The following is a 144,179-nucleotide window of genomic DNA, read 5'->3' as shown; positions in this document are numbered from 1 at the left end:
TCATTTGTAATGCACACCAGAGAGCAGTTCGGGCCTTTCTGGTGCTGCCGCACATGTCCTTCACTGCAGAAGCCAGCAGAAGTATCTCTGTGAGATTTGAAATACAAAATAAATAGCGTGATTAAGGGGAGTTAGGGAAGAGTGTGTGTTGAATCTACTCTGGGTCAAAAACATCATCAGCAAATACTGCAAATTAACTGAACATAATACTTTATAATATAATTGTGCGTTCACACCGCCACCGGTGATAGCGTCAAAATTCGCTCTGGCTGCCCTGCCAACAATGCCATAGAAAGATTTGTGGATGCTCTGACGTAGGTAAAATGCTTGGTCTTTTTTTAAACTTTATGTAAAGGGGCCGCAAAGCAAACAAGCATGTTGATCGTAATTTGTGCAGACTGACCAAGTAGGGTATAAGTTAACCTCATTGGAATCCTTTAAATCTGAAAGTAAGAAATTGATCGATGGAAAGAACTTAACAATTATAGTGACATTATAGTGAATTATAGTTTGCTAACGAAATAAACCAATTAAAAGCCATTTGTGTGGTGTGGCTTTTGTGTTCAGGGTTAAGTGCTAGTCTAATTTGCATTCCCGCTGAAAAACAAGCGTTCTAGTGCAAAAATGTTGCCTATAAATGGTGTTGCGCGTCTTCTTATCAAATTCACATGATCAACCTCTCCTCTATTTTGCTTGGGACCTAATGTGGTCGGAACCAAAGTTTACAGGACTGCGTTCTCTGGAATCCTCTCAAGCGGAGGACTTCTACATTCCGATTGGTTGCCTCCGAACCGCGATATAGCTCATTACCATAAAGCTGACCTGACTCTCCTCGACGCCCACACCGTCCAAGATGCACTGCGCTGCTTCTCACCGGAGCTCGCCGCCGGCTCACATTGAAAATTATTGACTTCCGGCCACTTTGCCGCTCTCGCCGGCAGCGGCGTGAATGCACAGTAATAGGTTGGGATTATTTTATTTCCATTACTTTTATCATTTTATGTCTTTCACCTTGTAATACACATTATATAGGCACAAGATAAACCTACGCTAACTAAGCAATAGGTTGAGTAGGAAATACCATTTGCAGCCCCTGTCATCTTCCACTTTCTTAGGACTGTGGCTTCACACTAGTTTACACAAGATGTGTACTTCCTGCTTTTTGTTATAGTGCAATATTACTAACCCCTGTCCTCTCTAAAGAAGGCCGCCGGCTGCCTCTGTCTGCTGTTAGCATTGATGAATTCGTCCTTGCGGCGTGCCTGAGTGATGTAGATGATCTCGAGATGCCTGTCCAATGTTGAGCTGATATTAGCATGAAATGGAAAACTCCGCAACTGTTCCATCTTGCCTAGCAAACCTGCCACCTACAAACACAAGGCAATTTTGCATTATAATATGGAAGAGACATCTCATCTGTAACTATAGTCTAAGCCAATGTCCATTTAACTCTAGAATATAAGATCACAAAATAAAAAAAATGGGCAAAAGCAGGGTTAAAAAAGAAAACATTTTCATCCCATGTACCCCCAAATATGATGATCCCCTTGTAAAGAACATTTTTATTGTCTTCAAATATATATATATATGCTGCACAATATTGGAAAAAACTGACTTTGCGATATTTTGTTTTTCTGTGATATATATCACGATATGAAAACAATTTCAACTGATGATTTGAATGGCTCTTTTTGTAAAGAATTAATCATTCTAGGATGATTGGGGTAATTTTGTAGTGTAGTGCATCTGCATATACAATTATAAACGAATTTCAAGCATAGATTAATACAACAGAACAAAGACACAGATGAAATAAGCAGTGCTTTGTGTTTTTCAGGTAAATTACTGTATTCAGGTACAGACACTGAATAATCAAATGTAAAATAAAACTGCATAGTCTTCATAGTCATAGTCTGTATAAATTAAATATGATTCACATAATTAATTCAGTTTATCTTTGTTTAAGCCACAACAGTGCGTTTCTCTTTTGTTGTTTGATTAACTGTGGTGACACAAACAGCTGCGGGTTTATGGGCTGCTGTCACTCTAAGATGAATGTACATAATATCCAATACCGGTAATGACAAGAATCTGTTTTCTTTCTGTTTACAACTCATAACCGTCTGCGTTTACGAGGAAACTCGTCGAGACGGGCATTTCAACTTAATTTTCCGTGCACATGTCCGTTCAAGCACAAACAGATAAGAAAGGGAAGGGAATTCGGTGTTCACGAACTTCATGTAACACATAAAAATGATAAACTCACTCTATGATGGTTAAACTTTGCAATTAATCTGTGAATCACATGCGTTCCGAACCGGGGGACAGCTAGCTTGTACGGATCACGGATCAACTACGAACCCGATGGGCACATCATGATATCGATGCTAAAATGATACATCGTGCAGCCCTAATATATATATATATGTGTGTGTGTGTGTGTGTGTGCAGTATATATATATATATATACACACACATAATCAGTATAAAATAAAAAATATACATATGTGTAAAATATTTACATTCTATTAAGTTGACAAAGTTTATTTTTTCCTACCCACCATGTTAGAAATACTGTTGCAAAACCTGAAGACAACATAAAACTATGGATGCCAACAGAATAAAATCATTGTGATTATTCTTTCATGATTTCAAAGATTTCATGATTTTTGAAGGTACAATATAACAGTAATAATATTTTACATTAAATATTTGTATCTATGTATTATTATTTTATGTACATTTTTACACTTTTTCGGCAGACATGCTTAGCACCCTCTTGTGGGCCACTGTTTGAAAACCCTCAGTTAAAGTTTTATGAAAAATATTGGACAGAAAGCTGACCCTGGCCTGTTCACGCAGCTGGTCTACAATGAGCCTGTCCACTCTGGATGGGTTCGGAGGCATTTTGGGTAAAACGCTATTGGTCATCATGGACACACATTTTCCTGGGTAAGTCTTTGTAAGAACAGCTTCTGCCTGTCAGAAAGAATACCATATGACATTAGTTTCTTACCTCATAATGCTTGAGAAATAAATATAGTTCAGTATGCAAACTACATGGTAATTTAAAAGCATGATTCACCAAGACAGAAGCAGTGATAAAGTAATCCATAAATTATTTGTCTTTAAAAAATGCTCTTGTTTGGCTACAATACTTGAAAATTCATGAATGAAATACATGACTACCCTCATGTCTGAAGAACATCACACTTACATTCTTTCTCTCTCTTTCCAGCATCCTCCACTGCTCGTAACATTCCTCCAGGTAAAAGTGTAGTTGACTGTTGGGGCTTCCGAGTGCCTTGCCAAACTTAGGCAAAGTCATGGCAGACAGAAACCCAGAGAACGACCCATATCCTGATGCTTGGCTCAGCCCAATATACTCTTGTAGATAGGGGCTGAAGGGTGAAATATCTTCAGCAGGCTGACACTCATTCCTGTCGATGAGGGACGCAGAGCAGTAGGGCAGTGGGAGTTGTGAATGAATTGGTTGGCATGCACTTTTTCTGGGATCACCCATCTGATATAGGAAAGGGAAATGCTGTGATGGTGTTGCTTTGGCTGAGTTTGAACTAGCTCCATTGTATCTCATTTGTCCTCCGTACATACTGCCCAGCCCCTGGTATGGACTCTGCAGGAGTCCTGGTTTTTTGTCTGCTTCTTTCGGGAAACCAGGAACTGTGGGTTTCATGCTTAATCGCTGACTAAAATGCCCATCGATCGACGACCTGTTTTTCTCTAGCTGGAGGTCAAAATCTGTAATGTCCACATTTCCTGCTTTCTTCCTTAAACTTTCAAAACTGACCTGGCCTATTGCACCATGTCGATTTACTGCATTCCCTTGACTCAAATCAGCCGGGACTCTCGCTGCAGCCCGGAACAACTGTTGAGAAGGATGTAATGGAAACGTTCCAGACGTGGACGTGAGCTTTGCAAACCCCTGTGATCCATTGTTGCTGTTGGTCTTTGCTGAAATGTTAGCTTGGATTTGATAATGGTTTGACTGGACAGGCTGGAACTGCTTCACACCAGTTTGAGCTGTGCTGCTTCCTGTCAGAATGGCTTCTTTGTTTGGGTGCAAGGTTGGAGGTACGACGGTAGGTGAAAAAGGTTTAGGTTTAGGTTGCACAAACCCTGAAAATTCATTTGTAGTATAATGATTTTGTAAAAGAGTCTTTAGATCCTCCGCTTTAGATACTTTTTGCTCCAAATGGTTGCGGGTCACCTCTCTCTTAAAATTTGGCGTTTGAGTAATAAGCTCTGACATCCTTTGATAAGGATGACTCTTCTGGTCTGCCATGATTTCCTCTGGATTCCTCTGTGCTAAAAGCCCGTTTGATTCTCTGCAGTAGTTCATATCCTGCTCTGCCAAGAGAAAGGCCAGTTTACTGACATCCTGCAAAGAGAAAGGTTGGGAGTTTCTGATTTTATCTTTGCTCACAGATGAAAATTCATGAGATGAACTGAAATAGGAGTCATCCATTTTTTGTGGAGGGCAGCAGTAGTTGTTGACAGTGCTTCTATAATCAGACAGGCAGTTAGTGGTGCTGCGGTATCCTTCATCCTTCTCTGGTGTAATATGCTCAGGTTTACTTGCCCTGGTCTGGTAAAGGTTAGAGCTTAACGATGGGGGTGTGTTCAGGCCTGGGGGGCGAGGGAGATCTTGTGGAGAATATGCATCAGCCTCTCCATTACAGGAGCTGAAATTACAGGGAGGTGAACAAGCATCAAATCCATTGTAATTCTGGAGTTCAGCCCACTGATGAGATTCTCTGCCTGCTGTCTGAGGACAGACATTGCTCATGGGTTTAGGACAAGTCTGGTTTGATGGGAATCCAGAAATGGGTGGCATCTGCACATCATTATTGAAGTACTGCATGCTATCCTCTCTTGTTAACTTTGGAGACCAGACCCCTTTCAGACTAGATGGTAGCCTGCTAAAAACAGTTAAACAACAAAAATATATATAAAGATTTTGTTATGCATCAAGTTCATGCAACAAGCTTAAAGAAAGCTGGTGGATGTTTGGATTAAATTATAAAATTACTAAAACTGACATAACACATTAACACAAAACAATAAATTGTTTAACATACACACATTTTTTAAGCTATACGGTCATTTATATGATTTGACACAACCAAAAGTCATCAGGGTTTTTCCTGCATAGAGAATTACAAGGCGGCCGCCTCTGTCAAATTTCGTGCCGCCTCCAGCTCTCGACAAAACTCGGACAGGCAGTCACATGCATTGCTCGGATACACTTTTTCCACCGTGACGGTTGTGTTGCGGGTTCCCGGCCGTATAGTTTGCCGATAGTGCTGCGCGGATCATAATCCGCGGGTCGGGCGGGCCAAGTAATAAAAACATAACATTCCAATTAATCAAGGGTGGATGACAGATAAGTCATTATAATGTGTTGAGTTTAATAAAGACACGGAACTCTCATCACGGTAAAACGCAATGAACGTGCGTTACTCTTTTACTTTCGATTTTAACAACGTAATTCTCTTCAGGGAAAACCAATCAAGGAAAACATATGCCAGGGCTCGACATTAACGTTTGTCCGGGGGCGACGTGTGTTTTTTTGAAGGGACAAGTGAAAGATAATTCTACTTGCCCAACCGGACAAATGCCCTGATTAAAAAAAAAATTTATTAAAAAAAAATTATAATAATTACTAGGGAATCACCGAAAACATTATTTAATTAAATGTAAGTGGCGATTGATAGCCTATAAGTAGTGCTGTCAAAGTACCGGTACTTCGGTACCAAGTCGGTACTGAAAATGTGACGACACCAGCATTCTGTAGTACCGGGTATATTCGGTACCCACTAATAGGCAGCTGCTTTAAGTCGCTTCCGTGTTTTTATCTAAGCGTGGGGCTCCAGACTAACTTTTTTACTTGGAGCACTGTCTGTAGCCGATATATACCGCGATATATATAGTGTCTGTGTATATTAAACTGCAAAAGACTATTTAAATACTAACCCTGCATGTTCTGCTTGTCTCTGTGTGAATGAATGGCGCAGAATTTTTTTTCAAAAAGTTAAATAAAATAGAAAAATAGTTCCAACAGATTTTGCTGTGGCACCGAAATTGGTACCGAGAACCGTAAAATTTTAATGGTATCGGTACCGACTACTGGAATTTTGGTATCGTGACATCCCTAGCCTATAGTTGATATACTAATGTATATACCTACTAATGTAGGCCTACTGACGGTAACAAAGTTGCGCTGTTGAGGCTTGCGCAGTTATTTATAACATATTATACAGTTAAGAAACATCACACGACCAGAGTGCTGTTTTCCTTAATACCATCACGATTGAAACCGAGACGCTGATTTCATAACAGTTCAATAAACAAATAGTTAAAATGAAGTCACTTACATTTTAGACACAATGACTGGCAATAAAGCCTCTGTTTAGGCTATTAAAGGTGCTCTAAGCGATGTCACGCGTTTTTTAGGCCAAAACATTTTTTATCACATACAGCAAACATCTCCTCACCATCCGCTAGCTGCCTGTCCCCTGAACACACTGTAAAAAAACGCGGTCTCTGTAGACAGCCCAGGCTCCACAAACGGTAACAAAAACAAACTGGGCTCACCTGCACCACGAAACATAACAAACTGCTCCAGCCAATAACCGACAAGAAGGATTTGGGGGTGGGGTTTGGGGGGTTAGTGCGCGGATGAGGAGGAGGGAGGGTCTAGCTAGACTCCGTTTTGTTTGACAATACTTTAAACGTCAAAAAGGAATGACGTCACCCAACATCACTTAGAGCACCTTTAAGGAAATGTAATTTTGCCAAAAGAAGAACTTTTAATTTAAATAAATGTTATTTTTAAATCAGCCTACTACAATGTGATATGTTACCATATTATCATGCTTAACACTGAGAATTTGAATAATTGTAATGTGATGATCAGATGCAGATATCTAAATCAAAGAATATCATAGGTTTGGGCAGTTGGCGGATGGATGATTTATTTTTAACAGTGGATTCAGGTGACTCAAAGTGCACCAGATTAATGAATTTATCTTTAAGGCGAGACACTACAGGTGAATAGGGTAAAAAATTTAACTAGCAGATATCACCATGAAACTTTCCCAGTTGATTACCTACATTAAGATGAGAAAAAATTTATTACAAGTTTTCTGTAATTTAATGTTTAAATATGCAAATTAGTAGGGGTGTAACGATTCGTTTTAACAACGATTCGATTCGTATCGCGATTCGTGGTTGTCGATACGATTCAAGGACGATATTGGTTCATTTAGAACGATACGATCCGAATCGATTCAGTGACTTTTTAGCCAAAAATTCTTGTAAGGGAATCAGGTATCAATTAATGATGGATATAAACAAACAAGTAAACAACAATTAATGTCAAATGCATTCACATTTTATTTGAATAAAGTAGGACTGAACGATTATGACAAAAATTATAATTGTCGATTATTCCCTTGAAATTGTAATTGCGATTATTAATTACGATTATCACAACATTGAATGATGTTTTGAATAGTTTGGCCATGGGACCCACATTTGGTCATGGTCCATGCATGCTAACGCGTGCATGCTAGAAATAGAACCGACGCCTATTTTTCACGCGAGCAAAATAGAATAGGAAAAGATGTTTATATGTCATTTTGACACGAATACATATTAATAAATGACATTTTGATGTTTGAAAGTCTCTAGGTTTTGACATAAATGCAGATATAAATGTAAGTAAAAAAAATATTATCGATTTTCAAATATTGCACCTGTCAATATAGAACGAAATATTCTGTAGCCTATTTTGCCGTCAACACTGCCAACGTTGTCTTTGCTGCTATATATTTATGTTTAACATGAAGTATAGGCCTTCCACAATCTCTCCCCATATGTCGAATATATCACCAATGAGGCTTATCATATGTCACCTAGCAGCAGCAGCGTCGTGTCAGACATGTTTCTGGTGTGCAAAGACATAGAAACCGCCACGCAGCCGCCACGCAGCTGACACGCAACAGAAACGCCACGCTCACGCCACGCATCCAGTGTGTCTCCGGCCTTAGTATTAGTATTATGTAGTGTAATGTACAATGAGAAACTATATCACAATTTAAAGTCCCCTTTAAAGTTCAGGTACAAGTCAGTGCACAGACCTTTTCTTTGTTCAATTTGCACACTGAATATGGGTTGGAGCTCTTAATTTTGAACTCTCAAAGTGCTCCAGATTGACGAATTTTCTTACGGTGGGGCATGCCCCGGGACCCCCCTAGAGGGACCGAGGTCCACCCACCACAATCTCACAAAATCCTATGGGAAACGCTGTATTTTAACAGTGTTGTTCTATAAACAATATGATTACTTGCTTTTGATACTTTTTTTGAACCAAATATTATTTCCTCATTGTTATTATAAATGTATTTTAAGTCATTTTAAAGGCTCAGGTCTTTGCTTAGGTCTATTTTTATTACCACAAAAAAATATCCGATTACTCGATTACCAAAATAATCATTAGTGACAACCCTAGTCAGTTTATATTGTTATATAAGTTTACCTCAATATGTTAATTGCATTGGCAGCCTTAGAAATTATATTAAACATCGTTTACTAAAGTCATTTGAATAAGAAATTAGCAATTGTCCACTTATTATTAATAATTAGCATTACAGGTTAATTTCTGATACACAAATTAAGAGGGACTTACTTCTCTGAGACGTATGAGGAGTATGGGTCCAGTGAATCTGGTTCTTCCAAGATGTCTGACACTAATCCATAAAGATCAGCCTCACTCCCACAATTACTGGCATCTACCAGATTTCTATGCAAGACAAACATTAGTATTAGATACACAGTTATATGTAGCCGGATCTCCTGATGACACTGAGTGGACATAAATGACTGGATATCAAACAAAATCTTACAATTCAACCAAGATAAAATAGAAGTTTTGATTATTGGATCAAAAGATCAGAAAGAGAAATTGATCCTTAAACTAAATATACTGGGATTAAACCCAAGTCAAGTTCAGAAAAATGTAGTTGTCTTTGACTCTGATTTTAATTTTAAAGCTCATGTACCATATTACCAAATATATATTGTATTAAATATACCAAATACTATAATACTCATGTATTACAGTACCAGTCAAAAGTTTGGAAACGTTACTATTTTTAATGTTTTTGAAAGAAGTCTCTTATGCTCATCAAGCCTGCAGTTAAAAAAAAAAAAAACAGTAATATTATGAAATATTATTACAATTTAAAATAATGGTTCTCTTTTTTAATATATTTTAAAATGTAATTTATTTTTGTGATGCAAAGCTGAATTTTCATCAGCAAGTACTCCAGTCTTTGGTGTCTTATGATCCTTCAGAAATCATTCTAATATGCTGATTTATGATCAATGTTGGAAACAGTTGTGCTGCTTAATATTTTTTTTATAACCTGAGATACTTTTTTCAGGATTATTTGATGAATAAAAAGTTAAAAAGAACTGTATTTATTTAGAATAGAAATCTTTTGTAACAATATACACTACCGTTCAAAAGTTTGGGAACAATAACTATTTTTTTTTAAGAAATTAGTACTTTAATTCAACAAGGATGCGTTAAATTGATAAAAGGTGATGGTAACGATTTATATTGTTAGAAATGTTTTTATTTTGAATAAATGCTGTTTTTATGAATAAATGCTGTTAACGTTTTACTCATCAATGAATCCTGAAAAAAGTATTCCAAAAAAATATATTAAACAGCACAACTGTTTCCATCATTGATAATAACTGAGTATCAAATCATCATATTAGAATGATTTCTGAAGGATCATAAGACACCAAAGACTGGAGTACTTGCTGATGAAAATTCAGCTTTGCATCACAAAAATAAATTACATTTTAAAATATATTAAAAAAGAGAACCATTATTTTAAATTGTAATAATATTTCATAATATTACTGGGGTTTTTTTGTTTGTTTTTTTTTAACTGCAGGCTTGATGAGCATAAGAGACTTCTTTCAAAAACATTAAAAATAGTAATGTTTCCAAACTTTTGACTGGTACTGTATATTACCAAAACAGCATTTTATCACCTACAGAACATTGCTAAAATAAGACCATTTCTCTCTGAGCAACACAGACAAATGAATGCATGCATCTATAAATAGCTGGCTTGACTACTGTAATGCCCTCTTTTCTGGTCAACCAAAGACTACAATTAATCAACTATAAATAATCCAAAATACTTTTGCTCGAGTATTGGCAAAGACTAAGTAGAGAGAGCACATTACACCGATATTAAAGTCATTACACTGGTTACCTGTTAGTGTTCGTATTGATTTTAAAAACCTTTTATTAGCTCATAAGGCCTTGCATGAATTTGCTCCAGATTATCTCTCAAAAATGCTTACAAGTATATGAACCTAGCAGGACTCTCAGATCCTCGGATTATTTTCTTTAACTATACCACAAAGTAGAACTAAAAGATTTGGTGATGCTGCTTTTAGCCGTTATGCTCCTCGCCTCTGGAATAACCTTCAGGAGGAAGTGAGATGTGCTGAAAATATTAATAGTTTTAAATCTAAATTAAAAACATATTTTTTTAGGCTGGCCTTCCTGTAATGTCTTATAATGCTTTATATATTTTTCTTCATTTTTAGTTACTTGTTCTATATTTTAATCCTCATAAACTTCATTCTTATTCTTGTATTTTAATGGGTCTATTTTTTTTTTTTTTTTTAAATATATATACTAACTATTGTCTCTATTGTTTCTTTCTTGCATGTAAAGCACTTTGAACTGCATTGATTTGTTTGGAAAAGTGGTAAATTAAATAGGCTTGCTTGCTTGCTATTTAACAACAAACCCCTTTTGGATTACAGTTTTAACTGTTAAAATAGTTAATAACTTACAGTTGCTTCCAGTATTATTAATATGTGTCAAAATAAAAAATAACCTGTTATTAGGCATGGCTTGAGGCCAATCCACTGATTTACAGTCTTCCTGAGTTGGCCAAACTGTATAAGGTAGTGGCGCGCAGTCTTGCAATGTGCAGTCCGAGAACGAGTTGAAGAATCTGCTGTCACTGAAATTATGCTGTAAAAAATTGAAGAACACAGCATTTGTTGATAAAAGGCATATAAAAAAGGATATAAAAAAATATATACATTTAAAGTATTTTCAAAAACAAAAAATATCCATCAATATTTGGAAAGACATTCAAAATCATATGGTCTTTTAAGGCGGAGACTGATATCTGACATCTTTATCTAAATAACTGCTAAAAGTAGTTCCAATTACTATACATTGAGACATACACGCAAATTGCATACCCTCCCTTGATAGGGTGAAAATAGGTGAAAGGTAAAATGGCAAATGAATATTCTAAAATCATAATTGTATTAATACTTTTAAAAATATCTTTATGATGTATTGACAATTTGACCGACAGTATGAAGGTCTTCTCACCTGAGGCTTGTGGGTGGAAAAGTAGGAGTCTGGAACTGAACTATGAAATCGATCAAAGACCGTTCTTGCTCCATTTGTATCCACATTGATTTTGTTTTTCACTGCATTATTAACCTTAAACACAGGAGAAAAGTATATGAATATGTCTGAATGATGTGCTAATGTAAAGGGAATAAAGTTATAATTTTATTAAGCATACGGGTAAAAATGAACTATATGAAAATGGACCATAATGACATGACAAATAACACACACACCCCAACATATATTTTCATGTTATATATAATTATCAATACGCGCCAAGTGACTTTTTGTACTTTAAATCTGCTAGTCAAATGAGGCCTTGTGCGGATTTTCTTTCGCCTGGTGATACGACATATCTGTTCTCCTTACAGTTAACGTTAAACATGAGTCGATATCATTGCCTATTACTTTTCTTACTATGCTAATGAATGTTTTAATTGGGTAGTCTATGTGTACATTTCGTAATATCTGTATTCGGTCGGTTACCAAGTTAACTTAACGTTAACAAGCAGACAGAAAAAGTGAACTAGCCAAAAGTTTTTCCTCAGAACAACAAGCTCTTAACTTACCTCCATTGACAATGAACTCTGCTGGCAGGGGGCCTCTCTATAAATTACTAATGATATAAATTATAAATATAATATTGTTCACGATTGTTCTAATTAATCAGATGATTTAATGTGAGAATAAATTAAAGACGTCAACCTCACGACGGGACAAATTCTTTCACGTAAATTTCTCGGAGAAGATCACGCAACCTCGCCCGTGTCTCTTCACCGATGTACCCGCGAAGCCTTTGCGGTCTCGAGCCGACAGTTCTATTGGCTAAACCGGCTTCAATTAGCCAATCAGAATCAATGTAATGGTCGCGTGCAGAGTTGCAGTTACGCTTAGCAACGCACTTGAACACAGAAGAAATTCGTTTTTTATATATATATATATATATATATATATATATAGTTTTTTTTAATCAAATGAATGAATGTCCCAATAATTGATCTTTTTTTCTTAATTAGAATTTTCTTAAAATTAACATGAATTATATATTATAATTAATGCTACATCCCTTTGTTTGTATAATCCTATCCTCAATATGTCACTAATGAAAGCTATATATAATATATAAGATATATATATATATATATATCGCTATTATCAATATTACTAACCTTTTGATTTTAAACTTATTTTAAAAATGTGAAATATAAGAAATACGTTTAATTAAAAAGAATAAACGCAAAAAAGAATAAAGCGATAACACAGGATGAATGTCACTAACAACACAAAACCACAAGATGTCGCCACTACCCATCAGTAACATAGATAGATAGATAGATAGATAGATAGATAGATAGATAGATAGATAGATAGATAGATAGATAGATAGATAGATAGATAGATAGATAGATAGATAGATAGATAGATAGATAGATAGATAGATAGATACTTATTATTTATTTATTTATTTATTTATTTATTTTGCAGAAAAGATGATTTCCAAGTTCACGTTCTCTCATTTCTCTATACCAACTTAGTTTAGTACCAACTTAGTACCAAACTAGTTTTAATTATAAAAATACTCTTCATTTTCAGATGACTGATGGCATATGGTGTTGATATGGGTCTTCAGCGATTCAATTGGTCTGAAGACCTTGTGTGATGGGGGTTTAGAGTAAAAACCTGTTTCAAGACCCCCGAAATCCCTCCTCCTTCTCATACTCCCTTCAAAGTCAGCAACAGGCAGCCCAGGGGGAGCTTGAAACAGTCTGACGGACAAAGGGGGAAAAGTCATGCAGAGTCGCTCCTGCGCGCAACAGATATTCCTGGCAGAGTATGCGATTTACACTAGTTCGTGAGTTTATCGAGACTTTTTGTTTTCGATTATCAAATAATATGTCGCCAAAAGCATAGTTTGTGGACTCACATTGTATTCAGTGAAAGTTAGGCGGAACTTTCCGGGAGAATGCAGGCGAGTGGAAGTTTGTGTCTGTTTTTGGCACTGATGTTGCCTTGCTGTTTCGTGGCGTCTGGACAGTATCAGGGAGATAATGGGATAGCCGTCCCCGACCACGGCTTCTGTCAGCCCATAACCATCCCCCTGTGCACGGACATCGCTTATAACCAAACCATAATGCCAAACCTGGTCGGACACTACAACCAAGAGGATGCCGGGCTGGAGGTCCACCAGTTTTACCCGCTGGTCAAGGTACAGTGCTCGCCTGAACTTAAATTCTTCCTGTGCTCCATGTACGCTCCGGTGTGCACAGTTTTGGAGAAAGCCATCCCGCCATGTCGCTCCATCTGCGAGAGGGCAAAGCACGGCTGCGAGGCCCTCATGAACAAGTTTGGCTTTCAGTGGCCAGAGCGGCTGAGGTGCGAGCATTTCCCAGTGCTGGGAGACGGACACATCTGCGTGGGCCAGAACGACTCCACGGCCACGGTGGCGCCCGTCCACATGCCCGTTCCAGGAACGCCGGGCGTTCAGCTGTTTTCTTCGCCGGACAAACCGTTCCGCTGCCCGTCAGTGCTCAAAGTGCCGTCCTACCTCAGCTATAAGTTCCTGGGCGAGCTGGATTGTGGTGCTCCGTGCGAGTCCTCCAGAACACATGGGACCTATATGTTCTTCACGGACCAGGAGATTGAATTTGCCCGGATTTGGATCCTTATCTGGTCCTCTCTTTGCTGTGCGTCCACTTTTTTCACCGTAACCACTTATTTAGTGGACATGCAACGTTTTAAGTACCCCGAGCGTCCTATTATCTTTCTGTCTGGCTGCTATACCATGGTGTCCATTGCGTATATCGCTGGCTACTTTCTTGGGGATAAAGTTATGTGCAATGAGAACTTTTTTCCCGACAGCTATAAAACCATAGTTCAAGGTACGAAGAAGGAAGGCTGTACGATTCTGTTCATGATGCTGTATTTCTTCAGCATGGCTTCTTCGATCTGGTGGGTCATCCTGTCTCTCACCTGGTTCCTGGCGGCAGGTATGAAATGGGGCCATGAGGCTATTGAAGCCAATTCACAGTACTTTCACCTGGCGGCCTGGGCCGTTCCGGCCGTAAAAACTATTAGCATCCTGGCCATGGGGCAGATTGATGGAGATTTGTTAAGTGGCGTCTGCTTTGTGGGCCTGAATAATCTGGATCCCTTGAGGGGCTTTGTGTTGGCCCCCCTCTTCATCTACCTCTTCATTGGCACCTCGTTCCTGCTCGCCGGTTTCGTGTCGTTGTTCCGCATCCGCACTATCATGAAGCACGACGGCACCAAGACTGAGAAACTGGAGCGCTTGATGGTCCGCATAGGCGTCTTCTCGGTTCTCTACACCGTCCCGGCCACCATCGTCATTGCCTGCTTTTTTTATGAGCAGGCCTTCAGGCAGCACTGGGAGAAGAGCTGGATCAGTACGAACTGTAAGAGCCTTGCCATCCCCTGTCCCATGCACCCCGCTCCTCACATGACCCCCGACTTCACCGTCTTCATGATCAAGTATCTAATGACTCTCATTGTAGGGATCACTTCGGGGTTCTGGATCTGGTCGGGAAAGACGCTGCACTCTTGGAGGAAGTTCTACACCCGTTTGACCAGTGGCGGGCAAGGGGAAACCACCGTATGAAACGGGAGATTGTGGTCCATGTTTTCTTGCAATAACTCATTTGAGTTATCGAATAAAGTGCCTTAGATTGTCAGTATTTTGAAAGCAATAATACTTGTCTATTTTCAGACTGTCAGAGACTTTCGAGTGGAAAGAGAAATGGGACATGAACCACTTTGCTTTCCCCAAACAAACACAGACAATTTGATACCAAGTGCAGAAATGTTTTCCTCCCCCATTCTGTTGTACCTCTGTTTTTTCTCATAAGCTGCTGGCCATAAAAACTCAACTTGGAAAGTGAGATACCAGCTGGGAATTCAACAAACGACAGAGCAAAGAGAGCCGAGGGGGGAGGAGAGCTCGAAAACTTGTCATCTAATACGGCAGGCAGTTGTGTCAAAATGTAATTAAAACAATGTACATATTTGTAAAAATCTGTATTTGAACATTATATATTTGTATTTATGCAAATCAATCTTTTTGTGTTTTTCTGTATTTAGAATTTGTAGCCACTAGTCTCTCTCTCATATCTTCTATACTCATGTGTGTCTCTCTGTTTCTAATTAAAGTCGCTGTACATAATACTTCTCCTTTTCCCTCCGAAAACTTTATTTAGTCCTAAAGTGAAAGAAAACCCCTTCTCATTATGTGTGTTGAAGATTTAAAGGAAGTCCTTTAAATAGCCCTCATATACTCACCATCATGTTGTTCCAAACCTGTATGTCTTTTTTCTTCTATTGAACACAGAACAATATATGGTTTGAAAATGTGTGCGCGTTATTTTTTATTTTATTTTACTTTTACCAAAGGAAGTCGGTGGGGTCTAATGTTTTGCATTTACTTACATTGTATGAAGAAAGAAAGACATACAGGTTTTGAATGAACTGAGGGTGACAAAATGTTCATTTTTGCATAAACTATCCCTTTAAGCATATAGTTGTGTCATAGAAGTTATTGCTTTAATTAACTGATAGTGTATATGTCTTGATATTCATATTCTTCTTCCTATATCTACCAGATCTTTATACTCCGTGACCCACAAACACTATCCTAAAACCAGAGTTTGGAATGATTGTGTGAATCAGAGAGAGAGAGAGTGCTGTATTTTTTTGATTGTGGTGTGAAGTAGGCAGCCGTTGAGGAGCAAATGGTTCTCGCATGGTCCTGAGAGCTGAGGCATGTGGGGAAAAAGGGAAAGCACATGATGAAATGATTGTGTGTGTTTGTGTGTGTGTACATCACAAACCAGCTCGCTTTACCAAAATGGTGGAGTGTAGTGGTCTGTGATCAATACAAAGCTTTTCTACGGTGCAGGTTTTTATTCCACTAACTTTCTGTCTCCATTTAAGGTTGATTGATTTTCATGTCTACTTTGCTTTAGCCTGTGAGTGTATGTTTGTGAGCTCAGGTTTCTAATGCCCCTGGGCAGCCAATTTCATGCTCAGCGAGTCAGCCCTTCATACAATGTTGCCTTCCCCCTTTATGCCAAATCTTACTCATTTAACACGCACCACTTTCTATGTGTGTACTTCATACCCCGTTCTTATTTTCACCAGTTTGTATCCCTAGGATTTATACATCAAATAAATGCCTGTGAGAATTAACATTTATGTGAGTGTATATAAGGGAAAGTTCATTTAAATATACACTATGCCAAACTTTTTTTTTTTTTTTAAGATGTCTCTTATGCTCACCAAAGCTGCATTTATATGATCAAAAATACAGTAATTTTGTGAAATATTATTACAATTTAAAATAACTGTTTTCTATTGTAATATATTTTAAAATGTAATTTATTCCTGTGATGAAAAAGCTGAAATTTCAGCATCATTACTCCCGTCTTCAGTGTCACATGATCCTCCATCCACATGAGCCATTCTAATATGATGATTTGCTGATCAACAAATATTTTATGTTAATATCACATTTGAAAGCAGTTGTGCTGCAAATGCCTAACTAACACTTTTTCAGGATTCTTTGATGAACAGAAAGTTCAATAGAACAGCATTTATTATGTAAAATGATAAATGTCTTTGCTGACACTTTTGAACAATGATACATCCGAGCAAAATAAAAGTATTAATTTATTCTAATATATATCTATAATATATACATATAAAATGCTGTTAAAAAATGTAAAAGTTCTAATAGTCTTTCATGTCAACTATGTATTCATGTTCTCAGCAGATGCTTGCTTATAAAAGCAACTAAAGAATAACATGTAAATTAATTACATCAGCTGAGAAGGCACAAGTAATGCTACAAGCTTAAGCATCAAAATATCCCAAAAGTATCCAAAATAACTGCAAATACTTCTTGAAAGCATGATATCATTATGATACTGTACTGTACAGCCCACGCTCAGGGCCTTTATAGTGCCGGTGTAGCTGATTTTTCTTTTTCTTTATTATTTAACATTCATCTGTTCACAAGATATTGTTGTCTGCTACAAAATGTGATACTAAACTTGCTTCAGGACTTTACAATTGACATCAAATGAAGACCAAACCAAAATTGTTTAATGTACAAAAGTAACAAAAGTTTTCTAAAAATCAAACAATGACATGTATTTATATAACCCCCTGAAATGCAGCTAACAATTCACCATAAGACACAGTGTAGTCAGCATAAACCATGTTTTGGCCACAGCCCACCAGCTGAGAACCGCTGCTTTACACACACACACTCCAGTCTCCATTACATTTATTTAAACGCACACACACACAATCCAACAGAGATGATGGAGGGTGCAGATATACCTCAAATAGTATAATATCGAACTAGAAAGCCTATAGCGGCTGCTGTGTTAATATAGAATGTTGTGTGTAGGTATGTGTGTTTATGAGTCTTAACAGTAAAATGATATGTTCTGTAACTCAATGTAATCTCTCCAAACATTTAGTCAAGCACGAATGCTCATACGGGCGCAACACTGGAATCCCCCTGAAAGATATAGTAATTCAACTCCCCCCTGGAGATGATGTCATTACACGCATGAAGGGCAAAAAAGAAAACTGATCCACCCTTAAATCTCAACAAGTACAGAAATTGTCCCATCGTTCTTAAATCCATATTGTTTTCTTGTTTTCCAGTAAAAATTTACTTATAAAGGAAAGTTGACTTTTCATATTGAGAGAATATATCTTACATTAAGTTTTTCTTAGCCCGTTACACTGTAAATGGGACCTGCAATTGTTACCTTACAGAGCCATTTTACCTTCAACCCATAACAAATTTAGTTGGAATTAATTAATGGTAGCTACTTGGTTAATGTTAGTTAGTTACATTGTTTATTAATCTTTGTTAAAGTTATTTAGTAAAAATGCAACTGTTCCTTAGTTCATGTTGGCAGGTCCATTACATAATATTATAGGTACAACTTTTGATTTTAAAACATTTTGAAATTAACATTAACTAAGATTAATAAATGCTTTAGAAGTATTTTTCTTTGTTAGTTAATGTTCAAGTCAGTGTAGTTAACAAATGTTAATAAATAAAACGTAATTTCTATTCAGTGATGCAAATACTAATAAAACCAGTTTATGTAGATATTACCATTTTTAGGTTTCTTTTTTTTTAGCACGGAATATTGTTTTGTACTCCTCACGTTTCGGTCAGAAATTGGATTTTATGGTATTATTACATACACCTTTTTCCATTTTAATCCATTTATTCACTTTTTGAGCATGGGCCGGAAAATGAAATTTCCAACATAAATCTTGAATGCTGTGGAGCACAGACTTAAGTTTGGTTTGGTCTCTTTTTAAAGAAGACACTTGGCTTTTAAGTGAAAAAGTATATAAAAAAAAGTGAACTTAATTTTTTTTAATAGAAGTTATTGTTATGAAAAATGCTATTTTCAATTTTTATAAATATATATTTTCCAAAACATGTTTACACAAAAAAAATGGTGAGAAAATCAAAGCCATAAATCCAAAATTGTGTTCCAAAGATATCTATATAAAAAAAGTGCTTCCTGTAAGATTTTGTTTGGGTGCAGTACCAAATGTTTCCACTAGATGAAATTTGTTTCCCATTCATTTCCATTGCGATCGTTTTAGACCTAGAGGAGTATTTTTCAGGACTATTTTTGTGTTCCCATAGAAAGTGCCAAACCCTTGATGAAAGTTTCGTATCATTCAAATGAAGTAAAAATATTTTTATTTATTTTTTAATACGTAAAAATTTTGAGTCAAAAATGGGCTAAAATTTTTTGCTTAACAATGAATAATTATATATTTTCTGAAACCAATGTTAATATGTTTTGCTCCTAAATAAAAATGAGTAGCCTACTTTATTTATTTAAAGATCTATGTCTCTGTTGTAAAACTCTCTATGTGTAAGAACATTCAAAAATGCTGAAAACACACCTCAATAACACTTTCAGCAAACCAAATTTTATTGCTGACTTATCAGAAAATCTCAGAGATAGTCGTTATAGCTACTGTTGACAGCTCAACAGTGCTTTCAGATCTGTGCAGAAGGTATTCATGTCTCTCTAAAGATACTCATGCAGAGTCAGTCATCACTTTCATTCTTCTTGTGGCAGATACCTCAATCCCTCAGGGGAGACCAGAAAGATGTAGGCTAGATAAAGCAGATGTATTAGATTTGTTACAGGTGATATAAGGGTGTCTTATGACATGTAACACAGGTCTAAATGGTAATATGTTGGCCTTGATATAGAAAATAATGAATCTACATGTGTTTATTATTATATGGCTTTCAATGCTCCCTTCAAATTGCAATACACTCCCAATTCCCTCTCTCTTGCTCAGATGAAAGTAGGGAATGCAGTGAGCCAGTGGCCAAGTATAGAGCATTGACTGCACTCTATAAATTTGGCTGGCTCAGTGACAGCTTATATCCTTGTGTGTGTGTGTGTATGTGTGTGTGTGTGTGTGTGAGATGGTTGACTTGCCATGGGCTTGATTTGCATGGTTCAAGTTTACAGTGAGGAAAATAAGTATTTGAACACCCTGCTATTTTGCAAGTTCTCCCACTTAGAAATCATGGAGGGGTCTGAAATTGTCATCGTAGGTGCATGTCCACTGTGAGAGACATAATCTAAAAAAAAAAAATCCAGAAATCACAATGTATGATTTTTTAACTATTTATTTGTATGATACAGCTGCAAATAAGTATTTGAACACCTGAGAAAATCAATGTTAATATTTGGTACAGTAGCCTTTGTTTGCAATTACAGAGGTCAAACGTTTCCTGTAGTTTTTCACCAGGTTTGCACACACTGCAGGAGGGATTTTGGCCCACTCCTCCACACAGATCTTCTCTAGATCAGTCAGGTTTCTGGGATGTCGCTGAGAAACACGGAGTTTGAGCTCCCTCCAAAGATTCTCTATTGGGTTTAGGTCTGGAGACTGGCTAGGCCACGCCAGAACCTTGATATGCTTCTTACAGAGCCACTCCTTGGTTATCCTGGCTGTGTGCTTCGGGTCTTTGTCATGTTGGAAGACCCAGCCTCGACCCATCTTCAATGCTCTAACTGAGGGAAGGAGGTTGTTCCCCAAAATCTCGCAATACATGGCCCCGGTCATCCTCTCCTTAATACAGTGCAGTCGCCCTGTCCCATGTGCAGAAAAACACCCCCAAAGCATGATGCTACCACCCCCATGCTTCACAGTAGGGATGGTGTTCTTGGGATGGTACTCATCATTCTTCTTCCTCCAAACACGTTTAGTGGAATTATGACCAAAAAGTTCTATTTTGGTCTCATCTGACCACATGACTTTCTCCCATGACTCCTCTGGATCATCCAAATGGTCATTGGCAAACTTAAGATGGGCCTTGACATGTGCTGGTTTAAGCAGGGGAACCTTCCGTGCCATGCATGATTTCAAACCATGACGTCTTAGTGTATTACCAACAGTAACCTTGGAAACGGTGGTCCCAGCTCTTTTCAGGTCATTGACCAGCTCCTCCCGTGTAGTTCTGGGCTGATTTCTCACCTTTCTTAGGATCATTGAGACCCCACGAGGTGAGATCTTGCATGGAGCCCCAGTCCGAGGGAGATTGACAGTCATGTTTAGCTTCTTCCATTTTCTAATGATTGCTCCAACAGTGGACCTTTTTTCACCAAGCTGCTTGGCAATTTCCCCATAGCCCTTTCCAGCCTTGTGGAGGTGTACAATTTTGTCTCTAGTGTCTTTGGACAGCTCTTTGGTCTTGGCCATGTTAGTAGTTGGATTCTTACTGATTGTATGGGGTGGACAGGTGTCTTTATGCAGCTAACGACCTCAAACAGGTGCATCTAATTTAGGATAATAAATGGAGTGGAGGTGGACATTTTAAAGGCAGACTAACAGGTCTTTGAGGGTCAGAATTCTAGCTGATAGACAGGTGTTCAAATACTTATTTGCAGCTGTATCATACAAATAAATAGTTAAAAAATCATATATTGTGATTTCTGGATTTTTTTTTTTTAGATTATGTCTCTCACAGTGGACATGCACCTACGATGACAATTTCAGACCCCTCCATGATTTCCAAGTGGGAGAACTTTCAAAATAGCAGGGTGTTCAAATACTTATTTTCCTCACTGTATGACAATCTCTGTTTGCATTTCCAACCAAAGAAGGAGGTGGAGGAAAGCATAAATGTAACAATGAAACAATGGAGTAATAAAAAGTTGGATATCTGGAGCAGAGGGTAAAGTGCGCTTTTCCATGATGATTTTTGTGCGAATGGTTGAGGTGATAATGTGGAAAATTCAGCAATACTGTAATGGGCTCTATTTCCCGCCTTATATATTTTGTCCAGGATAAACAAGAAGCAAAATCATTGGGAGAACAGACGACTGTTGAAAAGAACATTTTCAGGCCAACTTTACCAAATACTTACTTGTATGCAAAATTGGCACACTAAATGCTAAAAACTAACTGCACTAATCAGTTTAAACATCACATACGAGTTTAACCCTTTACACACTGAAAACATGTTTAATGATGTCATGTATAAGTGACACTTAAAAGTAAGGGCTTACAACTCTACAAAAACAAGGTAGTCATCTTCATGGTCTCATTTGGTAGAAAATTTTTTTGGCAGATTTTCTTTAAATTTTTTTATCTTGATCATGCTTGGAGGCTGTTATATTACAAAACGTCTCTGGTAACTCTCATAACCTCGGTTCTCTGAGAGGAGGGAACGAGACATTGCGTAGCTACGCTATGGGGTTCCTTCCACAAATACTGAAGCCTGATTACATTGCGCCAGTAAAATTAACTGGCCAATGACTCACGAGCGCACAAGCTAGGGGCGGAGTCCCCCCACTATATAGCTTGGCGGTCACCATCATTGAATCAGAATCTTTTGACTGTTTGAACAGCCATTCGAGACTCTGGGAATTACAACACAGCAGCATGCGCAATGTCTCGTTCCCTTCTCTCAGGGAACCAAGATTACGAGAGTAACCAGACACATTCCCTTTCGAGTCTCTTGACATTGCGTAGCTACAATATGGGGATAGCGTATAATCCCGTTGTGTTGTAACCCAAAATAGTGAGAAGAGTGCATGAGCCAGACTTGATAGAGCAGAGCCCGTTGACCATTTCACATCCACTAGAGCACCTAGGGGAAAAGATAGTAAAGACAAATAAATGCACTTCAGCTCATAGCAGAATGGGAATAAGCAACAATATAGATGAACAGATAACAACTTCAAATGAACTGGCAGCAGCATCGCTGCCAAATGAACTGGCAGCAGCATGTTTGCAGCAGCAAACAAACGAGTCATACTGATGAGAATAAATGAAGGGACTCCACCGCTATAACATAAGATATTCAACAACCAACTTCCCACGATCGAGAATAACCTAAGCGCATGCATTGGAACTAATGAATATAATGATCTAACTCTGGCTGAATCAGCATATTCAGGATATGAAAGCACACCGGAGCTGGTTGAAAGCCGCCAGGCAAATATTCTAAATCGACATTCCTCTATCCCAAGCCCATGAAGAAGCCACACTCCTCGAGCGTGAACTCCAAAAGGACAGGTCTCATTCTTAGAAGCATATGCCAGCGCAATCGCTTCCACAATCCAACGGGACAGCCACTGTTTCGAAACTGGCAGCCCCTTTGTGCGGCCTCCGAAACAGACAAACAGCTGCTCAGACCCTCTGAAGTGACTGTACCTGTCCAGATGAGCATGCAAAACGCGGACTGGGCATAAGGGATGCGGTGTTGACGGAGAATCCTGAGGAGCAAGCGCTTGCATTACCTGTGCTCTCAAGGAAGTTGAAACCATTTTAGGCACATTCCCCCATCTGGGCTGTAGTCTGACCATACAGTCATCCTTACCAAACTCCATACAAGCAGAGTCCGAAGACAGTACGTGCAAATCACCCACCCTCTTAGCGAGCAAAAGCACCAGCTTGAATGAGAGCCCTTTCAGCTGGTTCAAAGGGTGGCTCAGAAAGTGTACTAAGTAACATTTGAAGGCGGGGCTCCCTCTTCTTGGGATAACGAAACTGCTTCATCTTAGGTCTCACAGCCAGCTCCAGAATGGCCTGTCATGCCTCTTCGCACTGAGCAGATGAGGATCTAGAGCACGACGAAGCTCAGCTTTTGACTGTTTCTGATACAGAAGCCGATCCCTTGGGAGGTCTTTTTTGTAGCACTGAGCGCTAAGTCCGTCGCTGAGCGCAGTTTCTTGAAGGCAGCAAAATCCGGGCCCTGTTCATCCAGCGTTTGCAGCATTTTGGCCTGAAAGATCTGGTGAGCTGTCATAGTGTGGATTGCCGAGGCTGCCAGCCCAGCAGCCATGTAGGTTTTTTCAGCAATGTAGGCAGTGGTGCGACACGGAAGCGATGGCGATCACGCTATGAAAATGGAGCACCTCCAGTAATGGAACACCTCCAAAGAAAATTTAAAAGCACCTTTTAAGAGTTAGTCATATTCCTTATATTCACTGTAAAGCCAAGCTTATAATCTTTAAAATGACAGCTATTTTGTGTTGGGCAAGCAAGTGTATATGAAGTGATGCTAGTAACATGTGAAGTAAAGTAACAAAGTAAAGAAGTAAAGTGAAGTAAAGTAACATGATGATAAGTTTACAGCGCCCCCCGTCTGGTTTTGGGCCGCTACGGGTTTAAGGTGATAATCTATTCTTACATTGCATTAGGTAAATTATATATCATATAATCTATTATACATTTAAATTATAAAAATATTCTAAATCATTTTGCATAAAAGCATCTGCTAAATGAATTAATGTACATGTTTTATAGGTCATTTTTTATAGTTCATAATTGATTCATAATTTGATTTGTATTCATTTGAAATCGTGTTGGATGGTTGATTCCTTTGTCTTTGTGGTAGTTAAGCTTACAGTTAGCTCATGCATGAACTAACAGTGAGAAGAATATTTGTTACAGTATTTATTAATCTTTGTTAATGCTAGTTAATAGAAATACAACTGTTAAGAAAATTGTTCATGTCAGCTCAGGTCCATTAAATTACAATAACAGATACAACTTTTGTGTATTTTAATAATGTATTAATAAATGTTGAAATTAATATTAATGAATGCTTTAGACATATTTTTCATTGTCAGTTTATATTAACTAATGTATTTAACTAATGTTAACAAATAAAACCTTATTATAATGTGCTACCAAAGTTTCTTTAAAACTTCAAAATGATACTTCAACTATATGCATGTCTCAAAGTTAAGGTGCATTCTAGTAAATAAATTAAATCAAAGCTAAAAAGACACGGATCAAAAGGCCCAAAACTGTCTTTCATTCTGAAATATCATCACTGCAGTGACACATATTTTACTTGTGATCTTCTTTTAGTTGTTCTTGCTATAACAGAGGTGGAGAAATAGTGAGCATATTGGCTCCACGCTTAACGCTAGCATGCGTTATAAATGTAAATGGTTTGCCAAAGTAAAGTAAAGCTTTAGCTTAGCGTTAATACTGATCTTCACTCTTCCCAGACTTCCACTGTCTTCACTCACAGCATCTGTTAGAGAAACATGCAGATCAAAGCATTTTCTCAGAATTTCTTGTTTATTTCACTCTAACAGGTTTGAGAAAGCAGATGTTTTTAAACAGGTTATGCTATGAACAATAAAGCTGTGTTATAGAGAAAGCAGACATAGCAAAGGAGAAACTAGACAAAACTAACATTTATCAGCTTAATGGAAACAAAAATATGTTGGGTTTAGATCTTCTGATATGTGTATGTGTGTGTGTGTGTGTGTGTGTGTGTGTGTGTGTATGTGTGTGTGTGTGTGTGTGTGTTTGTGCGTGTTTGTGCGTGTGTGTGTGTTTTCACTCATTTTTATGCTTGATGAATTAAATGGCCTTTATCTCTTCCTAGGACATGAAAGGACAAGCTAAATAGTGGGCAGAGGAATGTTAACCATCAGATCACATACTGATTAGCACGCACACACACACACACACACACACACACACACACACACACACACACACACACACACACACACACACACACACACACACACACATACACACACATTCCATGTTTTATGGGGACTTTGCATAGATGTAATGGTTTTCATACTGTACAAACTGTATACTGTATATTTAGTATGATTTATAGGCTGTTTTCTTCATGGGGACAAAAAAATTCCCACAAGAAAAAAAATAATAAATGGTATTACTATCTTTGTGGGGACATTTGGTCCCCCATAATGTAAGGTTTACAGGACCATACATGCTTGTGCACAATGTGGACATATGGGAGCTTAGATTTGACAAGATATTGTGGTAAAACCATGTCTGTTCAAGAGTCTTTTTCTTTAAAAATAATAGTTGTTTCATACATTCCCTGACATGTGTCTGAAGGTATACACTGTAAAAAGGATTTTGCAGTTTAGTTTCAATGTAATTTTTTAAGTTGACAACTTGCAGTTCCTGAATTTATTCATTCAACTTAACATGTTAAGTTTTCACTGTCTTAACTAATTTGTAAGTTGACTTAAGAGTATTTGCTGCCTCAACTCAAACACATACGTTGAATCAATTTAATTACAATACCACGTTCTCAAAATTTAGTGCGAGATCTCGTGAAGCACAAGATTTAAACATTCCGCCATCGTGTATAGTGTCCCTGCTCTTGACCATCTGACCCAGCTACTATCAGTATCCCTCCATCTTTCCATTTCCCTCTTTATATACAAACAGGAAGACATTTGTGTTCCTGCTTCCACCTTCTTTTGCGAGAATTACTTCCTGTGTAGCATTGTTGAGGTGTCTGCATGTGACACAGAGAGACTGACATCACTGATCAATATTTAAGTGTGACCAGATGACCTCTTTTTGGGGGGACACCTAGGGGGAAAAAAGAATAAGAAAGTACAGAAGACAATTATAAATAGAGCATTATAAATATTTATTTAAAAGTTATTTTTAACTTTTACTCATCAAGAACACATTAAATTGATCAAAAGTGAGTCAAGACATATAATGTTTAAAAAAATTCCATTTCAAATAAATGCTGTTTTTTTTACTTTCTATTCAACAAAGAATCATTAAAAAAAAAGTAGCCTATTACAGTTTCCACAAAAGATATTTTCAACATTGATAATAATAAGAAATGTTTCTTGAGCAGCAAATCATCATATCAGAATGATTTCTGAAGGACCATGTGACTGGAGTAATGATGCTGAAAATTCAGCTTTGTCAATCACAGCAATAACTTACATTTTAAAATAGATTAAAAAAAATGCAGCCTTAATTTATTTCTTAATTTCTTTTATAAATATTCAAAATTCAAATATACTTTTTCATTGAAGAATTACAATGACACATTACATGCAGTAGAAAGTAGAAAGTTTTCATGAAGTTCTCATTTCACAAATTATAGAAATTATAGCTGTGTGTCTAGTGCATGTGTGCTAGCTTGCATGGATGCATGCATATTTATCTTTGTCTTAAAGTAAATCTGAGTCTGTGGGTGGATTTGCCAAAGGGAAGTCTTGAAGAGTGTGTGTGTGTGTGTGTGTGTGTGTGTGTGTGTGTGTGTGTGTGTGTGTGTGTGTGTGTGTGTGTGTGTGTGTGTGTGTGTGTGTGTGTATGTGTGTGTGTGTGTGTGTGTGGCAACAACAACTTCTGCTACCAGCTGTTGTTCAGAAAAGTGACGACAGCTGTGTTATGACTGTGTGCCTGTGTGTGATGGCTATTTACAGAGCAGGACACCCAGAGAGGATAATGATGGCTTTCTGTGTGAGCTTGCATGTCCTTACACTGAAGATCAGCACTGGCAAAAGATTGAGATGGACCGAAACAGAGATTGGGAGATTACAGTCGATTACGGCCAACTATGCAGAAACAACAATCAGTTACAAAAACTACATTATTATATTTATTATTACATCCAATGTCAACTTCAGAATCCAAGTAAATCATTGAACATATATGTAATTTAGATAATTATCTTCTTTGTCAAAATACTTTCAGAACTTACATTTTATAGCAGGTAAATTTTAAGTGAGTTTTGCAAAATGCATCAATATAAAATCAGATGAAAGACAAAAATGTGTACATTTAGGCGACTTTGTTCAAGGTATAGGCTAGTTTAGCCAATAATGAAAATTATTTCATCATTTACTCACCCTTGTGTCATTCAAAATCTGTATGATCTTCTGCACGATCAAAATCTGTAGCCTTCTTCTGCAAAACACAAAAGAAGATATTTTGGTCACACTTTATATAAGGTGTCCTTAACTACTATGTATTAACATTAAATACCTACAATGGATTTACTTTCTAAATACATTTTGTTCTGGAAAATTTCCACATATACTGTTAGTATGAGTTTGAGGTATGGTTAGGATTAGGTTTATGGATAAGAGTTTTGGGGTAAGGCTTTGGGTTACGGTTAGGGGTGAAGACAAAGTTAACAGTGTAAATATGTTAATTAAATGCAAGTACTTTAAACATAATTATAATGCACCAACATGTATGTACGTATAATAAGTAAATTGCATAAAGTAACAAGTATAATGCAAACAATATAGCATAGTTAAGACCGCCTAATATAAAGTGTGAAGAAGATTTTTCATAAAATCTCATTGTTGGTTTTTTTTGTTCATATAATGAAAGTGTGGTTTTGTCCCCACTGATATTTATTGCATGGGGGGGGGTCTTATTTTGTGTTCAGCAGAAGAATGTCATACAGGTTTGGAAAGACAATGAGGATGAGTAAATGATGCCAGAATTTTCATTTGAGTGAACTAATCATTTAAAGATGATTTAAAGTAGCTTTAAAGTTAGCATACTAAGCTTGCACACACAAATGCAGTCCTCCTTGTTTAAGTTGTGGTATACTATCTTGCACAAACAGTGATAGTTAGCTGTGAAAGCTGGATGGTTTGTCGTAATGTAGCTGTATCTTTTGGAAAAGTTTCTGCTTGATGTGACTGCAGAACATTGTGGATGTGTGCCCTATAGACCTGCGTGAGATGGCCTGGAGGCGGAGATTTGGGCTCAGGGTGAAGCTTGTAATGCGAATCCTCTCTCTCTTTACAGGTAATAAGTTACGGCTCTGGCTCCTGACAGGCGAGTCGCTTTGCGTCAGGACTTTAATAGAGGCCTTTAACATGGCTCATCCTTAGGAATTTACAATCCCACTCCCACCCACACATGCTCGCTGAGAGCAGAGTGGGAGAGACAAGGTGGCTAGCGTGCAGTCAAGTCGTCCCGACAGAGAGCCGAGCGGAAACGTACCGCTGGAGGCAAAATGATGGCAGCAAGAGAGACGTGTGTGTGTTCGACTCCGAGAAAGAGAGAGTGAGGGGGAGTTTTGCAGTTTTTGCCTTTGTCGTCTGCCTGTCTGCGTGTGTGTGTGTAAAGTTGATAGGCTGTACATTTGCTCTGTAATTTCTCCCTCCCAGAGTAATCACTTCCATCTGGGACCTGCCCAGAGAGAGGCCCCAGATTGGAGGTGAGGGTTAGTCTCACACACACAGCATTACAGTATGAGTCTCTACTCTCAGCTCTCTGAAATGTAAAACTAGTTTAGTCGGACTGAGCTCATACTTTAGATGTACAGGAAAAGCATGAACTAAAAGACAAGGCGACAAGTTACAAATATAAGGAGAAAGATAAAGAATAAAGGAACAGGAAGTGAGCACAGGAAAAATATCTATGCACCCACCTCAAGACATTCATACAAAAAAAATGTTAGCAAACATGTAAAATGATATGCAGTCCTACTGTACTTACAGTAGAGATAACAACCATGTACTGCCATCTGCTGGTTATTGTCATTATCTGTATCTCCCTGAAGTCTAATTTAATCAATAGAGGTGCCAAACTTAAAGGGTTATCCTTAACTAAACTACAGCTAAAACGATTAAAATAATTTAGTTTTTTTTTTTAAAATAAAACTGAAATTAAAGAAATGCTAAATATTATTATTATTTATTTATTTTAATTTTCTTTTCTTTTTTTTGCCCTGGCAAATAAGTGAAATAAGTTTAAGCACTAAAATGAATAACTGGGTATAAATGAAAAATAAAATAAAATAAATCAAACCTAGACAGTAATATATATATATATATATATAAACTTATAAAAATCACAAAAGCACAGAATTACAAAAAAAGTAATTACAATTTACATTAAAACATTTAATTTTAATAAAAGTATTGTAATAATACTTAAAATAACACTACAAACCTATCATTATGTCCCAAGAAGTTCACATTTTATTCTTCTTATTATTTATTTACTTTTTTTTTTAAATGTTGATTTTAAATTGTGCTGCAGTGTGGAAAAACTAATGATTAAAAGTACAAATATTCTCTATTTTCTCTCAAAAAAATAATTATCCCCTAATGTCTACAAAAAAAGAAAAAAAAGAAATTATATATAAATATTATGACAGTAGTAAGTCTCGGTACCAAATACTATAATTCCATATCCATTACCATGCCAATCTCTCCAAGAGTTGTCATGACAGAAATATATTCAGTTTTAAATGTTGTTTTAAATGGAGTTCACACTGCAGGTCTATCAACTTCCCAGAAGTATTTCTTAACCACCCATTCACAGAAAATCAAAGCAACATCAAATGATCAAACAGGAAATCTTTGTGTACTGAATCCCATATACCACAGGAAGCTGCACAAATATACAACATTGCTTGTTTGCGGGGAATATGTCACTGAAGTGTTTGAGAGAATAAGAGTAACTTCAATCAGAGCATTTTTTAGCACATGGCGAGAGAATTACAGTGCTCAGTATGTTATCCAGATTCTGAGGACAAGTGTGAATAAACAGTTACTACACAGATGTGCTTCAATAAAAGGACTGCACGCACGTTACCGTTTAAAATGGCCTTCAAAATCATTAATCATCAGAAGTGTTTTAGGTTTTTTAGGTCATGAACAGATTCTGACAAATTAGTTTCAATCATCTTTATTTATTTACATCAGCTATACCCACCTCTCCAAGCATAAGTGGTTTTCAGCCCCTTTCCTACATCTGAAAAGTCAACAAAAGCTACGATGCCTATATAAAAATATGGGTGAAGATAGCAGGTGTGTGTCAGAGGGTTCTACTTGTACATGAAGAACCACATCAGTAATTCCTGCAAATATTTAGACTGAAAAGGTTACAGGTCTTTGAAGTATTAGCTTACATGTTTTCATGTGTTATTCCTCATTCTTTCCACTAGAGTGCACAAGATTCTCACCCTCTTTCAAATTCAGGAATAGATAAGTGACATTAACAGGATTTTACACTTTAACAGGATTTTCCAATGGATCAGTTGATTACTGCAACAACTGAAGCCCACTACTTTTATACATAATGCATATTTGATGTTCATTTCACAAAGCACTCTTTCATTAGTTCATACATTTTTTGTATTAATAATAATAATAATTATTATAATTATATAAATATAGTATAATATAATAATTATTAATTGCATAATATATTATTTTTAAATGTACAGGAAATCCTTGTGCGATTTATGAGTCAAATATTTATTTGTCAGCTGCTTTGTTTTTTGTTTCCAGTTATTCATGGATTATTGTCCAGGATCTTCCTGTCTGCATTCCAACCATAACAACATTAACAGACCTTTGATGGGCTGATTGTACACTACCCCCTTAAAGTTAACGGATTAACTCTCTACCACAAAACAAAGCTGTGTGACAAGCACATATTTCAGTCATGTTACAGTAATTTAAAGTTCATTCTTTTTTAGTTTCAAATACACATACAGCAACATTGTTTTTCTGCATTATTGATTCCAAATGAGTGTGTTCACATGTTCAAGGTCTTTAGTGGATGTTTGGGTTTCTCTGTGGACTGGCACATCCAAAGCAAACAGCTCCTCATCACACACCACTGCACACACAAAGATGAGAGCGGGAGTTTTGCTCACTTCTGGTTTTCACGTGGATTTTTGTTCATTACACTCCTTAAAATAAGCTTGGTTTACATACAGTACAAATGCTGTTTACATAAAAGCGGACACGTTACTCAGTAAATTTTAGAGGTGGACAAAGTACACAACTTCCTTACTTGAGTGAAAGTACAGATACTACTGGTCAAATATTACTCCGTTACAAGTAAAAGTTGTAAAGACCGATTTTTACTTAAGTAAAAGTACAGAAGAACTCGTTTTTAAAAGTACTTAAGTATCAAAAGTAAAAAGTAAATGTCAATGCATTGTTTTATTATTGTTGCATTGTTGTATGTAATACTTATTATGCCTCTGAATCTATGCCTGCGTACCTACCCTCATATCAATATCAGATTTATTTCTAGAACACAGTTCCAGTAGTGGGATTGAATGTGAGATTGAATAAATGCACTCAATAACGTCCACAATGGTTTCGGACACCCAAATGGCTGTTCCCTCAGAGTGCCCTATTTAACGTTTTTTGGCTTTTAGAATGAATATGTTAGCCTTAGGGGAAAGTGGGGTGAGTTGTGCCAGTTTTTACTCAAAGTGACTTTAAAGTGAGGCCATGGCAGTAATGCCTTCAACTTAAGGATGTACATATATTTCAGGATGTGGTGCATCCCTGAGAACAATAACTTTGGATCTGAAATAAATTGTTTCAGAAATATAGCTTTTGGGAAAAAAGTGCCTGGTGCGGGGGAAGTTGTGCCTTTGGGGGAATACATTGGGGTAAATTGTGCCAGTGATTTCTGAAGTAAAACAGAACATTTTAATGTTATGAACCGTAATGCTATATGAAAGCAAGATAAATTCAATACAAAATTACTCATTTAAGGTTTATTTAGATATTGTCACCCTGGAATACCATAGCATGCGTTTTTCCTACTATGGTCAATTGCATAGGGATTTTGTATTGAACATAACTCTGGATCACAGTGTCATAGAGACAAGGGGGCGGGCTCATTTTACTCAGACGACCAATCAGTCTCTCAGGATCATTGTGAAGCTATCAAGCTATGCCCTAGCAACCATTTAGAGCACCATAGCAACACAATATATGATATTTGTGACTCATTTCAGGCAAAAAGGCTTTGGCAATAGATGCCTGTTGACATAGCGCTGTCTGTCAATTATGTAACATATAAGAATAAAGTGACTAGGCTAATTTCTAAACATACTATTGTGACATAGGCCACTTAAAAACGGAATAAAACTTCTCTTTAATAACATAGTGCAAACTCAAAACTGAAATCAGTGTTAGCTAAATTAAACAAATAGCAGACAGGCCTAAGTCAAACAATGATGAGGCATGCCCATCTCCTCACTTCTCAAGATTATCCCCTGTGAGTATGTAGGTCTAGGTGGTCTGGATCTGGCACAACTTAACCCAGGCCCTTTGGGACAAATCACCCCAGACCCACAAGTTTGAAAAACTAGCATGATCCAGCAGTTAAGAGCCAACATCATGCTAACTGTATAGACTCATTGTGTAGACTACTAAAGCACTAAAACATGTGTGAAATGTTTTCAAACTTGTCTATAATTGTTCAGACACTACAATCAAAAAACCTTAATCATAGAAATTTTACTTTGAAAGGGAAAAAACTGTTTTTTGCACTAAAATGTGCTTAACTCTCATGCCATGTGTCTCTCTTCTTTGGAGGATGAGTAAAAGTGATTGCTTTTCAAAATTATGTGGTCACATGACCAATTTCTTCTATGGTTTTCCAGAAACAAGGGGTGGAACTACTTCCCCCCTGGCACAAATCACCCCACTCTCCCCTACTGTTATCTATACGCTAGTGTGCTCCAAAGCAATGACAAAATTTGCATTTAGGAGACCAAACCCAACGTTGAAAATGAAAATCAGGTTGATGTCAGAATCCAACATCAGATTGACGCTAATCTCCAGCGTCGGTGTAACGGTCATCAGCTGGAGTGCCCTTGAGAGCCACCTGAGGGCACTCCACATCAGACTATCATTATTCACTCACTACTACAATTCCCATAATTCACTGCCCGGACTCATCATTCCTGATTATCACATTCACCTGTGTCTCATTATATTGTTTAGTTCACCCCATATAAGCCTGGTTCACCTCATCATTCCCTGCGAAGTCTTGTACGTTATTCCACTGCATTTCTGAGCATTTCCTTTGTTGTTGTTGTTATTCCTGGTTCTTGATCTCTGCCCGTGTCCTGGTTTTCCTGTTTCTGCCTCACCCTCTGGATTTGTCTGTTTGTCGGATTGCCTGCCTGTGTATGACCTTTGCCTGGATTTTGATTACGATTCTGTTTAACCCTTTAAATAAAACTGCATTTGGATCTTCTACCCTCGTGTCTCGGAGCAGTACGTAACAGTCGGACAGACGTTGTACTGTGGTTGAAAATGAAAATCGGGTTGACATCAGAAACCAACATCAGTCGGGTTCTGACATCAACCCGACTTTCGTTTGCAACCAAAATCCAACGTTGGATGCTGACGTCAAACCGACGTCGGTTTCTGACGTCAACCCGACTTTCGTTTCCAACCAAAATGCAACCCCTGCAACCAAAATCATCTCCTGACTGACGTTACAACTTTCTACTCAAGGACCTTGACAGAAATGTATAGTGGAGTAAAAAGTACAATATTTGTCTTTCAAATGTAGTGAAGTTAAAGTAAAAAGTTTCCAGGAAAAATAATACTCAAGTAAAGTACAGATACTCAAAAAGTGTACTTAAGTACAGTATTCAAGTAGATGTACTTTGTTACTGTCCACCTAAATTGATATTCTTCATTCAGTGATTCAATGATGCATTAAATTAATCAAAAGTGACATTTATGCTGTTCCAAAACTTTCTATTCATCCAAAAAAAAATCTGAATGATTTCAGAAGGATCATGTGACTGAAGTAATGATGCTGAAAATGCAGCTTTGCAAACACAGGAATAAATTACATTTTAAAATATATTCAAATAGAAAACAGTTATTTTAAATTGTAATAATATTTCACAATATTACTATTAATATTAGATTTTTTTTTTTTGATTTTTTACTGTTTTTGATCAAATAAAAGCCGTCTCGGTGAGCATAAGAGACTTCTTGAAATGTTCTTGAATTTGCAGACTAAATGGCACAGATTCGAAACAATCAAGCACAGTTTTCCTTTCAATGAAAACGAACACACAACCAAAGTTCAACTGATAACAAGGCAGTAATTACAGAAGGAAAAGGAATGGGGAATGCCTGACCTTTGATTCAGTTTTTAATCTGTTATTTGTCTATCTTTGTCTCCCTTTTCACACAGACAGATTTAAATAAACATCACTGACATGACACAATATAGTCTACTGTTCCAAAGTATTAATGAACATTACATGCACATAACATGTTCTCTCTTATCACCCACTCTATGTTTCTCTCTCTCTTTCTCTTACCATAGCCACAGTGTGTGAAAAGAAACTGTGTTAAAAATATATGGTGAAATGGTGTGATAGTTGCGGGTGAGGTCTGAGAGGAGGTGCTGAGTCTAACCCAGCAAGAGGACAATCTCCTGCAGAACGAATGAATGAGGCTTCAGTGGTGGGGAGGAGTCAGAGACTAAAGAAAGAACGCAGAGAACAACACAGGTCAGAGGACATGTGTGTGTGTGTAGCAGACACAGGAAAATACGAGGCGTTTGATAAGAAAGCTGGGAAATGACTTGGATTTTATGAAACGGGTTTATACTGAGAGGAGAAATGAGTATCACTGATGGGAAGACACGTTATGTGTCCACTTTCAGGATACAGCTGTCAGGCTCCCAGTCAAAGGCGGCCAGTGAACAAGGGTCCCAACCCAAACACATAACTACAATCAACACAGCCGTGAAGAAGCCTGAGGAGACACTCAGCACAGGCAAGTCCGCAAACTTCTTGAATCTTGCATTTGCACACAAGTGTTTGTGAGTGTGTCTGCCAGTATTTGCATACTCCAGAGAGCTTATTTGTGTTTCTGTATATGGGTTTGGGCAAGTTGGTTAGATGTTTGCATTTTAAAACATGTTGAGGTTAACATGACCTTTATTTGTGGTTAGATGCGTGATCTTTGCAGGAAGTATTGTTCTTAAGACAATCCCTCTATAGAGTCGTCATGGTTAATAATTTTAACAGTCATCTGAGAATGATAGGCACTTTGTTTTCACTTTCACTCCATTTGGATTGTAATCTCAGGTGATTGGGAGTTCACTGCACAACTGCATTCAGCCAGATTTAGACGGGGAAATCTTGTACATTTTTATGTGACAAATAGGACATCATAATACCTGCCTGAAAGGATTGTTGTTTTTTTCACTACCAGGCTGACTTCTGATAAAGATATTTACTTATTAGAGTACTCTACTCCACCAGTTACTATACAATCTAGTGTTTGTGATATTCTGATATATATAGTGGGGTCCAAAACTTTGAGACCACTAGTGGAAATGCTTTGCACAATTTTGCCTTTTTTTTCTAAATTAATAAAATGTTTAATTAAAAAACTACCAGCAAAACATTTTAAGTGTAACGTTTAAATTATTCCAATGTGCATTTCAAATTATCACTTTCTGGAGAGAAAAAAACCCCTAATGGATCTATTTCTACTTGGTCTAAACCTGTGGTTCTCAATCTTTTCGATTTGTGCTAAATAATATTTGAAGACCATATAATCATATAATGATCATATAATAATCATATAATAATCATATGATCATATAAGCCATGATATTTTCTGCTGTAATTATTTTTATTAACAGAAACTGGGAATTAAAGGTATAGTGGAGGATTTTCCCGAATTTTAGAAAAGAACCGCCCTCTCCACTTTTTGAAAAAATGCACATGCGCAACACTCTACCTGCTCCCGAGAGGGAACGCCTATTAAACGTGTGCACGAGAGAGCATGCACGAGCCTAGTTCTCCTCGTGCACGCTCTATTTACAAGTTGCTGTCGGTGTGTGACTTGTGCCAGGGCTAGCATCGCTAATCATAGCTTACATTAACTTTTACTAGCAGTGATTTTAAATGGATTTCTCCAAATAGCATGCCAAACTTTACCTGTCAAGTAGAAACTTCGCGACTGAGGCATCAGTGGGAAGCCCAACCTGTGTTTTGAGCGCACGCCATCGTGTGAATCGTGTGCACGAGCACGTACGACGGCCTTACGTAAACATATCACCAGAATGATTGACACTTAGGAGGACCAATAGTCTTGATGACCCACCCGGAAAAAGAAAATCCTCCGCTATACCTTTAATTAACCACAATTATTCTTGTTATTCCAGAAGTTTCGAGAACTGTACATTCTTTAACAAAACAACAGTTGAAGGAAATAGAGGTTTGTTGAAGGTTTGTCGATCTACTCACGGCCCCGATATATGCAAAGTTCTTTTTCGTTCTTCGCTTAGGGGTAAAACGAAATTCGAAATACATGAGCAGCGATATACTATTAGCGATCATCTGACGCTTAGATGAAAATGTAAATATGTGCAGCGCGCTTTCCTCTCAATAACAAAATAAACGCACAACAAAATTGATAAAACAGCAAGCATTTTATAAATAAAGCATCTGATCATAGCAACGTGGATATGTTTGCACGAGCTCTGCAATTCGGCACTCTAGTAATGTTACGTCACGTTTATTTATATAGCACTTTATACAAAAGATTGCTTAAAATCAAGCATTAAGCCGTATTAAACATGAAAAACAGTGTCAGAGTCTCGTTTCATCAGAAGTACAACTTCATTTTGTTCATGTTTTCACTCGTGGACGTCTGATGAACCGGAAAATTAACCAGAAAAGATTTCCGCGTGAAAGAAGGCGGAGCCTCCGCGCACACCTACTTATAATGTAATCGTCACAGACCAATGGTAGTACACAAAGATGTTTACCAGCCGTAGCAAACTTTTCCCCGGCCCCCTGGTTGAGAACCATGGATCTAATCCATATAAACTACTTTTGGTCTCTTATTAGGTATCCATACCTAATTTGTCGGGTTGATTTAATCAGATTAAATAAAAAAATTAAGAAACATAAAACCAGTTCATTTAGATGTAACAACATGAATTACATTTTAATCTCTTTTTTATTTCTTCTTAATTTTACACCCTAACTTTACTTCTGTTTCAAAATAAACGTTCCTAAACCGTTCTGTGTATTTCCAGGTTTAAAATGGTCTCAGACTTTTGAACCCCACCAAATCTTATCTTCCTCAGGATGCAAATTACTGACCAGGCAAGAGGTCACTATTAGCAGGAAATTCCTTCCATGCTAATTTGAACACCAGGCTTTTATTTTGTGTTTCATGCACTGGCTTGTGTGGGACATGTACTGTATGTTTGATGGTACTGCTACTCTCTTCTGAACTGCATTTTAACATTAGTTGAACACTAGTTTACGATTGCACGATTACAACACTAGTTCCTTCCTTTCATTTCTTAGATCTTATCACCTGATACATGACAGTCACAGTACAAAGAATGAAACTAAAAACATTTCAGTTTGTTCTTCTCAGAATTGGAGTCACCATTTTATTTTTTCGACAGTCCCGTAACAACCAGTAAAAAAATGCTTGTTTGCATGAACAAACAAGGATTACTTTAGGCCAGATCAAATGACCATGTGATCTACCAGGTCAGTGAGAACAAAAGTGTTTGGTCCATTGTTAAGACAGGAGGACTAGAATAACTAGTTCTTTTAATCGAAATTACATGCTATGTGTCCCTTGACTAAATGACATTAAAAAGACAAAAATACAAAAGAGGCCATTCACATTGTAAAGTTACTATGTTCAAACACATTCTTTTGATAGGTTAATTGTATTATACAAGGCTCCACCCAATGCCTTGTACAAAAGTTAAGTGATGGTATTTTAAACAGAAACAAGTTTGTTGGAGGAGTGTCAGATGAGATCACACTTTGGTCTGATTTCAGTCCGCTTTTATGAGTTACAACAAATTTTGTTAGTTATATTTGTCTTTTGTTGATCATTTTTTATCAAAAGTTTCTGTTGCTTTTTGCCATTCTTATGTGGCATGTAAAATAAGCACTGTTTCTAGACAGAAGGTGTGATGGCGAGGATGTTAAGAGATACAGCAGCTGTTTACTGAAACACATCTCTTCATTTATACAAGCCTGGTTTCTTCCTGTGTGAACTTATTGTTAAACACAGTATACATGATTCAGGTTTAATATTAAGCTCTTGTTTATTACAGCAAAAAACAATGTTCTTAATCAGTATTTTGATCTTGTTTTGCAGTAAAAATGTGACCCTGGATCACAAAACCAGTCGCACGGGTATATCTGTGGCAATAGCCAACAATACATTCAAAATTATAAAAATATTTTTCTTTTATGCCAAAAATCATTAGGTTATTAAGTAAAGATCATGTTCCATGAAGATATTTTGTACATTTCCTACTGTAAATATATAAAATATTTATTTTTGTGAGTGAATGGACCATAATTGCGAACATAAACGGACAAATTTTAAGGCAATTTTCTCAATGTTTAGATTTTTTTGCACCCTCAGAGTCCAGATTTTCACATTGTTGTATCTCTGGCAAATATTGTTCTATCATATCAAACCATACATCAATTGAAAGCTTATTTATTCAGCTTTCATATGATGTATAAATCTCAATTTCAGAAAATTTACCCATGTGACTGGTTTTGCGGTCCAGGGTCACAAATATCTAAACTTCATTAAAACAAGATAAACAAATTCACTCGTATAAGATAACAAGCTTAAGGCATTAAAATCATGAAATAACATGTGCATATAACTGCTTCAAATTAAATGAATTATTACTAAATAAATACCTATTTTTTCCTATTTAGTAATGCATAAAACATGCTGACAACAATGTGCAGCCGGAACGGAAAAGAGCAGAGAAGTGCAAGCATATTACTTTTAAGCAATATCACACTCAAGAGTCCTGATATATTCAGACAAACAGCACGATTGTGAGTGTGATATTGCATTTATGCAATACCTCAAACAAGTTATATTGAGAAACTTACATTTTTAACATGATATTGGCTACTTTGTCTATTTTTGCTCCACCAACCAAATTTTTTCCAAATGAAGCCAGAGTCTCTAAACAACAAAGAGCAGTGGCGTTCCTCAATGAATTAGTGCTTTTGAATGAATCGGTTGAGGGAATGATTTAATGATTTTACTCATAAAATGAGGTTTGTTCAACTTCAAGCAGAGCTACGCAGACCGATCGGTGTATGACATCAAAGTACCCCGACGAGAGCAGTTTGAAAGCATATGGAGCCGTCTGCTTTCTAATTGCTCTCGCTGTAGGCTACTTCGAAGTCATACACCGATCGGTCTGTGCAGAGCCGCTTCACACCTATTGTTAAAGGTGAACTAAGTAACTTTTTTACCTTAACTGAACAGCTTCGGAGTCATTGGAATGGTTATATTACTTTTTTCGGGTTGAATGGTGGTCGTTTCGCACCCCCCTGGTGCCCGTGAGCGGAAAATTCGCACTTGCAACTTTGAGACGGCGGGCCGCCGGCAGCCGCGGCAGGAAGTATCGCGTGATATCAGGTCTCGCGATGTAAACAATTGCTTTACGGCCAAAAGAAATCTGCTCAAATACTGTCATTATTGCGCTCCCTCACGCTGTCCGAACCCGAAGGAAGAAGACGTTTTAAAGAATGTCCCATCTGCTTTGATGTCGTTGATCTACTAGCCTCTGCTGTCTGAGAATCACCAAAGAGTTTTTACAACAGTGTTGTCAAATATCTATTCCGAAGCTGTGGGGGGAGCTCTAGAGAGAAACCTGCGAGCAAAAAGCGAGAATACAGCGAAGAAATCCCGAAGCTACTGAGTGCTGCTTTAAAGGGATAGTTCACTCAAAAATGAAAATTCTGTCATCATTTACTCATCCTCAGGTTGTTCCAAACCTGTAAACATTTCTTTGTTCTGCTGAACAAAAAGGAAGATATTTTAAAGAAAGTTTGTAACCAGGCCGTTTTTTAGGGCACCACTGACTTCTATAGTAGGAAATGAAATACTATGGAAGTCAATGGTGCCCCAGAACTCATCAGTTTCCCACATTCTTCAAAATATTTTCATTTGTGTTCAACAGAACAAAAAAATGTATAGAGGTTTGGAACAACCTGAGGGGGAGTAAACAATGACAGAATTTTCAGTTTTGGGTGAACTATCCCTTTAAGTACCTGAATGAATCGGTGTGTTTGAATGAATCAGTTAAAGGCACATGCAAGATTTGTACCTTAATATAACAGCTTCGAAATCATTTCGATGGTAAACGAACTCGTAGTAGGGCGAATCATCCCGATAGCAAAGCGGGGGGGACACCGCTGGCAAAACCAGCAATGCAGGTTTGAGAGGTGGAGCCCCGACAAATATCGCGAGAATCACGACTTGCTTTACGGCACGACATATGAAGCAGCCTCTATGGAAGACACTAGCACGCATTTCAGACGTGAATCATGGCAGAGTCGACGAAGAAAATGAAGAAAGAAAGCACGGTTGGAAGAGTGCAGAGACGGCTCTGCGTGAGTGGTATTTACGACAGTAACGTTAAATACAAGTACTCCACACCGACTCTAGGGGTCGCTGTTTGAGAAAAACGGACACTGCATAGTGTGCCTTTAAATTAATGATATAATGACTCACTCAAGAAGACTTGCACCCGACTGGTAAGGATGTAATCAACAAAAGACTGACTTGAACACGCAAATTCAGACAGTGTGATACAAACAGTGAAAAGTCCCAGTGCTGTTGGAGCAAATTTGAGAACTGTACTATATTGTTGTATAATAAATATCTGCAACTAATCTCATTCTTCTTTGCTCTGTCAAGCTAGAGAGTGGTAAACACAGCCATACAAGGGACCAGGATCCACCTCTTTTCACTGAACCCCTCGAGGACTGTATCGTGGATGAAGGAAATGACATCAAACTGAAAGGGACTATCACAGGGAGCCAGCCAATCAACGTTTCCTGGCTTCATAATGGTGAGTCCAGGATTTTTTATTTTTTTATTCTTAAAGGAGCCGTATGTAAGATTGTGGCCAAAACTGGTACTGCAATCACTTTTAAATTACTGTAGAGCGGTGTATCCCCTCCCCCTCCCCCCTGACTCGAGGTTGCCAGATAGGCTGCAGGATCAGCGTGAACGTTTGTAGCTGCAGCTGTGGTAACTAGAGCTGAGCTGGCAACCCGGATGCTGAAACACTACTGACTTTGTGATTGGTAGATAGGTGGAGGGCGGCGCTTCAGGCCAAAACACAACATGACAACATCAACATCAGTTGAGGGCTGCAACTTCACTTTTTAAATGACAATATCCTGGCCGTACTACTGTTGTCAGTGATATAAGTATTTGAAATGAACATGATTTCTTAATGTCTAGTGACATATCAGGCCCATTTTATGATTAATTGAAATACATTTCTTACATACAGCTCTTTTAAAGGGATAGTTCACCCAAAAATGAAAATTCTGTCATCATTTACTCACCCTCAAGTTGTTCCAAACCTGTATGAGTTTCTTTGTTCTGCTGAACACAAAGGAAGATATTTGGAAGAATGTCTGTAACCAAACAGATCTCGGTCCCCATTGACTACCATAGTATATTTTTTTTCCTACTATGGTAGTCAATGGGGACCGAGATCTGTTGATTACAAACATTCTTCCAAATATCTTCCTTTGTGTTCAGCAGAACAAATAAACTCATACAGGTTTGGAACAACTTGAGGGTGAGTAAATGATGACAGAATTTTCATTTTTGGGTGAACTATCCCTTTAATACTGATTTTGCTACTGTAGTCTGGGTAAGAATCTGTACACTCTAAACTGAAGATAATTATGTTTTCATATGCAAGTTCCTCTTCCTTACTTGACATTGTACATGTCAAAAGCGTCAGTATATGATGCCCTAGGATGAGAATGCGTTGTTTAAATTGTTCAGTAAATTAAACAATGAAATATCAAGAAAGTCATATCAATTACATGCATACAGAAATTGTTTTATTTAATTTAAATTTAAACTTTGATGACTCAATTCTTAATGCCACAAAGTCACCCCTTCTCTTTTTTTCTGTCCATTTGTACCATAAACGTTTTAGGTGAGTTTGTGCTGTTTGGTAAATCCTCATTTGTGGGAAGAGAGGTGAGTTTGGTAGTTAAGGAATGTCTCCCGGAGGATGCTGGGGCTTACACTTGTGTGGCCGAAAACACAGCAGGAAAAACATCCAGCAGTGCAGCAGTGTGTGTGAGAGGCAAGTATGTATAGTATATTCAACTTTAGTCTAAAGTGTATACTGTGTAGTATATATTTCTACAAGAGCATTGAATGTCTATTTAAAAGTATGGGTTTGCTGGGCTGGATTGGGGGCAGTTAACATTACTACAGCAGCACTGTAAGAGGTAGAAGTGTGCAGGTGTTTCTGTTTACATCATATACAGAAGATTGATTATCAATGTTATAACTCTTTTTTTCTCTCACTCATTCTAACAAATCAACTGTAGACTATGAAACAATTGCTGGGATGCATAACGAGATGACCCAAACATCTCACTCACATCCTAATTCTTCTCACCCTCACACTCCTGATATTGTAAACGGGGTCTTAACCTCTAGCCAAAATGTCCCAGATGACATCAGTGTTTTTAAAGGCCCACAGTCGCCCCAGACAGGAAGTCCTATAACAAGCCCTCCAGCACTCAAAAGAGGTATGTCACAAACAATGGCCCTACCCATGAATTAATCTCAAAGATTAAAGTGTATAGGACATGTCATTTAATACATGGAACATTTTTGGTTCCTTCGAAGCTTCCATGTCATTGTCATTAGGGTGGTGTCACTTCCTAAACTACATCTAAAGCGATTTTAAAAAGCACTTTAATTTATCACATTAGAAATCCAATTATTCCATTAATTATTATACATAGCTCATATATTATATTATATGCTCAGTATATTTAATTTTTACTCATAATGTATATAGACGATATAATATTTCTTTAAAAATATAAATATATAATAATAAAGGTAACACTTCACAATTAGGTCTCATTTGTTAACATTAGTTAATGCATTAGCTAACATGAACCAACAATTAACAACACTAATACAGCATTTATTAATCTCTGTTAAAAAAAAATGGCATTGCTCATGTTAGTTCACAGTGCATAACCTAATGTTAACAAATACTTTTGACTTTAAAGTATAAATAAATGTTGAAATTAGCTTTAACTATGATTAGTAAATGCTGTAGAAGTATTGTTCATTGTTAGTTGATGTTAACTAATGTAATTAATGTAACATGAAACCTGTCCATATAGTGTTAGGATAATATATTATATAAAAGGACTATTTTCTAACATACTTATGGTGTTGTCATCTAAAGCATTTCCTCTTTAATCAACTGAATGTTTTTCATAGACACACATACTTGGATCACTTGACTCCTCCCTTATATGATAGGCAAAGCTAATGCTATCAATGCTCTTTAACACAAATGTACCTGCACACACACCTGATTCTTTACATATTTGTGTGTTATCTCTGTGTCATGTTACAGAGGTGCTTGTCAAAAGGAGAAGCAGCTCAGGTACAGGTAAGACCATCAGCATGTCTGTCTTCCATTTTCAGTTATACTTTTGCATCTTTTTTGCTTCTTGGTGAAATATTTACTTGTTCTTTTCTGAATTTCAGTGAAGATCTTTTCTTTCCTTCCTCATTTCTTAAAGGCATTCTGATTTATAGCCTCCCACACCCACACCTGCTTTGCTTTTCTTAATATTCTAATAACACTATGTCTTTTAAAGCTTTTTTTTTGTCTGGAATTGCGAGTTAAAGTGTAACCACCGTGACCTGCTTCAAAAAAGGAGTCGTTTGCTTTGAGTGGCTGTGTTTCACTCTGCTGATCTTAACTTCTAGATCGACTGGCTCTTCCAGGGGCTGTTAGTGTTGTATACAAAATAACATGAAGCTGAATACAGTCTTTTGTGTCCTGGCTACTAATGTTCATCTTAAGAATGACTTTATTCTTTTTAAATACAGTAATCCTTGTTGTCCATAGCAATTTTCTTTGATAAAACCTACCATTAAACATCAACTTTTGTCTTAGATTGTGTATTTATACCTTACAGACAGATAATCAGTTTGAGGATCCCAAACTTAGACTGAGGTATAAAAATAGGAATTTGACAGTTTATAAGCATCACTTCAACATGTTATCAGCATTTTCTTTGGTACTTCTGTTTGTAACTGGGCTATGCACAGAAGCACTGAATAATGAATGTTTTCTTTAGGTCTTTTGGTCTTTCATGTAAAACACTCTGCTAATCATGCGGTTAGATCAGGCTTTTATCAAGCCAGTCAAGTTCATTTGAGTGTTGATTTGAATAATTGCAGTAATGGTGGCAGAGCTAAACGCCTGTAAAAACGATTATAATATAAAATCTTAATATCTGAATTGTGTGAAAAAAAGTGTCATCTGGTTTTCTGTTAGAATAGTGTTTGGAGTGAAAGCCACTTCTGCCAGAATGGTGTGAATGTACATTACAATTATTTGTAAATTAATACATTATATGTATAATTATATTACAAATAATTGCAGTAGTATATAGATATTTTTCAAATGAAGCTGTGTTTACAATTGTCTTATTTGACTATTTTTATTCATTATTAAGAATATTATAATATACACAACTGAGACAATTATAAGCATATTACAATGGATTTTAACTTTATATAAAAATCTGAGAAGTAAAAGACTTAAGCAAAAGTCACCCTTTGCTCTCCATTTAATCTCATTGCTGTCTAGGAAAAACAATTGAGATATTTTTGATTTTCTTTCTCATGGGCTGGTGTTTACAGCACCTGTGCAGTTTGTAGATTCATTAGATCGGCTGGAGGTGCATGTTGGAGAGACGGCCCGTTTGACGTCTTTCTTCAAAGGCAGCTGTCCTGTTGCATCTTGCTGGGTCTGTAACAAAAAAGAGGTAAATAAGCAAGCACTCACACTAACACAACACAATCCAGACACGTTTCATACTGCATGTTTGGGTGTTTAATTATCTGTCTTTCTGAAGGTGGTGGAAAGCTCCAGGTTTCATATAGAGTCCTGTGATGAAAGCAGTTCTCTGGTGATCTCTGAAGCTCTTCCTGAGGACTCTGGACGTTACACGATATTTGTGCGAGATCGCAAAAGTTCAGCCCAACACACAGTGACCCTGAATGTCATTGGTAAGGTCAGACAGCCAACCCCCACATTGAGTAGTTATTTGGGTTGTGATGCTCAGTTTTTAGTCTATTACTGTAATGTGTATGCTCTGTTTTGGTTCTGTTTTCCCTGTTCCCCTTTGCCTGTGTGCCCTGTCATTGTAAGATGATATATGCTGTGTTCGAAATCGCCCCCTGTACCACATTCACTATTCCCTACATTACTTCACTAATATAGTTCACTTGAAGGAGTGAATGAAAAGGAGTGAGAGAATTTGGATAGTTTTGCATAGTTTGTGCTTGCAGTTTAATAATCATTTGAAACTTAGCAAACTGGAAGCTCCAGTTATAATGAGAAGATTTATCTTGAACTCTGCCATGGAAACTAGCATGTATAAACCTTAATTAAACAATTTAATAATCAATTAAAAATGAATTTATACGATAATACGCTGTAGCCACAGCGGACCAGCGGTTTGAATAATGAATGGATGGATGATTCAGCTGCGGGCGCCATCTTCTGGTCAGATGTGGGAATTTATTCGACATGCGACTCTCACAGTGCACTATGGGTATTCTCTAGCCGCTGAGCTTACATCGGTTGTACACTCGTTATTGCGGTGCATTGTGGGATTGAATGAGTGCACTCGATAATGTCCACTATTGTTTCGGACACCACTACAAATGTCCCCTCAAATAGTGTTTTATTTAAGGGTAGGCTATAGGGTGAAATTTCGGACACAGCCCTAGTTTCCTAGTGTGTGCCAGTTTGTTCCCTTAGTTACTGATTAAGTTCACCTGTTGTTTATTTAGTTACCTCATTTCTCCCTGTGTATTTAAGCCTGTAAGTCTCCATGGTAGTGTTGTCAAAATTACCGACTTGGGTGACAAGGGTACTGAAATTTAAAAAAAGTGACGCTTTGAGCGTTGTTGAGCGGAATCGTAAACACCGGTCCGCTGATAGACGCCTGCTTTCAAATGCTCCCTTTTGTATCTGTGTAAGCGCTCAGTGAAGAGCATCTTTGATGTATATTTACAACATGTTTTTGAAGCGCTGGTCATTGTAACCAATCACAGACATACTTGATGAGTGCGTGAGCACAATGGGCAATCAGAGGTGTTTACGATTCCGCACAACAGCGCTCAAAGCGTCACATCTTTAAAATGTTACCGAAGTCGTTACTTTTGACAACACTAGTGTTGTCTTGCGTTAACTCCAGTGTTTTGTCTTGCGTTAACCTTGCATGTTCGTTTAGTGTTTATTATTCCTGTATTCTCCTGAGTGTCAGTTAATTAAAGAATATAAATACTGAATTCTCCGTCGTAGTGGTTACTGACCAGAAAATCGTAACAATTACGTTATAATAAAAATTTCTTTTTTTTGCTTGAAGACAATAATTCCTGGGTGGTGTAACTGTACAGAGACTGTATGAAACAATACGATAATAAAATAAAATAATATCATTAAAAAGTAAAAAGTTATGTAATGGATTAAACTTTTATTAACAAAGCAAATTTAAAATATTATTTATTTCTAAACTTTGCTTTTTAGCTTTAGATCTTTTTTTTACTTTCTGACTTTTTTAATTAAAATACATCTTGTTCATGTCAAATTGAGTAACCGTACTATAATATGCCAGATATATTCAAGCCTAAAAAGTACATTTACCTTATCAAAATCTCACTTCACATGTAGAATAATTAAATTCAATTTTCATAGAAAATGGTACAAACATTTGATGATGTGATTTGTATTTATGTGTGTTTTATCCAGACCTGCCAGAGCCTCCTGCCTCCTGTCCCTTGGCGTGCGTTCTCTCCCCTCACTCTCTGGTTTTGTCCTGGTCTGGGCCGTCTTACGATGGTGGCAGCGCTGTGACGGGATACGTGGTGGAGGTTCGTGAAAGCCCTGGTGAGACTGACCAGTGGAAAGAGCTCACAGGCCAGTGCAAGAGTACCTCACTCAGGGTGACCTCAGGACTCCAGCCTCAGGGAGAATACTGCTTTCGGGTCAGGGCCTATAACGCTGTGGGCATCAGCGAACCGAGCCAAGAGTCCCAGCCAATCAGGATGGACAACCCAGGTGAGGTTTTTCTGAAATATTATAAAAGTTGATGACTTTTAGTGGTCTTAATGTATCTTTTATGCCGAATCAACCCTTACTGGCTTGTAAATTTAAGCTAATATTTTCTCACAATTTATGGGAACAAGGTCCAGTAACCAGATTGTAAACAGGAAGAATGCATTTAAAGTCATTACCGAAGGGTTGAGGCTTTGAGTTGAGGTCCCATGGTGAATGAAAATATGTTGTCTTTCAAAGCAGAGCCCTGTGACGAGAAACCAGTGGAGTATGTGAATGTCACCATCAACACTGAGAATAAACTTTCTGACCACTATAATGTCCTGGAAAAACTAGGAGTGTAAGTATCCTTAAAAAACGCACACATTCAGCGGGCCTCATAGCTCTCATTCACAGGACAAAACTTCTGAGTGCATACATGTTCCTACAGGCTTACTTGCATCAAAAAGAGAAAACAACCCACACACTTGACCCTGATTCCCAGAAATATGCCTAGATAAATTATCATGTTTACACAAAGACGCTGACTCGAAAAGAAAAATAAGCAGGGTTAAGTTAGAGTCAAGGTTGGTACATTTTGAGTGCAAATTGCATCATCCCTCATAACATGTAATTCATAGATTTAAGAAACATGTTTTCCTGCAAAATATCAAATTCTCTTATCTAATTCTCAAGAACTGGATAAATGGGAAGTTAGGATATAGAGAAACAATGATTTCATACTCCAATTCTGAATCTTCCCCAGAGGGAAGTTTGGCCAGGTGTTTCGGATGACCCATAAGGAGACAGGACGTGTATGCGCTGGAAAGTTCTACAAAGGTCGTCGGACAAAGGAGAGAGAAGCCGCGAGGAAAGAAATAGAGTTAATGAACTTCTTACACCATCCAAAACTGGTGCAGTGTCTCGCCGCATATGATAACAAGGCAGAGATGGTCATGGTGATGGAATAGTGAGTATCTTGCATGCTGGTGTTTTGAAGAGTGCAATGTTTTTAGAACAATATACAGAAATGAGAAATGCCAACAGGGTCAATGCATTAACTTCAATAGCGACAATAGTTTGATCATCACTATTTTGGCACCTAACAGCTGAATCTGTGTCTGTATGTGCAGTGTTGCTTGTGGGGAGCTGTTTGAGCGTATTGTGGATGATAGTTTTGAGCACACAGAAGTGTCTAGTGTGGGCTACATGCGTCAGATTCTGGAGGGGATTCAGTATATGCACCAGCAAAACATCATCCACCTGGACCTCAAACCTGAGAACATCGTCTGTGTGGACAGAACCGGGTTTCAGATCAAAATCATTGACTTTGGACTCGCTAGCAAACTGGGTAGGAATGCACTGATGATACTGTCAACACGACAACACATGTTGTAATAAAATATATAAATTCAAAATGTCCCACTTAAATAATATCCCACTTAAATATTGTTAATATAAGTAAAAATATAAAATAATCCATAATAAATAATAATATTAGCTATAGTGTCATTTAGTTTTAATTTAACTAAATGTCACTATAGCTAATATTATTATTTATTATGGATTATTTTATATTTTTACTTATATTAATATTTTACATTTCGAACATATCTAGACTAGACTTATCATTTAATACCATGTTTTATTTGGAAACGAATGATGGCAATACCAGAACTACTTCGTAGTACCATCTAAATATAACACAAGCAAATATTTCTATGGTAATCTTTCAGTACTATGGTATATAGCGAAGTACAATGTTGTTGACTTTTTACAAGGGATCTCTGAGTAAAATGTTTGCAGGGTTATTATCGTTACCTAAAACTACAACTAAAATATTGAAAACATTTTTGTTAATTAAAAATAAAGCTGAAATAAAATAAAATATCAGAAGGAAAATAACTTAATAATTTACCTTGACAACTAACTGAAATAAGTTTAAGTTGAAATAAAATAATAATTATAAAATAATAATAACTGGAAATAAATAAAAACTAAAAATGGAATAAATATTTTTTATTTTTCATATTTAAAAAACTAATAAAAAGGGGAAAAATCACATAAAATTACTAAAAACTGAAAATAAAAAAAAGCAAATTCAATGTAAAAAAAAAACTATATATATGTATATAACACTGTATGTTTGTTATGTACATTAGATCCCAACACACCCCTGAAGGTGATGCATGGCACTCCAGAATTTGTTGCTCCAGAAGTCATCAATTTTGAGGCTGTCGGTCCGGCCACTGACATGTGGAGCATTGGTGTCATCTGCTACATCCTGTGAGCTCAAACACTGCCAGTCACTTAAGCGCTTGTTGCCCCCTTCTGGTGAATCATGCCATTACATTTAATCTGATTCTGATTTGGTCCTCTTGTAGGTTGAGCGGTGAATCTCCATTCCAGGGTGAAAGTGACACAGAGACTCTGGCTCTCGTGACAGCAGCGAAGTGGGAGTTTGACGAGGAGAGCTTTGAAGATATCACAGACCTGGCAAAGGATTTCATTAGCTCTCTGCTCAGCAAAGATGTCAGGTGCTTTATCCTTCACTTCCCTTACACACATCATACAGATGCGTCCACACAGATTCATAACTGTGCGTTGAACCCTCTTGACAGGCGTAGGATGTCATGTGAAGATGCCATAGCTCATGCCTGGTTGGCATATACGTGTGTAGACAACACCAGCAGCGCCACCAAAAACCTTTCCAAAAACAAGATGAAGAAATTCTTGACCAGGCAGAAGTGGAAGGTAATCTTATCACGAAGTTAACTTCTTTTAAATTTGGTTTGCTAACGTTAACTGCATGATGTTATATGAACAACACCCAGTCAAGTAAGTGAGTTATAAGCACTTTAAAAGTTTGATTGATTTCAGGTGGAATAAAGCAATAGCTGGTCCTTTTCTCCAAGCCGGAGAAAATGATCTCGGTCCACTCCACACCAGAGGGTCCGCGTTGCTCAACCGTTGGATAAAACGTAACTTACGCCTAAATTGGATCATGTGTGCTTTGATAACCAATCACATTACAGCCTTCACGTCATTGAATTCGTTCAGAGTTGTGCAACAGTCAATCATATAGGCTATGTCCGAAATCGCCCCTTATACCCTTAAAAAGGGCACAATTTGAGGGGACAGCGATTTGACATCAGACATCGGTCTAAAAAGAGCAAACATGTTGAAAATTAGCAGATGTTCTGTCGATTCATTCAATTATTAGCTGTTTCCCACAAATGCAGTTAGTAAAGCCTATACTCCATTGACATCCATTTTTTTTTAACGGCTATGGAAAAATACTATGGAATCAACTGTTTGGTTACCCATATTCTTCAAAATATCTTCTTTTATGTTCAGCAGAAGATGATGACAGAATTTTCATTTTTGGGTGAACTATCCTATGATGAGGGAAAATGGGACGGGCGGAAAAATGATATTTCAATGCGTATGTGTACAGTCGCAAACATTTTCTAGAATGTCTCAAACAGATCAGGGTGCTCATCAGTCTTTTTGACCAATTCATTTATTTTAAACAACTAAGAGTCATACGTTAGCGAATTGGACTTCTGTTCTTTCGTTATCATTTTGTTTCTCTGTTTTTAGAAAACAGGCAAAGCTTTGCTGGCTCTGAAGAGGATGGCTATCTTGTCTAAACCAGAGGCTTCTGCAAGCTTGAGCCCTGTAGATGGTGAGAAAGAAATTAAACATGACCAAAAAATCAGTGTGCTTCAGAAACAAGTGTAAAATAAAATACCATAACGCACAATGTCAGCATTTGTGACATCTCTGCCAACTGTGTCTCACTGAAGATGTTAATTGCTCTTTTTATTGCAGTGATAAATTATTATCTTGTTATTATATGTGTTATAGAGACAGATAAAGCAATGCAATCTCTGGAGCTGAAGCTTCAGTGTAAACCTGAGTTCAGCAATACTCCGTCTGACCTGACCGTCCCGCAGGGCTCCAGCGCCCAACTCTCCTGTCTCATCACAGGTTAGGACACACCGATGGATGTCAGCGACCTTCTCCACAGACTTCAGAGCCAGTCTCTCATGAAGTCACGGCTTCTTCTCTTTGTGTTTCAGGTTACCCTGACCCTGAGGTGGTGTGGATGAGGGATGGTGAGCTGCTGGAGTTGCAGGACGGGTGTGTGACGGTGGACTATGAGGAGAATGGCAGCTGCACACTCACCCTAGAGAACATCTCTCTCCACCACAGCGGCCTGTATTCCTGCAAAGCCACTAATGTACTCGGGGAGGCGCTGTGCTCTGCTACACTTACTGTAGAATAAACAGACAGACACATGGATTCATAATGGCACACACAAAACAATCATAAATACAACATACACACACCAGAGAGATTCAAATATACTGATGCAATCAGTGGGGATATAATTGTGAATTCAGTGTTAAAACTGTAAAAAACAAAAAATACATTTATGTTATTGTCATTTATTATGTTTATGAGAATATTATTGGGCGGTTTAATATCATTGGCGATTAATATAAATATCATAACATCACTGACCAATTCATATCAGTGAGCGATGTTTAGCATTGTATGTGACCTCTCAAAATAGATAAAGCTTACACAAAATATTACACCGCTTAATTCCTATCAGAGTCTGTTTGAGTTTAAATAGATTCTGAGAACTCACCCCATCTAAATTCACCCTATTTGTGTTATAAATATATGTTATAGATCTTCTTGTGAATGACTCATCCCTGCATGCCGATAAAAAATGCAGTTTAAAATATCACTGGCGTTCTAAAAGCCTCATACACACTAATCTGAGCCTGTGTTTGTTTCAACTTTAGCAGTCTGGATAGTCTTTCTATTCTTTTGAATCTCTGCTAATGTTATAAACTTTGTTGGAATCCTTAAAACTGCTCTCTGCTCTGATCACAAATTTGGTAGCCAAATGTATGTGTTACTGATCTCAGTGTAAAGGAAACCTTTACACTGCAGGTTTAATGATACATGTTACTGATGCTGTATGTGCAATTTTGACAAAGTAAGGCCATTTTGTGGTCTTATGTATAAGAAATGGGTTTTCAACAGGCTGCATGTCATATGTCATCATTTGTTCCTGTTTAGTCACATTTCCATACGATCTAAACATAATCCAGCAATAAACTGAATTTTCCCTCTTATGTGCCATGGTCATTTTCCTACAATTTGCATCTGCAGTGTACAGGAAAGAAATAAACTACATAGTCTGTCTAAGTAGAGACAGAAGAAAGTCAGTCAAAATGCTGTATTTTGTTCTTCTACATCCCCATGTGAATTGACCTGACCTCCTTTCTTGACCTGGCTTGATGTCAAAGGCCAACAGCACAAGAAGAAGAAGGTCAATATAACCAAAAGATGTGCTTTCCGGCTCATTCTGAACATCTTTCAAACAAAGGTGACTTGTAGCTATGTTATCTTACAGTACCTTCCAGTAACTATCCCTTTGATTCTTCATTAATATGAGAGCAAGTTGGGTGTATGCAGGTGTATTTTTCTTCTGGTCTGGAAATTGTAGTAAAACCACACTAACACCAGATTTAAATAGTGTTTTTACTATAACCATGATATTTGTAGTAAAACCATGGTAGTAAAATGATTCATGATCAATCTGCCCCCAAAATTTGCTGGTCAGCAGAATGAGATTCTGATGGCCCAATCAGGCTTTTTGACTAGTTTAACAAGCAAGGCTTACACGGTCAACCAGCTTCACCAAAAATCATGCTAATACACCAAAACCAGCACTAACCAGCATAAACATGGTTCATACTGGTCTTTTCAGCAGGTTTGTACAGAGTACATGACATGGGGGTGGGAGAACATGATATTGTGGCCACGAATAAAGACTTTGTTCCTACAGCTTATACTAATTTGTTCCCTTGTTTTAATTAAAGGGATACTCATCCTCATGTCATTCCAACTTTAATCTTCGAAAAACAAATTAAGATACTTTTTAATGAAATCTGTGAGGTTTCTGACCCTCAATGGAAAGTCCAAGAACCTAGAACTTTCAAGATCCAAAAAGGTCCTAAAGCCATCATAAATTGAATCTATACACTCTCAGAAACCTAAAGAGTGTACATTAATACCTTAAATATTGGTACCAAAAGTCTACATAGTACCTAAATGTTACATATTAGAACCTTTTTAAAGGGTACTGTCCCAGTGATAGCTTTTGTACCATTTTTATCTGAGAGTGTATGAATCCTAAATGAAATCTAACACAATCGCGCCTCTTGACTTGAATTAAACCACTCAGTTTATACAGATTCGTTTTAATGGAGGGACAGAAACCTCTCAGGTTTCATTCAAAATACCTTAGTTTGTGTTTCGAAGATTAACCAAAATCATACATGTTTGGAACGACATGAGGGTAAGTAAATGATGACAGAATTGTCATTTTTGGGTGAACTATACTTTAAATCACGGTCAGATTGAATAAAATAAAAAACAAAGTGAACAAATTAGCACAACATGGCCACGACTGAACTACAAAAAGCATGTCATGTGCAGGGCTCCGTTGGTTTGTCACATATAATCAAATGATCTTGCTTGAAACAGGTGTATATTTCAAGGCAAAAAAAGTGGGAAATAAGCTGGTTTTGCAAATGGTCATTTGACCCTCTTAATGCAAATTTATCACAGATAATGGATGACAGAAACATCAATCACAAGCTGATGATGGACTATAAAAACCTGCTCCCCCCATCACCAGAGCACCAGCCCTTCCTTCTCCCACGCTGACAAAGAATGGAGATGTGGAAAACTAACACTTCATCTTCCCAGAGCGTAGACGGGAATTTCTCCAACATTTCATCCCACGACCAACTCTGCATAGGATCGTACAACACGATCCTTGATGTCCTAATGCTTGTTGTCAATCTTCCATTAACCCTCTATGTGGTTGCAGAACTATTTCTGAAACAATGTGCAACGTTTTCAAGTCCAGGAAACTCGTCTACCTCTTCCCAGAACGAACTCCTCTTTCTTCATCTGACCTGCAGTCATGTCTTCTATTACGTCAGAGTTGTGCTGAACGTCGTCCAGAACCTAGGTGGAGTGACTGGAATCGGACAGGAATACATTACAGCCTTCCACAGCTGCAGTTTGATTGGAGGATCCTTGTTCTTTGCTGGCATGTCCATAGACTTGTATGTAGCTGTGGCTCATCCTGTAGCCTATGTGAACCAAAAAGCTTCCACAAAGCAAATACAGGCACATATATTCTGTACATTTGTTTGGATGTACATTGTCACCACAGGAATAGTCACAGTCGTTTTTAATATCACAATGTACCATCCGTTGACTATGGCTTCTTTTTGTGCAGCAGTCCCTGTGAGTTTCATCTTTTGTCTGGTTATACTGATCACCTTACATCACTCTGGATCAGGAAAGGGCAGTCAGACGTCAAGACCTGACAAAATCAAACAGACTGCTATTCGGTTCATCTTGACCAGCTTGATTATATTATCAGTTTACTTTCTGCCTCACATCTTTGTACTGATCTACGTATCAGTAAAGAAGGCTGACTGGTTACATCTGCCATGTCAAGCTCTACATCTGATACTGACGGTCCAGATTTCTGAGTTTGTGACACCTCTCATCTTCTTCCTTAACACAGGAAAACTGAATGTGATAGCTAAATATTGTTCAACATTATGTCGCAATATTGGCAACTGAAGGAGAACTGTAAAAATTGGATCCACTTTGTGTGAGTCGTAACTTTTGCATCCACAGTAATATTTTATCCACAGTAATAGACAAAGAAGAAAATGTGTAGATTTACATTAAATGTAACTTTAAAATGAATCCAGTGAGCGAAAACTGTCTGTGTTTGAATAGAAGAGCGTTTTAAGGTTTTAAACACTGTGCGCTTACACTTCTCATCAAAGGTTTGTTAATTATCAGAGAAGCCACATTTTTGCTTGTCTCTACATGTGAAAAATAATAAATAAACCTGATTTTGAAAATTGTCTTGTAAACACATAGAACTTGATATCTGAATTACACTTTTATTCAAAGGTTTGGGGTAATTGTGTGAAATATTATTACAACTTAAAATAACGGTTTTCTACTTGAGTATGTTTTAAGATGTCATTTTTTCCCTGTGATGGTAAAGCTGAATTTTCATCATTACTTCAGTCATCAGTGTCACATGATCCTTCAGAAATCATTCTAATATGATGATTTGCTGCTTAAGAAACATTTCTTATTATTATCAATGTTTGAAAACAGTTGTTCTGCTTAGTAGTGTTGTAGGAATGGTGATCATTTTTATCAGGATTCTTTGATGAATAGAAAGTTAAAAAGAACAGCATTTATTTAACATAGAAATCTTTTGTAACATTATAAACATCTTTACTGCCACTTTTGACCAAATAAGTGCATCCTCGCTGAATAAAAGTATTAATTTCTATCAAAAAGTATTACTGATCCCAAACTATTAAGGGGTATAGTGTAAGTATCCGGAAAACTGAAGCACACATCCACAGACTTTACTAATCAACATCTAGAAATTAGGTAAAATGATATAGGCCCGGTTTCACAGACAGGGCTTAGACTAAGCCAGGATTAGACCATAGATCAATTAGGACATTTAAGTAATTTTTATAAACATGCTTAGAAAAAAACATTACCGATGTGCATCTTAAAACTAAAAAGGCACTGATATATTTTTAAGATAAGTCAGTGCAAGTTTATTTCAGTGGAAACAGCTCAGACTTACATTTAAGTCTAGGACTAGTCTTAAACCCTGTCTGTGAAACCAGGGGATAATGTGACAATCTGTAATTTTCAGATGCTGTAGTCACCCTTTTTTCAGCATTTTTAAACAACTGTGCCATTTCTAGTTCACATTTTAATTGGTCCATCAGTGCAAAAAACTCAATAAACGGGGGGAAAAAAGTAACAAATTGCTAAATTTTAATTTATAAATATTATATGGTCTTCTAATAAATATGGTCAAAAATTTATTAAACTGATAAAAAAATTAGCAACATGATGTTTAATATAGCTTTATATGAAACTTAGTTTATTACACTGCAGGGTCAACTACCCACTGACACTTTATTAAATACATTTTAGATCTGAATCATATGAGATTTAAAAGTTTTAAAAAAGGACCAAGACAATGAGAAGAAAAATGTTTTCAGAGAATGTTTTATTTAGTTTAGCGTCTCATTAACAAATGTTACAGAAAAAAGGGTTACAGTCAATGTTCACTCATAAACATAAGCTCATTGATGCACTGATTGACTATTAATTTAAACATAAATTAAAATTTTCATCTCTGTTAAATACATATAAAGAAGTTTGTGCTGCCTACACTGACAATTCACAGTAGGCCTTCGCTCATAAAAAAAAAAGAAAGATTGAAAGACAATGATAATGTGCCTATTACTCATCTATAAAATGCTTGCAATCATTAGAAATAGGGGTGAGGAAGCACTGTAGTACAAAAAATAGCTTTCTTACTCTCCCAGTTCCTTTTAAAAAAACACTCCCTGGTTTTACTATAAAAAGAAGCATAGCTGAAACTTTCACAAGATGAAGTTAGATCTCTGGGAGTAGAAATGAATGCACAGGTCCTCTCGAGTCTCAACAAAGCTTTGGAGGGTTCATACTGAACTCCAGGAGACAACTGAATTGGAAAAGGTTGGCTAAAGTGGCATGTTGGTTTAATGAGGCCCAAAAGATGATCACAGTATATCACAACAACAAAAAGCAACACTCTTGATCATACTGCCATGCAATTACGCAGAAAACAAATGCTTTCAATGACTGCTACACTAAAACATGTTCAAACAGACCATCTCCAATCCAGTTGTCTTTTAAAGATCAGACATAGTCCTTAACAACCAGCTGCTTTCTCCTGATTGGACAGAGTGTTTCTATGGGTGCAATAGCAGCCAATCAAATGGCATGCACATTCATGTAGAAGAGTGTATAGTAGCAGGTGTGGAAGTAGTAGATTCTTTCTCTAATGACTATGAACGGATGTGTGTGTGTGTGTGTGTGTGTGTGTGTGTGTGTCTCACATGGCTTTCACTTTGATTTGCTTCATTTTCATCTGCTTTTTCTCCAGCTTCTTCTGATCACGACGTTGGGCGGCTTCCTGAATTACAGAGGGAAGAGAAAAGTTTGTGTTGATGTAGATAACGGTACAATAAGAGAAAAGATCCGCTTTTTAATCACACACACTCACCTCCAGGCGGCGCTGTCTCTCAGGATCCTCCTCATTCATGATCCTCTCCTTCTCCGCTCTCTTCTTCTCTTCGCGGCGCGTCTGAGCGGCCTCCTGTCGTTGATTGTGAGTTTGCTTCAGGAAGTTCTCCTCCACGCGAGCACGGTTCCGGTCTGCTTTCTGCTTCCCCTAAACACCCAGATAAAGCTTCACATTAACCCCTGACTAATTCAACATGTTGTTATGCACATTGTGCGTGTGCACTCACCTCTCTGTTGAGGCGGAGCTTCTTGACCTTGTCGATGCTGTAGATCACCAGGTTCATCAGAGGCAGCAGACTGTCCATATCTTTGGGAGATGTGTTACCCATCCCAGGCACTGTAAAGCACAGCACAGCACAGCACATTAATTGACTGACAAACGTCATGCAAGTACAGAAAATTGCCATTTGTGGATTATGAATTTCACTCACCGTTAAATGTAAACAGCAGTGTTTTCTTGGTCTCGGGCAGCTTTAAGGGCTGACCTTCCCTAAAAATAATTTAGAAACCATTAGCATTAACATTTATTAACCAGTAAGAGCTCCTCCAACATAGTGGAATAATGTAATAAAATCTACTAGAAGAATAAGAAAAACCCTTAGCCTTACTCTTGCATAACTTTTGGACCAGAGAATTGGTCCGAAAAATGGATGGACTCGATCTTGTCAGCATGACCGGTGAGGTAATGTACCATCTGAAAACAGAACAAGAAAAATACAGTTAAAGTACTGACTCATGAAATTGAGAAGTGAAGAAGGATAAATATACATCTCACAGTGTTTTTTAATAATGTTTAAATACTATTATAGTTTTAATTATGTTAAATTAGCTCAGTTTTCATTATAATTTTAGTGTCAGTAATTTGTAGTGTTTTTGATTTGAGTTTTTTTTATACATTTCTATTTAGCTTTAACATATTTTAAGTTTTAGTAATTTTAGTACAACACCTTTTTTTCAGTTAGAGGCCAAATTAACATTTCTAGGTTTCATTTAAGTGTTTCCATCTCATTTTTAATTTTTTTTTAGCTTTTTTTATTTATTTTTTATAGATTTAGTTAACAATTACAACAGTGTTTTTATTTTAGAATCCAGTTTGTCTCATGACTGGGAACCTCTGATGTTCAGCTCACCTTGTTGTCCATCACTCCATCCGTAACCTCTCCCATCTCTGATAAAATGGACAGAGATTCAGGAAGGCCATATTTTGCCCCTGATTTGGGCTTATCACCACAGAACTCACTCTGTAAAGAAACCAAGAAAGAATAAAGTTAGCACAGACCAGTTCCTGGCAACATTAAAACTACAAAATAAACTTGTAATAACACATCTTTCTATTGCTTCTCTGGCTGCACTACTGTAGTTCGATTTGCAAACAAACAAATTGTATATGTAATGAATCTCACACACACACACACACACACGCACAAACAGATACGCAGACACAATTTATTTCAAGATTCTTTGATGAATGGAACGTTCAAAAGAACAGCATTTATTTGGAACATTGTAAAAGTTTTTACTGTCACTTCTGATCCATTTAATGCATCCTTACAGAGTAAACATTTGCCCAAACATTTGAACAGTGGTGTACATAATATTCTATTCTGTATAAAATATGTAAATCCTTTATGACTAACCAGGTCCTGCATCTCTTTCTGCATCCGCGCCATGGCCTTCCGACTCCCCACGGCAAACACAAAAGTGTCCATGTCATCATCATTCAGAGTCACTTTAACTTGCTGTGTAAAATGAAGAGTGAGAATAAGAGGAACAGCATTTTGAACATCCATTTGAGATGCTACTTGTAATCAGTCGATGATTATACATCAGAGTTTGTGTGTGCCTACCACTTGATCACAGACTGGTCTCATCATCCTGGCCAGCACATTCAGCAGGTCTTGTCTTTTCAGAAACTGCAGAACAACAATGACAACGACACTATAGTAAATACACATATCAAACAGTGTGTTTTTCTCTCTCATATTCAAACACACATGCTACCTTCAGCTGAATCAGCATCCCCTCACAGCAAACACGTCCTGAGCACCACAGGTTATAGATGTGCTCATTCTCCTGGTTCAGCTTCCCCGTACTGGTGGCCTCCTTACTGGTACCATCATCCCCTAAAAATAAAGTCACATTTGAGAGTCAGAGAAAAACAGGGTCAGAGAAAACACCATAAGAAGGAGAAACAAAGTGGAGCGAGAGTTACACTTACCCACGAGGGCAAAGTTGCTCTCGAGAAGTTCTCTGTGGGAATTGAACCAGGCTTGAGCGAGCCTGCTGTTCTTGTTCTTGCCAATTATGTAGTTCATAATATAGGCAAGAAGACCGGTGACCATCAATATCTCCATGTAGTAACTCTCCCAGCTGTTCTGCAGGTGTGCTGGGACCTGTAACATACAAACACACAGTCAGCTAAGGATACCAGAAGTGCCTGTGAAGGTCAAATGCATTTTTTTCTTTTTTCTTTTGTACCTCTCTGTATATAAGAGTGTCTTTGAATGAAGGGTTGCTCTTCTCGTAGCCTTCAAATTCCTCGTTGTCATATTTGCTGTACATGTCTTGTTCCTGTAACAATGATCAGATTAGATTAAATCATTCATTCACTTGGACTTGTAGAAGAAAGGAGATAAGAATGGCTTTTCACATCTTTACCTGTGCATCGCCATCTTCAAACTCATCCTGGCCGTCTTCGTTCTCCACCGTGGCCTCGTCTTCGTCGTCCTCTATGGGTGTGGATGAGGGGGCTGCCCGTGGGGGTGGCTCTTTCTCCACATCGACTGCTGGGTCTTCACCGACATCCTCAAACTCAGCAAAATCATTGTCATCAAACTCAGCGATGTCCTCACCGTCATCGAAGTCATCGTTGTAGCGCCCCCTAGTGTCCGGCAGGGCCAACAGGAGCAGCAGGGCTGGGAGGAGGAAGACCAGGTGCCTCATGGCTCAACCTGCACAGTAAATGACAATTGAACTGAACTCATGTTTTTTTTTTTTTTCAACACTTTGGTGTCACATGATTCTTCAAAATCATCTAAATATGTTGTTGTGCTCAAGAAACATTTCTTTATATTTAACATAAGAACATTTGTAATGTCTTTACTGTCACTTGATTAATTAAAGATATACTTGCAGGATAGAAGTTTTTTTTTTTTACAAGTCCAAACTTTTACACGGTAGTGTAAGTGTATATCCAATCTTATTTGTTGGTACAGACTAACATGAATGTTAATGGTGTAAATGAACAACACAGAGTAAATGTATGAAAATAGCATGCATTTACTATTACTGATTTAATGAGTGATAAGATGGCCCTGGAGTGTATATCCAAAAACATTTCCCATTCAGTGATGCCTATGGTATGAATTCTGTATGCTAATGTGGAAATCCAGATTTATTAAAATGTTTAATTTAGGTTTACATTGAATTTAGCATGTTAAGGTTAGGTATAAATTATGATTATCAGAGTTTTCTAGCAAACGACTCTGGTCAGTCCTGTTTTACTGAAACTCTTGGAGTTTGTGTTTTAGCAAGAAAGTCCAGCCAGTCCTGTACTCGGGTCTCAGTGTTTGAATAGATATGCTGAGTGGATTAGGGTGGGCAATGCTCTCAGTCTAAAACCAGTTCCTAAACCTGTCTTTTTCGGTTCCTGCCCCTAAATGTATATAAACTGTAAGAGAACCTTCACGTCAGACTTGGTGACTGCAGCTACCGACAGCTCGTGTTCTCAATAAAGAATCCTGCTGAAGAAACAACCAAGTCTCCTGGTCTTTCGATTCTAAGTTCACAACACTAAAGTCAAACAGGACTGGATTGTTTGGTTTCTAATACCAAGAAAACTAATGTTTACACTGCAAAGAGTCAAGGCTAAAAACAAGTTTACTTGACATATTTCTTTGTTAAAAAATTAAAGCAATTCCTCCTCACACACATAAAAGTACGATTATTTTTACCTAATGTCTAACAGTACTGCGTGTATGGCATGATTATATCAGTGTGTATTAATGAATGATAAACGGTGCAGTAAACACACATAATGGAAGGAATAATAATTTCAAATGGGCCCCAGGATGATTAACATACCAACTGGTTCAATGGTTTTAATACTGAAACAGTAACGGGAGAAACAAAGAACCAGCAGGAAGGGGGAGGTCGGTCAGTCTTTTGAGAGTCTTATCGTCGAAGCCTAAGCCTCAGATGTTCAATGAAACAAGCATCTTCTAATTGGCTGAAAGTCTTTATTAATCACATGGCAAAGACTGGTTGGCCATACACTAAGCTGATTCACTCTTTTCCTATGGACTTTATGGACAGTGGACACTAACCATCTTACAAGATTATGCAAACTTAAGTTACCTAAAAAAAAGAAAAATATTTCTGAGGGCTATATTCGTAAATTAAGCATAAAATACAAAATACCAATAAAAAAACAAAATGTATGTTACATATAAAAATTTAAATATGTTATAAAAACATATATATATAAACAGATATAAACATAAAACACAGAGGAATTTATTACAAAGGCTTTTTAAGCCCCATAGCTTAAATTCCATTTAATTTCTTCACTGGTTTGAGTCCATATTCAGAATAATTGACAGTACTACAGGCATCCAATCCACCGTGTGTAAATACCGTCAGGACAGTAGCTAATAGCTTCTGCCAAGACGACGAGATACATGCAGCTTGTAATGTGAGTTAACAGCTATAACCGGGTGTCAAGTCATCCTCCACCTGTTACAAGGCTAGTATTGGAATAAGTACTCGAAATATTAAACCCTAGATTCCGAGCTGACGGAATTGTTATTAAATTTTAACCATGTGTGTAACCTCTAATTCGGAAAAGCTTGTCGCACCAGAGCCAATTCCTCGCTAAACTACTAGAAAAAAACCCTGACATTTTCCGTGCGTGTCGGGCGTGTCGTGTCAGGCAAATCTAACAACTCTTCAAATCGAATGAGAAAAGGCTATTGGGACCGGTCTCTACCCCAACCCCCATGAGTCTTGCTCCATGATAGCTCGTTAGCTCGCTAGCTGTGGCTGCTACTCGATCAACCTCAGAAAGCCCACGACACACTTCTGCGCCACTATGGCTGCGTCGATCAGTTCACCTCACAGGTTTAATACGAAAAGTCACCGATAACAGCAAAAATCACGCAGACGTACCTGTAAATATCGGTGTTTCCTTCAGTGGCTAACAGTGTGTGACAGCAGCTGTTTCTCTCACAGGAGAGGCGAGGGTCATCTGACAGACTCTACCCACAATGCTTTGCGAAAAGATCTGGGCGTTTGTTTATGGTGGTCTGCGCCAGAAAGAGTTACAATGTTTGATAATGAAACATTTAGAATCAGATACTTCTATAATTATCTTAAATCGCCAGTTGTACCTAATGAACGACATTCAGTTTAGAATCAGTAATAATGTTTATCCTGCTGCTGAAATTTTACGGAAAAGATTTCCGTTTTGAAGTAGATTTTTGTGGATTCTGCTTAGAAGAGCCTATAACCATTAAACATTATTTTTTTTAACTGTTTTGAAACACATTGCAGTTCTGACATGATATTTATAGCTGGCTATACAGATCCTGTAAATACATTGTATTTACAAATGTATTTATTATTAAATTTAGCTATTCATTTATTTCATGTTTTGGTTTATGTAGAAGATGGTCTCTCAAAAAAGATGTCATTTATGTTAAACATTACAACCGGAATAACCGTAAACCCTCTTTATCTGGTTTTAAATATGAATGTAAATGTTTAGCATCCATAAAATACTTTGTACATGCTTCAGTTTTTTCTCCTTGTTTATTGTATTGAATATGCTATTGTTTCTTTTATACACATTAAACTGTTTAAGCATCAAAATTATAGATATGAATGGAGATTAATTACGTTATTTGTGTATATTTTCATATGCATATTATTGTTCCATAATTCAGTTTGTAAATTGATATTGTTTAATGCAAAAATACTCTGTTTAATGCTCTGATAAATTATTAACCCTAAATATGCATTATCAGATAATCCCAAGAAATAATAATTAATTATTAATGAAAATGGTATAAAAAATTTAATAAAAATCTATATTTGCGTTTTGAACTAGATAGGTTTAACTAGATTTATTTTGTATTTTACGTTTAATATTGGGCATCCATAATTGTTAATGACCATTGTTTTACTGTTTCTTGGAATGGAATCCGTTATTTCTTTTTTATATTTAGGATTTTAAATATTGTTCTTTTTGGGGGGGTTTTAACTATTTTTAATGTATCTCTAGAGCCACAGCCAGATATCTATTGCACACTTTGTTGCTTTTCAAGGCTAAAGGGGACAGCTGAAAATTCAGAAAAACCTGCCCTATATGATGTGAAAGTACAATTGTCAACTAGCAACATAGTCTATAAATAACCCCAACGCTCAGCCCCCATTTTCTATAAGGGACTTTTATTTTGAAATACGCACATCCTCAGACCGAATGCGCCGTTGAGAGGTCGGGCCTATTTAGGGCTTTCTAAAGTTAGAATTAAAACCGTTGGGACACAGCAACAACATGGGTCTTTAGCTACACACAATCTTGAATATTGGATGGTAATCTGTGTGTTTGGTTAAGGTTGATTAGGTTTTGTGTCGTCGCAGTGAGAGCGCGGCTCTTCGTTTTCGCGGCCGTTGCGGAGGGAGATTGTTATGACATTCTCTTTGTCTCTCGCTGCAGAAACCCGAGACTATATTTTTCAAATTTAGTCTCAATTTTTTGCACATCTAGCTCTTCGTAAAGACCTAATTCTAAATACTGCTGTTCGCCGACCTGATCAAGGGGCTGGAACATGTCGTTACACGGTAAACGAAAAGAGATCTACAAATACGAGGCGCCATGGACCGTCTATGCCATGAACTGGAGCGTCAGACCCGACAAGCGCTTTAGGCTGGCGCTCGGCAGCTTCGTTGAGGAATACAACAACAAGGTGAACCAAGAGATCCCAGATCGCTCTGCGTTATATCTCTACTTTGTTCTGTGTTCTTATGGCTGCTGACATCCTATCATAGAGAAGTGTACTTGAACATGATGTATGGGTGCAGTTGAACGGGATTTAGTAATCCCAGTAACAGAATGTTTGACATGGATGACTTCCATAGAGCACAAACGTATTCCTTGAACATAAGTCATAAGTGTTTTGCCTGATTGCTTTAAAATAACTAACGTTAACCAAACTGTTATTTGTATCTGGTTTGTGAGTCCTGGTTTGACAGCTGTCAGAAACTCGTGCATCATGAATCCAGTAGATTCAATGTGATGTGGACATCAGCTGTTTGTTTTGTGATGTTCAGGTCCAGCTGGTGGGTCTTGAGGAGGAGAGCTCAGAGTTTGTATGCAGGAACACTTTCGATCATCCGTACCCCACCACCAAGATCATGTGGATCCCCGACACCAAGGGCGTCTATCCAGACCTGCTGGCCACCAGCGGAGACTATCTGCGCATATGGAGGGTACGCTATGGGAAACATGCTGTCACTCTTCTGTTACACATAATCAGACTTTAGTAATGATTGACTGCACTTCAAGACAACATCTGATGAAAATGCATATTAATGCATGTCCCTGGTCTTACTGTGACCATTCATCAATGCACAACACATTGGAGTCCCACTTTATATTAAGTGGCTTTATCTACTATGTACTATCATGTAAATTAATCTTTTGATACAACACACTTATTGTGTACATGCATTTTACATTGTACTTTTATTTTAAAAATACCTCAGTTTTAATTACAGCTGTAATTAATTTTGTAATTTGTTGACCATTGCCTTACAACTTAACTGACCCTTAAATCCACCCATACCACCAAACCTGTCTCTAACCGTACCCGTATCCCACCTTATTAGCAGCAAAAGTGTTTTGCAATACAATATGAACATTGTATCGAACAATTATTTTTTTTATAATGCAAAGACGCCTAATATAAAGTGTGAACAAAAAAGTTTTTTAAAAACGTATTTAATTATATGCGGTTCCTCTGATACAACTTTCCTTTTCCACTTACGTCACTTGTTCAATAGGCAAATAGCTGTTTTTTGCTGAATATTGTTTCACTCTGAAATAATTAAAATGACAGAATTTGCAAATTGCAGTGCTCACACATTGACTTATATGACACTGAAATGTCTTATGATTTAAAGATTGATTATTGTATTTAAAGTGAACATGAAATGATGTTCACAACCCATTTTACTTCGATGTTGTGGGGCTTGATTGGTCAGGACTGTAATTGATTTCTTGGTGAAATGGCTCATATTTCAAATACATATGTACTGATGAATTGTTCACAATAAGACCAGGAATGTGTATTAAGAAAGTCAATTTTCAATGATTAAAGACTCTCTAGCTTTAATACTGTGAAGCAGAGCTGTAGAAACACAAACGCTTAAGTGAAGTGAACTGTCTGTATCTTGTCAGGTGAACGACACGGAGACTCGTCTGGAGTGTCTCCTGAATAATAACAAGAACTCTGATTTCTGCGCACCTCTGACCTCTTTTGACTGGAACGAAGTGGACCCCAATCTTCTGGGTAAGAGAACATGTAATCAGCCTGTGTGATTGGCTGTGCTGTGATTAAATTGATAAAAAATAATTTCCATTTATAAATGTTCTCTTGGTAACTGACTGAAATAAGTTAAGTTGAAGTGCTAAAATAATTAAAACTGTAAGCTAAATGGAAGTAATAATAAAAGTTAATAGAAAGCTAATAAAAATGACAAAAGCACATAAAATGACTATTAATAGGTACCGTGATAGTATATGTTAGGTTGCCAGGTTTTTCCCCAACCCTCCGCATTACATAGCTTGGGACTCGCACACACACATTCACAACTACAGCCAATTTGGCATGTCCAGTCCACATAACCACGGGGGGAACATGCAAACTCTACACTAGGGCTGCGCAATATATAAAAATATCGCAAACGTCCATATTGTGATCCGCATATCGCATCGGCTTGCAATAATTGGGGTCATGAACAAAAGACAAAGACACTCACTTCTCTTGACTGAATAACGTTTGTTTGTAGCTTTAATAAGAATCAGTGTCTGTTAATTCATACAGTGAAGATTTTTACATTTGGTTATTCAGTTTGTGTTGTTAAATAACCCTAATGTAGGCCTACCTGAAACCCTAAACCCCTTGGTTACACTGATTTTAAAATGACACTTATTATGCTAGAGTAAAACACTGCTGTTCATTTTCAGAAGTATTTTTACATTTATTCATTTAGCAGACGTTTTTATCCAAAGCGACTTACAAATGAGAACAATAGAAGCAGTGAAACTAACAATAGGACAACAATATGCAAGTGCTATGACCCTTCCCAGTTTACTCTAACGCAGTACGTGTATTTTTTTTATTTATTTTTTTCTTAAAGATAATAGATATAGTAGGGATGTCCCGATACCACTTTTTCACTTCCGATACCGATACCGATACCGAAGCTTTGGCTATTTGCCGATACCGATATCAATCCGATATTTTTATTTTATTCTTGAACTAATACTAATAATAATAAAATATAATGGAAGCACTTTGCTCAATTAGCCACATAAAAACATCTCACTCAAATGGAGAAAAATACTTCTCCAGTGTATAGTCCACAACAACAGCTGATAATGAAAGACTGCCAGGCTTTATTCAAAAGACCTTGAGATATGTTTGGTAATTGTACCTGAATGAATTTAAAATTAATTTGCTATATTTCAGATCAATATATTTGTTTCCTTAAAATTTTAATTAACTTTAACTTTATTCTCATCTGAATTATAAATAATTTATTTCTGTATAAAATAATACTACTTTTAAAAACACATTTGATTTTCTTTTTTATTCAATGTAGAATGTGTAACTTAAAAATAAACAGATTAGTGCTCTGTTTTAGGACAAGAAATGAAAACCAATGCAATGATGAATGTCCAAAAGATGAGATCATTTTTGCTTTTAAACAGCGTGTGTGTGTGTGTGTGTGTGTGTGTGTGTGTGTGTGACAGTTACAGTTTGACAAGAGTTTACAGTTTGACAAAAGCACGTGCAATGTTGTGTTTTACACAAATATAAGTAGGCTAAACACTTTTTGCAGTTTTAATGATGTCCTGTATGAAAATGACGGAGTATGTTTTTATGTTTCCACTGTTCGATCGCGCCCGTGCCTCTCTCTCTCCGACACACACACACACACACCAGCATTGCAATCTTGACATCGCAGCCTGTTCATTTTGCTGCGTTCACGCCAAACGCGAATAGAGCGGCAAATTTGCGTCCATCGCGTCTAGTTCGATGCTTGAACAGTTTGAATCCATTCGCGCGTCCAAAGCGAATAGGACGCGCCGCGCGCGTATAATGATAAAGTGAGCGTTTGAAGCAATATAGACGCGCGTTCAGAGCTAAGGCGGGCTACAGATTAGGTGTCCCTAAAGAACCCGCATATGCGCGTATCTAACAGTAACGTTAGTTCCGTATTACATTAATTAATGTGCATGCGAGATTTATTTATTTTTATACCGTGTATTCTCTGTGTAAATCCATGCACCGAACGTACGTTCAGTACGAATACTTACCATTCCACCCCTAATGGGTATCGGATCATAGGTATCGGATAAATTTTTTTCTCCCCTCCGATATCCGATCTAGCGTTTTGGGCCAGTATCGGCACGATACCGATGCCGTGGATCGGATCGGGACATCCCTAAGATATAGAATAGAAGATAAAGTGTTAGTATTAATGGATCAAGTGTTGCCGAAAAAGATGCGTCTTCAGCCGTTTCTTGAAATTGGCCACGGACACAGCAGCTCTGTTGTAGGGATGCTTTCTTCTGACAAAAAGAATGTGAAAAATGTATTTTGGTTTTATCATTTTAAATATAATTTACATTTATTTTACACACTTTAAGCGAATATCGCCTCAGCCCGGGTCTCGAACCGTGGATCTTCTTGCTATGAGGCGACAGTGTTACCCAACTGCCAATAGTATATAAATAATACTAAATAACACTGTTGTTTGGGAGGACATGTATGTTATGTTTAATGTTTTATTTTTATTTTATAAAAAATTTTATGTTTGCCTCTCAAAAGATTATCGGGTTGTCATCATGTATGTGTGTGTTTTCTGTTTTTTCAGGCACCTCTAGTATTGATACCACCTGCACGATCTGGGGATTAGAGACAGGACAGGTTCTGGGAAGGGTCAACCTGGTGTCAGGCCATGTCAAAACACAGCTGATCGCTCACGACAAGGAGGTGAGTTAAAAACTTGCCCTTAAGGACTTATCTCATCTTTTAACTGGCGGGCCATTTTCCATCACTCTACTTTTGTGTACTTTGTTGCTGTCTTTGTATAAATCAAGCATTTGTATTGACTTTAAGGTGTATGACATCGCATTCAGCCGCGCGGGTGGCGGTCGGGATATGTTTGCGTCTGTGGGTGCCGACGGATCCGTGCGCATGTTTGATCTGCGGCACCTGGAGCACAGCACCATCATCTATGAGGACCCTCAACACCACCCGCTGCTGCGCCTGTGCTGGAACAAACAGGACCCCAACTACTTGGCTACTATGGCCATGGATGGCATGGAGGTCTCTCTTTTAGTCCATTTATTAGTACATTTGTCCTCATCTTTACTCATGTCCCTCACTTTTTGCTGTTGTATTATTGTCAGGTGGTGATTCTGGACGTGCGTGTGCCGTGCACGCCAGTGGCTCGGCTCAATAATCATCGTGCCTGTGTGAACGGTATCGCATGGGCGCCACACTCCTCCTGCCACATATGTACAGCAGGTTAGAAACCAGCCCGTTCACATACACACATACTACAGTGTGTGTGTGTGTGTGTGTGTGTGTGTGTGTGTGTGTGTGTGTGTGTGTGTGTGTGTGTGTGTGTGTGTGTGTGTGTGTGTGTGTGTGTGTGTGTGTCTGCGTGAGTGTGTGTGTGTGTGTGTATATATATATATATATATATATATATATAAATATAAATATAAATAAAAATGGGGTCATTTAAAAAAAAAGAAGTAATTCATGCGTTTATTCTTTTATTCAAGAATGCATTAATTTGATCAAAAAAAATTTTATTCATCAAAGGATCCTGATATTAAAATATGGAGCAGCACAACTGTTTTCAACATTGATAATAATAATAAATGTTTCTTGAGCATCAAATCATTATATCAGAATGATTTCTGAAGGATCATGTGACACCGAAGTCTGGAATAATGATGCTGAAAATTCAGCTTTGACATCACAGGAATAAATTACATTTTAAAATATGTTCAAGTACAAAAGTCATTTTTAAATTGTAATAATATTTCACAATATTACTGTTTTAACTGTATTTTTGATCAAACAAATGCAGACTTGGTAAGCATAAAAGACTTCTTTCAAAAACACTAAAATGTCTTACAAAACCAGTTTTTGAATGGTATGTGTAAACAATTTGCGTAAATAGTATATACCATTTGGTACCAAATGTTCAAATAATAATAAAATGCATTGTTTGCAAGTGCAAAGCCTTTTTTTCATACTTTGTAATTCATGAACGGTCCGATAGGGAATGTGTCAGTTCTGTTATCCTTATTGTTGAGATGTTTTTGTTGCGTCAGTATAAAGGCCCGATCACACCAAGAACGATATAATATTAGTGTTCACACCAGCGGATGATACCGTTGTTTATTCTAAGCGTGCGCTGCAGTTTTGTCAGCTGCAACTTTAAATATTCGAGCTCTTTAAAGCAGGGTGGATTCTGATTGGCTGTCAATATTTTTGTCATTCATCAGCTTGGCTAAATTGCTCTGAAAGTGATATCTTTTCTCAATACTGTTATAGTTCTGGTGTGGACTCTGCTGTTCTTTTATATTTAGAATGATTTTTTAGAACCAAATCGTTATAGTTATTGTCCTTGGTGTGACCGGCCTCAAGACTGTAGCAGCCGTGACAGTGCTGTTTCATTATAAGTCTTCTTTACCTGGCCCCCCTTTTCTTTTAAATCCCACTGTAGCGGACGATCACCAGGCTTTGATTTGGGACATCCAGCAGATGCCGCGGGCCATCGAGGACCCCATCCTGGCCTACACGGCCGAGGGAGAGATCAACAACGTACAGTGGGCCTCCACTCAGCCCGACTGGATCGCCATTTGCTACAACAACTGTCTGGAGATCCTGAGGGTGTAGAGCTGAAGCTTAAAGGGCCCCTGTGCTTCCTGTGGGGGGCATTGCTGGAAAAGGGTCTTTAATAAAGCAGAGACTTGTTTTCTAAAGTTCCTGAGGTCTAGAGGTTTCAAGCGGGAAACGATATGAACGGGCCTATGGGAACAACGGTCTGAACAATGTGTGTACAACTTTTGTCTGGAAGAATGAGACGGTGTGAATGAGCATCTGTGTTTCTGCACATTATATTGGTCTGTTTTCCTACCTGCTGTCCCAGAGTCCTCATTATGGGATCTTAAACACAACTGTAATTACTAGGATTCTTGGCCATTTGTGTTGGGAGAGGTACATGTTTATTAAGGTTGACCGGTAAAAACTAGGATTGTAAAAATTTGCCAACATGGACATCCGAACAACCCTTTTATTAAGATGTAATTACTTCAAAGATTGGTACAGTTTTAAAAAGCCTCTGAACTTCAGATCCTGCTTTTCATTTCAGGAAGGTGCCATTTTATTATTTTTTTTGTAGCTTTGGAAACTGTTAAATACCGTAGTATGGGGAAAAATGCTTGACGTCACTGCAAAACATTCATAATAGTTCTTCAGACACGCTCATAACTCATAGCGGTTAGTTGCATTGTTGACGTCAGTGTTTGAGTGGAGGATATCTTGAGCAAAATGTCATTTCATTTAAAGATGCATTATTGCTCACTAATAGTGAGAAAGCTCCTGTTATATTTTTCCCATGTTAGTTTTCAAAATAAGTAAGTCCCCTTTCAGCATGCTTTGTGCTTGAAGTGAAATATGTACTGTATACATATATAAATATTATGTACAAGGTAGGACAAACGTGTCACTTTTCAAGAGTCATTTTGCATTGCGAGTCATTTGGTCTGTTCATGTTATGCATTGTTCTGTTGTTATGCAAATATGATGTAGTAGTAATGCCACTCTTCGGTCAAGACCGAAGTCAAAAGTGAGTTTGCAAGGCTGTGTGGGATCTTCATCCTCACCTCACACTCTTAGATGGAGTGCTTATATGTAAGTAGTTCTCTCTGTGTCCAGCCATAATGCTTTTCTATTAATAAACTCACTTAATAAACTCTTGTTCTTTCATAAAGCTTACATTGGTAATTCAATTGTAATGGCCAGACAACTAACATTTTGGTGCTCAATATATTGATTGTTGGTGGATATTACAGATTTGTTTTATTTGGTTAGATATTAAATCATGAATGCTCATTTCTTTTATTTTTATATTTTGATTTAAAAATTCTATAAATACTAATAATAACACTTTAATGTAATCTTTAGCAAATATATAAATGGATATCCATTTTTCATACTGTTCATTATGTTGTAATGCCTGAATTCACTTAAAAACTTTTATTTAAATAAAATAGTAAATGTGTGCTGGATATATACATAAATATTATGTAATATTAGCCAGCTATCGCTTGTAACCAGTGTTATCTTTAAAACTAAAATTATAAATAAATAAAAAAGTGGTATTGGAATAAAGCTAAAATTAAACAACTATAAGAAAAACGAAAAAAAAAAAAAAAATTTACTAAAATAAGTTTAGGCTAAAGTACTAAAACTGAAACAAAAATAAAGCAAAATAAAAATATTTTTAAAACAATTATACAAAATTACTAAAACCGACTAAAAATTTAAATAGAAGATAATTCACAATATCAATAAATACTATAATGGCATATTGCATAAAGTACTAAAACGCTGATTATAACTTGAAAATAATTATAAGCTTGACTATTTTAATATCAGTGCAAATGAAGAAAAACAGACCAATGAAAATAAGGACAAAGAATATTGATAGCTTAAACCCAGTACAACATTGGTACTTCTTTATAAATAACATTTAATCTAAAAAATATGAATAATGACAGTCGTGTGCTTTTGGAAACCTTCAGAGTCCAACAAAGGTTTCTAGTCATTTTACAAACATTCATCTGCTTACATTGCAGAGGTGAAATAAACTTTACTGATTTCATCTCAAAACGTGATTTACAAAAGCAGTCCTTCACTTTCCAATCAGAACGTCAAGAATTCGTGAGGAAAATTCTCAGAGACACATCGCAAGTCTAAACACATCCACACACAGTCACACCACCCGTCAGCAGTTAAAATAACCACTTCAGTGACAGAAATATCATTTCATAACCCTGAATTCATGCCCATTTGGTTACTGAATCCAAATATACAAAGATTCATTTTGTGCCAGTCATTTGATGTAGTAATACAGTAGATTTGGGTAATACACACACACACATACACACACACACACTATATATATATAATATACATATATATATATAATAGTTTAAAATGATAAAATCTATACATTGAAAAGAAAATCAAGCACATTTGCAATATCAGTATACACAAGCAATTCATAAAGCCCAGGTATATGTGTCATATTTGTCCTGGCTTCAGTGATGCTGCTGCCTCAGAGGATCTGCCTCGAAATAACAGCTGACGCAAGAAGACAGGATGAAGTTTAGAACGTAAAGACAAATCTCAAACCAGACAAAAAATGTACAATTATTACATGATGGTGTCAAGTGATCATAATGTAGCATCTCTCTTTGACTCTTTGATCTTGTCTTTAATGCCAACTGTGCTTCTCTTCGTATTCGATAACAAAAAAAGTTGAGAGGTGTTACCAAATACTCTCGCATCAGAGGAAAAAAATCCTGCTCTTAATGAGAAGGGATATGAGACAAAACACCTCAGAGATTCAGAGAAATCTACTTTTTCTCTACTGGACGCCCTTGTAACTAATGAGTAACATGAATGCATGTATTGCAGAAGTGCAATATTGAGCATATTAAAAAAAGGAAAACCATGAAAATGTGGTATATATGCGTCTTAGAACAGACAGTGGTCTGTTTTTGGCCTCTCTAGCTTCCAGGTAAGACTGGATCGGACATGTGCCTCTGGATTTCTGGTGATCCCTCCAGTGTGCTTGGATTCTCCAGACTGTCCGGGAGCGATGGGAAGCGCAGGCTTCTACACAGCAGTCCCGGGGGATGTAGATGAGGCTCTCCTGTGGGCACAGCCAGCTCTGTCTCTGGGGACATGGACATGGTGTCATTGGAGGCAACTGTTAGGTGGATCCCACTGGACAAAGAGTCTGGAGACTTCTCTTTGAAGCTGTCCAAGTCAGGGCTCTGTGTAATGTGGAAAACAGGTTCGGTTCAATACAGTCGTGCAACATGCTCACCACAATGATTAAAGAGCTAACAACAGAGAGCAGTCGCTATATTACCAAAGTCTGAAAGAGGATTATCATTTTTTAAAGGAGGGTTAATTAGGAGACAGGGCTACATACAGCAGAGTGATCCATTTCTTCCTCCTTTTACTGTTTCATTGCTCATTAATGATAACTGCGATTTATCTATGTAATATGTGATTTACAAACCCACGTGTAAATATCACACCCTCCCTCTCTCAACCTACCTTGCCAGGCGATGTACTGTCAGTGATCTGTAAAGAGGGCATAGTGGTGTGCGTTGCTGTGGTGTACAGGCTGGTGGGGTGAGCGGGGTGGGCCAGCGGTTCTGGGGAAACTGCGCTGTAGGCGGGGGGTACAGGTGCCATCTGCCTCTGCAGCAACTGCAGGATCACATTTATATCCGCTGTCATCCTGGTCTCCAGTCTTTAGAGAGAGAGAGAGTGAGAGAGAGGTTTGAAGGCAAACGCAGACTTTGCATTTAAAGCTTGTTTTTTTCTCTGGATGTCGGACCTGTTGAGTTGCGACTGCAGCAGCTCCAGGCGGGTTTGCAGTTGGTTCGGTCTGTCCTCAACACAGGGGTTGTGATGGTGGTAGCAGGCCTGCACTGCAGAGGAACGTCTCTGACTCTCTGAGTACTGACTGGCCCTGCGGTCGGGCAAATAGCTGTATAACCCCGACACATTCAGAGGAGCTGCTGTATGGATGAAGAATGACAGAATAACGGACAAGTTAAAGACAGAGAAGACCAAAATGATTAGAAAATGTTACAAATTTGCAGATGAAAAAAATAAACAATAGCTAAATACCAATTTGCATACTTCTACCAAGTACTGCACTGGCTAAGGTAAAGGTGGCATGATTTTTGTTCTAAATGTATTTGCATGTTCTAGATCAGTGGTTCCCAATTCCAGTCCTCGTGACCCACTGCTCTGCACATTTTGTATGTCTCTCTGACACACTCAGTTCAGTTCATGGAGTCTCACCTAATGAGCTGATGATCTGGTTCAGGTGTGTCAAATAAGGGAGACATACAAAATGTGCAGAGCAGTGGGTCACGAGGACTGGAATTGGGAACCACTGTTCTAGATCGTATCCATGCATATTGACGATTCCCTTTTTAACATTTCTTGACCTCATAGATTTTAATAAAAAATTCCCAAAAAAGATTTTTCTCATAAATGAATAGTACTTTTGAAAATTGTTTAAAATAATGTTATATCAGTAGCCCAATAAGAGTCAAATCTGTTTTATTTTATTCGCTTCATAGGATCACATGATCAGATGATTTCCACCTGCTCTACATGATTTAAGTTGGATTCGAAACTCGGTGCAACACAGGCTCAATAGAGGCTCATTGCTTCTACCTAACTTTTTACGTTATCTACATTATTTTCATTCGCAATTGAGCTTTAGCCTTTTAGCGGCACTCACCAGTCATTTTATTTCCGAACTACTGTGCATGAACATGCATGAACCAGCTTAATAAAATGTTGGCACTGTCACTTTTATCCATTCTGGAGAAAATCGAATGTTAATCAAACTTACTGGAAATTTCACTTTGAAACTGCCGCAAAATGTACAAGAAGCAACGTAATAACATTTTTACAAAAATGTCACCACAGGCACATCTTTTTCATGATATTATGTTCAGGGTGCTGTGATTCAAGAAGCACCAATCCTTCTACCTGTGTACGGATGTGCCCCTCCCAGTGTTCCTCCTGTGGCAGAAGCTGTGCTGTTGCCCGGGGGCAGATGGCTGACTGCAGAAAGGGAGTATTCCTGCATCTCTGTCCCTGGTGAGTATATCTCCCCTCGGTCGGACACCAGGGGCTTCATGTCCTCCTCGCTGGACAGGGAAGCAGCACTGGCATTGCTGCATAACTCATCCCAGTGTGGGAGCGGTATCGCCCCCCGATGGTTCCCCACAGGGGAACAGGACTGGACTGGGTACGTGTCCATTCCATCTCGGTCCATCCCATCTGGGTGATGTAAGAGAGAAGAGAAAGATCAAAATAGTATAGAAATGCAGCAAAATAATTGTTGTGGCCCTCGTAGACTAGATAGGCACCATTACCAGGCCGATTTCGCTGTAGGTGGTTCCTCCGATGTCTGGGCCGACGGTACCCACAGTCTGAGTCCTCGCTTGGGGTTTGATGCATGATTCTGTCTGCCTGATACACACAAGCTTCAGTAACTCACATAATTACAGAACACGTACAGAAACATGAATAAAGACTTGCTATCATCCAATGTGTTGTGTGTTTGAGTGGCTTACATCTCGAAGGTTGAATGTGATTTCCAGGTTGCTCCAGAAGTTGTCTGAGAAATCGGGGTACATGTCCAACACTTCCAGCAGGTCGTCTCTCAGGATCTTGTGCAGATCACAGTACGTCAGAGCCCTCACGTCTGCACTTGATTTCCCTGGCCTGGCATATAGACTGATGGGCTCCCCAAAAATATCATTCTTACCTACAGTGAAAACAGGACGAGAGGCAGGAGGTTGAAATAATTAGAAGAGAATAGAAATAGAGAAAGAAGAACAATCACAATTGGGTGCCAAATACTGTAGGTGTCACATCCACCAGCTGGAGTGCCCTTGATCTCCATCAGAGTTAGTCCATTGGCACCACTTCATGGACTACATTTCCCAGAATTCACTGCCTGGTCTCATCATCCCTGATTATTCTCAGCTGTTTCTCATTACATTGTTAGTCCCTATATAAGCCTGGTTAATTCAGGGTACGTTTACACGACAATGATGTGCTAAAACCGGAAAAGGTTTTTCTTTGTACAGATGACAGCTTTATCGAAACGATTCCCGTCAAAAATGCTGTATATATGCATGCCGGACAAGTAGTTGGCGATGTCACTTTGTAAAGAAAGACTACGCGCACATATGCATTTTTCTCCTGAACGCACAAGCCTATAGACACAAATGACATAATCTATCTTTTTTTTTGTCCAATTTTCTTTCTAAAAATGTTAATCTTGATAATACTGTATTATTACTTTGTCTTCTGGGTAAATTTCATCTTCACAAAGCCAGAACCATTCACTGTAATCCCAATTTTAGAATGTTATCCTCTGATATAAAGTCCCTTTTTACTTCCTTTAAGAAAATGCCACAAATGCTTTGAAAACATATATCATCCTTGAGTCTGTGGTAAAGAACCTTTAATTTCTCATGATGACAAAATGTTATACTGTGTTGATTTGTGTAATTCTTATAAACTGTGATGAAAAATGAAAAACTCAAAAAATGTGATGAATCATGATGTCCGTATGCCCCCCTTATTTCTTACTGTTAATATCTGTATCCTTTCACTTACAAAAATAAATAAAAATGAACAGCCAAAACGCATAAAAAGTCTTCCGGTTTTAGTTAAAAGCGGTGTCGTGTAAACAGCCCCTAAGTCACTTTTGGCTAAGTCTTGTTTGTGTCACCACAGAATTTCCGAGCGCTCTGTCTTTCGTTTTTCATGTTTATGGATTTGACTTTGACTTTTTTAATAAAATACTGCATTTGGATCTTCAACCTTGTGGATCCTCAACCTATTGTATGTTGGGACCCTACACTGCTGACACAATATAATTGTAATAGTATTTCACAATAGTAGTGTTTTACTGTATTTATGATCAAATAAATGTTTGTTGAGCATAAGATACTTCTTTAAAACAAAATATATAAAAATAAGAAGATAAGATTCAGTTACATCAACTTTCTGTACAAAACTGAAACAATAAATGTGGTTTACTAAAGTTAAGGCAGCAATTAAACTTTATTTTTCAAGCTGAAGTGAGTTCAAATTAATGAAGAATAAAGCAAAAGATAAAGACAGAATTAGACAGAATTCCAACCTAAAATGGCCACCACCACATCCTCTCTGAGGATCTCTATGGAGCCGCGGGAGATGAAATATAGTGCGGTCAACACGTCTCCACTGTGCACCAGAGTGTCTCCAGGTGGGGCATGGGTGGTCTTAAAACGCATGGCCAGAGCCCGCAGACAACCCTTGCTCGCCCCCCGGAATGCCTTACAGTTCTGCAGCAGACTGCGGTTCAGATGCAGACAGATGTCAGCTTGCAGACACTCCGGAAAACCCTTTAACACCTGCGAGAAAAGCAATATTGAAGAAATTTCACATTTTTATTAAAACAATTAAAAAATAAATACAATTCGCCCCCAGAAACTGACCAGGAGTTTAAAAAGTAGCATATCAAGTACAAAGCATAAAATGAAAACTTTTTTTCTTATGGAGGAGCTTTATAACATACAGTTGGGGGGCCTGGAAGCCCCCTCACCATACTTTGAACACTGTGGAGGGTGTACAGTATATAAGTAATTGTATGTACTGTAATGCTGCAGGTTGAATTGCAGGGTATGTGAGTTTAACTCACAGCGTTCATGTCAATTCCATTAGTATAGGACCAGGCGTGCTGGAAATATTCTTCCAGTCGTTGCCGAAGGCCTCCTGGGATCTGATGGAACCTGATGAACTCTTTCACTCGTAGCATCTGAGTGTGGTAGCGAGCTGTGCCTGAATACAACCTCTGAATTATAGCAGACACATTGCCAAAGATACTGGCATACATCAGGGCTGGAAAGGAAGAAGATCAAAGACTATCATCAGCAAAGAGAATGGTACAAACAATATTTTTATTTATTTATATTATATACACACTACCGTTTCAAGTTTAGGGTAATTTTTGAATGAAGTCTCTTATGCTCACCAAGGCATATTTATTTGATCAAAATACAGTAAAAACATTTCTAATTATTAATGTTGAAAACAGTTGTGCAGCTTAATATTTTTGTGGAAACCCTTATTCATTTATTTCAGGATTTTTTGATGAATAGAAAGCCCAAAGGAACACTATTTATTTGAAATAGAAATATTTTGTGACTTTATAAATGTCTTCACTGTAATTTTTTAAGAATCAAATTAATGTGTCTCTGCTGAGTAAAAGAATAAAAAAACATTTTTTTTTAAATCTTACTGACCACAAACTTTTAAATGGTAGTGTATAATAATGTTTAAGATTTGAAGACTTAGTTATCATGTCTAATATAGATAATGAGTGCACTTACAGCCAATAAGCATGACACAAATGGAGAAAATCTTCTCAGGGTTGGTGTTAGGAGAGACGTTTCCGAATCCCACACTGGTCAAACTACTGAAAGTGAAGTACAGTGCAGTTACATATTTATCCTTGATGGAGGGGCCGGAGAAGGAGTCACTGTCATTGTAGCGCTTGCCAATCTGGTCGGCCAGGTTGTCCAGCCAGCCGATCTTCATGCCTCCGATACGGGCAGAGCTGGTGCGCTCCACATTGCCAATGGCGTACCAGATGCATGCCAGCCAGTGGGCGATGAGGGCGAAGGTGCACATGAGGAGGAAGAGAACTGCTGCGCCATACTCAGAGTAACGGTCCAGTTTCCTCGCTACTCGCACCAATCTCAGCAGCCGTGCAGTCTTTAGAAGGCCAATCAGAGTGGTGGTTTGAGGCTGGAAGGAGGAGTTTGAGAGGATTAGTGTGCATTTCATAACAATCACTCTTATTTTTTATTTGTCTGCATGGTTGTGGCGGAATGGTTTTTATGACCTTCTTTCTTCTATGGCACACATAAGTGGAATCTCTGAAGAAGTCCTAGCCACTTCTGTACATGTAATGAAAGGACTTGAGCCGTCAAGTTTTCAAAAAAGCATCGTAAGACTACCAAAGACTTCTGAATTGATTGGATAACTTTATGTGAGGAACAAATCATTATTCACAAATAACATTTTCTCCACTGAACTGTGAACTGCAGTGTTTTGCAGTCAGTGATTTGAACAAGTCATTCAGGCTAGTTTTATGAACTGGATCGAACGATTCATTAAGATCTGGCTCAAAAGAATGATTAATTCACATATTGGACATTACTACTACTCTCATGAACTCTTGACTAGGGCTGATATCAGGATTTGAAACCTACATTTTGGTCTGTTCCTCATTCAAATCAATCTTTTAATTAAGGGGGTGAGGAAATAATGAACGAATATCCCTTTGAGAGCTGCTAAGCACTTAAAAGATCGTCATTTTCAAGAACAATGTAGTCAATGTGAGTTTAAACCTAAATCTAAAAACGCATAAATGCTTCCAGTGTGTTTATATGCAAATCCATATCCATACTTACATAAAAAAAATTAATCACTATAATCAGACTCTGGTTTTCAAGAGCAAAAATGGCAGATTTCAAATGAAATACTTCTGGAAACCGTTACTGAAAGAAGTAAGCAATAAGTATTAATTATTAACATATGAACATATGAATTATTAAAATGGCTGCTGTTTCATCATTCTGTGAAGGTGACCTTCTTCAATATGGCAGAATCTACATGCGAATAAATCATTCAGCATCCCAAACACAATCAACATTATTACACTGCGATCAATATTCTAGATGATTCATTGATTAGTCTGAGTGGTTCTTCTAAAGGTAGAATGCTTAACAATTGTACGTTCTGTTCTAGCTGTACATCTGAAATATCATATACCATATTATATCCATATATTCATTTACCACCTAGTTAGCACATCACAATCCTCACCTCATCTGAACCTGATCTGAAAATGAGCAGGTCGAAGGGAACCGCAGCCACAATGTCTATGAGGAACCAGCCCTTGAAGTAATGCTGAGCGATGCGAACGGGATTGCTGACAACCTCGTCGTTGTGATTGACGTAAGTGGTCCTGAAATTGATGAGGATGTCGATAATGAACATGACATCCACCACCAGGTCCACTACGTTGAGGGGGTTGCAGGTGTAGCCGCAGGTGCGCCTCCTCTCGTCCTCCTGCTCGTTGAGGAGAAAGGCAGCCGAGTAGGGCGTGAAGACGGCCGTGTAGAGCACCAAGAGTAGGATGATCCAGTCCCATACTGCTTTGAACGGGCTGTAGTGGAGGATTGTCCACTTGTGGATGCGTGGAGCTTGAAGCTTGTACTCGGGAAGCACATCTGCCCCGAGTGACAGTACCTGGGAAGAAAAGGAGAGATGTTCAGAGGATGTCATGGAGTATCTTTAATTGAAATTCCATTGATGCAAAGGGTCAAGGTTAGTATCGCCGACAGTTTTGCTGGCAGATTTCATAACTACAACATTCTTAACTACTCTTTGTTAATTGAAATAAATCTGAAATAAAATAAAGGTAACACTTTACAATAAGGTTCATTAGTTGACATTAGTTAACTACCTTAGTTAACATGAACTAAGAATGAACAATACTTTTTCAGCATTTATTAAAGGGATAGTAGAAAGTATTAAAGCGATAGATAGACCAAAATAAAAATTAGCCAATGATTTACTCACCCTGAAGCCATCCTAGGTGTACATGACATTCTTCTTTCAGACGAATACAATCGTTGTTATATAAAAAAAATGTCCTGGCTCTTCCAAGCTTTATAATGAGAGTGAATGGCTGGAGAAAATTTGAAGACCAAAAAAGTACATGCATCCATTATTAAAGTAATCCATATGGCTCCAGGGGGTTAATAAAGGCCTTCTGAAGTGAAGCCATGCATTTATGTAAGGAAAAAACACCGGTCACGAATCGCAAGTCGACTTGCATAGTATGCGTACGGTCGTCTGTCGGAAGCTAGTTATTTTAGATTATAAAGTTATAAATATGGGCATTTTTCTCACAAAAACCCATGGCTTCGCTTCAGAAGACCTTCTGGAGTATTGTGGGAGCCGTGTGGAGTATTTTTTATCATGGATGGATGCACTTTTTTGGGCTTCAAATTTTTTTCAGCCATTCACCCATTATAAAGCTTGGTAGAGCCAGGAAATTTTTTTATATAACTCTGATTGTATTCGTCTGAAAGAAGAATGTCATATACACCTAGGACTGCTTCAGGTTGAGTAAATCATGGGCTAATTTTCATTTTTGGGTGAACTAACCCTTTAATCTTAGTTGATATTAATTTCAACATCTACTAATACGTTATTAAAATCAAAAGTTGTATTTGTTAACATTAGTTAATGCACTAAACTAACATGAACAAACAATGAATGACTGTATTTTTTTTAACTAACATTGACAAAAATGTATCAAAAAAGGAGACCCAAGGTCTAGCTAGGACCAAGGAACACACATCGTTTTAAGTGATTTTTATTGGTGCAAAACGACTAACTAGTTAGTTAACTAACTTAGGTTAGTCGTTTTGCACCAATAAAAATCACTTAAAACGTTGTCCTGCTCCTTGGTCCTAGCTAGACCTTGGGTCTCCTTTTTTGATTTCTGCGTCCTGTTCCGTGAGCACCAACCAGGCTGAAGCGCAAGTGACCCCTTTTTTTATTGACAAAAATGTATTAATATGGTAACAAATGTATTGCTCATTGTTAGTTCATGTTAGTGTCAGGACTCTGGTTTGATCATCAGCCTTTCTGTTGTGTTTGTTTTGTGACTTGGTTGTCAGTTTCTCTCACTCTGCCATCACAGCTGCACCTCATTCTAATCAGTTCTCCTTACACACACACACACACACACACCTGTCGTCTCCCATTTTGCATTGATTTTCTCCACTACTTATGCTTCTCTCTTTCTTTGCTTCTCTGGCAGTGTGTCTTGGTTACGGTCCGTTTCAATACTGTCTTAAAACAGTCTTGTTCTAGTCTTGCCCAGTTTACATGCCTTGTCTGTTCATTTAATCTTGTTTTTTCCCCGTCTGATTTGACTAGTCCCTGTACTCAGTCCAGTTTCGGCTCACTCACCTGGTTATGATTTTATGCTCTTGTTTTGAATTATTGCTTTGGCTCTACCCTGGGGATGTGGTTCTCCCTCTAGTTTTGACTCCTACTGGGCCTGTTTCTCCATATCGTCTCTCCCTTGGGATTGTTACCTCGCTGAACTGACTTCTAACTTTTCTCCTGCCTGCCCCTTGGATTTCGCCTCTGCCCTGACCTGCCCTTTGCTCGGTGGCTCGGCTGCAAATTATATTTGTGTTTTGTTTTTTCTTTGCATTCTGGACAATAAATTGAGTGAACTGCTAATCTGCTCTTGGGTCACTTTTTAAATAAATCAAAAAAAAAACAAAAAAACATATATATATATATATATATATAAGCATTACAAAAATGTAATTAAAATGAAAACTAAAAACAAATCTTCATTGATATTAATAAAAAAAACATAATAGCATATAAATAATACCTACTAATATAACACTAACTGTAACTCAATCTAAAATTAGCTGTGTATTCAGACACAAGGCAATTTATGAATTGCATATTTCCTTATATTATAGTAATGCATATATAGCTAATGCAATTATTTAAACAAACATGCCTACTACAAGTTGAAGTCTATGAGTGATAGTGTAAAATGTCAGAATATACCTCAGTAGACCCAAACACACACACACACACACACACACACACACACACACACACACACACACACACGAGGAGATACAATGGACACTAGATGATATCTTGTTCAAAGGCATTTAAAAAAAACAGACATTTCACTCAGTGCTTTGAACTGTATAGTCAGATCTCATTTTAACCCAGAGCACGAAACATCTGCAGACATCTGCTCATCTTTCATGCTTTGTTCTTCAAGATATAAGCCTCCTCTTCCTCTTGACGTGCCATTATTAAAATGAAGGGCAGCAGCCATGTCCTACAGGCAAGAACCAATTCTAAAGGGCACAGACTGAAGAAACGTGCCACAGGGGGTCTGTCTCTGAGCCGAGTGTATGTTAATCGACCACACACACACACACACACACACACACACACACACACACACACACACACACACACACACACACACACACACACACACACACACACACACTTAAAAAGTATGATCTAAGTAGTCTGTATGACTTGATCTGTCTCTGAAGTCACACAATAGTTTTGTGTGAGGAACAGAGCCATTTTAAATCAAACACGGCAACATGACACCTATAGGCCTTATTCACAGCAGCGCCTTGACAGGTATGAAAGCGAGGCTGTGAGGGTGTTTTCAAGCTGTATTAAGCTCCTAGATCACTTATTTGTCTACTGTTTTTGTCTACTGAAATTTCTTGGAAAGATGTTTTTGCAGTGTTTCGCAAGCAGAACAATCCAAAAACACATTAAATAACAGTACAACCCACTGTAGAGATGTATGTCAATCCCTCACAGCCTCGCTTTCATTCCCATTAAAAATCAAAGATTGCGCTGCCGTGAATAAGGTCTATGGCACAGGTTTGACGTCATGACTTGTGTCGAAAAGACACTTAAAAACCAATGACGTTTGAAGTTATTGACATCCAAACTTCACTATTCACAGTCAACTATTCCACATTCTCTCGGACATTAATAGCTAAGGTTTGTACTGTGTTACTGAGAGGCTTTGCAATGTGGTCTGGATCAGTTCATCCATTCACATTCACATGTCACGTCAGAACAGACTCCAGCTTCCAATTACCTCCCTCGACTCTGATCAAAGATCAATCGCTGGCCATGGCTCTTAAAAACAAGGGTCCACAAGAGGATTTTCATAGAGATGCCATTTTGTTTTGTTTTTTCATAAAAAAATTCTTAAAAGAACCATTTCTTATGTTTGCAGTGTGAAGAACATTTTAATAATCTAAAGAACTTTTAGGTTCTTTTTCCACTGTGAAGAACCTTTTGTGCAATAGAAGGTTCTATGGATGTTAAAGGTTCTTTATGAAACCATAGATGCCAATAAAGAACCTTTCATTTTTAAGAAAAAGCAAGAAACTTCACTGTACATTGTATCTAATAGAGACATAAATCCCCCAAATAAATAAAAAAATAACCAAAGTTAAGACATTATGCAACAAGCATTTTTTTTTTATGTCCAACACATTATGTCAACAAGTATGCAGCTGGGCTATATATGTAACTGCTGAACTATTTCACACTGAGACCTATTTTCTGCCAGAGCTTTTCCCCAACAGAAAATCACTCCTTTAATACACCATTAGCAGCCCATGATTACTGCTTGCACAGACGACCATGGCAACCACTGGCTGCCATGGAAACTACAATCGGAGAACATCAGTTGATCGGAGAACATCAGTCATGTGGAAAAAGTTGGTCGATTTTTGGGGGAAAGTGTTCTTTTGAAAGAGTTCTAAACAGTTGTCATGGTATTGCAAATGCTACGTTCAAGCATTGATAATAAAACCTCAAACCTAGTACTGCAATTTTTTTTGTTGAAGTTAGTATGCATTGTAAGTTTCCTTTCTTTTTCTTTTACACAAATTTCAGAACACATGACAACCTAATGCAAATCACAGCCTTATGCATTTTCACTGTCAAGGAAGAAATGAATGTGAAGAGGCATGTCTTTTTCTTATTTTCAGACGGTTTGAATCTAATTCAGGGCTTTTACTTTCCTTTAGCATTTAAGAATTTCCTTTGTTTAAGCAGATGAATGGCTTCATTTAAGCAAATAATAGCTTTATTGAACAGAGTTTTAATGTAATCTACCTGCCGCCACTTACTATCTATTTAAGCTGATGCAGCTTAATATGATAAATGTTTTAGTTCATTAGTCATATCACATGCCATTAAATGACAAAGTACATCTGTAACGTTTGCAAAGTACACATCCATTCATAAAATCTTTCTGAATATAACATTTATGTGCATGCCACATAAACTGCAGTCTCTACTGACCGGTACGACAATGAGAGGCTCCTTGTCCATGTTGTCCAAGGTGTCAAGCTGACTCACAACATCCACTGCAAAACTGTTTCTTCAGAAAGAGAAGAAACTCCACAGTCTCTACCTCCAAACAGACATGTCATCTTTACCACACACATACTGAACAAATACACCTGATCTAAAGAGAGAAAGAAAGACAGTAGTACTGGATAGATGGACGATGGCAGCTTTCCTAATCCAAGGGAACAAAAAGATGGATTGCTGAACAAACAGGCTAAACTGCCTAAATGCACCAATTTACAGGGGAAAAAATCGACAGGAAAGGGTGTGGTGAGGGAGGGTGTGGAACATTTCCAACAGGTCAAACCAAATGAGAACTGAAAGAGTCTCACAAACTGATTAGTTGTTAAAGTACAGCATGGGGGGTTATTGCTTCTGCTATTGCCTGCCTAAATCAGTTTGGTAATGTAGAAAGAATTTAAGAGCTTAAATAAGATCAGTGCATCTGCAGGTGAATGGAGAAAGAAATGCTCAAAATCCTGAATGAAAACCACAATCTTAAAAATAAAGGTTCTTAATTGACATTGACAGTTCCATGAAGAACCTTTAACATTCATGGAACATTTCTATTGCACAAAAGGTTATTTATACAGTAAGAAAAGGTTCTTCAGATAATTAAAATATTCTTCACACTAAGAAAAGAATGGTTATTTTAAGAATTGTTCACTGAAAGTTTTTTGGGGTTCTGTTGCATTGAGACTAAATCCCCCCCAATCTTTTTTTTTTTTTTTAAGAGAGCAGTTCACAAAGTTCTGTCAAAATATATATTTATCTTTATCTTCATGGTGTAGTTTTCATTCAGTGTGCAGACAGCACCTGTCATTTATCTTGCATAAGTAATATGAAATATTTTGCGTTATTTTTCCAGATATGTATTCCAGAAATACAAAAAAAAAAATATTGAAAATGAAAATGTAGCAATAGCAAGCTAATTTATGTTTTCAGTCAGTATAGACCATCCCTTATGTACTGTAAACTGCTACTGTTCCTGCACAGTATCTATAGTTTAACTTACAGTATATCTGTAGTAAGACCAGAGTAAACACAGGTTCAACAACAACAACAAAAACATGGATAGCTCCTCATTAGGATGGTTTGATCAACGTAACAACGATATCAAGCAACTATGGTATTTGGTTTGACAAATTGTAGCTTAAACAGCTTTCAAAGCAACTACTACTAGTGAATCAGATCTATATAGATCTATATAGCATAGACTCTATAACTTTTCATCTAAATCACTACTGAATAAAATGACAAAGGAACGGTTAACAGTCTTGTGGCGAATGCCAAATTCTTTATGCTGTTGAAACTAAGGGTTCAAGTTCTAGCTCTTAAAAGGGGATGCACAGATTACAGCAATGTAGGTCTCTTACAACAAGCAGATACACATAAATGATGATATATGGTCATTACTGAAAATACAGTGTTTCCATTGGAAACTGTCATTATTCAGAAATATTTAACTGCTAAATGCCACGACTGACCAATCAGAATCAAGTATTCCAGAGAGTCTCTTCTATATTAAGTTATAGCAGTGTCTATTTACACTAAAGGCAAATAGTCAAACTTGTTGCCAAAGTTGATTTCCACTAACTCTGCCCACCAAAGATCAAATATTTTACTTTTAGTTCAAATAGCATTTTACTTTTATGTACTAAATAGCACCTATTAGTATCTGCACCTAGTGTAAATAGTGTATTTGTGATTTGCAAACGGCATCTGTCACTATTTACAGAAAGTGTAAACAGCATCTACTTTTTTTTACATTGTAAATAGACATTGCCTTGTTGTTCAGGAAGTCTCGTATCGTCTTATCTTTCAGGAAGTCTCTGAAGTTGTATCTGTCATCACACAGTACACATGTAAGTTTCTTGATTATGGTGGGGACTTTCCATATACTTATTTTTATACTGAGCTAATAATATTTCTAATTCTACCCCTGCACATCACATAAACCTTTCAAGATATACATTAAGTCATTATTTTTCCTCATGGAGCAATTAAAGAGTGTGTTTAAATGAACTTATTAAGCCGATAATGCCAACGTTGTTTGTAGTTAACACAGTTGTAGTTGTAGTTGCAGTAAACACGTTAAACCGTTCTCCATTATCAGCATACGGTTTTATGCATTATCAATAAACTGATCGGCACAGCTAGATTTTTGCCCAGTAAACCCTGATTTCGCCCGCCATGTAAACGCTTAACCTAAGTTATTTTGGCTTATTGAAGTCTGCATTTGTGATATGTAACAGGAAGGCATCCTTACTGCAGATCAAACCAGAGTTTTTCACATATATTGTACACTTTCTTGACCCAAAGAATGATAAAATGTGTTCCCATCTTATGCAGCCGAAGGAGAAATGGTACTGTTATCATTGAACTGAGTTATCATTGGTGCACATGTAAATATGCTCATTGTGTGGGCATCTGGTCTCCATACAATAGTCAAAATCTTTCCCCCACACACACACACACACACACACACACACACACACACACACACACACACACACACACACACACACACACACACACACACACACACACACACACACACACACACACAGTCTAATTGCTCAATTTCATGTGGCAAAAAGAAGCCAGCAACTCTGAAAAGTGGTTTTGAACAGCTCTCTCTCTCACACACACACACACACACACACACACACACACTACAGCATAAGTTTTCAGTGAGGGATAAAACAAATGCTAATTTTTACACTATGCAGTCATCAAAACACAAACATGTCCATCCTCAATTTGAGGATCAATATAATGCAAATATGTTTGAGATTTAATACACTGTGCATATTTTATATATCTATTTTGTAACTATATCAACAGTTACTCATCATGTGGAGTCACAGTCCACTCTTATCAGTCTGCACATGTCAGTGGACACACAAACACGCTGTGTGAGCGCACATTCAAATCCATGTGCTGGTGAGATCCTAATGACAGAAGGTGCTCACATGCACATACACGAATTCACTGGAGCGAGATATCTGTGCTTATTGATATAATCTAACACTCTGTTTCATAATGATGGAACCAGGCAAATCCATTGCCACAGTCAGGACCCTGTCCACAGCGACAAACTTGGTGTGACACACACACAGATACTCAAAAGTAAAACATACACTCTGCAAAAAACATCACTAACAGCTTTATCTTGTACCTAAGGTCAATGTAACATTTCCATGATGTGATTTTGGCACTATTTGTATTAACAAATCATTTCAAAACTTGCTCACAGCCTGAAGAAAATGTTTTAACACGGAACATTGCGCTTCAACATGCAAAACAAAAAACATGATGAATGGAGAGAAGAAAGGAAAAACAAAGTAAAGCAAACTGAAAGGATGTGTTCACATGCAACCACAACAGACTAAACTAAAACAATGGGGAAGGGCAACAAGAGAAAGCAAAAAATGAAAATAAAACAAACTAAAACAAAACAAAGTAAATGACAACAAACAAAACAAACACTGTGAATGGCAATAAAAAAACCTAAACATAAAAACTGGAAAAACAAACAAAAGTAAAACATGGAGATGTAACTACAAGCCACTACTACAAATAAAATGAGCATATGGTGAACGGCACGAAGACAAAACAAAGAAATAAAGACAAACAAACTAAGGCAAAATAAAGGGCCACTGCTACAAATAAACTGAACATACATCGAACGGCGCGAAGACAAAACAAAGAAATAAAGACAAACAAATTATGAGGCAAAATAAAGGGACATGTCCTCAGGCAAAAACATGTCTCACAAGCCACAAAAAGTCAACAGAGTCTGACACTGAAACAACAGCAATAACAGTGATCTATGTGCGTGGCATCAGCTGTCAGTCAAATCCATCCAGGTCCTGACCTTTTTTTTTTTTTTTTTTTTAAACCAGGTGTGGGAGGTGAAAATCAAGCAGAGTGAAAGAGAAACACAAAGCAGCGGAGGTAAGAAAAGAGAGTGGATGAGGAGGAGATAAATAAAGGTCAAGGCAAGTCTGGTACTTACAGGCTTAAGTTTCTGTTTCAAGCTCATGGTGGCATTCTCTGAGCAGTGCTGAGACAGATACACAGAGCACTGACACAGGGAAACACCGCCCTTCCACGCTCGCTCTCTTTTTCCTCACAAACACACACACACACATACTGATAAAGGTGTGGAACGGACGACAGCCATCCTATTTGCATACAGATCAGTCTGCGTGGACAGAATATGGATGTGATACATGCATTAAAAAAGATTTATTTCACACACACACACACACACACACTGTTTGCACTTATGTACACACATAACCTTTATTTTGTGCTCTGAAACCCTAAGTTTTTCCCTTTCTTTTAATAGTTTTATTAATAAAACATGTTCTAGTGTAGTACAAGTATTAGTAATATAATGGAAATCTCAGTTTCAATGTAGAATTTGTAATTTTGTAAAGATAGCGAATTGGTTGAGGGTGTAAATGATGTTCATTTATTGAATAGTGTCACTGTAACTACACTTCATGTGCTTGGAACGGATATTCTGGGAGGCATAATGTCAATGCATTTGCCCTCTACAGCGGGACTGTGGCGTGCTTATGTCGCATGCCTATTTACACTTACGCTTATTATTAGAGCAATTATGCCGCATTGCTTCTTGATTTACTGGATTTATCAGAAGTAAAAGCAGGACAACTGGAAAATGATTTTTCTTGTCCTTCCAGATATTTGTATACACTAGCATTTAAAAGGCTTTTTTTTTTTTTTAAGAAATGAACACTTTTCTTCAGCAAGGAAGCAACAGTAAAAAGGTTCTCTATTTCAAATAAATGCTCTTATTTTGAACTTTCTATTCATCAAATAATCCTAAAAAAAAAAGTATCACGGTTTCCACAAAAATATTAAGCAGCACAACTGTTTTCAACATTGATAATAATTAGAAATGTTTCTTAAACACCAAATCAGCATTTTGCAATGATTTCTGAAGGATCATTTGACACTAAAGACTGGAGTAATGATGCTGAAAATTCAGCTTTGACATCACAGAAATCAATTACATTTTAAAAAATATTTAAAAATAGAAAAATTATATTTTACTTTTTGATTGTATTTTTGATTAAATAAATGCAGCCATTGTGAGCATACTTTTGAGAGTTCTTTCAAAAACCTAAAAAAAACAAATTCTTACGGGAAGAGGAAGGAGAGAGAGGAGCAGGACCGAGAAAGGACCTTGAACTTGGGTCGCCCAAAGCGCATCTGTGCCATATGTCAGATCTGCCCAATGGCTCCAACTGACTCCAGAGCTTGCATGACCTCTCTAATATTTCTGTGATTGTAGGACCCCACGTACCTACAAAATTCATGATCACATTTCATTCAAAGGCTAATGCTCCTCACATGCGGACCAGTCTACTAAAAACAGTACAGCTGGTCACATAACTAGGTACGTCATGTTATATAGACAAATCAATAGCAACAAAGATCAATGCAGATGATCATTTCCCTTCTTGCTCAGTGTCAAATCGAAGTCCAATTATCAAGCCAGAAATTGCCTGTTCTACCTCAGGACGTAATGCAAACACAAACTGCACATAGGCCTTAATACCATAATATCAAGCTAATGCTCAACGGGTCATAGAAAAGCTTCACACCAGTTATTTACATTGGCATCTTCAGAGTGGCTTAGTGAACATGCTAAATAATGGATTAAAAGAAAGCCAAAATGCAAAAAAAAGGTTCATGTCAGGGTTAGGTTTAGGGGTAGGGGATAGAAATGAGCTAAACATACAAACAATGAAAGTGTGCAAAAAAAAAAAAAAAAGAAGATTTGTGTGAATATTAGAAGAAAAGAGAAAAAGAGCGAACAGACCTAGATAGAAAGAGAGAATGAGAGAGTAGGTAGGACCAGAGAAAGAGAGCGTGTTTGCATGCACACTTTTGACAGATGTGTGTGCGACTAGAGAAACAGACAGTCAGTGTATCTTTGGCCCCTGCTGTCACTGCCCTCTACTTCCATTAGCCCTAGAAGCCAAGGTCACCAGCAGAGAGCAACCACGCACACACACACACACACAGCCATCCACACACAGGTCATGCTCACGCAAATTAAAATGCTCTTAATATTTTCAAATATCTGTTTTTTTGTCCATACAATGGATTGTCAATAGTCACCAAAACTGTTTGGTCAAGAACATTCTTCAAAAAATGTTCCACTGAAGAAAAAAGTATGAGAGTGAGTAAATGATGGCAGAATTGTCCATTTTTAATAGAACCATCCCTTTAAATAATAGTCTGTGAACTGACTCAAATATATCAAGATAGTTATGAGGAGGCTTAATGAATGTTGGAATGTGTCATATGCTGCATTAAAAACTAATACAGACACACACACGCACACACACGCACAGGCTTTATGATTGGAATGTGCAAGCTGGCAGTAGATTTGTCAGCATGATTGATTTTTCCACTGGAAGGACAACACACAGTCTCCCACGTGTGTCTATGGAGAGAGACGTCACCAATACAATCACTTTCTCTCTGTCATTTTCACTGTCTTTCTTTGATTCTTCTACATTCTCTGCTGTACTGAACCCCTCTTTTTAGTACTGTGCACTCTTTATCTCTAAGCTTTGAAGACAACCTTTCAAGTTTTTATACAAACCATGGTACGAGGAGCCCGCACAATCTTTGCAGTCATTATGTGAAACATAATGTACAGTAACTTGAACACACGAGCATGCATTCCAGTAAACCCAGTACACAGCAATAATCACACATAAAACACAGGGTTAGGAAAAGTGTGTCAGTGTGTGTCCGTTCCCTACATAACAGCCCAATAAGCACTGCCCACATCAGCACAGGACTCAGTGGTCCCCTGTAAATAGGTCACTAACTGCTTGTTTTGATGTTACAAAATAGTAAATCATGCAGATGATGTCATCAACCTTTTCATTGGCTGATGAGGATGAGTGACAGCTTTTGTGATGTCAACTAGTGCAACTTTTGCAGTTTTGGTGTGTATACATCTTTTTAAATGGAACTTTAACTGGAATGACAAAGTTAATGTAACATATTTAATGAAATTAAATCTGTAAGGCCCATAAAACCATCAAATGTCAAAACCTTCAGATAAGGTTTCGTCAAGCTTTCATCGGTTTGTCTTGACAGACTTTCCTTTTCTAGTTTAAAATGACTTAAGTCATTTGAGGGTGTACAGGGTGTACACCCTGTTACATTAAATTCTTTGAATTTTAATTCAATGAACTCTACAAAGACAAACAATTAAAAAACAGAGTAGAATTCTGATTGCAAGATAGATTGAGAGATCTAGAGGCTTATATTTAATACATTTATATATACAAATTTACCTCAGATATGCTCAAATTGTTCGATACATCTTTATGCTGATGACACTGTTATTTACACCACTTAATTCTGATTTGTTACAAATTCAGAATTCTTTACAATCTGAATTTTATTTGGTTCAAAAATGGTTTCATAACAATATGCTTATAATGAATAAAAGTTTGTTGTAAAAAAAATCTTCTTGTATTATGTTTGGGACAAGTTGTCATTCCTATCCTTCTGATTTGAATATTATTTTTGATGATGGCTTATCTCTTGATAATGTTGATTCATTTGAATATCTTGGCCTTTGGATTGATCCTGCACTTACTTTTAAAGGAACACTCCACCGTTTTTTGAAATAGGGCTTATTCACCGTCTTTCCTACATTTAGATAGGTGGGCAAACGCATTTTTGTCTCAGTGCATGCATTGTTTTAGTTTGGCAGTGCCGCCGCTAGCTTAGCTTAGCATAATGAATGGAATCCTTTGTTGCCAGCTAGCATGTCATGAGTAAAAGTGATAAAAAAAATAAAAATAAAAAAAAACGAATTACTTCTTGTGGCCTGCGTATTCACAACGAGTACAAATAGAAATGCAGATTAAGACTAGGTGATTTCCTAGGCAGATATTGACTTATATATTGGGGGGAAGCACAGGCGAAGCACTGCTACTTGGGCGCAGAGATATCACACAACACCTGAAATCCCTCAACATACCAGCGTGAATAATAGCCGGCTATTTTTCCTACAGTAGACATAGTGAATGGCGATGAACATGGCGGATTTTGTGAGAGACGAGGAGGGTGACTTCTCAGACAGTTAAGAGCCAGAACCATACCTCTATGAACCAGAGGTTTCAGAAGAGGAGCTGCGTGCTTTGGAAATAGAACGACAGGAGGAGGAGGTTGCGATCGCTCAACAGCCTGAGGATGTGAGGATGAGAGTCAACACGAACTGGTGGTGAGTGTGATATCTCTGCGCCCAAGTAGCAGTGCTTCGCCTGTGCTTCACCCCAATATAGTCCCATGTCAATATCTGCCTAGGAAATCACCTAGTCTTAATCTGCATTGCTATTTGTACTCGTTGTGAATACGCAGGCCACAAGAAGTAATTCGTTTTTTTTGTTGTTTTTTTTTATCACTTTTACTCATGACATGCTAGCTGGCAACAAAGGATTCCATTCATTATGCTATGCTAAGCTGGCTGTGGCACTGCCAAACTAAAACAATGCATGCACTGAGACAAAAATGCGTTTGCCCACCTATCTAAATGTAGGAAAGATGGTGAATAAGCCCTATTTCAAAAAACGGTGGAGTGTTCCTTTAAGCCCCATATTGATTATATTGTTAATAGCACATATTATTGTTTCCGTTTACTTTATCGCTCAATCAATTGTTTTACATTTCAAGTCAGGAAAATAATTGTTTCTCAGTTAATATTACCTCTTATTGATTATGCCGATATTGTTTATCAAAATACCCATGATATTTATCTTAAGCCTCTTAATGCTGTTTACAATTCTTTGTGCAGATTTTGTGTTAAGGTGTCCATATCGTACTCATCATTGTCATATGTTTGAATTGCTTAATTGGTTGCATCCTAAATCTAAAAGACAATTCCATTGGCTTCTGTTTATTTTTAAATGTGTTTATTTTGTTTGTCCTTTTTATTTGAAACAATTTTTGATTCCAAATAGTTCTTCTTATTCTTATTCACCTAAAATTTTCAGTGAAGTCGGACATAGGTCATTTCAGTATAAAGCCCCTTTTGACTGGAATAATCTAACTGTTTCTCTGAGATCTACTACCTCCCTTAATCGCTTTAGGCTATCTTTATTTTCTTATCTTAAAATAACTTGTTCATGTTTTTGATTTTTCTTCTACTTTTTTAGAGAATTCAAGGATTTTCAGTTATTAACTGGTCTTATGTTGATGTTACTGATGTATGATGTTGAGTTTTTGTATTTCAGCTGTGGTTTGTGGGTGTGGGGGACAGGTCGAGCATTTCTTTTGTTTTGTATTTTTGTAAGGTTGCTGTGTTTTGTGTTATATTATTCTGTTTGTGTTTCTAGGACCCCCTTGAAAATGAGATGTTACATCTCAAGGGGCTATTCTTTCAATAAATTCAAATTCAAATTCAAGCTATCATTCAAATGAATGGGTTCAGTAAGTTTTTAAAAAATGTTATGTGTTATTTTATTCCTCAGGGATGCATTACATTTACCAAAAGAGATTGTAAAGAATTTTACATTGTTACAAAATATTCCTATTTCAAACAAATGCTGTTTTTTTGAACGTTCTGTTTATCAAAGAATCCTGAAAAAAATTATCAGGTTTATACAAACATATTAAGAACAACTGTATTCATTATTTCAAGTAATGCCTCTAGAGCAGCAAATCATATTAGCATGATTTCTGAAGGATCATGTGACACTTGAAGACTGGCGTAATGATGTTGAAAATTCAGCTTTGCCAAAACAGGAATACATTTAAAACATATTCAAGTAGACAACTGTTACTCTAAATTGTAATAAAATTTCACAATATTACTGCATGTTTTACTGTATTGTTGATTAAATTAATTCAGCCAAAAGAGCATAAGAGACTTTAAAAAAAACAGTATAAAATCTTACTGACTGCAAACTTTCGAACAGTGGTGTATGTACGTATCATATTATAACATAGGATAACTGCAATTAATTTGATTATTGGTATACTGCACACAACATTTTGTTAGAATATAAATTAGGCTATTCTAACTGTAACATGATTGACAGCCCTAATTTTCACCTTTACTGAGGTTTCTACAATCACTTGTTTTTTTTGTTTTTTATTACAACATGTGTATAGCAACAGTACCATAAATAAATCATAGGGTATAAATAAATCAAATGGCAAATTCAATAGGCCTCACTAAGGAAACAGAAACAAAAGGAACAAATGACTGAATCAGACGATACATTTGCATGAAAATGTGTATGAAATACGTTGCTGTGCTGTCAAGTACTTTTTCATATTACCTGCGTGACTTGAGTGACCTTTTCTGAGACGTTCTGTGTGCGATCTTTAATCTTGCTGGGTGCTATGATCTCGATCTCAGTGGGGGAAGGTGGTCTGAGGCGGTCTGAGCCGAAAGATATCGTCACCTGAGGGATGTGGCCAATGGCACGGTGCCGCATCAAATCAGAGTCTGAGGTGGAGTTTAAGTTACTGGGCTTCAGATCTGAGAAAGAAATATCACCCTCTGATCAGTTTTCATCACAGTAGTCAAAAACAATATAAATAAAAACATCACAGGGTTTTTGATTAAAACAATGTCATGCCACGTGACTTGCATTACCATCCTGTATGCATCTGCCAATTGCATTGCCGGTTATGTCACTGTTTGAGTATGCAATAATGAAAATGATACCTATGAGTCATATGGACACCTATACAGAGACAGAATAAAAACTTTAGAGCTCGCACACACACGCATGCAGAGCGCCAGACGCATCAGGGGTGGCTGAGGGTAATCACAGTCGCACAAAAGCATTGATTAGGACTACAGCTACAGAAATAGGTCTGTCAGGCCGCCACATGTGCCCATCTCAGCAGGGAACCAACTAGTCTTATTCTGGACTTCCAGAGACTTAAATGGTACAATTTAACATATTCGAATGGGCCGCTTTGTTGTGCTCATTATGCTTTGTGCTGCTTTTTGGAGTTGTTCCATAAAGCCCATTAGAAAACCATTCAAGCTCATTTTTATCAAAAGCTACTTCTATATTAAGCTAATTGGTTTTGATCAGACTTATGTAGTCAAGAATACATTCAAATATAATGCTTAATTTCCATCAAAAGCATATCCTGTACTCTGTCAATGGTTCACCTGTTTAATGCTAATGGAAGAGTTTAATCACATCTATGAGACGAAAGAGCTGTTCAAACAAGGCCGCATGCAGCAATAGGCTGACTAACAAGCCCCGCTCATGTCTGACATGAATTATCAGACATATATGATTTAAAAAGGAAGTTGCACTGCCCAGTAAGTCAACGTCTGAAAAAAAAAAAAAAAAGAACCAAACTTCTCTCACACTTCTTTTGTCATAAACACTATTTAAAGCCAGTGAAACTGCAGTCTAAGGATAAAGACAATAATGTTTACGACTTTGCCGTTTTCTCCACTGTAAAAGCCTGTTATAGGAAACAGTTTCACGTTGGTAAACATACTGACACAGTGGCTTCGGAGGACTAAATATTTTGCACCCTATCGGAAAGTTTATTATGGAAGCTGGTTTCCATCACTGAGGAATTTATTTGAAATATAAATATTTTGTAACATTATAAATGTCTTCAGTGTCACTTTTGATCAATATAACGCATTCTTGCAAAAAAAAAAGAAAAAAAGAAAAACTATCAACACCTAACCTTTTAACAATACTGTACTGTATAAAAAAGTGGATTAATGTCCTAAACATTTTTCTGAGACTTTACTTGTAATAAACATCTTCTGCCTAAAAGATTCAAACAATATTTTATATTAAGCCCTTACTTTATAATAGATTTCTATTAGAGAAAATGTGCTTTTAGTTTTTATCATAGCATCATCCTTTTGCTTGTGGACAAACTAAGATAACATTTTGTTGGATTCTGTGTTTGTTCCTTTTGATGGATTTTTTTCTTTCACAATTCAATTTTTTTGTGAATTATGGTGAATAATGTAATCAAATGAAACTGGGTTCTCCTTGGTCGTTTTTAGTACAAGTGAGTGAGTTTTAGAGACATCCATGAGAATATATAATAATGACTATTACTTGGTAAGCACAAAATGATTAACTGTGATATGAGATGTTATCTTTATTTGTTCAATCAACCGGAAAACGACACAGAGACAGGATGTTCTGTGGATTCTTGCCTTGATGTCTTTCCACCTTCAAATACTGTCTGATGAGGGAGAAATAATAAAGTTTCTGACAGTACTAAGAACTAGATGATTGCAAACACAAACACTCATACCGCTCCACTGGTCCCTCATGCCGTCGATGTCATGCAGTGAGGATGCCCGACGCAGGCTGCATACGCTCTCTCTGGAGTGGCTGTGTTTGAGAGGGGGTCCGCCGGGCTCTAGCCGGTCCGAGGGCCGTGAGAGTGGGGATGAGAGGCTACATGAGGAGGGGGTCTGCTGAATCAAGGCCTGGGTCTCTGAATTTAAGCAGCTGCCTGGAGACATCTGGAGGTCTTTCAGGGCCACCTCCTCATGAGAGGGCTGCAGGGAACACGGAAGGGAGCTGTAGATCACATGTCTGTGTGAATATGAACTTATGTATTGTATGTGCACGGATGTACCTGTAGGTAGTCCACCACCACTCCTTCAAAGTGGTCCTGAGGGAGGGACGGCTGCCGTTTGACACGGAGAGAGGGCATTCTAAGCATCATCTTGCGTCTCTGACCTGATACAGAAACACAAGTTTAAATAATCAAAGAGGAAGATATTTTTGCTCAAAGCTCAGAGGACATGACTGGTGAGAAACGAGTTCTAGTCTTTCTGGTTCTGAAGTCTGGTAGGTCCTTTTAGTAACGTCTGACGGGCACAGCGTGTGATAATGATGAGATCTCTTTTAAAACCTGTGAAGCAGGAGGAGAAGAACCCCTTTTCTCTCATTTAAATACATTGCTGTCAAGGAGAAACTAGATATTAAGATATTAAAGAGATTTCTTGTGATTTTTATATAAGGCATGGAACTGAGGAAATTTGTTAGATAACTAAATATGATATAATAATAATAATGTTTAAAAACATCATACATTATATACAATAACTTTAAATATTTGTTTCATTAATGATAACAATAATACAAATATTTAAAATAATAATAATATTAATAAAATTATTTAGATTTTATTTGTCAACATAATATAATTAAATGTAATGATAAAAATGTAACATATTTGAACTTAAAGCAATTTAATTTATGTCAACTAAATATCTCATAGTGTCTAATATAAAAGGTAAATGCAACACTGAACAGAAATGATGGGGCATGCATACACACACACTTCTCATACACATGAACACTGACACCAAAATCCGACACCAACTTTATCAAATGCTGCCTCTGGCTACACCTACACACCAACCGTCACACCAAGCACAGCAGTCAATGTGTTTTCCTTATAAGGCTGTTACAGAAAGGGCCAGAATCTCAGTACACACAGAGAAAGGGGGGGACACACACCTGCCTGTAGCCAGCTGTGTGCCATCCGCTGTTTGATGCCACCTTTTTTCATAGATGGGTCTAAAAGCTCCTGGAAATTTAGGATGAACATGATTACGACTCCTTCCTCATTCTTTACTGGAACGACATCAACTAAACATGGCCTACACGCCCCTGAAAGGCAGAGAGAGAGAGACAGGAGACAAAGAGAATGAATGTAGTTAACAGGGATGTCAGTTAGCAGAGATGTTTGAGTACAAAATACAGCAGAAATTTAGTTTAGTTTTTATGAAGAGCTGTTATAAATACCAGTGTGAGGGCTGTGAGTAGTCCAAACACACTCACACTTACACAAACACACAATAAGACACCCACACACAGGTGCTGCCGTTCAGGGGGTCTGACTTTGAGTAAACATAAATCTAAGAAAACAAATAGGGGAGACCTTGGAGTGCTGTAACACATTCTTTCAGTGTCTGTGTAATTCTTTCACTATGTCTTAAAAATTTGATATAATGTTCGCATATTTATTGACTATGAATTAAAATGTTTAAAATGAAATAAGGGGGGAGTTATTTCATTTTAAAACATTTTAATTCAATGTAATAAACATACAGGAAGTATTTTAATTCAAAACAGCAAATAAAATTAGAAAGGGAATACATAAAGCATAAGCTAACAACTCTAAAACTAGTTTGTGACGAATGTAACCTGTGCTGGCAAAATGAGTCAGAATAAGCACATTTTCTACATTAGTTCTTGTTATTTTCACATTCTCCATTAAAAAACCTTCAAGATGATGTACGATGGAATCGGACAAGGAATTAATGAGCTAGTTTGAAGTCAACAAAGTCAATTTTGAGAAAATTTTCTGAAAGTTCCAAAACAAAATCACCTAGCAACCATACCTTAAAATCCCTGGTAATAACACCAAATTTGGCACACACCAAGTCAAAACCTATATCTAAATGTTCAACTTTATTGAAAATATTTATATAAAGAATATTTAACATTGTTACCTTAGTAAGCTAAGCTTCAGCTTAGCAGTCAGTTTGAGTCACTGGTTAAGGGCTACCCATGTAGCAATCCATGTAGCAAAATTATGCAACAAAATATCAATAATAACAATAAATAATAAATTGCAAAGCTTATTGCGACTGGTTAGCAACAAGCTGGTTTTGTTTACATCAGCATGGGTTTGAAAATCCGATTTCATTGGTTCAGACTCATGCCATCGAGAATTTGCTATGAATATTCACAAAGTTGGAATGCTGCGCTTCACAACAATACCAAACTTGTATTGAGCGCCAGTCGCCGAGAAGCGAGCAGGGAAAACTGACATTTTTGGGAGATACCCTTGGGAGATATCATTACGAAGCATGGCATTAGTTTTCACTGTTATGCTGATGATATTCAGCTCTATATTTCTTTGCACCCTGATGAAACATAAAAATACACAAAATTAACGGAATGCATAGCTGATATAAAAAAAAATCGGATGACTAGTCATGTCCTACAACTTAATTCTGAAAAAACAGAGGCTTTAATTACTGGACCAAAAACCTCTGCATGTAATAACCTAGAATACTGTCTAACACTTGACGGCTGTTCTGTCAAGTTGTCGACGTCAGTTAGGAACCTGGGTGTGCTCTATGATACCAATCTTTCATTTGAAAGCTATATTTCTAGTATCTGTCAAACCACATTCTTACATCTAAAAATATATCTAAATTACAACATATGCTCTCAATGTCAAATGCAGAAAAGTTAATTCATGCATTCATGACCTCAAGGTTGCCCTGAATTCCAGCTGGTCCAAAACGCAGAAGCTAGAGTTCTTACTAGAATCAGGACGTATGGCCATATTAGCCCGGTTCTGTCAACACTGGATTGGCTCCCTATTAAACACTGCATTGCATACATTTTATAATCTTGCTGATTACTTATAAAGCCCTGAATGGTTTAGCTCCTCAGTACTTGAGCGAGCTTTTAACGCATTATAGTCCTTCATGCTCATTGCGGTCTCAAATCTTTGGCCAGTGGATAATACCTAGAATATGTAACGACTGACACAAATCAGTAACAAGTATTTGTTATATTTAACAAATAAACATAACCCCTCACCAACCACAACAAACGAACAGTATTTATATCGTTGTTATCTCTTGAAAACAGCACACGTCCAAATGATCTGACGGCGCGGGCGGGTATAGATATAAACATATGTCGCCTTCGCTACTGCAGTTCATTGGAACGAAACCGTAGCCAAGGCGACATCTATGTATATATCTATACCCGCCCGCGCCGTCAGATCATTTGGACGTGTGCTGTTTTCAAGAGATAACAACGATATAAATACTGTTCGTTTTCTCACACAAACCGCTCGTTTCGTGTCTTAGGCCATCAATGTGTACTTATGATGGGGAATTGTTTCATTTGGACGATGGGGAATTGTTTTAATTTGGACTCTGTGCTTGTGTTTTGAGACAATGACCATCGACCTGCATTATATGACTGACAGACAAGAACGGTTTGACCTAAAAATATCAAAATTGAAACTACTGCGGAAAAAAAGACACCTACATCTTGGATGCCCTTGAGGTAAGCTGAAACATATCAAAAATTAATTTCAAAGTGAACTATCCCTTTAAGCAGACTCTTCTGCATTCATTTATAGACAAACTGTTCTTTAAATGAACGTGCATCCCCAGGACATTGTGTGTATGATTATTATTATTATGTCTTGTATAGTGTCTCTTGCATTTGTATTTATTTCATGCATGCTTTATGAGAGAACTACTAGTTAATGTAACCCCACCTATGGTCATTTTTCAATGCTCAATAACCATCCTCCATAAGGGTCATAAAACCTCCCAACAGAGGAATTTTCGCGCTTGGAGATTCCACCTTTCTCATTGATCAACCAACCCTGAGAGGTATGACTTTTCCCAGGCTTTATAGAAAATCCACACAAGTTCCTCCACCTCTTTCTATTTCTGCTGGTCGCTGTGCGTGTGCAGCCGGCAGGCCCAACACATCAAGTCATATGCAACTTCCTCGACCGTGATGGAGTCGAACTAACCGTGCAAGTTCATCATTCAACGCAAAAGAAATCGATTGCAATTTCAACACCATCGACTCACGGAACCATCAAATCAGGAACTTTACGAAACTGCTTCAACTGCAAAGACAATGCAAGTATCGTACAATTAACTGACTAAACAGAGGTTTAGTAATAAGCTGTTAACACTTCTACAAGGTTTTGAAAATAATAAGATGATGGTTCTTTTCATAGTTGAATTAATCTTTTCCATAGCTTCCTATGTCTCAGTTTCCGGTTTCATTCTGTCACTTACAATTGCACCCATGTATGTTTTACCCATAGACTCTGTTAATCCCGGACACCATTTCCCAGAACCCACTGCTCATTATTAGTTTACTGGTTTCAGCTGTGTCTTGTTAATCATATCATTACCCTGTCTATTTAAATGCATTTTGCCTTAATTCAGTATGAGGTCTTGTTTATTTGTTTTTTTGTGTTCCTTAAGTTTATCTCTGCCTGAGTCTTGGAGTCCTTGTTCCTGTCTGCACTTCGTGAATTGTATTTGTGTTCGGACCGAGTACATGTGCTTGACCCTCTGCCTGGTATGGTATAAGACCTTGGATTATATTTGTCATTAAATTGTGTTTGGATTCTCACTCTCACTCTCTCTGCTGTCTGCTGTCTTACCACAACCACCAGATCATAACAGTTGTGTTCATGACTGTAGTTAATAAAACTTGTGCACAATACTGCTTGCCGCAAAGTTTAACGATTTCTGGACTTGTTACATGCTCTAAGAAAGAATTATTTTTCTGTGGCCATGAAAAATAAATTTCTTTGAATTAATGAATGATCAAAATTGTTCACTGGACGAACTAATTAATTGATTTTAATATTAATTTAGCTAAATCAAGCTAATCAGATTAACTGATTCAAATATTCATAATTATAAGTTATGATTAATTATACATTTTTCATCTTTGAGCTAATTTGTTACAAAATATCAAAACCGTATATAACTTCCTAGCCTTGTTCGGGAAGCAGACACACTCTGTCAGTTTAAATCTAGATTAAACCTAGCATTCACATAATGCACTATCACACTTCTATAATTCAAATGCTAAAGGATTATTAGGCTGCATAAATTAGGTCAACCAGAACCAGGGATACTTCTCATAACATCTGATGTACTTGCCATAATGGCATCTACGCTTACATTATTCTCCGTTTCATCCTTATCCCAAAGTTACCGTAGTCAGCCGGATCTGGTCTTTTTTTCAGATGGCAGACCTGCACATAGATGAGCTGAATGTCTTCAGAGAACACAAGACAGAATTAGAGAAAGGCCACCTACAGTATGAAGATCATCTGCACAGATCCTCAGCAAAGACTATAAGAACCAGACATGTCTGAATGCCAGCATGATGTATCCCTAATCTTCAAGTAGAAGGAGCCGGATGAAATATCCTGACTGATATCAATTCACAATATGACTTGTGATGCAGCCTGGAATCATAATTATGGGTTATGATTTATGGGTTCTCCCAAGGTTTTTTTTCTCCATTCTGTCACCTGATGGAGTTCGGGTTCCTTGCCACTGTCGTCTCTGGCTTGCTTAATTGGGGACACTTAATATTCAGCAATATTATTGATTTGACTGCACTGATACTGAGCTGGATGATGACATCAATGTTTTCCCCAGAGCTGCTTTATAGCTGAATTGAACTTGTTTCAGAATTGATGAACTTTACACAGTTATTGAACAAAACTGAATCAACACTGAACTGATTTCAACTGAGTAATCACTATTTACTATTGCCTTTTTAGAGCTGCTTTACAGCAGAATTGAAGTCTGTTTACATCACTGAATCATTATTTTCCTGTTTATCACTGTAAAGCTGCTTTGAAACAATCTGTTTTGTATAAAGTTCTATAAAGGTGACTTGACTTAAAATAGAAAACAGTTATTTTACAATCAAATAAATACAGCCTTGGTGGGCATAAGAGACTTCTTTCAAAAATTCAAAAATATTACTGACCCCAAACTTTTAAACAGTAATGTAGATAAAAAAACTTGTGTGGATGTTTTATCTCAAATTAAAGACAATGTGCTAATTCAGATGACACCAGTTCTGTCCTTTAACATCCAGTTCATGTATAAGCGATTTCACCCCTGGGGATCATTTCTAATTGGTGAAACACCCTGGTCTCCAAAACTCTCAGACAAACACACAGATGCACTGAGAACATTTAGAGGTCACTTATATTTTGGTTATGAGGCTTTCAGAGAAGTCAAAGCATCATGAGTTGTACTTTTAACCCAGACATGACGAAGAACAGCAAAGTAATAAAGGAGATAAACGAGAGTGAAAAAAGGTATGAGAACACAGTGCAGAGAGGGAGAGTCACAGGAATGAGAAGGGAGTGATGGCAAGGAGGACAGAAAAACCAAAGAAAGAACAGCATGATTAAAGTCAGCCAGACCCCCCTCAGCTCTTGACTAAAGCAGGCCATCAACCACTCTAAATATAGACCCTGCACACACACACACACACACACACACACACACACACACAAAAAGGTGCTGTTCAGTCTCCAACTCAACTGTGACACAGATCGAGATGCTGTATCCACTAAAATATGTGATGGATAAAAAGAACAGAGGGGCGAATGCACGTGTGAGCGTGTGCATCTGAGCTCAGTGCATTAGTTTAGTGATATTGTGTGAGTGTCTGGAGTCCTGTTGTCATGGTAATGTTATCAGTGCACTGCTTCCCGGTCGAAGGAACACCTGTCTACTTTCTAGCTGAGGTACAATGAATGCACACATGCACAAACACTGGCTTAACGACATTCAGAGAGCCAATGACTCAATTCATTTGTTCCTGTCTGAGGAGACTGAAGACATAAAAAGAGCCTGTGGGATTGGTGGCTCTGTTAGACACACAGGCCCTCAGCTGGTCTCTGTATTAAGCAAGTCCACCAAAGAACGATAACTATAACAATAACAGTAAATATATAGTTCTAAAAATAGACAGCCAGTCAGAATCGATCCTGCTTTAAGAGCTCAAGCATTTAAAGTGGTCGCCGACAGAACTGCAGCACATGCTTAGAACAAACAGAACAATATCATCTGCTGGTGTGGACACTAGTTATCATTATAGTTATCGTTCTTGGTGTGAACGGGCCTTTACTCTCCATGTTTGTGTGTGTGCTTAATGAAACAGATGGGGAATACAAATTTCATAAGTGTCATAACTGAAACTGAAGACAGGTATAACAGGAAGATTTGTGGATATGGTCACTCAGTGTGTGTAAAGTGAAATGCTGGTGAAGATTCAAAAGCTGCCAATAAAAAGTTCCTTTGAGACAAGACAGTTCAGTCGGTGGTTATCTTACACTGTCCCTTACGTTCATCAAAGCTGCATTTATTTGATCACAAATACAGAAAAAAAAACCCAGTAATGTTGTGAAATATTATTACAAATTAAAATAACCGTTTTCTATTTGTTCATGTACTTATTTATATATTTTCCGCTCCAGTCTTCATTATCCTTCAGAAATCATTCTAAAATGCTGATTTGATAATAAAAACATTTTTATTATTATCAATGTAAAAAAAAAAAAAAATTGTGTGTGGAAACTGTGATAGATTTTTTCTGCATCCTTTGATGAATAGAAAGTTCAAAAGAACAGCATTTGTTTGAAATAGAAATCTTTTGTAGCAAGTCTATGTCTTTACTGTCACTTTTTCATCAATTTGATTGCATCCTTGATGAATAAAAGTATTAATTTATTTTTAAAAATGTCTTACCAACCCCAACATTTTTGTGTGGGTAAAAGGTGTACATGTACAGCTCCATTATACTTGAAAGGGGACATCTTTAAAAGATTCAATTTCAATAATGTATTTAATACCAGCAATAAAATCTGACAACAGTGGTATTTAAAATAAATAAATAAATTGGACTAAAAACTATAAATTTAATATTTGTACTCTAGGGTAGACATGAACAAAACAATAGGTTCTACACTACCCATTAAATATCAAGTTGACACCTGAATATTGATTTAATTTAAAATCATTTTAACTAACCAGCTAATATTCATTAAGAATATAGACAAATCTGTAATTGTCTAGACTGGCAATATGTTTAATCTGTTCTATTAAATCATTCCTTTTTTTGTTTCTTTGTTTTCTATTTGAAAATGCATAAATGCATTTATGGCAAAGAACTGCACAGATGCAGATGTCATGTCAATCTATCTGCTTCTGACGTCGGTGCTGCACCTGCTGCCGATTGAAGAACATGCTGAATAACACTGACTAAAAGACGGGGAGGAGCCGAAGCTTGCCGCTGTTTTCATTTGTGTTTTAAAGGGGACTGAGGCGAGCACGAATTTGTGTACAGATTATGGAGTTAATTACAATATTTAAAAAGAGGGCCTAGTGACACCTCTGGTTCAGACAGTGTCGTCAGTATCCGGTGTATCTTTTTTTTATTTTTTTTTATTTAATATGGACATAGCAATAACATTGGATGAACCAGGTGCATTGTTTAAAGTGTTATAGCACATGTGCTAATTTTCAACACCTGTCCATAGGGGGCTTTTACAACAGATAAAAACACATTGTTAAACAAGACAAGGCACATTTTACACATGGGAACAACTTTGGCCCGATTTAAGCCACTGTTTGAGCTCTCTGATAAAGATGTTAATATTGTTCTGCAGTTTGAATCCAGTGGGGAGAGAGTTCCACAGTGTAGCCCCTCTGAAGGAGAAGCTAGACTGTCCAAAAGATTTTCTAAACTTTGGGAGCACACAATCCCCACTAAGTGAGGCTCTGGTGGAAGGTCTAAGAGAGCCCTGATGCCTCTCCATGAGGCCAGAGAACAGTGGTGACACACAGTTGTTCAAACATTTAAAAGTCAATTTCAAAATACAAAAATTTACAAAATGTTCAAAAGTAAAAAACTTGTGCTTTTGTATGATATCACAATGATGCCATCTCATAGGTTTCTTGTCAAATATCTTAATTGCCTGTTTATATAGAGAAGTGACTGGTTTCAGAGTGGACACTGATGTTTGTGACCATGTTGTAATACAGTATGACAAATGTGAAAAAACCATTGCATGCATAAACAATAAAGCCGCGTGATGTGACAACTCCCCTCTAATAAAACGAAAACAGTTCAGATTTGATTTGACTTTCCTGCAAACATGGTTTACTTGACTTTGAAACTTCAGGTGTTTATCCAAGATTATGCCCAAGTATTTTGTTTCATGAACCTCCTGAATGGGTTCATGGTCTAATTGAACCTCAAAGATATCTGCATTAGTTGCGATAGTAATGATGTGAGCATCAGCACAATGCAAAAATACTTTCTCACACAAGCCATATTTGAGCATATAAGGAAAATGTGAGTGAAATCCTCACTAAGCCCAGCATACCTTCCTTAGAGTAGTACAGGATCTCCACCCTGCGCTCTTCTGACCCGAGCAGGGCCTGTGCCAGCTGTGCCAGGGCGCTCTTCATAGTGCCCGGCCCCACCAGGAACTGACACGTGCAGGACTGCTGCATGATCTCTGCCCGCGAGAAACCAAACATCTGACAGAAGCCCTCATTGCAGTAGATAATCCCACAGTTCTTCACCTGGGCGTTAGCAATCAGGAACTTACGATCTGGTCAGATAAGTGTTAAGAAAGAAAAATTAATTGGCATGAACATTTCCACTGTTATCAGGAAAAAAAAAAGACATTTAAAAGTGCATTTAACACACACTGAACTTTTGTGGGACATGTTGTCACATTATAGGCCAATGAGGTAAGTTGTCACAATGGACAACTTATTATTATTCTACATTATTACTATTATTACTATTAATTTACATTTAAAACAACTTGTCTCAGCCTGACATGAATAATTCATGAATTCACATTTTCTCAGTATTAAGAAACAAACATTTTATCTAGATCAAGAAGGTTGTGAACGATGTATTTAAACTACATGTTTGAAAGCAACATGCAAAACAACTGTTAGAGAAATGAGAACTGATAACTTTTATGTAACCGGACTTTCTTACTGAGAGTTACGTTTTCTTCCCAGTGTCTTAACTAGTTCTTCTCCTCCTCAATACAGGATACAAATAGTTGGATTCAATTTTAAGTGTGAGATAATTAGTGAAAATGCTTCTAATTTTGACAATTATTAGTGACCTAAAAATGATTTATTTGTAACTTTTCATTTTTAAATCAATAACTTTTTTAGGTTATCAAAAAAAATCTAATACATATCCACACTTTGATTATAGGGATGCTTTCGAAACACAGTTCACCTTAACACGGTTAAGATTGAATGGAAATAATTCTTAGCTATTTTAGCAAATTCAATTTCTATATATACATTCAAGGGTTTTTTACCTGTGCCTCTAAGGACACACACTGCCTGCTTTTATCTCTGAAACTCAATGTTGTTTCTCCATCTCTGAATGTTAATTGTGTTTTGGTGACAGGAACTTTAATGCCCCTCAGCATCAAACTCATTATCGCCTTTTTACTTCAGGAATAGAACACGACGCACTGAGATGGTTGCCTAGCAGCCACAAAATGACACTTAGTCTTTACTGATAGTGAGTGAAAGGAGGAGCTGCAGGCTCACATTCACAATATCTACATGCACAGGCACACATATACATACTTGTATACTTAAAAGATGAAGTATTAGCAACACACACATTGTCTAACTGTATGGGGATATAATTGTTGCATTATTCCAAATAAATAGTTTAAGATCCACAAATAAATGTAAACAGTTTCACAAAAAATGTATAAAATTCACAAATTAATAAAGTGAGGAAAATATTTACAAATGTGTTTATGTCACAAACACAACTCTGCCAGGCAATCATTTGTGAATCGTTTCCTGTGCATTTGTGATCATTTCCTGTGCATCTGTGAATCATTTCCTGTGCTGTCCTGTTTCCATCCTGTGGATGGCTGCAAGTATTTGTGAAACACTTTCTGTGCATTTGTGAATCGCTTCTTGTGCATTTGTAGATCCCTGCACGCATTTGTGGATTTTGAAACACTTCTAGCGTCAAGACGTGCATACAAATCCACAAATAAGTGGACTCCACCCACCGTCTACTTAAGCCAATCAGATAACAGCCAAAATGTGCTGGCCAATTGTAGCATGTTTTCACTACAACCAATCACGTTTGGCTTTACACTCGGGGCAGGAACAGTTTCATTTTGCACCCCTGAAAGGAACTGTGTTCTATGGGCGCTTCTTTATATTTCCATCAGGAACAACCATCCTCTCTTCAACGGATGCAAGTGGCGCGACAGAGCACGTCAAAAGCAAATATATTATTATATATATATTATATTATATTATATTATATTATATTATATTATATTATATTATATTATATTATATTATATTATATATATATTACCATTAACCCATTATGTTATTTAAAGGGGTGGTTGATTATGATTTCACTTTGTTGTGTTGCTGTTTGAGCATAAACAACATCTGCAAAGTTACAACGCTCAAAGTTCAAAGCAAAGGAAGATAATTGCTTTTAAAGAAATCGTTTTTTAAGGACTACAACAAACGGCTGGTTGGGACTACACGACATTCCTCCTAAAATTTACTTAAACCCCGCCCCTGTGGTAGCCTGGGTTTTCCCATGCTGCCTTGCGCGCAGCGCGATTTTATTCACGCTGCTAGGCAGCCTGGATTCCATGGACCAGATTATCTCAGCGAGGGGACCAATCACAGAACGGGGAGGGAGCAGCAAGACGACGACGTCTATGCGACACACCGAAGCAGTTTGTTTATATCTATGGATCCAACATGGCAGCAGATGCGAAGTTACCTTTCGATGCAGCCTTAGAAAGTGTTCTAAGTAGTTTAGAACGCAAGTTTATTTTGAAAAAAGAGCAACGTCTTCTTCCTCGTCGAATTTCTGTCGCTCTACATACCTCAAATACGAGAAAATGAACATGTGGTTCCCAGACCACGTCTCAGTGAGATGAGGTCTGACGTTAGCCAAGCTACCCCTGGGGGTTATTTTGAGCTAAAAGTTCACATACACACTCTAGGGACAACAGACTTGTTTTACATATTGTAAAAAGGGGCATTATACCACCCCTTTAATCATACTGTTTACACTGGATGCGACGCAACACAACGATTCATTGACAGTAAAGGGATGCCTGTTCTACTTTACTACACAAATAATTCGCACATTCGCTTTGAGTGTCCAGTGTAGACAGGGGTAGATGATGTAAATGGTAAAATGGGGTCCACAGGGTCCAGATGTGGGCCGGATCTGGGTCGACACTATGTTGCTGTCTGGGCGGCTAATTATGCCTTTTAAAGCACAATCGTGGTAGCATATATAGGATGTATAATACCAAATATGAGCCCAAATGACCATCAGCGATTTAAAAGTACGAGCCTCAGCATCACTGCAGCTGTACTGGGGTTTTGTGAGTGGATATTATTAATGCAAATAAAAATCTTGCAATGCTGATGCATCTTAGCTTTTATTTTGGATGCTGCAAGTAACTTTTAAAATCAAAACTATTAAGTCTGATTCATATGAAATATTATTTGTGTGGTTAAGTGTTTTAACCAATATATAATGCATATCGCTTGTCTACTGGGAATGTCACTTATAAATGCATGATATGATCTCTTTGGAATGCAACAACCTGTCACACATTTAAAAAGAACCCACCTATATCTTCTCTACAGACAAAAGGAATCATAATACATGCTTTTAACTTTTAAAATACTATTTGTAATGCTCTTTAGATCGTCAAATCCAAATCCATCATGAAGTTGAATCCAGTCATTCATTAGTCAGCTATTTATTGATGATTTTATGTTCTATCTTAAATAATGTGACGCTTCCATAACGCGTTGTTCCTATAACAGAGATGTAGGCTAAAGCGCTGTTTCTCATGGCATTTTCAAAGGCATATCAAATATAATACTGTGGCTTGGCTTGATACACAGTCTAATGGTCTAACGAAATCCAAATTTTAAACATTTTTACTGTACCAATTTTATGGGCGTTGTACTTCCGATTTGAGCCAATGAATGATGAATGAATGAACAAAGTTATTTCAGGGCAAGGCTGCCCTGATTTGTAAACAAATCAGGATTGGTTGGAGCAAGAGTGTGACTCAGCTCAATGGATTCTGATTGGCTTAATAATTAGACGGTGGGTGGAGTTAACTAATTTGTGGATTTGTATGCAGGTCTTGACTAGAAATGTCTCAAAATCCACAAATGCATTTGGGGACCTACAAATGCACAGGAAACGATTCACAAATGAATGCCAAGCAGGCAGAGTTGTGTTTGTGACATAAATACATTTAATTATTTGCAATTCTCATTTTATTTATTTGTGATTTTTTTTTTTTTTTTTTGTAGAGCTTATGAAACTCTTTACTTTCACCTGTATATATAAAAAAGAAAAACTTTTACTAAGATACCGTGACCTTTTTTATTTTGACTTCTGGGGAAGAACCCTCATTAAGGGCCATGCTTTGGGTTTATCATGGGGTAAAACAAGATTTAGGGTAATTAGGGCATGGATAGAGATTAAGGTTAGGATTTGGATCTCAAATTTCAAAGGGCTCTTCATAAAGATAAAACTAAAACTTGTAAACCTTCTGTTAAAAATGCTTCCTCCTTTAGACTTTGAAACAGAGAGTGGAAGGATCAAACATGGATAGGACAAATGTGGTCAAATAGCCTACACATTGGAATTTGTTAACGGTATATGAAAACTGATATTATGCTAATTTCATTCCGTAGATGTGTAATGACCCATTTGTCCAAAATCAGGAAACATGATTGAATGAGTAAAGCAGGTGCACGACATAAATAAACACGCGCGCACATACAGAGAAGAATGGAAAAATAAAGAGACAGATGGTAGTTAGCAGTTTTCCATGTTAGTCGTTAGAATAGTTTTTCCACTGCATTTACATAAAGTAGCCTAGATAAAATAAGCCGGGTTTGTTGAATTGCTCTCTCACCTGATGATCAACTGCCATGCAAATCAAATCTCAAACTGATACCAATGACTGACCTACACACTTCCAATGGCCGTTCGCTCTCTGACTGTCAGTTTCTCGCGAGTGCGTATACAACCCCAATTGCTAAAGAAAAAATAACATTGCTATGACTACAATAGACTACAATAACACACTTCTGAGCAATAAAATATCTTCTTACCCAAAGAAAGAAAATAAAAAGTTTTTAAACTCACTTTGCCCGTCGAATTTCCGGATGATGGTGTCCAGATAAGTGTTCTGAAGAGCGACGTGTCCCCGGCGCACAGGCATTTTCACGCGTGGACAGATTCAAGAGCCCTCTTATTCTGGTTCTCGCTCTCTTTCAAGGACGACCGAGTAAGACAAAAGACGATAATCTAGAACTCGTACACATTGTACAAGAAACAAGTGTTTATAGCCCCAGCAATAAACAAAAAGGACACGTGAATGCTAATGAGATCCTCGCGAAAGTGAAAAGTCACCGAGTCTAAATGCAAAATAAAAGAAAGCCGGTTTGAATGAAAGCAAATGTCTTGCAGTTTTGGAACTCGAAACTCTCGCGCCGTCAGATGAAATGTCGCTGCGTGCTATGGTAACGCATGGATGTGCTCTCTGAAACCAGACAAAACATATTCTGAAACAAAAAATATAAGAACAACGCGAGACAGCAGAACTGAGGCAGCCAGTCTGATGAAGCTCGTTGTGGAATAATGGTAGGTTGCCTTTACAGGGGAGGAAGTGGACACAGCTGTCACTTTTGACAGAAGGCAGATGCGCGCTCATGCTCCTCTCTCTCTCTCTCTCTCTCTCTCTCTCTCTCTCTCTCTCTCTCTCTCTCCCTCCCTCTCTCAGAGAACGTGCGTTTATCTAAGTTTGTCCTAGTGGGATGCAGTCCACCAACGAGCACAACATTTCCACTAAACACAATAGCAGTAGGCTACTTACTGTCGAACTAGCATTTAGCAGACGATCATAAATGTTTGTGATAATGTTTTTTTTTCTTCTTCTTCTTTATAAGTGAATTTATATCTTCCATGTCATGATGGGACAATTAAGTTAACATTTTGTCTGAAACTCAAATTTATTGATATTTTACTTTTATTTGATATAGGCTATATATATATATATATATATATATATATATATATATATATACAGTGAGGAAAATAAGTATTTGAACACCCTGCTATTTTGCAAGTTCTCCCACTTGGAAATCATGGAGGGGTCTGAAATTGTCATCGTAGGTGCATGTCCACTGTGAGAGACATAATCTAAAAAAAAAAAAATCCAGAAATCACAATATATGATTTTTTAACTATTTATTTGTATGATACAGCTGCAAATAAGTATTTGAACACCTGTCTATCAGCTAGAATTCTGACCCTCAAAGACCTGTTAGTCTGCCTTTAAAATGTCCACCTCCACTCCATTTATTATCCTAAATTAGATGCACCTGTTTGAGGTCGTTAGCTGGATAAAGACACCTGTCCACCCCATACAATCAGTAAGAATCCAACTACTAACATGGCCAAGACCAAAGAGCTGTCCAAAGACACTAGAGACAAAATTGTACACCTCCACAAGGCTGGAAAGGGCTACGGGGAAATTGCCAAGCAGCTTGGTGAAAAAAGGTCCACTGTTGGAGCAATCATTAGAAAATGGAAGAAGCTAAACATGACTGTCAATCTCCCTCGGACTCGGGCTCCATGCAAGATCTCACCTCGTGGGGTCTCAATGATCCTAAGAAAGGTGAGATATCAGCCCAGAACTACACGGGAGGAGCTGGTCAATGACCTGAAAAGAGCTGGGACCACCGTTTCCAAGGTTACTGTTGGTAATACACTAAGACGTCATGGTTTGAAATCATGCACGGTACGGAAGGTTCCCCTGCTTAAACCAGCACATGTCAAGGCCCGTCTTAAGTTTGCCAATGACCATTTGGATGATCCAGAGGAGTCATGGGAGAAAGTCATGTGGTCAGATGAGACCAAAATAGAACTTTTTGGTCATAATTCCACTAAACGTGTTTGGAGGAAGAAGAATGATGAGTACCATCCCAAGAACACCATCCCTACTGTGAAGCATGAGGGTGGTAGCATCATGCTTTGGGGGTGTTTTTCTGCACATGGGACAGGGCGACTGCACTGTATTAAGGAGAGGATGATCGGGGCCATGTATTGCGAGATTTTGGGGAACAACCTCCTTCCCTCAGTTAGAGCATTGAAGATGGGTCGAGGCTGGGTCTTCCAACATGACAATGACCCGAAGCACACAGCCAGGATAACCTAGGAGTGGCTCTGTAAGAAGCATATCAAGGTTCTGGCATGGCCTGGCGTGGCCTAGCCAGTCTCCAGACCTAAACCCAATAGAGAATCTTTGGAGGGAGCTCAAACTCCGTGTTTCTCAGCGACAGCCCAGAAACCTGACTGATCTAGAGAAGATCTGTGTGGAGGAGTGGGCCAAAATCCCTCCTGCAGTGTGTGCAAACCTGGTGAAAAACTACAGGAAACGTTTGACCTCTGTAATTGCAAACAAAGGCTACTGTACCAAATATTAACATTGATTTTCTCAGGTGTTCAAATACTTATTTGCAGCTGTATTATACAAATAAATAGTTAAAAAATCATACATTGTGATTTCTGGATTTTTTTTTTTAGATTATGTCTCTCACAGTGGACATGCACCTACGACGACAATTTCAGACCCCTCCATGATTTCTAAGTGGGAGAACTTGCAAAATAGCAGGGTGTTCAAATACTTATTTTCCTCACTGTATATATATATATATACACATACCCTTTCCAAAAAATTAGAATATCATGGAAAAGTTTATTTATTTCCATAATTCCATTCAAAACGTTAAACTTCCATAGATTATAGATTCAGGGCCCACAACTTAAACGATTTCAAGTATTTAGTTGTTTATTTGTACATAATTTGGGCTTCCATCTCATAAAACCCACGAAAACAGGATTTCAAAAAATTTGAATATTACATGAAATCACACAGTAATTACACAGTGATACCATGGTCATTGAACCAGGTTTTGGTTCTTTTGGCAGTGTGGGCAGGTGCAAATCCTGCTGGAAAATGAAGTCAGCATCTCCATAAAGCTTGTCTGCTGAAGGAAGCATGAAGTGCTCTGAAAATGTCCTGGTAGACGGCTGCGTTGAGTGGACAGCACAGTGGACCAACACCAGCCGATGACCAACACAGACTGTGGAAACTTCACACTGGACTTCAAGCATCTTGGATTGTGTGCCTCTCCATTCTTCCTCCAGTCTCTGGGACCTTGGTTTCCAAATGAGATGCAAAATCTCATCAGAAAAGAGGACTTTAGCCAAATCCAGAGTCAACGCAGCCGTATACCAGGACATTTTCAGAGCACTTCATGCTTCCTTCATTTTCCAGCAGGATTTGCACCTGCCCACACTGCCAAGATAACCAAAACCTGGTTCAATGACCATGGTATCACTGTGTAATTACTGTGTGATTTCATGTAATATTCAAATTTTTTGAAATCCTGTTTTCGTGGGTTTTATGAGATGGAAGCCCAAATTATGTACAAATAAACAACTAAATACTTGAAATCGTTTAAGTTGTGGGCCCTGAATCTATAATCTATGGAAGTTTAACGTTTTGAATGGAATTATGGAAAGAAATAAACTTTTCCATGATATTCTAATTTTTTGGAAAGGGTCTGTATATATATGTGTGTGTGTGTGTGTGTGTGTGTGTGTGTGTGTGTGTGTGTGTGTGTGTGTGTGTGTGTGTGTGTGTGTGTGTGTGTGTGTGTGTGTGACCCTGGACCACAAAACCAGTAATAAGTTGCACGGGTATATTTGTGGCAATAGCCAACAAAACATTGTATGGGTCAAAATAAATTTGACCCAAAATGCCCAAAATCATTAGGATATTAAGTAAAGATCATGATCCATGAAGATATTTTGTATATTTCTTACCTTAAATATATCAAAAGTGTATTTTTGTGAGTGGATGCAGCAAAAGAAATGGACAACTTTAAAGGCGATTTTCTCAATATTTCAATTTTTTTGCACCCTCAAATTCTAGATTTTCAAATAGTTGTATCTCAGCGACTCAGACAAATATTGTCCTATCCTATACATCAATGGAAAGCTTATTTATTCAGCTTTCAGGTGATGTATAAATCAAAATTTAAGAAAAATGTACCCATAAGATTGGTTTTGTGGTCCAGGGTCACATATATATATATATATAGAGAGAGAGAGAGAGAGAGAGATTTGCTCTTCAGACTGTCTCTATGGCTAGAGTGGTGGGCCGTTAGGGCCAGCAAGGCCTTCTCTGCTGGCCTAAACACTATCAGAATCACTGACTTGCACTTTAATATATTTTTTCCATGAATGAGTATTAAATTATTCCAAATAGTCCATTCTCTTAATTTCATAGCTTTTCTCTTGGTTGCGCTGCTTCCTGTAGTGTATGTTTATGTTAGAGCTTTTATCCAATTATATTTCAGCCATCATGTGTTGCCATGGCCAAAGAAATCTGCCTTGAGGCCTTCAGAATCAATAGTGCGGGCGCCATAGACAGTAAAAGAAATGGACACAGCGACCCCATTGGATTCAACGGAGAAAAGTGAAGTCAATTAGAAGCACTCACTTCCTGATGGCTGAGCGTACTGCGCAGACTCAAACTGAGCCTGACGACGTAGATGTGACGCGAGCAACCCGTCTGTCTTCTAGTAGCTGTGCCAAGAGAAATCTGAATCATTCCCTTCCGAAACTTGCAGAGACGGAGAGCGTGAGTAGGAGGTGTCCATGAGCTAGGAGCAGGAGAAACTTTTGCTAAGTATTCTGATTAATTATTTTGTCATTTTGCCTCCATGTCCCCCCGATTGCCTGCGAGCTTCTCCTCCTGTCCATACGGTAATTTCTCTACTGTGCGACAGAGAGTCGCGTGGTTATGACGCAATCGTTAGCCTATTTTTACAAAAACTGCTTCTACGGGGCCATAACGTAAGATACAAGGTAATGGATCCTTTTATACATTTTCGTGTTTCTTTAGAAATAAATAATGGACAAATGGAGTCTTTAAACACCTCAGATGTAAAGTTATTCGCTGTCAAAGTGACGGCAAAATGAATGGGAGTCAATGGAATGCTAACAGCAGGTGATGGTCTGCTAATCAATGGCGGCCCGGGGAAGCTTAAGTTTCCGCCTGATAGATTACCCCCGGTGGCGATATTTTTTTTCCCAGGATGGTAGGGGAAGACTCATGAATATTCATTAGGGAAGTCATCCCTTATTGGTCTGATGACCTACCCCTAACCCCACCCCTAAACCTACCCGCCACTGGGGGTCTGATGACCTACCCCTAACCCCGCCCCTAAACCTACACGTCACTGGGGTTAAGACCAATCAGGGATGACTTCCCTAATGAATATTCATGAGTCTTCCCCTACCATCCTGGGAAAAAAATATCGCCCCCCGGTGGGCACATGTAGCTTAAATGAATGGCAATGAAACTGTTGCTTTAACCAATCAGATAATCAGTCAGATTTAATCAGCCAATCAGATTTCGATTTGACTGCATCGGGGCCATCTAGCAGGCGTGGTCGGCATTTTCACGTCTTTTGATTGGATGGTTAGAGCGCGTACTATTACTGGTAGTCAGATCTAGCTAACCGCATCTGTAGCGAACTACATAAACTAAAATACATTCCTGTAGAATAGATAGTTAGATAGAATAGTTTTTCAACCCATAAATTAATGTTTCTTTCCCTCCTAGGTTCAAACCTACCGGGAAAAAATCCCTTATTCAGCCTTATCCAGCTTCACGCAGAGTCACGGAACACTATTCGTTCTGTCCCAGGTAAAAACATAACTGACTGTAATGTATGCTGTGACTGATTTTAAAGGCAAAAGTCTCGCTGATCTCATTGATTTCGTCCAAAAATCTGTGAGAGTATGGGTCAGCTGTAGGCCTACACATCGTCATGTTTTGCGGTGACTGTCCCTGTATTCACTGCTTCTGTCGAGCGGACATTCTCCGCCCTAAAGCGAATTAAAACTTACAGTAGGCTATGCCAGAAATACGACGAGACAGACGTCTGTAAACACAGAACGTTCCCCTAACGTTCCCATATGGTTCCCATTTGGTTCTAGGAACGTTCTCTGTGGGTTTTCTTTTTATAACTGCAGGTTATTTTTAGGTTTAATTTTTATAACCTAAAGAGAACGTTCTGGGAACCAAAAATTGTTAACTGGGACTCGACTTTCAGCACCTCGATGGCGATTGTTGGTTGTTGGGACTCAAACGCACAGATAACCTACAACCAAGTAATTGAAGTCTTTTTGAGGAAAGAAATTAGGATGGATTTTGTGTGAAAATAATCATTAGTTTTGGTGAGTATAATGCTTTTTTGCCCCCGTTTTTCCCGTGGTGAATATGATTTTCTTCTTAATTTTTCTTGGAAATTTATGATCGAAACTTAATTATTATTATTTTATTTTTTTTAAACAAAAAAAACATTCATACTATTGTAATGTCTGACAATTAAGGGACTATAGTAACCCTTGAAGGAAAAGAACCACTGTACACTAACGCACAAGCCGAACTCAATCGCTTGTTTCTCTCTACCCGGCCTTTTCCGAACTCACTCTATAACTGCCGGTGCAAAATAAAAACAGCAATTTCACAACAATTATAAAGAGTCTGTGCGCTGCTACACTATTTACAAGTTATTCATTCAGGTAGAACACCACTGAAGGCCTAGGTGTGAAATGCGGAGAATGATATAGCTAATGCCTCATTTAACTCCTAATCAACTCCTTAGAGTTTGTAGTCTCACCAATAAATCACCAAGACAGTCAAAACATTTTCATGATATTTAATACTTACAAAGACTTTGATTCCCGAACTGGTTATTGTTAGGCTCAGCCATTGCTGTTATCGGCAAAAATGTTCATCCAGCATGGTCCAATCCGCAAGCTAAAAACTCAGAAGTGTGAAATTGGCCTATTATTGTTCTGTTAATAACCTTCTGTCAATCTGACTATCCGTGGGTGGGGATATATAGACTGAAGATGTAATGCACATGCGCATGGCGTCACCATTTTAACAAATTTGCTTTTTTGTAGTTTACATGGAGACAATAACAGTATCGTTTTGAAAAACGTGCACATTGAAACCCGGTTTCCAAAGTTGACATTTTCAGGCCCCAATGAGCAGGCAGGCATAAAAACTTGTAAGTTTTTAAGTTGAAAACGGTGTTGTGTAAATGGACCCCAAGTCAAATTATGTGATATTATCTCTCGAATTCTCTCTCTCTCTCTCTCTCTCTCTCTCTCTCTGTCACCTCTCTAGTGGTTTCAGTAAGATCCCAGAATGGAAAATCCCACATCGGTGTCTCGCCAAATGAGAACACCACTACTGAAGTGTTTTATCTGTCCCACATACTTCCAGTGTCCCAGACCTGATTGCTTCATAACCATATACAAACAAATCGGAGAGGACAGACTCTGAGAAAAACAAAGTTCAAAATCTGTTGGATCATAATGACAGCTACGTTTCGTCTCGCATGAAAATTGTTCCACGTATATTGATATCAAATATGTCCAGTAATATTCTGTCCCTCTCACCTTCCACACTAAGGTTACTTACCAAGTGATACACATTTTTAAAAGGAGATAAATGTTTCACTGCTGGAAGCAGTCTTAACCTGTGTGTGAATGAACCGACAGAAATGCGGTGGTCATGGAGAGATCTGACACAGTGTGACAGGTTTAGCTGATTGTGACGTACTTTGCACAGATTCTCCGGGTGCCTGAGTAAAGAGGTGGCGGCGCTAGAGGGTCAGACTAAGGTTAAATAAGAGGATAATGTTTGATTACAGCCCGAACACCCTCTCTGATAGATTTCAGTGATCCTCTTGGTGTCTGATGGGCACAACTTAAATCACATCTCTTTATTAATCAAGGGAAATTTGTTTTTATCTTGCCTCTCACAGGCCTAGGGAGCCCCTAAAGCAGGGCTGGGCAACTTAAAATCCACTTTCCTGCAGAGTTTAGGCTAGGTTTAACCCTGATCAAATACACCTGCCTGTGTAGCTCTCTAGTAATCCTGAAAACCTAAGCTGCATCTCAATTCGCCTACTTATACTACGCCCTAAAAGTATGTACTCTTTAGCAAAAAGTAGACAAGCTTTGGGACATACTGTCACGTCATACAATTGCAGATTGCTCTTTAACGGTTGCTCTCTGTCGTAGTAAACTGACCTGTCAATCATCTTGTCACAGTTAAAATCCTCCACATTTAATTTAATTTCCTACCGTATTTGGAGAGAAATGCAGAAGCATGTTGATCTGCAGTCGAGGGTCTTTCATGCGGAGAATGATATTAATGCATTATAATTTTACATTTACATTTAGCTGACACTTTTATCCAAAGCGACTTACAATTGCTATATATATATGTCAGAGGTCGCACGCCTCTGGAGCAACTAGGGGTTAAGTGTCTTGCTCAGGGACACATTGGTGTCTCACAGTGGATTCGAACCCGGGTCTCTCACACCAAAGGCATGTGTCTTATCCATTGCGCCACCACCACCATTATAATGCATTTAAAAGTTAATGGCTACATGGATCTTTATAAAAGTCCACATTGTTATTGCAGATGATATATAACACGGATATCGGATAACATTAAATAAATATATTTTTTTTATCAGGTTAAACTTTGATTAGTCACTCAAACCTTTTTCTAAACCTCTCACCGTCGGTCCAGCATATCCACCATGTATTGTAGTTTTTAACACTTTTTACTTGTGTTTGTTTTCCCATTAGCGGCTCCATACCGACCAGATTCAAGCTGGCATGTTGTGAAATGTTGTGAACAGATGTTTGATGATTATTCTAAATCACTGGGATATTGCTATTAGTGGGTTATTGATAATGTTCCTACTGCCAGGACTTTCTTCTTTGTTTCTCATGCCCATATTACCCTTAGATCCAGAGATAAGCTGCCTATAAAGATTTATTTCTTAGTGCAGTGTTTATCTTGGAACCAGTAGCCCATCCAAATGCTATCAAACTATGCATCACATTGTTCTAAGTACTTCTTTTCAGATATCTAAGGTGTTGTTAGCCTTTAACACTTATTTAAAGTACATCAGTGAGGACATCATGTAATTATGGCTCTCAGTTGCCCTTGTTCCAGAGTTGCCACACTCCAAATGACGCATCTAATATGCCCCAATTTCTTCACATAGGACTCAACTCAAGCCAAATTCTGTCAACTCAATATGAATGAATGAATGTCTAGCATTGCTGTGAAAGGTTTTAGTGACCTCAAAGCTTGATGATCTGAAATTATATTTTATTTCATGAGTTTTGATTTTGACATTTGTTGGCTCAGTGTTTTTTGAGGAAATGTTCCCAGATTAGGGCAGGGACATGTTGTGGAAAGTCATATTTCTCAGCATAGGTCTTCTAAATACACATGGGGTCTGCATTATCAAGTCCAGATTCAGTCCATTTGGAACAGGGGGTTTCAAAAGTGTGAGAATGGACCCTTTTCACATTTACGAGTTACATTTTTAAAATCAAAGTTTAGTAATTAATTACCATATATAAACAATACAATTTGAGACAAGTAGAATAACCACCAAAATATCAGTATTAAACAATGACAAGATATGCATTTCCGCAACTTTTCAAAAGAACGTGCGCAGCATGCAAAAACACGCATATAGTGCGGCCCATGCAGGCCGATTCACAAACAAATAGCTTTGTTTATGCTTATGCTTATGTTTATGCGTTTGACTGACAAACTCACATTACCAGTTTGAATCAGTCTGAATCCATCAGAGCAGCTGCTGAATCAATACCAATACCAATGACTCACTTATTGAACTTTAAGTTGCATGTCGATGCATGTTCACCTCAATATAACCATTAGACTGCTCTAACTTGCTGTGCCACTAAGAAAGCAAAACTATATTCTCTCTTTATCTGCATAGTTCATAATCTTTATTCATTTAGGTTACCATTAGATAATTTAGCATACCCAATGCAATTTGACAACAACAGCCATATCACCCTGTAGCCCAAGACTGGTTGCCCACTGAAGCTAAGCAGGGCTGAGCCTGGTTAGTACCTGGATGAGAGACCTCCTGGGAAAACCAGGTTGCTGCTGGAAGAGGTGTTAGTGAGGCCAGCAGGGGGTGCTCACCCTGTGGTCTGTGTGGGTCCTAATGCCCCAGTATAGTGACGGGGACACTATACTGCCAAAAGAGCACAGTCCTTCGGATGAGACGCTAAATCGAGGTCCTGACTCTCTGTGGTCATTAAAAATCCCAGGATGTCCTTTGAAAAAGAGTAGGGGTGTAACCCCGGCATCCTGGCCAAATTTGCCCCTTGGCCTCTGTCTATCATGGCCTCCTAATCATCCTCATATACTGATTGGCTTCATCGCTCTGTCTCCTCTCCACCAGTAAGCTGGTGTGTGTGGTGGGCGTTCTGGTGCAATATGGCTGCCGTCGCATCATCCAAGTGGATGCTGCACATTGGTGGTGATTGAGGATATTCCCCCCTTCTATGTAGAGCGCTTTGAGGTCTCAGAAAAAGCGCTATATAAATGTAACAAATTATTATTATTTATTATTAACAATGAAAATACAAAACGTTAACTGAACATTTTTGTTCAGAATGCTGTCACCTTTAATTTATGCATTTTAATCTCACTGCTTTGATTTTAACGTCATTAAGAATCATTTGACCCCAAATTATGAGTAAAGTACTGAAATGAGTGCTGTTTATACAGCCTGATCTCACGGCAATTCGTACGAATTCTACGAGGTGGCTAATTCGTACGAATTCATACGACCTCACTCGTACGAATTAGTACGATTTTTGGTAAATCGTACATATTTTACGAATTGCCCAATTCGTATGAATTCATACGAATGACCTACCCCTGACCCCGCCCCTAAACCTACCCATCACGTGGGTTTAGACAAATCGTACAAATTCGTACGAATTAGCCACCTTTTTATCACTCGTGTTTATCACTCAATTGGTCGTGAGATAGCGTTGGTTTATAATATTAATTCTTCCTTCTGCCAGTGAATATTGAATATTATTGACATCATACTGCCCTTTGTTGACGCAGAATGAGTATGTCACTTTATGGTCCCAAAAAAACATGCCGTCATGTACTTGTAGGTGAGATTTTTCACATTGTAAAACTGTGAAAATATTTCAGGTTGAGAATGTTCTTTGGTTTTGAATTTCATTACCTGGGAAGGATTCATTATCTTGATATCCAGGGCATCGAAAACCTAAATAAAAGCAAACCTAGTTCTACTTCTACAGTAACCTAACTGTGTCCTGTCAACATTGTTAATCAATTAAGGACTAAATAAAAAATAAAGCTGGGATTTTATTATATAATTAAATCATGTTTTTCATTTGAGGCAAAAAGAAGACTAGTTTCGGTCACTTTTATGCCAGTCATTGATTATGAGGATATTTTGTATAAATTGGCAACTACTAAACCTTTAAGCTCTTTGGATACGTTGTATCATTGTGCACTTAGGTTTATACTCAGTTGTAAATACAATACTCACCACTGTTATATGTACAACAGAGTTGGTTGGTCATCATTATCAACACGCAGATGTAAACATTGGTATCAATTTTGGGTCTGTTGCCTGCCTCCATATCTTTGCTCTCTTACCCAACACAAACCTGTTGGAGTTTATTATTTGCGCTCACAGGATTTGTATACCCTCTCAATTCCACTCGCCCGAACTGAATTTGGACAACAAGCTTTTCGGTACGCCGCACCCAGTGATTGGAACTTTTTACAAAATGACCTGAAATTGCAGACCCTGGTGTCAATGAATATTTTTAGATCTTTCCTTAGTGAGCTGTTAAAGGAAGAAACAATTTGTACATGTTTTTAATTGTTTTGATGATATGTTTTATTATTATTATTATATATTTGTTATTATTATTATTATTATTATTATGATAATGTTGTGCTGCTCATCTTGGCCAGGCACTTCTGTAAAAGAGATTTTTAATCTCAGAAAGTTTTATCTGGTTAAATAAAGGGCAAAAAATAAATAAAAATAATAATAATACCCTGACAAAGACGTGTAATTCCCTCTTACCATGCGTGGGATCCGCACTCTGTCAGTGACCCTGTCACACACGCCTGTCACTCAAACCTTCTGCCCCCTTGACATGTTCACATGTCACTTCCTATTTCGTTCACTTTCGAGTCTTTATTAAACACTCAGAATGCATCAGCTGCAATGATTATGCTGTTTTGTTGAGAAGTCCTCTTCTATAAGCAGACACAAGACACTACCGAATAACAATTATTTTTTATTACTATTAATGTTAGTCACCACAATACAGTGACATCCAATTCAGTATGCAAGAGTAGTGAGAAAGTTAGCCCTCCTCGGTTGAAAACATAGCTCGGTGTTACCTGGCAGTATTATCTCACAGTAAAGGTGGTCACATTAGCAAAATTTTGCATGCAAACAAGATCCATAATTGTAGATAAATCTTGTAGATAAGTCACTTTCAAACCAAGTAGCTTTTTGTTGGTCAGTGCAGATCATTTACAAACAAGAGCGTAATCTGCACAGGAAACCTGATTGCGTGTATTCCGTCTGGAATGAATGGTAAATATGACTGCATCTTAAAAAAATATAACAAGGTATCAGTCGCAAAACTCCATTAATTCATCTGTTCATATGATGGGTAACACTATGTTAGATGCTTATAATGAATTTAGTAAGATAATGTTTTTTTATTGATTAAAATGTACAGTTAATATGTTTTCTATAGGTCAATCAAGTCAACAAGCAATTTAAAGCATTTTAACCTGGGTCCAAAGAGATGAGTTAGCTACTGTGCAAAAACATTGTGCATACACAGTGAAGGAGGAAAATATGCATAGCACCGCTGACAAAATCCATCATCCCTTTAAAACTCTCACAAAGATCTTGCTGTTATAGTTCCCTTCTGCCTTACTTTAACACTGACCATTCCGATTCAAAAACCACTTCTTCATCTAGTACATAATCCTTAAAGACTACAATACATTTCAGAACAAAATCTCTACAGTTTGTGCTTGACAAAAAACTATAATCCCCATGTACCCGCTCTGACCACTAGCAACATCATTTTCTACTTTCTACTTTCATCTTTCCAACCATGACTTTTTATGGCACAATCGGCGATAAACTAGTCTACTGTCATGCTAATACTCTTCGCCACAAAAGAGACAGATACAGTAAAGAGAGAAGCCCAGGAAGAGAAAGAGTTGTGTATCGCTTATTGTTGTTAATGCATTTGAATATAGTTCCCACCCAGGAACTATAGACACTAGGAGAAAATAAGCGGGCAAGTTGGCAAGAAATCACATATTTGACCGCAGCATTAGTGAAGGAGCTGTGTCTAAAGCAGTGTCTAAAACTGATTACGGCAGATCCTTCCTCTCCGTAGTGGACTCTTTAATGATCTGTGAAAGAGAGATTGCACAGGTTCGTTTTTTAGCTGAAACAGAAAACACAGCAACAAAATTAAACAGATAAATGAACAATTCAGATGCCCAAACCAGGGCACGCAGGGTAAAGTTGGCCCATGATGATCTCTGATTTGGTTTCAAAGTTTTTTGTTTTATTTTTGCTTTGAAGTGTACAGAATATTAATGAATTAGATTTTTTTTTTTTTAAATGGTTACACTTTACAAGATTCCATTTGTTAACATTAGCTAACATTAGCTGTCTATTTGTATCTGTTTTGTATCAAAGTTGTATCTGTTAATATTATTTAAAAGTCCATTGGAGCTAACGTTAACAAATGGGACCTTATTGTAAAGTGTTACCAACAAAAATATATAAACGTTTACATAAATGGATATAATGCAACATTTACATTTGGCTCATGCCCCTCAATTAAGTTTTCTTTTTTGGGGGGGGGGGGGGGGGGGGGTACCTCTGCTCTAATGCAATGTATGAAAGATAGAATGAACGAATCAATAAATAAACAAAATGATCAATTATTCCATTGTGCTGTGAGAGAGATAGTTATAGATAGAGATAGATTATGCTGAAGTGCATTCATGTGAAGTGGATTTCAAAAACTTGAAATGGGTATTTTTAAAGGTTGATGAACAGCGTCCCCTAGCAGCGTGTTTACCTCTCCGTCACGAGTCTCAACAGTTCGCACAACTATGCTCCTCTTCACATGTGCCTCAGGAGTCAGCTTAGTGTCCATGCTGGTGTCTAGCAACACACACACACGATTAAATAGAGACATTTAAATCAAGCTGTAATCAACAACTGGATGATGAATTACTCACCTCTAAACTGTAAGTTGGTGAAGTTCTGCACGGGAACAGTGATTCTAGAAGAGGTGGGAGAATATTAATTGAATCATATTTGAATTAATTTAATCAATGTGGTTCATGCCATTTCTCTCCTCACCTGCTCTCTTCTCCTTCGAGCAGCTTCCTGTAGGTGGCAATTTCAATGTCCAGGGCCAGTTTTACATTGAGTAGGTCCTGGTACTCCTGCAAGTGTCTGGCCATCTCCTCCTTCAGCATATGGATCTCGTCCTCCAGATGAGCCACGGTGTCCTGGTAACCGGACGTCTCCATGGCGAAACGTTCCTCCATCTCTCGCAGCTGACGCTCCAGGGACTCGTTCTTAAAGATGTGAGAGGATTTTAATGCGTGATTTCGCTGCTGTCAAGTACTGTGGTCTACAGTCATGACTGAAATTTTTGTTGTTCTTAATAAGTTTGGTGGCAGGTGAAATGAAACACTTACAGACCCACGGAGAGATTCCAGGTCACAGGTCATGCCCTGAATCTGCCGACGATACTCATTGGCCTCCTGCTTAGCTTGTCTCAGAGCCTCTCCGTTCCGATTGGCTGCATCAGTCAGATCAGCAAACTAGTAAAATACATTTTTCTTATTTATTCATTTATTTATAGTAATACACTAAAATACTAAGCCCCGCACATGACATATGGATAAAAAGTTTGGAAACAATGTGTTTTTTTTTGTTATATTTTTGAAAGTAGTCTCTTAATCTCACCAAGGCTGCATTTATTTGATAAAAAAATGGAGTAAAAACAGTAATACTGCAAAATATTATTACAATTTAAATTAAATGGTTTCTGTTGTAATATATTGTATATATATTGAAACATTTTAATTTATTCCTGTGATGGTAAAGCTGAATTTTAAGCATCATTAATAATAAGAAGAAATTATTTTAGAATGATTTCTGAAGGATCATGCCACTGGAAGTAATGTAGTAATGATTACTACATTACTATGATTACTATGATTACTCCACTCAAGACTGGAGTAATGATGCTGAATTCGGAATAAATGACATTTTATAATATATTACAACAGAAACTAGTTAATTTAAATTGTAATAATATTTCACAGTAATACTGTTTTTACTGTATTTTTGACCAAATAAATGCAGCCTTTAATGTTTCTGACTGGTAATTTGTTCCCACAAATTATGAATTTGTTCCATCTTTTTAGTAAATCGTGGCCACGTTGTACTAATTCGCTCCCTCATTTTGATTGAACTAAAACAAGGGAATGAATCATTACAATGTGGCCATGATAATGACAATTTAGCTAAAATGATGGAATGCATTAATAAAATGAGGGAATGAATTCTAAATTTGTATAATATTGCCACACACGTCATGTGCAGGGGCTCTACAACAAAAAATTGGTGTAGAAACAATTTTCACTCAGCAATTGCTAGTAAATTTCACAATTAATTACAAAGAAATAACTTTGATATAACTTTGAAATAACATTAAACATGAAATTTTGAAGAAGACAGACTGAAATAGTATTTTCTTGTAAAACACACTCCAATAATCTTTGTTTTATTCACAACTTTGAAAAATTCATTTTTATAGTGGGTGATTTTATAATATAAATTGTAATGTATTTGTTTATAACTATAGTCTAAAATCTAAAAGAGGAAATCCACTAAGGGGAATGCATGCGTGTGTGTTCATGTAACCTTTGAGCGATACCACTCCTCAGTCTCCTGCATATTGGAGGTGGCCATGGTCTCAAACTGAGCTCTGATCTCCTTCAGGGCAGTGGTTAAGTCTGGCTTAGACACATCCACATCCACATGAACCTGTTGGGCCATCAGCTGGTCGTGCAGCTCTCTCATCTCCTACACAGAGGAAGAAAGAGGATAGAACGCATTAGAGAAGTTTCCAGGTGAGGGAATATCATTTTTTTTTACAGCACGGTGTCCGATCAAGTCTGATTTTTACTGTCCACGCTGTCAAGCGATGAAATTGGGAATCTGTTTGTTCAGTCAAAGTCATCAGAATCCATTATAGCTACATATAGCCATATTAAATGAACAGATTTGAGACAGATATGAAGTCAAATCTAAGAGACAGGGAAGAACTGAACAGATGGAGGTAATGAGGAGAGAGTGGGAGAGATAACAAACCTCTTCGTGAACCTTCTTCAGGAAATTGATCTCATCCTGCAGAGCATCAATCTTCCTCTCCAGCTGCACACGGTTCAGAGCCGCTTCATCCACTTCCTGGAATCAAAAGTGAAATTCATGACAGCAATATGCTAACTCGTGAATGAGACGGGAATGGATTGTTTCTTACTTGTCTGAAGGTGTTGAGGTTATTTTCTGCCTCTTGTCGTAGGGCAGTTTCATCTTGAAGTCTGGAAAATGGATTAAAAAAAACAAAAGAGTTACCATTCTCACAACCTAAAAAGGATTCTATCCTAAGTTCGACAAACAACTGTAACCACACACAAGCATTGGTGTATTTTCTTATTTTCCCTCGTCAGGTATATTCCTGATGAAGGTCATGGGACCGAAACATTGTGAATAAAACTATTTTAATACGTGTAAAAAAAAAAAAAAAAAAAAAAAAGTGCATACAGATATTTTTATACATGTGCAAGTATTGATGGTGTACAGGATTTTTTATTTTTTTACAGGTTTGATTTTTGACTTGGTTTTTGGTCTTTTTTCCCTATGCACCAATCTATCACCTGCAGGTGTGCGTGGGTAATTGTTGATTGCTTATTTTCCCTCTTAAAAGTTTTTTTCTTTTTTTCCATATATATATATATATATATTAGATAGGTTGGGTTCTAGTTATACAAATTGTGATGTTTATTCACTTTTTTGAAGGCTTCACTTAAAGGTGCATTAAGCAACTTTTCATGTTAAAAATACCCGTTTTTCTAACCCATACACTCCCAGAAAAAAAGGTACAAAAGCTGTCACTGTGGCGGTACCTTTTCAAAAGGTACACCTTTGTACCTAAAGAGTGCATTTAAGTCCCTCAAAGGTACATATTGTTACCAAATGTGTACATATTAGTACCTAAATGGTACATATTAGAACCCTTTTGAAGGGGACTGTCCCAGTGACAGCTTTTGTACCTTTTTTTCTGGGAGTGTACATGCTTAAACAATTGCCTGATGGGCTGAATGAGCCCTTCTATGATCACTGCGATTGCCTCTATAATCCTGTACAGTAAAATAAATAAGAGGGATTCGGGACGGAATCGACTGGGCGTGACGTCATGCGCGTTCACGCTCACCTGGCTATGTCTGGCAGGTTTGTGTATTCGCCGCCATTATCCGCATCAGCGAAGACAACTCAAGCGACTTTTGCAAAAGTAGAAGATGGATTCAAAGAGACCGGCTTCTAGTTCATCCCAAACCCCAACGCAAACTCCACGTAACCGCGTGCACAACTCTGGTTGCAGTTTCGCGTGTCGCCAGAAGGGGGCATAGTTCTGCAAAAACTCAGAGACTTGCGCAATGCACCTTTAAGCAGCATTCCCAGCAAGCTATATTGATCTCACTGTGCCAATGACTCACTTATAAAGACAGTCACTTGTCGCCACCTACTAACGATAACCTGTAGAAAGATTGAATGTTCCCACATGAAAACTGACAGAGTGCCTGGAATAGTTGCAGAACAGTTGCCCTCCAGGACTGAGTTTGGACACTCCTGACCTAGACATATAGAATAAAAATAAAATAAAAAATACAACTAAAAATGTACTTGTGGTAGGCTTCAATGATGTTACAACTAACCCAGAGTCCATGAACTAGCTCACCTTCCAGCTAACAGCCAAAACATTAGCACTAACAACTTGCATGAAAAATACCTACACAGACACATAATTTAACTTTGATGAGTTTAACTACAACGCAGAAATATCCATAACAAAAATAAAGGAAGTTTCTTACAGCAAAAAAACGTGTTCTGCTCTAAAATCTGCTCTTCGTTCTCACATAAACCGACTAAACCGGGCATGTGTGAAGTTAATCAGGTGATTTATAACTTGTTCCTGATTGGAGAATTTGGAAGTGTTGCAATTAACCCATGTTACAATAATCCCGGTCTCCCTATAAAACTTCTCTTTAAAAAACACAAACAAACAAAAAAACAATACAGTTAATGCTCTGCTATCTGTGATGACATGAATGTTATTTCCCGAAACCTCATTCCTAAATAGTTATTTGTGATAAATCAGTCATGACAGCTGTAATGAAAGGCTCCCAGTGGAGGGGACCTATGTGGTGTGGTGAGACCTGCAGGAGGGGGCAGGACAGGGTTCAATGGATCACTCATGCATCATTAACTGCTCACACACACACACTGCAACAGCCACTCTTTCCCACGGGGTGGAGTACATGCACACCCTTTCATATTCTTCTAAACTGAGCAGCTACACCTGACACAAGCAGTCCAATATACATCAATGCAAACAATTCCAAATAAATAGTGCCTAGTATGAGCATACAAATAAATATGTACATCAAAAATAATCACCTTGAATTCAGATACATCGCTTTTTTTTTGTTACCATGGTCCATGAATAAAATTGTATTTTGCATCGCTATTACTGATGTTCCATCAAATATTAACAAGGAATTAAATAGAGAATTACAAGCGACATTTTATATAAAAAAATTACATTCTCATGACTGTTCTATTTTTATAAGATTCTTTGTTTAAGTCATCAATGATTCCAATGAGTTTAAAGTTGAGGGTTTGGAACTTGAAAAATTGAAAAATGGTTCTTCTCTCTCATACCTAACAACGGGGCATCTGCACTGGGTGGGTTCAGCCTTTGTGGAAGCTGTGCTGAGGTATTGTACCCCTCCCTGCCCCCATAGTACTCAGTGGATCAGGCTTTAGTAAAAAAAAAAAAAAAAAAAAAAGCAGTGTGGGATTGAATGGGAGCACGAAATGGAGAGCCTCTCATTGAAAATGGGTTTGGGTGCTATAAATTCACTAGTAACGTAGTTTTGGCAGTGATCTGGAAAAAATGCTTAAGGTGCTGCGGTTGTTTAATTTTAAGAGATTATCCACCCATATGCCAGCTGTACTTAAGGGCAGGTTAATAGATGGTGTTTCTTTGACATGGCTATTGAGCTGTTTTTGTGTCATTGTTCTCTTGTTGCTCTAAGCGTTCTTCTTGGCATGTCCTGGAATGCGTAACACCTCCACCCCAGCCAGACACATCTGATCAAGTACACCCTGTTTACTTTGACAAGCTGGTTAGAGTGGTTTTAACTTTGTGTTGTCATTTGTTTTCATCATGCCACCAGTAAATCAAGGCATCAAGGTATCTATTCCTCACTGGGTCTCTTTTCATTTTTGAAAGTGACCTGATTAATTGTATCGCTTTCAAGTGTCTGCCAATAGCATAAATGTGAAGGTAATGTCAATACAAGACAACTGGGATAATCAGAAGTTACCTTGAAGATGAAAGTTTATAACATTTTGAAATGTAAAACAAACATTTTTTATACCCTTTTATATAATTTTTAGGAAAAAAGAAAAATATATGAAATTGCTTTAAGAAAAAAAGCTAAGCATTTTTATAACTATATATATATATGTTTATGAAAGAAATTGTGAAATAAAATATTATAAATATATATATAAAAAAAGTGTTAATATCTATATGGAATTGTTTGGTGATAGTTTTGACCTAAAATATCTATCTATCTATCTATCTATCTATCTATCTATCTATCTATCTATCTATCTATCTATCTATCTATCTATCTATCTATCTATCTATCTATCTATCTATCTATCTATCTATCTATCTATCTATCTATCTATCTATCTATCTATTCTCAATATATATTCAAATAATTGAATATAAATACATCTCTATAATATTTAATTTCACGTTTTTTTTTCTTTCTTACTGTTAAAATACTTCTTTTTTTTTTCTCTCAAAATTTCTGCAGACCCCTAGTATGAAACCCCCTGTTTTAGACAAACAAGGTGCAAGATATAAAATATTTATCATTTTTATGTTTTGTTTTTGGTTTTAAGTTGCATTGAAAAGCCCTTTGAATGGGCATAACACATCTGTCCTTACCTATGTTTAAGAGTGGTCAGGTCTGAGGCCAGGTTGTCCTTTTCGATCTCCAGTCTGGCTTTCCCAGCGTTGAGTCCGTCCACCTGTCTGCGAAGCTCCCTCAGCTCCTCCTGGTAGATGTCCCCCAGACGACTGGGCTCCTTCCCCCTCAGCTGGTTCAGTTCTGCCACCAGCATCTTGTTCTGCTGCTCCAAGAAGCGCACTTTTTCGATGTAGCTGGCGAAGCGGTCGTTCAGCCCCATCATCTCCACCTTCTCATTGGTGCGCGTCTCCCGGTACTGGGCCTTCAGCAGGGAGTCCACCGAGAAGTCCAGCCGCTCCCCGCCCAGGGACAAGCGTGAGGTGGACATGGTGGCTGGGCTGGAGGTGAGGTGGCGCGGGCTGCTGTGGAGGGACAGGCGGCCCGTGCTGAGGCGGCTGGTGATCCCCACGGACGGGGAGCCGCCCGGTGTCCCGAAGCGCTTTCGGTAGGATGAGAAAGCACGCTGGGGTTCCATGGCAGAGGGAAATGAGACCAAGTGTGGGTGAACTTTGGGTTTTTATAGAGAAGGTGGGGGAGAGAGAGGGGGTCCAATGGGGAGGGCAAAGGCCAGGGGGTGTGTATGTGAGCCCGGAATTGTTTGTGCTTGTCCACCCAGTCTCCTGACTGCCTCTTTTCACTCTATTCGGTCCGTCTCTCTGGTGTGGGGCGCACCGTGTGTGGGGAGGGGACACAGCCAGTCAGAGAAAATCCTATTCATGCCACTGCTGGAACACATACACACAGGGACAGACTGTAATGGCACTGATATTTGACTGTCACTTCAATTCTCTCTCTCACCCCATAATAAAGTGCAGCTTTGTACCTCTTCTGAGTTAATTTGAAGTTCCTCTCTCCTTCTTGGTCACAGTTTTTCTGCCGTTCCAAGAGGGATTTTAATGATGTCACAGAACACTGGGTTGATTACGTAAATCTTCAGTATAAATAGAGTCGAAAGCTTTCTTTTGTGCTGATCTGGGAACATCACACACACACACACACACACACACACTTTTCAGCACCACAGATTCATGTTTACCAGAATAATTTGACTTATTCAGCTTTACACAACTCACAGTGTATAACTATCAAAAGGAATGTTTACCCAACAATCAACATTCTGTCACCATTTTCTCATCCTCATGTCATTCCAAACCTGTATGACTTAATTTTCTGTGGAAAATGAAAGAAGATACTATGAAAAAAATGCCTAAGCTGCCATAAAATTAAAGTTAATAGAGACCAGGGGATGTCAAGCTAAAAAAATAAATAAAATAAAAGCACTGTTGTTATTGTTAACTAAAATTAAAACTATTCATAAAAATCCTTTTCGTAAATGGAAATAAAGCTGAAATCAAATAAAATATAAATATTAGATAAAACTTTAGAAATGTGAAATAAAAATAAATTAAAGGTAAATAGAAATATAAAAAAATAGAAACTAATAAAAATGACAAATTCCCTTAAAAAAAAAAACTCTGAAAACTGACAAAACAAAAATAATAGTATATAAATAATAATAAAATAACGTATCAAAGCATCATGAAATTAGACTATATATCCCATCTGCTGTATTTCAAGTCTTTATACGATAACTGTGATAACAAAAGAATGTGAGCTAATATTTAAGGAAAATCTTGCCTTGAAAAGCTTATTTGACAAATGTAAAAAAAAAAAAAATGTAGTTTGGACATTTTGCTAATAAATGTATCATACATTATATATATATATATATATATATATATATATATATATATATATATATATATAAAATAAAATAAATATTTTAAAATTATAAAAATTTAAGAAACATCCAGTCATAAGAACCAAAGACTCACTCTACTTGCTTTGCATCATTATGTATTACTGAAGTGCAAAAGATATAGGACACAAATGGTTTGGCTTATGCCCTAGTCAGCAATAGAGGACTGTATCAGTGGCAGAGACACTCACAGCCAGACTGAAACAACGCATCCACCAAAACAGATTTCTAGGGGATGAGCTCATCAGCAGCCAACACTGATGACCTGCACACTGCAGGATTGTTATGGGTGGACGGTCAGGTCCAGTGAGTGTTGGTTTTAATATGAAGATGTTAGTCCATTTCTGCTGTCTAAAATCACAAAGAAAACTGGGGGAAGAACATATTTAGAAATTGCACATTAAATATATCAGTAGTCTGTGTTGTCTGAGGAAGTGTGCTGTTTTTCTTTTGTACACAACATAATATATTAAAATATTTTCAAAAGCAGTCCCTTATGGCCACCAAGGCTGCATTTATTTGATCAAAAACACAGAAAAACATTCATATTGTGAAATATTATTGCAATTTAAATTAACTGTTTTCTACTTTAATATATTATAAAATGTAATTTATTCCCTGTGATCAAAGCTGAATTTTCAGCATCATTACTCCAGTCTTCAGGGTCACATGATCCTTCAGAAATCATTCAGATACGATGATTTGCTGCTCAAGAAACATTTCTTATTACTATTATTAATGTTGAAAACAGTTGTGCTACTTAATTGCTCTTGGATGAACAGCAATATAATGTAAAAATGTATAAATTTCTCTTTTTTTTTTAAATTGTACTAACCAAAATCTTTTAAATGGTAATGTACGCAGATATAAAAATATTAAATATTTAATATAAGTATCTTTAAAATATATAAAAGTGTATATACACTGTAAAAAAAATTCTAACCTCCCTAACTCAAAATTGTCTAGTGACTGATAACATCTACATTTTTCAACTGGCCCAAGTTAAATTCTGTAAATTATAAAATTAAATTTACAGATTTTCACTTGGGCCAATTGAAAAATGTAGATGTTATCAGTCACTAGAAAATTTTGAGTTAGGGAGGTTAGAATTTTTTTACAGTGTATATTATCAATTAAAATTACTAAACTGGGGAAAGAAGAGAGTAGCCTAACGTCATATTTCCCAGCAACATTAAGAATTGTAAAGTAGTTTGTCCTGTTTGTCTGAAATACTCTCTACTGGAATTGATGAGCCTGACCTTTAAAGCATAGCCTACTTTTTTTTCTTTTTTTACAGATTTAGAACAGATTTTTACTACAAATCTGCTGGCTTAAGGTTAATACTGTAAGAACATTATGATTATAACATTGAATGTTAAATCAAACAATGTAAATGAGAAGTTATCCCTTTGGTTAAAAGGCAGTTCATTTAAATTTTAGTGCCTTATTTCCTCCTCAAGCGATAGGTCACAATTCATATTTTCAAATGGTTTAATGCCATGGATTGTTTTGTTTGTTTTTGTACATACATGAATGTACAGTATGCCGCACAAAGCCATCTCAATCTGACAGGTCCCTTTACAGAATACTTTGAAACTATTTGAAACTAAAAAACTCCCCAGGACAGTTCCTTGTGTCTCTCTATTGCTGTAGCAGTACAAAGCTGCATATAGCAACTATTTAATCATCTTAGGTGACTGTTTTTAAGAGTGTTTCTCATGATTGATTGATTTCTCAGATATCGATTAAACATTTCAATCTGTGGAAATGTTGAGTTTAGGCATCAGAATTTCCCTATAATTTCAAGCCAAGAACTTCTTTTTAGCCCAGAGGTGTTTAATAATCCTGTACTGCAGCATACTAATAATCCTGTACTACAGCATACCATCATCCTGTACTCCCAGCAAAAAACAGTTTCAATTTAGTAAGCAGACTATATAAACGAGCACACACTTGCACTTTACCAGACACTCACTGACACCACGTAAGCATATCGCTGCTTCAAAAGGAGATTGTTAAAGCTGCAACCATGAAGGCTCTAGTTTGCGCTCTTGTTCTGGTGCTCGTGTGCAGCACTACTGGTGAGTTTATCTTCAATAACTGCTGACAGATACTGAATAGATTTATCGTATTGGTGATAGGATTGGAATTCAGAACTATGAAGTAAACCTGGAAATGTTGTCTGAAACGATTGTGCTAAACATACTGTAATTGTACTGAAATAGTTAGGAAAAATCAACAATAACCGTGTATATCTTGCTTGCTTCTGGTCTTTCTACATATATAATTCCACAGTACCTCATGATCTGTTTGTGGTCATGTCTCTTTCGTTCTCTGTGCAGTGCACTCCCTGCAGTGCTTCACCTGTGTGGAAGACAACTGCAAGGTCATAACTGACTGCCCCGCATCTGCCCACTTCTGCAGGACCGAGGCCACCGGTACGTGCCGAGACATGTCCTCCTCAACCTGTCACTGCTTTGAGAAAAAAAAAAAATTGTATATATATATATATATATATATGAAGAGTTCAGATGCAAAAGCCTCTAAGTGCCATCTTTTTGATCATTTTTATCAAGCTCGTATAATTAAGTTCAGTAGTTTCACTTAAATGACAATTAATAGGTCATTTTCATTGTTATTTAAGTGAAATTACTGAACTTAAATATACAACTTGTTAAAAATGATCATTCAAGAAGAAAATTTCAGACGGCACTTAGAGGCTTTTGCATCTGAACTCTTCATATATATATATATATATATAGAGAGAGAGAGAGAGAGAGAGAGAGAGAGAGAGAGAGAGAGAGAGAGAGTCAAACCCAAATTTATTCAGACACCTTCAACATTTCTCACATTATCACAATTTATTCGCTATAGTTTAGAGCAGTGGTTCCCAATTCCAGTCCTCGTGACCCGCTGCTCTGCACATTTTGTATGTCTCTCTTATCTGACACACTCAGTTCAGTTCATGGAGTCTCTCCTAATGAGCTGATGATCTGGTTCAGGTGTGTTAAATAAGGGAGACATACAAAATGTGCAGAGCAGCGGGTCACGAGGACTGGAATTGGGAACCACTGGTTTAGAAAATGGCAATAAAATATGACAAGAACTCATGAGTTATCAAATCAGTTGATATAGTCTCACAAAGGAATTAGGTTCAATAGCTGTCAGTTGTTAAATTTAAGTACACAATTAGATAATACCAATTTAGGTCAACCAATTACCAAGCAATGCTTAATTTGGTTCAGTCTGTGGTGTAAAAAGGTCGCATTAGCAATTAAAGAAAAAAAATCTTAACCTGACCATGTTTTGCTTAAAGTGTCTGAATAATATGTTTATAAATTGTACTGGTAGTCCACTCACTGTATGAAGAATTTTGGGGTATAATATATCACAGTTTACTGTATTTTGCTATCCTCACTTACATAAATGAACTTTAGTGTCCTGCAACCACTAGTACAAAAATGATATCTGGTGTCTGAATAATTTTCGGTTTGACTCTGTGTGTGTGTTTGTGTGTGTGTGTGTGTGTGTGTGTGTGTCTGTGTCTGTGTGTGTGTCTGTGTCTGTGTCTGTGTCTGTATACATACACACATACATATACACACACACATACATACAAACAGTATATAATTTAAATAATATAGGCCTATTTAATATATGACTGTCTATTTTCAGTTGCTCATTTGTCCCGTACATGTGAGGATTCCTGCACACCTGGCGAAAATGTCCACTGCTGCGATCAAGACTTGTGTGGATGAACGTCTCTATGTAGTGTGCAAAGAGTCTTGTTATGCATGAAGAATCATGTATCAATCATTAATCGATAAATTTAAAATGTGATCACTCACCACCATTATAACTGAAATGTGATGAGCATGAGCACTGTAAAAATTCAATAAAGCCTCTTTAAACGTTTCTGCATAAATGATTTCCACTTAATGTGTTGCTTGTTGTCGGTTTAAACATGTATTGCTGCAGGTGTGTGAAACTAAATATATATATAGGATATAAATAAAATATATATCAGAAATATTCAGACTAGAAAGTCTAAATACAGAGTGGGAACAAACTAGGTTTCAAATAAAACTCATTTGGATTCTTACTTAAATTATCAACAAACTTGCATATTGAAACTTGACAGGGCGAATACGAATGAGCCTTTAATTCCACTGTATGTTCCTGAAAGAGTGTTGCCACTTCAAGTGTTGGGGAAAGTTACTTTAAAAGAGTAATGCATTACAATATTGTGTTACTCCCTAAAATGAAACTAATTGGATTACTTTTTTTATGGAAAGTCATTTCTAATAGTAATACTTTTGCGTTACTTCTCATCAGGGCTGGGCTTGCTTCTTTTTTTTAATAACAACAAAAAAAGGTTATTCTATTTTTGGCAAATGTAAAGGCCTTTTGTGCATAGGGGAAATGAGGAAATGCAAACTCAAACCTGTACAAAGGGCGCAACTCAGACAAGAATGTTCATCACTCTTCAACAATAAAAACATGTTAGTGACATTTATCTAAAGTCATTTTTGCTTAATTGTGTGGTTGGATTGGATTACTGAAGGTCAGCAAGAAAGACATTGGTTAATAAAGGGAGAATAAATACATAAAGTATACAGCGGGGAAATAAGTATTGAACACGTCATCATTTTTCTCAGTAAATATATTTCCAAAGGTGCTATTGACATGGGTTGTTACCAACATCTGGTGAAAATTTCAAGTAAGCCATACATACAAAGAAACAAACAAAAATAAGTTCAGAAATTAAGTTATGTGCACTGTAAAAAATTTCTAACCTCCCTAACTCAAAATGTTCTAGTGACTGATAACATCTACATTTTTCAATTGGGCCAAGTGAAATTCTGTAAATTATCAAATTAAATTTACAGATTTCCACTTGGGCCAATTGAAAAATTTAGATGTTATCAGTCACTAGAAAATTTTGAGTTAGGGAGGTTAGAATTTTTTTACAGTGTGTAATAATGTGAAATGACACAGGGAAAAAGTATTGAACACATGAAGAAAGGGAGGCGCAAAAAGGCATGAAAAGCCAAGACAACTGCTGAAAATGTACAGTAATTAAAAAGCAATCCAGCTTTTATTGGAAATAAATAACAGCTGGTTCAGTCCCAAATGATGGCCTACAAAAAGGTCTCATTGCCAAGGTGTCACACAAGACACATCTTATGATGGGTAAAAGCGAAGAGCTGTCTCAAGACCTTCGCAACCTAATTGTTGCAAAACATAATGATGGCATTGGTTATAGGCGCCGTTCTAAGCTTCTGGATGGTCCAGTGAGCACTTTTGGGGCCATAATACGGAAGTGGAAAGACAATGATTTCACCATAAATTTGCCTCGACCAGTGCTCCTCGCAAGATTTCTGACAGAGGAGTGAAAAGAATAATCAGAAGAGTTGTCCAAGAACCAACACCAAGTTGTATGGTGTTTTTAGGGTAATGTGCACTGCCATTTCTCCTCCAAATATGGTGTGTATTATGGCATCCAAACAGTTCAATTTTGCTCTCATGTGACCACACTATATTCTCCCAGTATTTCCCTGGCTTTTCCAAATGTTGTGCAGCAAACTTTAAATGAGCTTCAACATGCTTTTTTTTCAGTAATGGAGTCTTGCGTGGTGAGCGTGCATACAGGCCATGGCGGTGGAGTGCATTACTTACTGTTTTCTTTGAGACAACAGTACCTGCTATCTGCAGGTCTTTTTGAAGCTCTCCACAAGTGATCCTTGGCTCTTGGACAACTCTTCTGATTATTCTTTTCACTCCTCTATCAGAAATCTTGCGAGGAGCACTGGTCGAGGCAAATTTATGGTGAAATTATTGTCTTTCCACTTTTGTATTATGGCCCCAAAAGTGCTCACTGGACCATTCAGAAGCTTAGAACGGCGCCTATAACCAATGCCATCATTATGTTTTGCAACAATTAGGTTGCGAAGGTCTTGAGACAGCTCTTTGCTTTTACCCATCATGAGATGTGTCTTGTGTGACACCTTGGCAATGAGACCTTTTTGTAGGCCATCATTTGGAACTGAACCAGCTGTTATTAATTTCCACTGACATAACCGCTGGATTGCTTTTTAATTACTGTCAGTTGTCTTGGCTTTCCATGCCTTTTTGCGCCTCCCTTTCTTCATGTGTTCAATACTTTTTCCCTGTGTCATTTCACATTATTACACATAACTTAATTTCTGAACTTATTTTTGTTTGTTTCTTTGTATGTATGGCTTACTTGGGTTGTTACCAACATCTGGTGAAAATGTCATGTCAATAGCACCTTTGGAAATATATTTACTGAGAAAAATGATGACGTGTTCAATACTTATTTCCCCCGCTGTATTTGTGTTAAGATATTTAATTAGCGCAGGTTTGCGTAATTTTGAACATTCGTTTGCATTTCACCGTTTTTATTCATTTTGATGAATACTGAATCTGTTTTTGTGTAAGTAAGATGAGTAAATGCTTGCTCACATTTAGTCTAGAACTACAATAACCATCATGTTTCCACACAACACCTCTTTACTTACTCACGATTTCTCTCAACATGTGGACAGGAGAGCTGTAAGTCAATAAATGGGAAATCAAAGTAACTTAGGCCGATTTGAAATGTAAGTTTTGTTGTAAATTTAAAAGTAATTTGTTACAAATTTAAAAGTAATTTGTTACTTTACTAGTTACTTGGAAAAAGTAATCTGATTACATAACTTGGATTACTTGTAATGCACAACGCCCAACAGTGGCCACTACAAGACCTGCTGTAATTTATGCTGTTTGGTGTGTTTAGTGTCAGGACTAACGTGGAGCCATTGTTGCGATCCCCTAATAAATATCTGCAGGGGTGACTGTGGTTGCCCCAGCCCCGGTAACTGAGGGAATGTCTGTCTGAGACGAAACATTCAAGAGAGGTGAAAAGTTCAAAGAGGAAAGTCAGTTACTGTACGAGAAGCATTTCCATAGAAATGTCCAGTTGTTCCCTCTTCAATTCCTTCTCATTTTTTGTTAGTCAATCTCTTCTTTTTATCGTTGCGGCTTGGTTTCGTTCTCTCAGGTTTGGAAACATTAAACAGCGGATTCATGTCTTCAGTGTAATGAGGAAGGAGCGAACAGCAGAATCCTAATGTTTTCACTGACTGATCATCAGCCAAGACAAAGCCACAACCAGACTCTGAGACTGCACTAATCTGCCAAACTATGTTTAAGCGCATTTATGTTTGTTTATGTGTGTGCATGTCGATTGTGATTCGCACTGTGTATAATAATCTGAGGGATACATATGTAAATGATATGGGAATCATACCTAACACAACAAATAGCAAGTCCAGTGTACAGTGAAAATCTTGCCAAAAAAATCCAGCCAGGTGCTCCGCTTAGAAGACAAGAGACATTTGTTGTGCTTCAAACGCTGCAGTGTTTTTAACAACTAAATGTTTGTTAAATTAAGCGAAAACTCATTTAACAACAAAACTAATATACAACAATATAATGAATGACCATAAAATATCTAAATCTAAAAATAGAATAAAAACAATTGTAGTAAAAAAAAAAAAAAAAAAAAAAAAAAAAGGATCTCTATTTAATTATATAATGATTATAATGCCAGTGATAATATATATATATATATATATATATATATATATATATATATATATATGTATATATAGTAAAATGTTTATAACCTGGCATGAAAATGCCACTAGATATCAAGATGGTGAGAAAGGTGTTCATGTTAAACATATGAAATGTTTTTGGTATCATTGCGCATCAACTTTGGCAGCCCTAAAATACTGAAACTAAATACTGAGAGTTCTTGAAAGGGCAAATAAAATAAATAAAAACCATGTAATTCTTAAGAGTATGAAAAAACTGACAAAAGAACTTGTCATTCTAAACAACTCAAAGGTGTCATTGCCTGGCATTAAGATAATAAAAGTAAAAACTAATTCTGATGAATTCTAAAGAAATGCATTCTTTCTCGGTCACAACTGGTCTAACAACATCCGCAAGATTGACTTTCAAGAGGAACACCGTGACTAACAAATGAAGCCTTAAAAAAATGCAGTGAACAAAAAAAAAAAAAAAAATGCAGTGAAGAAATAGACTTTGCATAAGTCACTTCTTTACGTGGGCCTCATTCCCGTCTGAACATAATGTTTCTCTTCGCTGAACTGAGAGACGAGGGGGAGCAATCGCTATAAATTCAGTCACTCCTTCCTTGATTCCACAATGGCGTGTATTCACAGAGAAAAGCAGTTAGTGCTGTGACTGGCTTAGACTGACTCCAAATAGACAAAGACTGATGCTGAGAAACACACTGTTAGCAAGAATCACGGGCAAACACACAATAGGTATTAGAGAACACTGAAAATGATAATATATACTGTATATTCAAGACTAAAAACAAGCATACAAGTTGGTTTTATGCATATTATTTTATTGGAAAATATACACTGGACTTTGCACTGCAAGTCTCATGTCAAGTTACATAATCATATACTGTGTATCTAACCTATTGGTTTGTATTCTTTTGCTTATCCCAGGGTTCTCAACTAGACTTACTGTGACATTTCTGAGACATTTGGTACAATACTGATTCTTAGCTGCCTAAACAAGAACTAGCAGCTTTTTAAGATCATATTTGAGCCATTCAACTCTTTTGAGGAGGCCAAAATACTTTCAAAATAATATAAAAGGAGGACAATTGGTCCTGCGATCAGTGTTGGTGTGCCCGTATGATGAACACCTGTCACTCAAACCCTGAGCTAAACAAAGTCGTCAAGCTGAATGGAATTTTGCCCCTGGCATCGAGATGCCCTTTTACTTGATTAACGCCCCATAATACATTTTCAAAGAAAGCTTGGCACCTTTTCATACACTTTTCTCAGTTCATCACAAACATTCCAAGTCCCATGTGCTTACTTTCCAAGTATAACACTTTCCTGCATTCTGAAATACACTACTAGCCAGTGATATATTCAATATATTCTATATATATATATACATACAGACCCTTTCCAAAAAATTAGAATATCATGGAAAAGTTTATTTCTTTCCATAATTCCATTCAAAACGTTAAACTTCCATAGATTATAGATTCAGG

General features: G+C 37.5%; 8 protein-coding genes across 13 annotated transcripts in view; 4 read left to right on the top strand and 4 right to left on the bottom strand.

Annotated features, from left to right (window-relative positions):
* moto (minamoto) overlaps nt 1-12,066 on the bottom strand; it is a gene marked incomplete at both ends in the record, with an annotated part of 12,182 nt that extends 116 nt beyond the window's left edge. The window contains 8 exons of the mRNA XM_084431847.1: nt 1-87; nt 1,187-1,367; nt 2,845-2,979; nt 3,218-4,940; nt 8,711-8,824; nt 10,956-11,095; nt 11,468-11,581; nt 12,061-12,066. The exon at nt 1-87 is cut by the window's left edge and continues 116 nt beyond it. Of these exons, the coding sequence (XP_084287973.1) occupies nt 1-87; nt 1,187-1,367; nt 2,845-2,979; nt 3,218-4,940; nt 8,711-8,824; nt 10,956-11,095; nt 11,468-11,581; nt 12,061-12,066 (2,500 nt within the window). The remainder of the gene's footprint in view (nt 88-1,186; nt 1,368-2,844; nt 2,980-3,217; nt 4,941-8,710; nt 8,825-10,955; nt 11,096-11,467; nt 11,582-12,060) is intronic.
* Nucleotides 12,067-13,248: 1,182 nt separating this feature from the next.
* fzd2 (frizzled class receptor 2) lies at nt 13,249-16,689 on the top strand. The gene has a single exon (XM_084414921.1). The coding sequence runs from the start codon at nt 13,455-13,457 to the stop codon at nt 15,105-15,107; it is 1,653 nt and encodes a 550-aa protein (XP_084271047.1). The 5' UTR covers nt 13,249-13,454; the 3' UTR covers nt 15,108-16,689.
* An 18,393-nt stretch (nt 16,690-35,082) lies between these two features.
* Nucleotides 35,083-52,926, top strand: mylk5 (myosin, light chain kinase 5). Of its 3 annotated transcripts, none has more exons than XM_084414696.1 (17): nt 35,083-35,379; nt 41,345-41,494; nt 42,608-42,760; nt 43,011-43,214; nt 44,066-44,101; nt 45,367-45,491; nt 45,582-45,735; nt 47,486-47,794; nt 48,035-48,131; nt 48,537-48,740; nt 48,904-49,121; nt 49,933-50,056; nt 50,155-50,307; nt 50,392-50,524; nt 51,374-51,458; nt 51,641-51,763; nt 51,856-52,926. In XM_084414696.1, exons 1-17 carry the CDS (start codon nt 35,223-35,225, stop codon nt 52,059-52,061), a joined length of 2,631 nt encoding a protein of 876 aa, XP_084270822.1. In that variant the 5' UTR covers nt 35,083-35,222; the 3' UTR covers nt 52,062-52,926. The 3 variants fall into 3 exon arrangements, with proteins under 3 accessions (XP_084270822.1, XP_084270821.1, XP_084270823.1); XM_084414695.1 differs by having other exon boundaries at nt 48,032-48,131; XM_084414697.1 differs by having other exon boundaries at nt 35,208-35,379; nt 41,341-41,494.
* A 4,820-nt stretch (nt 52,927-57,746) lies between these two features.
* Nucleotides 57,747-63,304, bottom strand: ccdc47 (coiled-coil domain containing 47). Its single transcript, XM_084414947.1, has 13 exons — nt 63,173-63,304; nt 60,665-60,957; nt 60,485-60,577; nt 60,225-60,399; nt 60,008-60,129; nt 59,854-59,919; nt 59,644-59,745; nt 59,137-59,247; nt 58,615-58,700; nt 58,438-58,496; nt 58,234-58,343; nt 57,987-58,154; nt 57,747-57,896 (listed from the first exon to the last, which is right to left on the bottom strand). Exons 2-13 carry the CDS (start codon nt 60,947-60,949, stop codon nt 57,816-57,818), a joined length of 1,458 nt encoding a protein of 485 aa, XP_084271073.1. The 5' UTR covers nt 60,950-60,957; nt 63,173-63,304; the 3' UTR covers nt 57,747-57,815.
* A 1,133-nt stretch (nt 63,305-64,437) lies between these two features.
* Nucleotides 64,438-72,310, top strand: dcaf7 (ddb1 and cul4 associated factor 7). Of its 2 annotated transcripts, none has more exons than XM_084415127.1 (7): nt 64,438-64,971; nt 65,336-65,494; nt 66,465-66,576; nt 69,170-69,288; nt 69,415-69,624; nt 69,708-69,825; nt 71,042-72,310. In XM_084415127.1, the coding sequence occupies exons 1-7, from the start codon at nt 64,834-64,836 to the stop codon at nt 71,212-71,214; spliced, it is 1,029 nt and encodes a 342-aa protein (XP_084271253.1). In that variant the 5' UTR covers nt 64,438-64,833; the 3' UTR covers nt 71,215-72,310. The 2 variants fall into 2 exon arrangements, with proteins under 2 accessions (XP_084271253.1, XP_084271252.1); XM_084415126.1 differs by having other exon boundaries at nt 64,456-64,971; nt 71,039-72,310.
* Nucleotides 72,311-73,963: 1,653 nt separating this feature from the next.
* On the bottom strand, nt 73,964-113,562 carry kcnh6a (potassium voltage-gated channel, subfamily H (eag-related), member 6a). 3 transcript variants are annotated; one of them, XM_084414627.1, is made up of 16 exons: nt 113,049-113,562; nt 108,205-108,435; nt 99,729-99,881; nt 98,839-98,942; nt 98,509-98,758; nt 96,531-96,733; nt 81,040-81,465; nt 79,539-79,956; nt 78,848-79,047; nt 78,308-78,560; nt 76,725-76,918; nt 76,524-76,620; nt 76,135-76,428; nt 74,960-75,143; nt 74,674-74,872; nt 73,964-74,384 (listed from the first exon to the last, which is right to left on the bottom strand). In XM_084414627.1, exons 1-16 carry the CDS (start codon nt 113,122-113,124, stop codon nt 74,115-74,117), a joined length of 3,552 nt encoding a protein of 1,183 aa, XP_084270753.1. In that variant the 5' UTR covers nt 113,125-113,562; the 3' UTR covers nt 73,964-74,114. The 3 variants fall into 3 exon arrangements, with proteins under 3 accessions (XP_084270753.1, XP_084270754.1, XP_084270755.1); XM_084414628.1 differs by having other exon boundaries at nt 74,960-75,140; XM_084414629.1 differs by lacking the exon at nt 99,729-99,881 and having other exon boundaries at nt 113,049-113,542.
* A 12,611-nt stretch (nt 113,563-126,173) lies between these two features.
* gfap (glial fibrillary acidic protein) lies at nt 126,174-133,814 on the bottom strand. The gene is made up of 9 exons (XM_084414999.1): nt 133,287-133,814; nt 129,519-129,579; nt 129,350-129,445; nt 128,900-129,061; nt 127,666-127,791; nt 127,322-127,542; nt 127,198-127,241; nt 127,035-127,120; nt 126,174-126,354 (listed from the first exon to the last, which is right to left on the bottom strand). The coding sequence occupies exons 1-9, from the start codon at nt 133,781-133,783 to the stop codon at nt 126,313-126,315; spliced, it is 1,335 nt and encodes a 444-aa protein (XP_084271125.1). The 5' UTR covers nt 133,784-133,814; the 3' UTR covers nt 126,174-126,312.
* A 3,176-nt stretch (nt 133,815-136,990) lies between these two features.
* On the top strand, nt 136,991-139,004 carry LOC311294549 (lymphocyte antigen 6D-like). Its single transcript, XM_084415488.1, has 3 exons — nt 136,991-137,148; nt 137,410-137,505; nt 138,743-139,004. Exons 1-3 carry the CDS (start codon nt 137,097-137,099, stop codon nt 138,823-138,825), a joined length of 231 nt encoding a protein of 76 aa, XP_084271614.1. The 5' UTR covers nt 136,991-137,096; the 3' UTR covers nt 138,826-139,004.
* Nucleotides 139,005-144,179: the final 5,175 nt, after the last annotated feature.

Source organism: Rutilus rutilus (assembly GCF_951802725.1).
Source record: "Rutilus rutilus genome assembly, chromosome: 1".
Taxonomy (NCBI): domain Eukaryota; kingdom Metazoa; phylum Chordata; class Actinopteri; order Cypriniformes; family Leuciscidae; genus Rutilus; species Rutilus rutilus.
The sequence above is the reverse complement of the archived record's forward strand: the minus strand, read 5'-3'. Positions and strand labels throughout refer to the sequence as shown.

Excerpts from the sequence above, each read along its gene's own strand:
- ccdc47 (XM_084414947.1), bottom strand. The coding sequence starts at position 60,949 with ATGAGGCACCTGGTCTTCCTCCTCCCAGCCCTGCTGCTCCTGTTGGCC. Across the intron at positions 60,130-60,224 it reads GAGCAACTTTGCCCTCGTGG|GGGATGATGGTACCAGTAAG; the intron begins GTAAGTGTAACT and ends CTTTATTTTTAG. Across the intron at positions 59,920-60,007 it reads GGATGCTGATTCAGCTGAAG|TTTCTGAAAAGACAAGACCT; the intron begins GTAGCATGTGTG and ends GTTGTTCTGCAG.
- mylk5 (XM_084414695.1), top strand. The coding sequence starts at position 35,223 with ATGAGTATCACTGATGGGAAGACACGTTATGTGTCCACTTTCAGGATA. Across the intron at positions 42,761-43,010 it reads TGCAGCAGTGTGTGTGAGAG|ACTATGAAACAATTGCTGGG; the intron begins GCAAGTATGTAT and ends AATCAACTGTAG. Across the intron at positions 45,736-47,485 it reads AGTGACCCTGAATGTCATTG|ACCTGCCAGAGCCTCCTGCC; the intron begins GTAAGGTCAGAC and ends TGTTTTATCCAG.
- kcnh6a (XM_084414627.1), bottom strand. The coding sequence starts at position 113,124 with ATGCCTGTGCGCCGGGGACACGTCGCTCTTCAGAACACTTATCTGGAC. Across the intron at positions 99,882-108,204 it reads CCTGTACTACTCTAAGGAAG|GGGCGTGTAGGCCATGTTTA; the intron begins GTATGCTGGGCT and ends TCTGCCTTTCAG. Across the intron at positions 96,734-98,508 it reads CATGAGGGACCAGTGGAGCG|ATCTGAAGCCCAGTAACTTA; the intron begins GTATGAGTGTTT and ends TTTCTTTCTCAG.
- LOC311294549 (XM_084415488.1), top strand. The coding sequence starts at position 137,097 with ATGAAGGCTCTAGTTTGCGCTCTTGTTCTGGTGCTCGTGTGCAGCACT. Across the intron at positions 137,149-137,409 it reads GCTCGTGTGCAGCACTACTG|TGCACTCCCTGCAGTGCTTC; the intron begins GTGAGTTTATCT and ends TTCTCTGTGCAG. Across the intron at positions 137,506-138,742 it reads CTGCAGGACCGAGGCCACCG|TTGCTCATTTGTCCCGTACA; the intron begins GTACGTGCCGAG and ends GTCTATTTTCAG.
- fzd2 (XM_084414921.1), top strand. The coding sequence starts at position 13,455 with ATGCAGGCGAGTGGAAGTTTGTGTCTGTTTTTGGCACTGATGTTGCCT.
- dcaf7 (XM_084415126.1), top strand. The coding sequence starts at position 64,834 with ATGTCGTTACACGGTAAACGAAAAGAGATCTACAAATACGAGGCGCCA. Across the intron at positions 65,495-66,464 it reads ACTATCTGCGCATATGGAGG|GTGAACGACACGGAGACTCG; the intron begins GTACGCTATGGG and ends GTATCTTGTCAG. Across the intron at positions 69,826-71,038 it reads CTGCCACATATGTACAGCAG|TAGCGGACGATCACCAGGCT; the intron begins GTTAGAAACCAG and ends TAAATCCCACTG.
- gfap (XM_084414999.1), bottom strand. The coding sequence starts at position 133,783 with ATGGAACCCCAGCGTGCTTTCTCATCCTACCGAAAGCGCTTCGGGACA. Across the intron at positions 127,792-128,899 it reads AGGAGTGGTATCGCTCAAAG|TTTGCTGATCTGACTGATGC; the intron begins GTTACATGAACA and ends GTATTTTACTAG. Across the intron at positions 127,543-127,665 it reads TGGAATCTCTCCGTGGGTCT|AACGAGTCCCTGGAGCGTCA; the intron begins GTAAGTGTTTCA and ends CACATCTTTAAG.